The sequence below is a fragment of the Sphaerodactylus townsendi genome, linkage group LG16, assembly GCF_021028975.2.
Source record: "Sphaerodactylus townsendi isolate TG3544 linkage group LG16, MPM_Stown_v2.3, whole genome shotgun sequence".
Lineage (NCBI taxonomy): Eukaryota > Metazoa > Chordata > Lepidosauria > Squamata > Sphaerodactylidae > Sphaerodactylus > Sphaerodactylus townsendi.
In genome coordinates this window covers 30,557,142-30,699,198 of record NC_059440.1, presented here as the reverse complement: position 1 = coordinate 30,699,198, position 142,057 = coordinate 30,557,142, and the positions used below count along the sequence as shown (strand labels likewise).

The 142,057-nt window shown below is 50.4% G+C and overlaps 1 protein-coding gene across 1 annotated transcript; it reads right to left on the bottom strand.

The window, feature by feature from the left end:
• Nucleotides 1-36,477: 36,477 nt before the first annotated feature.
• PAX7 (paired box 7) lies at nucleotides 36,478-102,493 on the bottom strand. Its single transcript, XM_048519463.1, has 7 exons — nucleotides 101,949-102,493; nucleotides 98,949-99,184; nucleotides 98,386-98,515; nucleotides 94,582-94,716; nucleotides 46,120-46,319; nucleotides 37,772-37,937; nucleotides 36,478-36,677 (listed from the first exon to the last, which is right to left on the bottom strand). The coding sequence occupies exons 1-7, from the start codon at nucleotides 102,031-102,033 to the stop codon at nucleotides 36,667-36,669; spliced, it is 963 nt and encodes a 320-aa protein (XP_048375420.1). The 5' UTR covers nucleotides 102,034-102,493; the 3' UTR covers nucleotides 36,478-36,666.
• Between the last annotated feature and the right edge of the window lie 39,564 nt (nucleotides 102,494-142,057).

The following is a 142,057-nucleotide window of genomic DNA, read 5'->3' as shown; positions in this document are numbered from 1 at the left end:
CATTAGGATTCCTTTCACGCTTCTGCGTTCCATCTCCACCATCATTAGCATGGCCGCGGCCTCTGGGAACTGCCAGGCCTGCTCTGATCTGGCACCTCTCTGCTCCCCCCACCTCCCCGTAGCTGAGAGATGGAACAGGAGGGGTTTTGCCACCTCCTGACGCCACCACAGCTCCAGTTGGGCACCCACCCCGGAGGAGACGCAGATGGGCTCTGCAGAAACTGAAAGCCAGGAAGGCCGGTCTGATCCCGATCCTTTCTTGGGTCCGGGGTTGGTCTCGGGAGTCTGGCTGAGTTCCTTAGGCCTATCCTCAGCAACGCAGTCCTACACTGTGCCCAGAGATCCTGGGTTTTTTTTTAGTTCCATGGGGCTAATCTAGAATGATCTACATTCTGTCCAAATTTAGCCCTCCTTTCCGGAGTCAGAATCTAGAGAAAATGACATCCCAATAATGTTTCTGTGCATTTACCACAGAAGCCTACTACGGCTGCTCCTGATTGGCTAGCACCCGTGCCTTCACCTTGAAATATGCTCCCCACAATCTCCATAGTAGGTTTTAAACATTTCTTTTAGAAACTTGAATGTTGGCAAACGATAAGAGAAACACATATGTAGAGAGCCAGAAGTAGCATTTGATTCACTGGTCACAGGGGGTCACCCCGGTCAAACAAATTACAAACTCAGAAAGAACGTGAACTCAGTGCTGCAACGTTGCAAGGCTGCAAAATATTGGATCTCAGTTTCTTCTTTATAGCTGCAGCTAAGATTTTTATATGCATGCCTCAGCTAGTAAAAATGTAGGCTAGCTCAAAGTCATGAGCTAATGTGCCTGTGTTTTAGTATGTTTAATAAGAAAGTTAACACATGCTTAAAGCTTTCCCTATGCAACAAAGGGGCTTACTTTTGAGTAAATATGCTTAGGAAAATTTAAAATAGTTATTGGAACAAAACTGAACTTTGGTGACCATCTGCAGATAGATAGAGAACCCCAGTGGGGAGGGAGTCGTGTACCAATTGGACCACCCTAGAGAAGTCCCAACTGATGTGGACACACAAAATAGGCCAGGCACACGGAGGCCTGCTTTCAAATAACAGCCCTTAGACATCTTCCTGTCTAGTTGGAGATCTTGTAGCAGTAAGTGTGAACAAAATCCTGAGGTACAAGTGGACAGCAAGTAAAATCTGAGCAGCCAGTGTGCTGCAGCAACAAAAAAGGCTAATGTGATCCTGAGGTGTATCAACAGAAGCATAACATCCAAACTGCAAGAGTCATAGTCTTGCTGTACACTGCATGGGGATCAGGCAGCACCTGGCTTACTGTGTGCTGTTCTGGAGGCATCATTTCAAAAAGGATGGGGACAGAGTGGAGCCGGTGGAGAGGAAAGCAACCAGGAAGATTATGAGCCTGGTGACTAAGCCCTATGAGGAAAGGCTTGGGAAGGTTCAATCTGAAGAAGAGGAGATTGGAGGGCAAGGGGAATGAATGCCAGCCCAAAATTTGAAGGGCTGACACTTAGAGGAGGGCAGGATGCTGTTCCTATTGGCAGCAGAGGATAGGACTTGAAGTAATGGGTTTAAATTACGGGCGGAAAGGTACTGGCTGAACACCAGGAATTCCCTCCCTTAAGAGTAGTTCAGCCATAGAATCAGCTGCCTGGGGGGGGGGGGAGTTCTGAGCTCCCCCTCACTGGCAGTCATCAAGCAACAGGCTGAACCCAAACTTGTCTTGAATGCTCCAGGCTGATTCTGCGTTGAGCCAGGAGGGTTAAACTAGGTGGCCTGTATAGCCCCTTGCAACTCTATGGTTCTGCAATTCTCTGTGAATTGTGGCGGCTGCTGGTTATCAGCTAGCAGGATTCGGTGGTATGTCATTGCATATTTGGACTGAGAAGAGCTGAGTTCCAATTCCAGTCTTGCACATGAAACTAGTCCAAATTGCCTCACAGGTACAGGCAGTGGTGGGATTCAAACATTTTAACAACAGGTTCCGATGGTGGTGGGATTCAAATAATGACTGTTAAAAAGTATTAAAAATATATTTTAATATCACTTTTTTATTTTAAGTATTAAAAATATTAATACTTAATAAAATATTTTAAGTATTAAAAAAGTGATATTTTAAATTTTAACAACCGGTTCTACAGAACCTTCGGAACCCCCTGAATCCCACCTCTGGGTACAGGAGATAAAAGGAAGCTGAGAATGACCTGAGCTCTTTGGAAGCGAGGACAGGCTGAAAACATGGCAGAGATGTGGCCGCGTGGGAAGGGATGGTTCACCATAGTTATTCAGAGATGCAGAACACAGAAAATAAGGTTTGGGTCTCAGCCTTGACCCCCAATTAAGCCCTGTTTCACTTACATTCTTGGATATGAGGTACATTCAGGTGGGCCTCTGGGTATTTTTTTTTCTAAATTATATTTTGCCAAGCTTCGATTTTGGGGCACCAAAGAGGAAGGGGGCAGCACGAGATGAGCTGGAGAAATTAATTCTCCTTGGGAGTTAATAAATTCTGCCGCACGGTCAGGCGGCTCCTCCGTCTGCTCTAGGCGTCGCTGAGCAATTGGGATGGTGGGGGCTTCATTAACACACTGGATTTCCCCCTCCCAGCTTTCAGGAAACGCTCCCCTCTCTCCTTGTCTGCTCCAGATCCAAATCACAAGAGCCAAAGTCCAAGAGAGAACCCATCACCCTCCAGCCCAAAATGTGAGTGGGTGGGTGGGTGAGTGGGAGGGTGGGTGGAGGGGTCACGGTCGGAAATGAGTCATCCACTGACAGAAGCCGAAACTGCCCTTTGGTGAAGAGGAGGCCTGTTGTTTCTCTGTGTGCTGCATATAACTAGGTTGGCCACCATCTTCTACGCCTCCTGGGGGAAGGGAGGTAAGGCCAAACATGTCCCTCCCACTTAATTTTTTTTAAAAAAATTATTGGGGGGGGATTTAAAGGGTATAATAGCAAAAACTATCCTATGTCAGAGGGCATAAAGAACCAAGTAACACATAAGGTGAGAGTTCTTTATTATTAATTTCCTCATCCTGCTATTAAATAGAACATTGGCATTCCACAAATTTATCGTAAGTGCATGATAAGGACTCTCAGATGTTAATCCAGAAGGAAAAGTTATTGCAGGCCAAACATCATCCGCAGCAGAGGAAAAGGCGGTGTCTCTCCCCGCCCCCCGGGCAGTAGGATCTGTTTCTCCTGACCCTGTGCGCCTCCTCCCCCCATCTGCCCTTCTGTTTCCTTCTTTCTGTATTTCTTTCCCACCTACTGCTGCAACAAACACCCCTGATCAGCCCAAGGGGACCGCTATTGGAAATACATGGTATTGGAATTTGTTTAAGATTTTTATCAATCGCACGTGTGAGCGGCTTTCGCATCCAGAAGCGAGAGGAAGGTCAGGGGGTTGCAAATCAAGCTCCCTCTTTTTTTCCTCTGGGAGGGGGGTGCAGAAGGACGGGGGCTGAGGTTGCAGCCGGTTCTCATTTGCCCGGAGAAGCCAAGCACATTAGGGGCAGGGGATGGAAAGAGGTCATCTCGGGACAAGCCCCGGGCAAAAGGCGGTGGCGAGAGGGGGGGGGGCAGCGGTCCCTTCACAACCTCTGTGAGTCACACACTGAGTTCTGGGTTTGAAGGTGGCAAGTCAGCTTTCTGACTGAGAGTCTCTTGGGCTTTGGTGACCCCCAGGAGACCAGGAGGGGAACTCAGCTGCTCAAACCTGTGGCAATGAAGAAACGGCCACTGGAGCTGCTGGCCACTTGCTCTGAAAGCTCCCATTTCTGGCATAATTAAGATGCTGTTTTGAAATTTCTGGCATAATTAAAATGCTGCTTTGAAGGAATCACCCCTATCCCTAAATGAAGGGGGGAAAGTATCTTTGCCCAAGCTGTAAATCTACACCAGCTGTGCTGAACTCATTTGTTTGAAGGGCCAGATGCAGAGGTGGGATCCAGCAGGTTCTCACAGGTTCCCAAGAGTAGGTTACTAATTATTTGTGTGTGCCGAGAGGGGGTTACTAATGGGTGATTTTGCCACGTGATTTTTGTCTTAGTTACACCCCTCCTCCGCTCCTCAGCAGTAGCGCACAAAACTTGAAGCAGTCTAGCAGGAGGTGCCCCAGCATGCGTGGCAGCCTGCGCCTGCGTGCATTCGTTTCCCACTCAAGGACCGGCGCAGCGGCTGGGTCCTTGCCACAGCCCCGCCCAGCAAAGCCCCGCCCCCGGAATGCCCGCCCACGCCCCTGTCATGCCCCGCCCAGCCCCATTGGCGCTACGCCACAGTTTGAATCCCACCACCATGGGATTACTAAAATTACTAAAATTTTTGGATCCCACCACTGGCCAGATGTGACATAAATGTGATTTAATCAGGCTGGGCCCTGGGGGGTGGGGTGGGGGTGTGTGACTGCCTGGACGGGCAGGGCCGCATGTCTGGCAGTCACCCCCACCCCCACGCCCTGACCCATCCACCTTTATGTCATACTGGCTCTTGGTTTGTACCTGGCTCTTGGTTTGCCAGGCCAGCAAAACCTCACGGCACCGACCCCTCCATTCCAGTTTCCGGAAGTACTTACTTTGCCCATACTGCCCGTACTGGTAGCTTGCCACCGGGTCCACGCTGTAGCCAGTGGTGGTGTAGGTTGGGGGGCAGTAGGACTGCGAAGTGGGGAGGCTGTCGACGGACTTGATGGAGTCGCTCCTCTGGCTGCAGCTGGCCGAGATGGAATTGGCCGTGTCCAAGCTGCCATGGAGGGGGGAGATGGAGAAGTCGGCCTGGGGCTGCGGTGGGACCCCGCTGGGGTTGCTGAGGATGCTCATCACCTGCGGGATTGCAAAGGGAAACCCGTGGGTCAGTCGGGGGCGTGGTGAGAGCAGAAAGAGGCAGAAAAGGGAGGTCTTCAAAGGGGGACGCTATGTGGTGGCAGCGTTGCTCGGATGAACTGCGCTGCCACCACAGAAGGTGGCCAGAAGGTGGAATTGCAGCCACAACATTGGTCCACATGGCGGACGGGGCTCATAGGATTTGTCTGGCCCCCTCAGTTAGTGGCTTGGGCACAGCCAAAGAGGAGGAATATTTCTGACTATCAGGAGGTGCAGAACTTCCCAGGCCACCTGGCTGGCTTCTGTGGTAATCAGGGTGATGGACTAGATCAAGGGTCTGCAACCTGTGGCTCTCCAGATGTTAATGGACTACAGCATGGGGCTGATGGGAATTCCAGTCCATGAACATCTGGAGAGCCACAGGTTGCAGACCCCTGAACTAGATGGACCACCAATCTGATGCAGCAGGACTCTTCTGTTCTTAAGTTCACAGGAAAAAGCCTGAAAGCAGCCTCCTGGTTTATTCAGAGGTAGATTGCCTCTTGATATGGAGGCTCCATTTACAAAAATTCAAAAGAAGTGCATTAGTCAGTGGTAGCAAATGTCCTTCTAGTTCAGCTAGCTGAGTCCGAGAGCCCCCAACTGGGCACCTCGCAGATAAACAGGGCAGGATAACAACCACTCAGATTCTTCCTTGTCCCAGCAAAGGCAGGTCAGCCTCGGCAGCCTCCTCTTTTTGGCCTCCCTGGACAGACTGAGCCCTCGTCCGTCCGGCATCAGCTGCAGCCCTGGAGCTGGAAACGTGCCGAGGAGGCAGCGGTCACCTTGGGCAACCGGCGCTTGGCTCCAAAGGCTGCTCGTTTTGAAAAAAAAGTCTGAAAATGGAGCATAATCTCATTGACCTCAATTAATATGCCAAATTGAAAATATTTGGATCCCCGCAAGAGGTGGAAGAAAGCTTTTATTCCACGGTAACCTCCTCTGGGGAGGACTTATTCTTTAGAATGACAGATGGCAGAAATATTTCACCCCACACTAGCAAACGGAGAACCAGAACGGAAGCAACCAGCCAAGACTCCTTGGGAAGCAGATGCAAGGGCAGACGTATGTGGGAAGAGCGCAGCAAACGTTCATAGGATCTGGGCCCAGCCACAGCCTGGGCCTTACTGCTGGTGTAAAGATGGAGCTGCAGATGACAGAAGGAGTGGTCTCCCAAGACCCCGGAGCTCCCAGAAAAACAGCTCTTCAATGAGAAAAGGTTAAAAGATGCACTGTACCTCCCTGCAGGCTTGTTTATATCTGTGTACAGTCCATGAACTATTGAGTCATTCTGGGAGTTTCCATGGCTCACCCCCACTGACTGAAAACCAGACTATGACCCTGTCTTGGGGGCGTGACCAGAGTCTCTCCATCATAGTAGTAGTAGTAGTAGAAGAAGAAGAGGAGGAGGAGGAGGAAGAGGAGGAGGAGGATGGATTTATATCCCCCCTTCTCTCCTGTAAGGAGACTCAAAGGGGCTTACAATCTCCTTTCCCTTTCCCCTGACCAACAAACACCCTGTGAGGTGGGTGGGGCTGAGAGAGCTCCGAAGATCTGTGACTAACCCAAGGTCACCCAGCTGGCATGTGTTGGAATGCACAAGATAGTTTGGTTCCCCAGATAAACCTTCACAGCTCAAAAGGCAGAGCGGGGAATCAAACCTGGTTTCTCCAGATTAGAGTGCACCTGCTCTTAACCACTACACCACATTGGACATGCCTTCATGACTCTACTTCCAACCAAGTTAGAGCAACTTCCCTGCTTGCTTCTTAAACCAGGAACTCTTATAGGAAGGATTATTTTATTGTTCTCTCTCTCTGACCTTGCTTTCCCATAATTTATTACTTCTTGGAGCATTACCATCCCTAACAAAAAATCAATGGCCTCTCCCCTCTGAAAGGTTCTTATCTGGAAGGAAATCGGTCATCTTGTCAATCACAGTGATTGGCAACTTTCTCCCCCCTCCCCCACTTCTTATCAGTCCTTCATTCCAAAATCTCCCTTTAGGCTTCCAATAAGATGCTAAAAGAAAGTTGAGTCCGTAGTTCAGAGAACATTAGGACTTTACAGCCACTCTGCATGTGTACAGAAAGGGGCGGCAGCTCCTTCTGGGATTAGAAATAGCCCCCCCCTCCCAAATACAGCTTTGTCACACACACACACACCCCCCCCCGCAGTGGTGAGATCCAAAAATTTTAATAACAGGTTCCGATGGTGGTGGGATTCCAACAGTGGCGCCGCTGAACACATGCACCTCCAGTCCCAATTGGGCAGGGAGGTTGCTTTAGTAACCCCTTCTCGGCACTCAGAAAAAATTAGTAACCTAGAGAAGTGGTGAGAACTGGTTGGACCCCACCTCTGCCCCCCCCCCCCATCCCGGAGAACATACATCAGCCCTCATGTGTCCCAGTCCTGCTCCAGTCTTCAGCTGAGACAGAGAGCCTTTCTAAATAGGGCCTCAGCAAGTTGGGTTCTGAGGCCACAAAAATAGCGTCTGGCCTCCCGCTTTGTCCATTTTGAGGCATGATTTGAACTGGGGGCTTCTTGAGGCTGGCAGCCTGATCCCAGAATGCCAGTCACTCCCTTCAGTGGCAGAACTGGGTTTTGATGAGAAGCAGGAGCCAGGCACATTTTTCTATAGTCCTGACAGGATTGCCTTAAACGAAGGAAGAGTTCCCCCCCTCCCATCCTGGGTCCTCCCCCCAGACTTTTCTCTGTTTCTACAACTGTCCCCCCCACCCCCACCCCCACCCATGCCTCATTCCCCCCTCTGGGATTTCATCACTCTGTTCCATACTTTAAAAGAAGGGGAAGACTCCCCCCACCTTTAAAAATGTAATTAATTCTCTCCATTTCTGAGCTGGCCCTCAGGGCCTCTGGCCGTGGAAACTCAAGCCGGGAAATGTGTGCCCTTTACGATAAACGAAGGCGGCTTTGGAAAAGCGATGCACAATTAGGAGGTCCAATCTCTGCCATCAGCCGCTTTATTTTGGGTCGGGAGGTGGCACGCGTGGGGCAGTGTCAAGTGAGGGAAGCCTGCAAAGTCTGGGGGCAGGTGGGGGGGGGAGAGAAATAACAGGGCAGCCCAAAGTCCCAGGTTGGTTGCGGGCGGAAGGAACATTATCCCAAGGCAAGACTGGCCCCCACCAAGCAACAGCCAATTTTAAGTGATGTCTTGTACCTCCCACCCACCCCGGGCATCATCTCCACGATCAATCTTTTCTCAGTACAATCAAAACTACCATTCCAGCTTCCTACGGCAGCCCAAGACTATTCCTTCAGTCCGGCAGTGGCTCTCTAAGGGCCTGGGGTCCCATGGAGTTGCCAAGGACAAGGATGCCGAAGTTCTCAGAAGGCTCATGCCTGGCAAATTTAGTTCTTCTCAGTCAGCAGGAGAAAGACCTTTGACCCGGGACAGCCCCTGGGCCAGATGAACCAAAACGTCCCTCCTGATATACAGCATCAAACTCCTATAAATTGCTTTGCCTTGTAACCTGCGGCTCTCCAATTGGCCATGCTGGCAGGGGCTGATGGGATTCGTAGTCCATGAACATCTGGAGAGCCACAGGTTGCAGACCCCTGCTCTAGGCAAAAACCATTGGATCATCTTGGTCAGGGGTAGGGAACCTGCGGCTCTCCAGATGTTCAGGAACTACAATTCCCATCAGCCTCTGTCAGCATGGCCAATTGGCCATGCTGGTAGGGGCTGATGGGAATTGTAGTTCCTGAACATCTGGAGAGCCACAGGTTCCCTACCCCTGATCTTGGTCAATCCAGTCTCACTGGCCGGAGCTGTCCAGGGTTTTAGACTGAGGAAGGTCTCTCCCACATCCCCTGCTGCTGCCTGATCAACAGAGATGCCAGGAGGGAGCACCGTATGCATAGTAAATGGAACCTCCATGTTTAGAGGCAGTCTATGGCTAGGAAGATCAGATGCATGGGAAGTCCTTCCCTCTGAGCCCCATTCCTGGGTTTTCAGGATATCTGAAGGGTCAGCATGAGATGGCACGGACTAGGATGCAGCAGAGGAGTGTTCACATTCTGAAATGGTGCCGTCCATCACTAGCTCAGAGGCAGGATGTATATCTTGGAGAGACACTGGCTCTCATTCTGCCCCTGTCTGCTGGAGAAGGGGTGAGAGAGCTGGACCACAAGTGGGGAAAGGAAATCTGGCATCAGATGCCCCCTGGGCCAAGGAGGTCTCTTGGTCACCTTAGGTTCAGCACTCTGTCTTCACCTCACTGGACAAAAAGGGGAAGAAGAAGAAGAAGAAGAAGAAGAAGAAGAAGAAGAAGAAGAAGAAGAAGAAGAAGAAGAAGAAGAAGAAGAAGAAGAAGAAGAAGAAGAAGAAGAAGAAGAAGAAGAAGAAGAAGAGGAGGAGGAGTTAGAAGAGGAAGAGGAAGAAGAAGAAGAGGAAGAAGAGGAAGAAGAAGAAGAAGAAGAGGAAGAAGAGGAGGAAGAAGAAGAGTTGGATTTATATCCCCCCTTTCTCTCCAGTAAGGAGACTCAAAGGGACTTACAATCTCCCCCTTCCCCCCCCCCCCCACAAACACCCTGTCAGGTGGGTGGGGCTGAGAGAGCTCCGAAGAACTGTGACTAGCCCACGGTCACCCAGCTGGCGAGTGTTGGAGTGCACAAGCTAATCTCGTTCACCAGATAAGCCTCCACAGCTCAAGTGACAGAGCAGGGAATCCAACCCGGTTCTCCAGATTAGAGTGCACCTGCTCTTAACCACTACACCACGCTGGCTCTACACCATCCTAAGCTCCTCAGAGGAAGGATGGCATGAAAATGTCCAAGAGCAATGCCATGCTGGTAAACATCTTGAAAATCTGACTGGCCTCTGCTGGATGCTGGACTCAAGAAACCCCTCACTGGGATCCAAAAGTCAGCTCTTGGAACAGGATTTTCCTTGGGAGCCCCTTCACCGGCTCTCTCCCCTCCTGGCAGGACAAAGACACACTTCTGCACAGACCTCTGAGATCAGAAGGAAAAGCCTCTTCCTGATGCCACCACAACCCCCCCCCCCCCGGCTGCCCCGCCTTCATATCTGCAGTGCTGGTCTGGATTCCGATCAGAAACAAAGACGTGTGGGGTGGAGAGCAGGGTCATTTATTTCTGCCCCCCTGCTTCAGACTGCTGCAGCCCCCTCTCTCCCTAGAATCCCTTGATGCCTTGCGGATCTTACCATCATTAAAGAGGATTCGGCTCTTTCAGTAGCCGGTGAGTTTCCTAATCCCTGGAGACTATTCAGAGGACGCTTCCGTCGTTCCTTACTTAGTACTTCCCGCCTCTGCATTGAGATCCTTAAACCTCACTTTATCCCTCTCTCAGGTGCAAAGCAAACTCCTCGGCCGCCGCCTTCGCTCGAGTTAATACCTCTTCCATAATCATTGTGCAGTTTTTCTTATGGTGGGAATTGGAAGAAGCAGCTATTTTCAATGTACATTGAAGAGTCACTAAGAAAGAGGGAGGGAGGGAGGGAGGGAAGGGGGGCTTTTTGAAAAGTTGAGGATTGCAGAAAGTTGGCGCAGGAGAGGGAGACATGACAGTAATCCTTTTTATAAAAGTTATGTCCAGCGCAGAAAGAATGGGTCAAGGAAAAGCCCCCCCATCTCCCCCTCGCCATGATACTAGGAGTCACCTGAAGACCCAAGGCTCAAGGCTGACAGAACAGCATTCTTCTTTACAAGGTGCCTCATTAGCTTTCAGAACTCATGGCCACTTGGTGGCTCGTGGCTCCTTTGCTGGGAGGCTTTTAAGAAAAGCAATAGTCTGTTTTGAAACTGTGCTAGCCAATTGGAACTTCCATGTTCAGAGGAAGTGTACCTCTGTTTGCCAAGTGGTGAGGATGGGGGCGGTCGGGTAGTTTGCCACCTTCGTCCCCTGCCCACGGGGTTCTCGGGTTTATACAGCTGGAAGCAGAATGCTGAACTCGCTGTCTGAACGAGCGAGGCAATTCATACGCTCTTATGGAACGGCCATAGTCAGAGGCAGTCTACCACTGAAGACCAGCGTTTAGGGACAAACTAGCGCAGGGGGGCTGTGTCTTCATGCCATGTGCGAAAGAGCACGCGGGAGAGATCCACGAGGCGCTGTCAGAAATAGGAGGCTGCTCCAGGTGGAAATTTAGCCTGAGCTAGCAGGGTCAGCGGTCCCACTCCCTTGCTTTCTACACTCAGTCTCTTGTGGTCTGGGTGGGGTAGGCTGGATGCGGGAGACCGAGGAAAGACCCCGCCCCCCGCCCCCCGCCCCCACACACCCAGCCAGCCCCTTTTCGCAGGCGTGCGCGGTCTCCAAAGCTCGCCAGGACGCCCCATCCCGGCCGCTTTCGAACCGGCGCCGGGGCACTGTGGGCTCGCGGTTCTCCTCTTCCTTGTCCCGGCACCGATGCGACCCCCCCCCCCCCCACGCCTGCCTGGCCTTGGACTCTCCCCCCTTCCCCTATCCGCTTTCAGCCGCTGGGCCCGGCTCCCCCTCGCCACCCCCTGCGGCCACCAGGCGGAACGGAGCGCGGGCGCAGGTCCGGGGCTTCCAAACAGGATTTCGCGCGATCCTTTGAGCTGCTCCCTGCGCCACCTTCCCCCCGGACGGCCAAGGAGAGCCGGGCGGCCTCCAGAGAGACTGCCGAGCGCCTCAGCCCCGCCTGGGGCGAAGCTGCCTGCCGCACTGATAGTCTTGCCTATCGGACGCCGCGCCTCCGCCTGCCTAACTGCGCTGTAAGAGATACCCCTCTCAAGCCGCGCCAGCGCCTGCGGGCTCTTCCAGGGGGAGGCGGCAGCCCCGAGAAAGGTCTTCTTGGGAAGATGAAATGGCCCCGATAAAGACACGCCCCCCCCAACGCCGTGCCGGCCAGCCAGATGCCGAATCAGACATCTAAGGACTCGGGAGGGGGGGGGGGGGAGCGTCGTTTAGGAGGGGCTCTCGGCTGCTCGCCCGCCGTTTGCTTCCTTTGGAACCGGGTGCATTTTTGAAAAGCGGCTCGCCCGTTCCCTCTTCTTTCCTAGTCCGAACTGAGTTTATTGTGGTCCTTCCAGCGCTTTCCAGAGGGCACCCCGGAAACGACTTGTGGTCTCTTCCGCTTTAACGATGTGTCTACACAAGAAATGTAGGTTCAGTTTGAAACTAAAATGAAACATTTTAAAACAACATAAGTGGGTGGCTTTGCTTGAAGGGGTGCCGGAAGTCTCCTCTACAGTGGAAACATGTTTGCTCCCCAGCTCCAAAGCACCTGTCCATTTTTGCCCATTCTTTGTATTGGTGCTTTGCATATTTACATTTCACACAAACGTACACAGTTTCATTGAGACGCTGTTAGGTGGGCGGGCGAAGAGCCGTGCTGGTCTTGGCCCTGCCTGGCTTGCGATCAGCACCACGGAGAGCTCCGTTTACAGGCCAAGCAAGAAGGTGCTCCCCCAGGACCAGGGAAAGACTGGGGGTCTCATGGGAGGAGGGGGGATCTCCCAATCCATGTGGGGCCACAAACAGATTATTCTGTAGAGCTCACCACTATAAGAACCGCCCCCCCCCCCCAGGTGGCCTCCTTGTCACGGCTGATTCCTATTTACTGCTCCTGAGAGAGCGTAAAGTTCATTCACTCACTGATCCCTACACTGTATGCCATGAAAAATACATTAATTTAATAGTTTTTCTTACACCATTAGACTGAAAGTGAATAAAAAATATGCTGTACTGGAAGGAGAAATTACATGGTGGGAGGGGGGGACACAAACATTAATATAACATATTAATATAAGAAGATATCTGTCAGGTACTGACGATGTATAGTTATATTTACGTTTCTAATTTTAACTTTCTATGTACTGATTTTCCCTTGCATCATAATATCATTGTTGTAATTAAGTATTAAAGTCTTAAACAAAAGAAAAGAAAAATACATTAATTTCAACCATTGAAAGGCTCTTATGTCTTTGCCCTGCCTCCCTCCAGTCATTGCCTGCTAGGGAGGGAGGCAGATCACCTCTTGCATCAGGTATAACCAAGTTTATTCAATTGGCAGCAGAACGGCCGGCCGGCCCTTGGAGAACAGAGGGGGTGGGGTGGAGAGGTTCTTGAATGTGCCAGGAAGGTTTCTTGTGGGCTGCTGTACTGCAGGCCTGCTAATGGTCAAGGAATGGTCAACTGGCTGCCATGGCAACCAGCCATTCATGGTCACCACCACCTCGGCCTGGGACCAAGTCAAGGAAATCTAGTGGCTTGCTTGATAACTCTAGGGCTGTTTTAACCTTCTAGGACAGTGGTGGTGAACCTTTGGCACTCCAGATGTTATGGACTACAATTCCCACCAGCCCCTGCCAGCATGGCCAATTGGGAATTGTAGTCCATAACATCTGGAGTGCCAAAGGTTCGCCACCACGGTTCTAGGACCCAGGTGTCAAACTCGTGGCCCTCCAGATGTTATGGACTACAGTCCCCATCATCCCCTGCCAGCATGAGTTTGACACCTACGTTCTAGGAGAGGGGTGGGGCTCAATGGTCAAGCTCCCAAACTCAATCCCTCAGAGTCTCCAGCTGAAATTATCAGGAAGGAGGGGACGAGGAAGACTTCCACGAGAAACCCCAAAGAGCTGCTGCCTCTCTGGGGTCTCTTGTGAAAGTCTTCCTCGTCCCCTCCTTCCTGATGCTCAGTGGCAGAGCCGTTGCTCAGTGGCGGAGCGCATGATTTGCATGTAGAAGAGTTCAGCCGGCAAACCCTCGCACGAATACGTGGAAAGCGATTGCTTAGCAGAGTGGGCCCTCGGGAGGAGGAGGCTGGTGCCAGCCTGCATTTCCCCCCACTTCAATTCCAGCTTAATTTCAGAGAATTTCTAAAATTGCTTCTAAAAATTAATTCTGAAAAAAAAAATTCTAACATGAATAGCCGGGCAATCAGATCCTTTTCAATCGAGCCACCAGTCCAGAAGTGTCTATTGATGAAATTTTTACAAAATTACCAAGTTAGATGGACCAATGGGGTAATTAGGTAAATCACAACTTAAGATAAATGCTGAGAGCGCTCAAACCAACAACGACAGAGGAGGAAGGGCCACTTGGGATCCCAAGCTTCATGCTCAGGGAATTATTGGGAAAGGAACTGAAAATAAAACAGCTCAGGTTGCAGTGGCCTGGGTCCAGGCCTCCTTTGGAATACTGTGGTCAGTTCTGGTTGCTGGATCTCAAGAGGAATAGTGCATTGCTGGGAAAGGTACAGAAGAGGTCAACCAAGATGACTGTGGGGTGGGGTGGAACAGCTTTCCTCTGAGGAAGCATGAAGAAGAAGAAGAAGAAGAAGAAGAAGAAGAAGAAGAAGAAGAAGAAGAAGAAGAAGAAGAAGAAGAAGAAGAAGAAGAAGAAGAAGAAGAAGAAGAAGAAGAAGAGGAGGAGGAGGAGGAGGAGGAGGAGGAGGAGGAGGAGGAGTTTGGATTTATATCCCCCCTTTCTCTCCTGCAGGAGACTCAAAGGGGCTGACAATCTCCTTGCCCTTCCCCGCTCACAACAAACACCCTGTGAGGTAGGTGGGGCTGAGAGCTCTGAGAAGCTGTGACTAGCCCAAGGTCACCCAGCTGGCGTGTGTGGGAGTGTACAGGCTAATCTGAATTCCCCAGATAAGCCTCCACAGCTCAGGCGGCAGAGCTGGGAATCAAACCCGGTTCCTCCAGATTAGATACACAAGCTCTGAACCTCCTACGCCACTACTGCTCCTGGGACTTTTAGGCTAAGGCTAAGAGTCTGGGACTTTTAGGCTAAGGGGAGGAGGGACAGGATAGAGGTTAATAAAGTTATGAATTGGGTGAAATTGGACTGAGAGAGCTTTTTTCTCCCTCTTAGAATTTTGGGGCACCCAGTAAAGTTGTCGGGAAATAGGTTCAGGACAAAAAAAAAGCAGAAAACACCTCTTTCCCCCCCCCCCCAAAAGTCATTAAATCGTGGGATTAACTGCTAGTGGACGTAGTGATGGCCACAAGCTTAGTTGTGTTTAATAGGGAGTTGGATTCAGAGTGGAGAGGACCATCAGTGGCTACTAGTCATGGCGCATAAAGGGAACCTCCACGTTCATGGTGATGGCCACTAACCTGGATAGCTTTAAAAAGGGTTTGGACAGATTTATGGAGGAGAAGTCGATGTATGGCTACCAATCTTGATCCTCCTTGATCTCAGATTGCAAATGCCTTAGCAGACCAGGTGCTCGGGAGCAGCAGCAGCAGAAGGCCATTGCTTTCACATCCTGCAGGTGAGCTCCCAAAGGCACCTGGTGGGCCACTGCGAGTAGCAGAGTGCTGGAATAGATGGACTCTGGTCTGATCCAGCAGGCTAGTTCTTATGTTCTTATGTTCAGACACAGCAAATGTCTGAAACCCAGTGCAAGGGGGCAACATCAGGGGAAGGCCTCAGCCCTGTGCCTTGTTTGTTTGACTATCCAGGGCAACTGTGTGAAATAGGATGCTGGAGCAGATGGACCAGTAGCCAGATTTACCAGGGCAGGGGTTGTGTTTTTGGATATAAGGTCGTTTCAGCTGTTAGATAATGTTGAATCAAACAGAGTATTGTATTCTCAGCTAAACCGGTCTTTGAATCTTGGGTTCCCATATCCAAACCCTACAGCCTTGCACCTATACCTTGCTGAGAAGAGAAGTCAGTGACCGAAGAATCATTTCAACATCAGAATTTGCACTGATGGGCAATTTACAGAGTTCATGTTTGTATCCTTTCTATATCTCTCAGTATCAGGTGTGTTCCTGGCCCTCTATTTTACACACATCAGCCTGAAGCTGAGAGGGGGTTACGTGCCCAGAACCAAGTGAGGGCTGAGTGGGAATTATGGAACAAGTTTTAGGGTTTTGTCAGTGTTGAAAAAAATTCAGCCCCTTAGGGCAAAAAAAAAAGTTTCTTCCTTTAAATTCTTTTCCCTGTCAATTGTCCTCAGCATGCTGCCAAATCTGATTGGTGGGGCTGGGCCACATGATGATAGGGACCATACATTGAACTAATAGGCAACAAGAGTGCTTAGGCTGGGTTCACACATGTGGAAGAAGGAAGTACAAGAGTCCCCAAAGGACCAAAGCGCCTGCACCCTCCCAGACTGCTGGTGTGGGTGCATTAGAAAACTCAGCATATGTAAAAAATAAAATAAAAAGAGAACAGCAAGGAAACCAGCAGTATGGTTTCTTGGGGGGAGCATTCCCCACTCAGACCCTTTGTCTGCAGTCTGGTCTCCTTCTGTAGGGCTCTGGCAACTCCAGTAGATGCTTTGAGAACTGTCTGCTCTACCAGACTCATCCCCTTCCAGATGTGGGCGCTTCAGCCTCCTAAACACATCTGCATCGAGTTCTAAAAATGGTCTCCGTGTCCTCAGCACAAGAGGGAAGGGTGTCCCACCCCGCGTTTCCGAGTTGGAGGCTCCTCACTGGCAAGTTGGAACACAGAAGATTCTGCTGATCCCCAGATAAGTTGTGGAAAGGGGGATTAGAACTACTTAGCGGAGGAGAGAGAAGACGAGGGAAGGGCTGATCGTCCTGAAGATATGACTATTTAAAGATAATGATTGCATAAATTTAATTAATGCTTTTTCATGCTGCAAATGGCCGTTTTGTAATTAATGTATCTAGCCCTGCTAAGCATGGGAGATCACATCTCCTCCCCCCACATTCCCCCTCCCCCCAACCCCAATCCCTCCTTCTGTCTTTCCATTTAATGAAAGACAGAAAGCAGATGACAGAAACAATTTGTCAGCGGGTTCGGGTGTCAAACGCCTAATTGGGTGCACTGAGTTGGTGGAAAGGGAAGGGGGGGGCGGGCTCACTTCTCCTCCAGGACTATGGCTTCGGGGTGGGTGCGCCTGCCAGTGGGGGGGGGGAGAGGAGGGAGAAAGTGTTCCTCATTAATTGATGGAGATTAGGGATGTAGATTGGCTGTGGCAGCAACTGGGCAGTGACAAGGAGGGGACAGGAAAAGATGATTAAGCACAGCACAAGCAAGCTGCCAGATCTCACAACACGTTAAGTCCCGCTGACGATGATGACAACAACGGGGATGATTTTGTGGCGGGGAAAGTGCTGCAGCTCTCCTGGCCAGGACGAGGCTCTGCCCTCAACACAGGCAGGGTGAGGCAGTGGGAAGAACATCAGACTTGGAGGGGGGGGGGAAAGGCCTGGGTTCAAATCTCTACCCCAACATGAAGCTAGCTGGGTATCCATTTCTGTCTTGGCCCAGCCTCCCTCCAAGAGCTGTGGTGGAGTTCAAGGAATGGGTCAACCAGAAAGAGGGAATGAAAATGAAGAACACAATGAAGGCGGAGGAGAACTGTTTCTTGTCCTCATGCCAACTGTTTTGGCTCATACTTGACTGCATGGGTGGTCCCCACATGGGCATGTGTGCGTGCTCGCTGCCTCCCTAAATTTCTGTGTCTGCATCTGATCTCTTGTCAGCGTTATGCCCTGATGGGCCAGACTGTCTTCTAGAGGGCCGTCCAGAGCAGCATCCTTGTTTCCAGCAACTGCACGGCCCACCTTCTGCCAAAGTCTCCCCCAGGCTGGCACAGGAGTGGGAGGGCCGAACTCAACCCTTCCCCTCCCCACGGTTCCTCCCCTCAAAAGGACTTCTTCCCCCCATGGGGAGGCAGGGAGATTTCATTCATTCTTCAAAGCCAACAGAAATAAATACAACTGGAGATGAAGCAGTCTGGGGGTGGGGGCAGGACTCTTAAAGGTCTAGAAATGGGTCCGCTATCCATCCCCAAACTGCACTTTTGAAAAATAGGTCCATTTTTTAACAAATATATTGGGGGGGGGGGGCTAGACCTCAAACAAAAATCAACAGCAACAGAAAAGTTGACAGATGGGGGAAGGGGAAGATTCTGCCAAAGATGCCCCCCCCCCCCCCCGTTGAGCAGCCAGCCTGATAAGAGGCCATAAAATATTGCCATCTTAGGTTTTCCATCGGCTGTCCTTGTCCTGTACAGCACTTTACTGCACTAGGTAGCTGAGTGAACTTGGGAGCATTATTCTTCAACAGATGGACAGTTTCAGCCGGCCACCTGGTTCTGTCACAGCCAAAGGTGCTTCTGTCAATATAGAAGAAGAAGAGTCTGGATTTATATCCCCCCTTTCTCTCCTGCAGGAGACTCAAAGGGGCTTACAATCTCCTTGCCCTTCCCCCCCTCACAACAAACACCCTGTGAGGTAGGTGGGGCTGAGAGAGCTCCAAGAAGCTGTGACTAGCCCAAGGTCACCCAGCTGGCACGTGAGGGAATGCACAGGTTAATCTGAATTCCCCAGATAAGCCTCCACAGCTCAGGCGGCAGAGCTGGGAATCAAACCCGGTTCCTCCAGATTAGATACACGAACTCTTAACCTCCTACGCCACTGCTGTTCTCATGTCCACTCATGTGCAGAGCTTTTTATAATGTGCATCTCCTGTATCTTCAGGGGCAAGATCTTCCATTGCTGCAGCTGGCAGCAGAACATCTTGGGCATCCTATGAAAACATGTTGCATCTCCAGATGAGCTGATTAACGACTCTTCCCTTTGTCACCAAGATAAACAGGATCCCACTTGGCAGAATTGTAATGACTGTGCCAAGTATGGGATCATACGACTGGATGAGTCCCTCAGACTACCAAGTTGGGCAGGTGGAAATACGAAAAGCATGCCAATCACCTCACTGTATTGTCACAAATTCACATTTTCTTGTGATCTCTTCACCACACATTCGGACAACAGGCTTCTCAGGCCAACTCGGCTGGAATAATGATGCCACTTCTGCCTTCAGCTCAGGTTTGTCTCCGCAGCCACAGGTTCAGCCTCCCTGTGTTGCCGGGTGGGTGGATATGCCCTGCGCTTCATTGCATGCCTTCCCAGATGGAACAACCCAATTTCCACTCTGCCCTAATAAACCCACAGCACCGTTAAAGCAGGTCCACTCATGTGATCCCCAGTGGTTCCCCAAAAGGTAACTGAGATATGACATCCTCTCAGGTGAGGAATCAGTTTTTGCTGGTAATCTTGTGTAGCCCTTTTCAGCTCCATCGGTTTGGGAAATAGTGCCTGGGTCTGTTGCTATTACGGTGTCCCTCAGACCATAATCCTTGGAGACAGCCCTGCGTTGCTTCACCGTGGTGTTCAAGTGTGGCTGGCTCGTAGGCAAGTAGTCAATGAATGTGAGCTCATAGTCCTTGGATACAATAAGTCAACTGAATATTGTCCACCCAGGTGTCATGAGTGATTGCCGACGATGGACGATAAACGCTCAGTCGCACATGGGCGTGTGCGCGTGTGACATTCTCTCTCGGTGTCTGCCCTGAGCAGAGTTACACCTTTCAAAGTCTACTGAGGCCAAAGTGTGGAAAAGGAAGCACCTCCGCTTAAGATGGTCTTGTCAGGTCTCTGCTTGTAACTGGAGCCAAGGCTCATTCCGCACAGGCAGAATAATGCACTTTCAAACTGCTTTCAGTGCTCTTTGAAGCTGTGCGGAATGGCAAAATCCACTTGCAAACAGTTGTGAAAGTGGTTTGAAAACGCATTATTTTGCGTGTGCAGAAGGGGCCCAAGTCTCTTCAACTGGCACAGCAGATTCTGGGTTGGGTTTTCCAGGCCTGGGTATGGGCAGAACGTTACTGCAGGGATGTCCGGTGCTTTCCCAAACAAAGCCTGCAAAAAAGGATATCTAGAGCTTGTTTCCACGACCGTTTAGGGGTGAACATCTCTTTGAGAATATAAACGCTATTGGCTATGTGGTTTAGATACATTTATTGGCCACAGAGTTTAGTGGCAGGATGGAACTAGGCACTGTATCCATAACCCATAGGGCATTTCCTGCTAGTACTGGCCACTCGGGATGCCCAAACCCTCACTGGTTTGCTTCACGTCCTCTTTGTCAATCAACATTCGCTGGACCGACTGAGTCACTGGCTTACAGTAGATTCCGGCTGCTGCAGAATTACGACAGATTACAGGGAACATATTGGAGAGGGACGGGGAGGCTGTTCTGGTTTGTTCCTCTGTCATCTTGTTGCAAATGTGCCTCAAATGGGCAATTGATATTTATTAGGGAACATACAATAGCTGTCTCGTTAAATCAAGAGCCAAGCACAGGCCGAGGCGCCTTAATTTAAAGCGTCACTGGTTTGGGTGAATTATGGGAAACAGGCCAGCCAGGACTGGAGCAAAAGAGGCATAGGAGAGTACAGCTTAAACGCTGTCAGGATCGGTGCCCGAGGCTCGCCTCCTTCAATATTGAACTTGAAATCTTGCCTCGTAAATGGCAGGCCGTGTTTTAAAGGCCGCTTTGAAAGCAGAGGTTAATGCTTCAGATTGCATTCCAATTGAAAACGCACTAACCGGTAAATTCAGTTTGTGTTGAGTGGAAATGCTTGAGCTGCTATAGCATTGCGGGGAGGGGGGGTTGTAGTGGCGAGGAGCAGGGAGGAGGGAGGGGCTTGCGCTTCTCCCAGGCTCTCTCCGACAGAATTAAATTTCAAAGTTTAATGAGTTGCGAAAGAGCTGCCTGGATGAGAAAGAACGTTCTAGGCCTTGCCAAGAACCGTGAACCGTATTTAGCCGTGTGTGCGTGTGCGAGTGAGCGAGAATGTGAGGGAGGGGGAAGAAAAAACCCCATCAGGGTACAGAGCAAGTGAAAAATGTCAGGGTAAATTGCTCTTGACAGAGCTAATGTCTGCACCTCATAGCAATAATTATATGTAGATAAATAGCAAAATAGCTCTCAGCTGGAGCCTTCAGTCTGAGTGCAGATGCCTCTAACTGCCAGCTGGGGACTTTTAACATGTTTTTTTTCTAACCCCCTCCCTTTCTCTTTCTCCTTCCTGCTGAAGACCAAGGAACCACACTTCATTCGAAGCCCACGTAAAAGGTCTCACCTTCATACCTGACTGAGGCTGCCCCGGTTTTTAGTCAAGAGCCCCCTGCTGGTTCATAGCTGCCACTGTAGGGCAACCCAAACTAGTCTGGGGGAGTTGGCTCCTTCTGTGCCAGGGGTGTCCACCTCTGGTGCCCCAGATGTTCATGGACTATGATTCCCATCAGTCCCTGCCAGCATGGGAATTGTAGTCCATGAACATCTGGGGCACCAGAGGTGGACACCCCTGCTCTATGCTGTCTCTGATGCAGAAGGGTTACTTGATGGGGAAGGAAGAGTATAGTGCACCTCCTCTTCATACTTTGTTATGTTCTGAGGTTGAAACCACGCATAGAACAGGGTTGAGGGCAGTTGCAAAATCTGGAAGATTTTTATTTGCCCCCTTTCCCAAGAACTCAAGGCATCATAGGTGGATTTTTCCTCATTTGTTTATCCTAAAAAAACAACAACCTTGCAAGGTAGCTTAGGCAATTGGTTTAAGGTTCCTCAGACAGGAAGAGCATTCATTCTCTCTTAAGGCTAGAATCTGCATTCAAGGAAGGGTCTCAAAGAAGGGTCTCAAAGAAGCTTTTTACAACATGATGACATTGAACAACCATAAGGTATGGATTATTTGGGTTGCTTCAAAAAACATTTGGAATATTGTTTGGAGGTGCCTCTTTCAACAGCTATGAGCCACATTAGTTAAACAGAACCTCCACACTCACTAGATTTGAAAATCGACTGCTGGAGAAGGAAAATAGTGAAAGGCCCATAAATCCTGCTTGGAGGATTCTCAGTGGTGAATTCTTTTAGAAACAGAATGCTGGACCAGGGGGCCACCTGGCCTGGTCTTCCAGGGTTCTCATTGACCCCAATAGCAAGGAAAGGAGCCCAGAGGTTGGCTTTAAGCAACAAGGGGAAAAGAGTCATCACTTTCCTACCCTCCTTTGAGAGATTCGCAGCAGCACATACTTGGTCATTGTTAGGAAACTCTTGTTTGGTCTGCTCCACCAAAACTCTTAGGGGCTTAGAAAGGACCAAAAAAAAAATAGTGTGGGATGATGGGTGCAAGTAGTTGGGTGTTGAAGCACCTTCTTCTTCTAGCCAATCAGATCTGACAGAAAATCCCTTCCTAGCTGCAAATGTGATACAAGGCCCAGCAATTCCATTCTCGCCATTTAACAGGAAGACCATCAATGCCTCCCCTGAGAGGCAGAGAAGCTCTCTTTCCAACCCCTTTTTAAAGTGGAGATGACATCGGCCAAACCCAAAACCTGCTGCTTACAAGGCAGGTATTCTGCCACTGGGCCACATGGGCAACTACGCCACATCAGCCACTGGGCAATTGGCCCAAGAAGGTAGAGAGTTTTTTAAAACCGAACTGTAAGGAGTGGAGATGAGGGGTGAGCTGCAAGATTCTTCCCTCTCTCTTGCTCTCTTCCAGCTTACGGAATTTGCAAACTGCAATGCCGGGGAAAAAAAAAACACAAACAAGAAAACACAGCTCCATTCTTTGCAAAACAAAAATATGTTCTTTGGAACTTCCTAGTTGTCAAACACCTTTTTTGTTTAGCTCAACAACTAATCCACTTATCGGTGGATAAAGCTGCCGGCGCATCACCAGGACGATAAAAAGCATACACAAAAAATTAGCACAAATGCGCCCGTGGCGCTCTTACGTTTAAACAGGCACCAGTGGGGGCAGAGAGAGAGAGAGATAGAGAGGGAGAGGGAGAGAAAGGAAAACACAAACAAGGCTCTTTTTTTTAAAAAAAAACCCTACAAACTCAGTTTCCTCAGGAGAGATTCTGGTAGATAGGAGCTTTATACAATTTGCTCCCTTCCAGTCCCTCTTTTGCCGAATGCCGAAGCTGCAGAGCACCAAGAGATCCTATCAGCCAAGGAGGGACACGATTGGAATAGACAATGCTGCATTCGGCTGGGGTGAATTTTTAATACAGGCTCCTTGGTTTTTGTTCCCTTTTAAAACAGGATGCGCAAAGTTCCCCAGCAAGCCCAAGAACAGGAGGAGGAGGAACGCAGGTGCCCCTTTCTGATCCCGTTCCTTGCTTTTTCTTTCTACCATTTTTCGTTGCTTGTGTTCCAATTTGTTTGTTTTTTTCTTCATATCATTAGGACACTCGAGTCTGCATTATATGGCATTTGGGTGCAATTGCTGAAAAAGTTGGTTGAAAAATTGCACGCGTTTCATGGGAAGACATCAGCACCAGGGTATGGAAAGTGGTGTGAAAATGGAGTCACAGGTTCCATGTGCACCAGAGAAAAGGGATCTTTTTTTCAAGTTGAACTAACAGGAGGTGGAGTTTGAGGTCCTTCCTTGTCCAAAGTGCTCCTTCCTCTTGCCCTTTCTGCCACTGTCTGAAAGAAGAGGACGGTCTTCCAACCCTCAAGGCGAGTGAGATTTACACACTTGATCTTAGCCAAAAGGCCGAGAAGCGATTCGAGTGAGACTTAGCAGCTTTTTCAAGAAGAAAACGAAAGAAGCCAGGAAACACTCAAGATGGTAGAGTGCTGTGAATGAAGCCCCTTGGGAGGGGCTGTTCCACCCTTCCTCCCTTTCTGAAACAAGGTGAGCTGATGATGGAGTCAGGGCCTTCTTGGTGGTGGCATCTCAGCTCGGGAGTCTTCAGCTGCCTGCTTTGCACTGTGATGTTCAACATTTTTGTGCTGTTACAATGACTGGTGCATGTGCTGATCCCCCCCCCCCCCCCCCCACTTCTTCAAGGACCTTATGTAGCATGTGCAAGTTTCCTCCCGCTTTTATTTTGGAGCAACCCTGTAAGGTAGGCTAGGCTGTGAGAGCACTTTGATCAAGGCTTGTGCCTCTCAAGTTCATCCAACAATCTGGGCAGGTAAGGGCCTGCTGCACCAGCTCTCTCTGGCTGGATGGCTCCTGTAGCTCTGCTTTCCCGTTGTTGTGTCTGGCCAAAGCTGGAAGGGACATTTGAGGGAGCCAGGAATCAATCAAGAGGCACACACCTGTCAGGCTGGCATCTGGAACTAAACGGAAACACTTGCCAGCAGATGACCTTCCACCTTCAAGCCTCCCTGCCCCGCCTTCCGGACCAGAGCATGCATCTTGCCCGTGCTTAGCAGACCTGCCTTAGTGTGGCCAAACCTGGAATCCTGTGCAAAATACGTACAGAGCAAGGAGGAGACAGGAAAGTCGGGGGGGGGGGGCAGAGAGAGGGGAATGAACCCGAGTGGGCGGGGCCTGGATGGAGGGCTGGGCTGGAGTCTCACCTACTGGTGACAACACCCCGCATGGCAAATGCTGTGGACTGACAGAGGCAAAATACTGCAAACCTACAGCCATCCTTCTCTCCCATCATGGACACATGACATGCGGGGTGGTGGTGTATATTTGAATGGCTAGAGGCTTTTGAGGGGGCAGGGAGAGATTTGGGGTTTGCTTTTTATTTTTCGTTTTCAACGGGTAACGGTTTTTATCTATTACTATCAGAAGCTGCCTCGAACCACAAGGAAAGGTGGGATATAAGTGTTTTAACCAATAAGTATAAAATAAAATGTCACCCTAGGCCTTTTCATTCTGCCCCCTTTTAGTTTCAGCATTCCTGGTTCATTTTGTTCTTGTAAACCGTCTACATGCCATTGGCACAGTAAAACTTTAAAAACATTGTCTGTTTTAGTTGGGAAACCCTGGCACGAGGAGAGAAGGAAACGGCTTGAAAAGCAAGATTTGCCAGTTTGATTTGCACAAGGGAAAGAGCAACAGAAACAGAGAAATTTTTTTGAGTAAAAAGAACGAGGATGGAAAATTCAGCAGGTTCCATTTTATGACATCATCGCAAGACAAAAATGTTTAACTCACTGGTGGAAGGTGAGTGGAAGGCCTTTCTGTGTAGCCACCCTCATGGCCAAAGACCCGGGTGATCTCCAGGTACTCTCAACGGCACTCGGGATCTTTTGGGTTCTTTAAAAAAGGTAAGAAGATAAAGGTCTCTACCAAGCTCAGTGCCAAGTGGGGGGGTGGGGGATGGGGTGGGTGAAGGCCCCCAGTGGCAAAAAAGGCAGGGAGACGGATTCAAGGCTGTGCAACAGGGCTTTCTTTCTAAGCAGGCTGCGGAATGGCTTGCTGGCTTTTAGGGTGCGAAGGAGACCTCGTGCGGCTCTGAGCACTTGGCTGTGCATGCTAATCACTAATTCAAGGGTTGTCATTCTTCCAAAGCAGCCGTCCCCAATCCCTGCAGTGCAGGAAGCTCACGGCTGAGTGTGAGCAAGCGTGCGGCTGTGTGTGTATAAGTGAGCCTCAAACACCCCGTCCAAAACAGATCTCAGGAGTGAGTGGAGGGGCCACTCGGGGCGGCAGCCCTCAGCTCCCCCCTCCTGCCTTTGGCTTTCCCTCTCCTTCTCCCCTCTTTCCACCACACGGTATCATCTTTCTCTCCTCCCCCCACCCCCCCAGTGCAGAAATCTTCTGCCTGCCTCCTGAGCTTCCTTCTCTGGCTAGGGCTGGCCGTATCAGCTGGAGGAGGCTTAGAGACTCGTCTCTTTGGATTTAGACTGAAATTTTGATTTTCTGCCGCGCTCAGATAATGTGGAAATCCCGTTCCCCGATATTTCCTGTTTATCAGTGAAGTGCAGTATGGTTCTGGGAAGGGGGGGGCAGATCTCCTTCCCCCCTTTGCCACCGTAGCACCTCTGCAGTCCCTCACACCGCTCAGCCACCCTGCCCACGCGCTAATGGAATTCCACTCCGGAGCAGCTGATATAACAATAGTCTAATTATTTCAACCAGAGGTTTAAATATTTTTTAAAATAAGGGGGCTCCTATGGTGCCCCCAGGGACCCCTCCCCAAGGGGTTCTAATTTCCAATGCGAACAGAGCGGATTTAGACAAATGGTTCCCTTGGCGATATGCACGGACATTTGTGACCATCCCAAGACGAGGGACAAAGAGAACGTGTGCCCGTTCTATTTGGCTGGGATTTTATTTTGCTCTGCCGTTCTTCTTGACGGAACAGTGAGGAGGTCTACAACGGGTTTTGGAATTTGCTGGGGGGGGGGGGGATTTTCAACATTTTATTCTTACCCAAACGTAGCAACTGAGCATGGATTGAAACTGCAGCTGTGGTTTCACTCATTGCTTTTCGTGCTTCTATTTAATCAACAGAGGCATGCGCTAGTATGCTGTGCTAACTAATAAGGGGGGGGGGAGATGGAAGACAATGGGGTGTCAATGCTGCTGCTCAACAGTTGGGGAGGGGGTTGCCCACCTGGTTGCCCACCACCCCCTGCAACCCCCCCCCCATGGTCATTCCTACCCATTTCCTCCTCCAGGGGTATGGGAGGGGGTACATGCCCTACCCCTGTGGTGGCGAACCTTTGGCACTCCAGATGTTATGGACTACAATCCCCATCAGCCCCTGCCAGCATGGCCAATTGGCCATGCTGGCAGGGGCTGACGGGAATTGTAGTCCATAACATCTGGAGTGCCAAAGGTTCGCCACCACGGCCCTACCCCTTGAACTGCCCTGACAGTCACTGCTTGCACAAGCTGGGGAGCGTGAAGCACAGTGACTGAGTGGCTGCACAGGAGGCCCCAATTCTGGCCTGAAGAACGCGTGCAGCGGCCTGCTTACTCTCATTTGGGGCCTGGGAGAACCAGGAAGAAACAGAGCCTTTCACATTCTTTCTGCCTTCAGGGAATGTTTCCCTACTGAAGACCACCCACTTGTCTGATGTGGGGCCCCAACGTGGCGCAGAGGTTGTTGTGGGGCACCCACGGCTCAATCTTGGCCTCATCCTGCCCCCCTGAAACACGCGATACTCCTCACCTCACACCCAGACCTTTCCCAAGACGGAATGTTGCAAACCAGAGATGGCGGACAAGCTGTCTTTGAGGGGAATTCTACTGGGCAGAATGACAGGCAAGGATCTGGGAGGGCCAGGCATCAATCGCCACTCAGCCGTGGGAGCTGGCAGGGTGAGCGCAGGCCAGTCACACCTCACCTACCTCACAAGGTGGGGGTGAGGAGGAAAAGGAGGAAAGGATAAGTCTCTTTGTGCCCCTCTTGGGCAGGGGGGCTGAGTCCAAGCGAGGTAAACAAATGCATGAAGCACTGAGTGAATTTGGCACCTGAACTGGCTGCAGCCGGGAAGGCCAGCCAGGAAGTAGCCACGGGCAACAGAGCTTCTGGACCCCCAGGGCCTTGCCCGGGCTCCACCTTCTGGTTCACAGGAGGCCTGCCTGGACCTCCACTTTAACAAAACTCTTGCGCTCCTCCTGAGCAGCAGATCCGTGTCTCTGGGCCCTTTTCACTCCAACGAAAGACCAAATAGGGAAGCCTTGCTCATCCTAAGTCTGTGAGAAAGGGCAGGGGGTGTGAGTGCGTGCCACACTCCCCCTTGGAGCCTCCCTTGCAAACCTCCCATCCAGTGGCGGGTAGATTCTCACAGGCCTCCTGGTCCTTTGCCAGTGAGGAGGCAGAGTAGCTCTGGCCCCCTTTGGGTAAAAAAAAGCATGGATGGCACAAGGAAAACGCGGAGAGCTTGCCGGGATGCCTGCAGGGCTGCTAAGAACCAGCAGCCCCCCAGTCTCGTGCAGTTGTCAGAGGAACGGCCACTGCGAGATAACGCAGAGGGCTTTTTCCGGCGCCCCCCACCCTCGCCTTTGAATTGCAGGTGTTTCCCTGTGGATAGAGCGGAGGATAATAAGCTGGCGATGATCGGGGCCACCTGCAAATGTTCTGAGCCTTTTCTCTTCGGTACATAATTAAACTCGGCACCGGCAGCATCCGACACAGCGCATTAGGCAGCAGGAGAAAGGGGAGAGGAGAAGGGGGGGGGGGAGGAGGATTTTCGCAGGAGGAACCGGCGGACAGGTGGGGCCCCGCCCGGACTGCCTGGCTGTGGCGCTGCGCTCCGCCGAGGCTGCTTGCCTGCTTGCCTGCCTGGCCGGCGCTTCTGGCTTGAAAGGGACTCGGCGGCGCCTTCTGGAAACGGGGGGTGGGGGTGGGAGAGGTTGGGAAGAAAGGGAAGAAAGCGAGCAAGGGAAGGGGCGGCGGCGGCAGCGGCGCACGAAACACCCCGACGCGGCGCGCTGCCTTATCGCCCGGCGACAGTTGTCAGGCATCACTTTGACGGGCTCGTTTTGTCTGCCCGGTTTCGCCTGCGCCGCCGTCAAGCGGGCCTCGGGCCATGCATCAAAGGCGCTCCTCCGCGCAACGGCCCAGCCCGCCTCCGCCGCCGTGCAGGCGCGCCCCGGTGCCACGCAGCGCTCCCGGGGAGGAGGACGAGGGGGAGGAGGACGCGCCAGAGCCCGGAGAAGAGGCCGGGGCTGCCAACCAGCCGCCCCACCGCCACCCCCCAGCCCTTCCGCGCGCTCTGCGGCCCAAGGGGGAGCGGCGCTGCACATCCTCCCTCCGCAGCCCCCCAGCAGCCCCCGCTGGCTCCCTCTCTCCCTGCCCCGCCTTGGACGAAGCGCAGGCTGCCCTTGAGGGACCAGAAGAGGTCGCTGGGCAGTGGGCACCCCCGCCCGCCCCCCCAAGTTTGTCCAACTAAGCTCAGTGGGAGGAAGGCGAGGGGGCGTCGAGGATGCCCCCCCCCCCGGACAGCACCCCTGCCTGCCACGGCCTCGGGCTCCCAAGCAAAGGAGTGGGGGGGCGGTCCCCCTAAAGGATAACAGCTCGAAAATGATCAGCTCCAAAGAGAGTCACTTCCCACTCTGTGAAGACCAGGGGCATTGGGGCAAAAGGAAACACTGCCGAGTTCCTGTATGGCTTGCAGGGGGGCTGCTCTCATTGGCAGTGGTGCTGGAAAACTGTCATGGCGACCAGGCCCCGAGTGGCCCAGCCAGCCACGCCTGGCACTCCATTGGGACCACCACTGCAGATCCTGGCTGTAGCCACCACACTCCTGACACTGCCTGGCTGGAAAAGGTCCAGCTCCATCAAGCAGGACACTGAACTGCCCCTGAGAGCTCAAAACCCACCAGTCTTGATGTCCCCATCGTCCTGATAGACCCAGCCTGCCAACTGGCGACCAGGGCTAGCGCTGCACACACACAACTGGTCTGAGCCAGGGGCTTCCACCAAACTGCGGGCTGGATAGGCTGTTTTGCATGGATGGGAGGAAAAGTCACCCTGAGCCCTACTGGGGGGCACATCCATTGAGTATATAAATAAATAAAAAGTTGCACGGAGGCAGAAAAGGACCAATCTCCATGGAGGAATGGAGAAAACCAAAGCCCCTCTAGGACTCCAGTGCTTGGAACTCTATGGCTTTCTAGGGACTGGCTGGCCAGACCTCCACCTCTACACCTGGCTTTAATATTTCTTTTTCCCAGAGAACCCCGGGACTTGTAGTACTGCCAGGGTCCTCTAACAAAGAGCTCTCTGCACCCTTGCCAAGCTACAGTCCCTAGGATTGTTGGAGAATGAGGGAAGCCACGATAAGGACAATGGTGTAAATCCACCATATCTTTCCAGAGAAGTTCACCTCAGGCAAATGAAGGCAGAGTGATCACATATTCCATTACTATAAATGAGGGCGACTGAGAGCTCCCAAAATGCTTCATGGCTAAGACTGCTCAGGAGTAGGGGGAAAGATACCCTGCACATGCCTAAAGTGCGCTTTGTGCTTTCTGCTGATCTGGCTTCGGGTCCAAGCCGGCTCCTGAGTTAGGAGGTCTTCTTTCCGGGACAAACCCAGCCTTGGTCCTGGTCAACTGAAGGCCTCAAAGCCTGGACAACCTGCCTGGATGTCCTCAGCCGCAATTCCTTTGTCCGGCCAGGCTGGACTGTAGGACTTTCCCCAGCGGAACCAGCTGCTCAGCAGTCTCGGGCAAGTTCCCCTGAAATGGGGGGGGGGGGGAGAATCCCTGTTTTTTATCCCCTTTGTGCACATCCCAGGAGAGGAGCCGGGATTTGCTTTATGCCGCTTAGCTGAGATTAGATCAGAGCAGCCCCCCCCCCCCCCCGCAGGCACCTCCCTCCATCTCTCTGGCAGCTCCCAGAGTTGCTCATGATCTCTTTTCAGGGCCTTCTTGACTGAAATAAGATCCCCTCATTTCCCCGACCAGATAATCTTCAAGAGCCGGGCTTATCGGCAGAGCCCGGCCCGCCGCACCTTTGATCAATTTCCTCATTGCCTGACCGCAGACCTCGCCAGGAGAGCTGATCTTCTGCTGCCGCTGCCGGGGCCGAAACATCTCCCGGGAGTGGGAGGCGGGGTCGGTGGGGGTGCCAGAAAGCCCCCAGACTCTCCTGCCAGTTGCCAGCAAGACCCTTCACAGAGTCTTACTGGGGTCTTGCCAGGGGATGTTATCGGCCCTCCATGCAAGAAAAGTTTCGGCTCCCCGTCCCTATAACTGAGCCTCTATTAAAGGGATAGGATATTGTTCGCTGAATCCGTTGACAGCCCCGTGTCTTTGGCCTACATTCCTCTGCCTACAACTGCCTCTATCGAACTCCTGCCTCCCCCAGCCAGATGTCCCAAAAGACAAGCTGAGCATGAAGGCACACAGCCCCGAGATGTAGCACTCAGGGGCATGCTGCAGTTGCATATGGAGGTTCCATCTCTGCTATCATCCTAACTAGCAGCTGTGCAAGAGGTTCCCTCTAAGGGTCAGTTGAATCCCCCCCCCCCCCAAGGGCTTAGCTTTGGCCTAAACACTAATGGGGTTTTCCTAAACTGTCCTAGGAGCGGGGGCACCAGGGGAACTCAGAGCCACTGCTCGGTTGGAGCCGTCTGCGCGCGGGGTGGTGGTGGTGGTAAGGGCCACTGCAGAGTCTGCTGGGGCCCCAAATTCTGCTATTTAGCTGCAGCACGTCCAAGGAAGCTTGGAGTCATGGGAATTCCCTCTCTAGTACTGACCAGTTTATTCTGTGCTGGGCGTGGATCTCCATGGTTGGTACGGAGTCTAGGCCTAGGTGCAAATTACTCAGTTAGCAAAAAACAAAAGGATTGGCCAGAGATGGGCACACAGGAAGAACAGGTGCCCCCACCAATATTTCTACCTGATTCTGCACTCCAAGTGTTTCAGTGTCATTGTCTGTCCCCATCTGTGCCTCCTGCAGCCTCTGCCAGTTTCTCCCCACATCAGAGATGCCGCCGTCCCAGCCCCCTGAAAGTGCCACCCGCCCGGAACTCCAGAGCTTGCCCATCCTTGCCCGTCACTGTCCTCGCCTTGACATTAATTGCTAATCTCTCCCTTTCATTCCCTCTATCAGCCCCACTCACCGCCTCCTGGGTGCCCTTATTAATCATATAAAAGAGGACAAAAATTCTGCCTTTCAATTCTCCACAGTCCACGTCTCTGGGCCACGGCAGCATCTCGGTCATTCCGGCACAAAGACAGAGAGAGAGAGAAAGCCCTAGGAGGCAGTGCCTGGGCCGGCTACTTCTCCTTCCAGGACGGGGGGGGGGGGCCTTGGGAGGCTGACTTTTGGAATGGAGCCCCCACACAGCAGGGACTTCCTACCTTCATTCAGGGTTACACATCAAAAGGTGCCAAGATTTCCACTGAAACTGAAAGTTTTGGCATGATCATAAAGGAGGCATTTGTAGGGCAATTAATTGGGACCTGGAGAATTAATTTCTGCATCCAGCCTCGTGGAAGGGACAAATGACTCATGACATTGGGCTTGTGTCACTAAAACTTTGGATGTGGGGAGGGGATCGGATTGGGACTGCAGCAGTGGGCGAGGGACTCTGGTTTTTGAAACCCTCTTTCTGTGGCTTATAGGGACACTGGGAGGGCGTTTGGCAGGAACGGACCCAAAGGCACACCCAGTGCCCCCCCCCCCCCGGCTGGATACGCCTGTGGTGAGGAGACAGGGTTTTCAGGGATGCTTCTCTACAAAGGTTACCAACCTCCAGGTGGGGGCTGGAGCTCTCTGGAATTATAACTGAATTCTAGACCACAAGGACCCATTCCTCCAGGGAAATTGGCAGCTTCAGAGGTTAGACCACAGGTGTCAAATTCGCGGCCCTCCAGATGTTGTGGACTACAGTCCCCATCATCCCCTGCCAGCATGATGCTGGCAGGGGATGATGGGAACTGTAGTCCATAACATCTGGAGGGCCGCGAATTTGACACCTGTGGGTTAGACTGTACGCTGAGCTTGGTCCCTTCCCAAACTTCCTCCCCCTGAAGAAGACGCCTTCCTTGCTGCATCATACAAGGGGCCATCAGACAGTCAGCCCATGTTGTTCACCAGGCTTGGACAGGAAGCGAACGCCCCACCCCCCCAATAATAACATCAGAAGAGCCCCACTAGATTGGACCTGGTCGGGGTCATATAATCCAGCTTCCAGTTTCACATAGTGGCTAAGTAGGGCCTTTTCCAAAAGCCTAGGAAAAAAGACAAGAACTCACAATGAAGAGTTCACAAGAGTGATAGCTATTTCTGCCAATTCCCTCTTCTTTCTACTGCACCCCCGTTCTGTTTCTGAAGCACCCCAATTCTTCGGAGCTGCTTTTATTTGGGTGAGCGCAAGACTCTGTTCTACACACTCATTCCACGTACTCTTTGTTCAACGCAACCTCCTCCTCCTCCTCCTTACAAAACACCCTCCACGTGAAACACAAGTTTCAGAAACTGCCCAGGGAAATTTCCTACAAGATTCCCCTCCCCCCCAATATTTCAAAAGCCCAAACAAGGAAAATAAACATCTCCCTTTTCACATGAGAAAAAAAAATGTCATGTTTGATTCCTTTTTCCCACTGCTGTTGCTGAGGCGTCTAATTGACAAGAGCAGATGGTGAGGTTGTGGGCAGAGAAAGAAAGAAAGTTTTTTACGGGAAAGAAATACCAGCTTTGTGGGACAGTCTAGGTTAAAAGTTGACTGAGTGAGAGCAGTACTTGATACACTGGGGAAAAGAACCCTTCTCAGTTGTAAGGAGCAGGCCTGACAGTTTGCTCTGGGACAAAAGCGGGAAATCTTTTTTAAAATCTGAATTCATGCTCCACGAAAGACCAGGAGCCCTTGGTCCACAGGTAGCCTAGTAACTTTCCCTTACAGAAACAATCTTCTGTTGGCCACCCCAAAGAAATGTCATCTTTCCTGGCCCTACATCCCCGGGCCTCCTGTTAAATACATCTGGATGGGGATCTCCGCCGACCCTCCCTCTTGGGAGAGGATTTTTTTTTAAATGGGGCTGTCAGACGCCACTTATATTCATCCTACTTATTATATTTAGTCTTTCATTTTTTTCTATCGCTGCTTTTAAAGGTTTTAGCAATTTTATGATTGTATTGTGACTGTATGTTGTACACCGCCCGGAGCCCTCTGGGGATGGGGCGGTATAAAAGTCCAAAGAATAAATAAATAAATAAAATAAATCTCCAGCAGGATAGAAATGAGTCAGAGTGGACCCCGCTATTTAGAGGGGGACTCTGAAGCCACAAAGGGGGGGGGGGGTCATTTCAGGAATGGAGGGTAGTTCAGCTCTCCAACTGGGCCTATTAAACAAACTCAGGTTGCAGGTGCTGGGAATGGCTTACCTTGGACAGCAGCTGCCGGTAAGAGCAGGCAATTCTGGACTGAAGGACCTGTCCTGGTAGAAGGAGCTTTCAAATATGTGTGCCACATTGTTAAGATGAGACTGAAAAGTGAGCGTTATCGCTTTTTCTCCCTCTCCTTAAAAGTGAACCAGCATTCCTGCCCGATTGGTTATGAGAACCAAGATCGGTAGCCTTTGGCTACGACCGTTCACGTTTCCAAAAATTAAGTGCTGTAGCAAGGCAGGTCTGCCCCTCCACACACAAAAATGCTGACCCACAATCTTGCCTTACAAAAACGACCAAGAATTTGATCTTTGACAATGTCTCCCTGCCGCCAAGTGCGTCACGTCACTTAAGCGCAGCGCAACCGCACGGGCTCCGTTCTTGACGCAGACGGGCTCAGCCTAGCCTCTCTATTTCTCTCTCTTTTTGTCCAAGTGTCTCTGACTGTAATAAGCATTTAAAATGAGTCTTGCCAGACCAGGGGAAGGGAGGAGAGGGAAGGGGGGGGAGAGATTTGGGAGGAGAGAAGAGGGGGGGGGGGTTAAATAGCAAAGAATTAGGAAAAAAAGATCAGATGCAAATCACTAGTGGAAAGAAAATTACGTGCAATTACCCAGCAAAACTGGGCAGCTCTGCCCACCCCAACCAACAAGATCTCATTAACAAGCAGAAAATAAGATTGAAATGGTGAGTAAAGGAGCCGAAAAAATGAATTTGAATGCCACATTTGTCCACAATTACCCCCTCGTTCACACATATTTTATTGCAATTTTTTTATTATTCTTAATCTCTCCATCCCTCAAAGCAGATTGGGAACATCCTGGCATTACAGTTGCACAGGGGGAGGCATTACGGATTTCCCCCTGAAAGGGAGGCCGGCTCTGCCCGCTTGCACATTTGCCAGGGCCGGGTTGGTGAGGATAAGGATTCATTGCTGCAGCTTACCGCCATGTAGGGACAAGGCCTTTGGGGAAATCCCCGACCTTCGGATGCGTGGGAAGGCCAAGCGGGGCCTCCTCTCCTTTGTCTGTCTCCTGTTTCTCTCTCCCACCACTTCTTTGTACATGGTAGGAAGTGGGTGGAAAGGAAAGTAGGGTTGCCAACTCCAGGTTGAGAAATTCCTGGAGATTTGGGGGTGAAACCTGGGGAAGTTGGGAGGGATGACGGCAGGGCACAGGGCCATACAGAGGTCTCCCTCCAAGGCTGCCGTGGTCTCCGGGGGAAATTGATCTCTGTCACTTGGAGATCAGCTGTAATTTCAGGAGAGCTCCTGGAGGTTGGCATCCCAGACAGGAAGGTCTTTCTCACCTCCTGCTCTGGGGCAATTCACCCCCCCTCACCCCCCCAAAAAACACATCTTGGGCCTGAAAATGCAGCATGATGCTCATTTGAACTATGCTGCTGAAACAACTTTTCTCCAAAAATTGGAGGGGGGAGGCAGTTTGTACAGGTGTATGATTGACGCTGATCATTGATCTGAGGGGAGGGGCTGTGGCTCAGGGGCGAAGCCTCTGCTGGGCATGCAGGAGGCCCCAGGTTCAGCCCCGGCATCTCCAGTGAGAAGGACCAGCCAGCAAGTGTTGGGGGTGACTTCCTCTTGAGACCAGAAAGCAGCTGCCGATCTGAGCAGACAATACTGACCTTGCTGGACCAGCGTAAGGTAGCTTCATTTGTGCTCCCGTTTGTACTTGGAATTGATTTGCTCACTGAAAGGCTCTCTCTCTCTCTCTCCATGTACACATGCATCATGTATATATAGATATTATATACATGCATTTAATTAGTTAATACTAAGACAGGTAATCCTTTCCGTTGAAAACCTTAATCACTTGAGTACCATATCAACAGTAGACATAACATCAAACAACCTGTCCTCCGCCGCTGCTTCAGAGTTGCCAACCTGTTGGCAATTGATCTCATACTATCTCTCTGGTTCTGTTCCGCTCCAAACTACGATCTACCAGATGCTCTGCTTGCCTCAACATCCCCCCTTGTCCCGGTCCACAAGGCAAGAGTTTCAAAATCCAGAGCTGGCAACTCAAACCACAGCCGTCGTTCGCAGCTTCTGCAAACATCTCACCGTTCACACAACAGCTCAACCCGATTTAAGAGTTCCTGGCCAAATTTTCCTGCAGCAGCAACCAACCAATCACAAACCACCGCCTGCATTTGCAGAAGGATGATGTAATCTTGTCAAAATCAGACCTCCGTCCACCCAGGGAAACACAACCCTCACAGCTGCAGTCTGGAGGCCGAAGGCTTTGTCTGTTTGGAGTGCCATAGACAGGACTTGAAGGCCCTGTGTGAGAATTTCTTCATGCAAACTCCACATCTGAGAATCAGAGCAAGGTCCTCACTTTCCCCCATGAGAATGCATTTCTCTTCAGCAAGGCAGATGGAAACAAACAGACAGCTTGTACTGTCTACTGACGGTGGCCAAGCAGACTCCTGTTCAGGCTCTGTGCCTTTGTAGATTTGGAAACTCTCTGTATGACACCCCACTCCTCTGTCCTCCCCATTTAGCTAGGAGAATTTCTAAAATTAATTTGAGAAGTAGAACATATATGCTGTTTGCCAGGGCTGAACCTGTGTCTTCCCCCCATCTGCATTTTTGATGAACCCCCCAAAAAAACGCTGCATAAAAGCCCCCCACTTATTTTATAAATGTTTTGCTATATTAGGATTGCATGCGGTCTGCACTTTAATAATAGTGTATAACATGTGTGTTTGTATGTACAATTATATGATTAGTAATTTTAAATGCAGGAATACCAGCAGCATGGAATGGGGAAGAAGAGCAGAAAGGAAAGGCACCCCAGGTAGCAGAATCCAGAAGTGCACACACGTTGACACAGTGTTCCATCCAAAATTCAGAAATTAAAAGAAATTAAGCTATGGAGGATTCCCATCAGCTCCATTTTGGAAGCAAGAGCAAATTATTTGGAACTCCATCACCTGGGAAGAAATCTAGAGCAGGAGAATGCTGGGAAAGTGCCTACCACGATGGGAAGGGCGTGGCATGCTGATAGCTTCAAGTGGGCTGCTATTGGGAACAGCAGCAGCTGCATACATCTGGCAGGCTTTTGCACTTGAGCGGATTCCTGCAAGCACCATGGTTGTATGGGTAGGAGCTGTAACAGAAAGTCCCAGCCCCTTAGGAACAACCATAGAGAGTCTAATGAAGTTTGAGGCATGCGTGATGTGGATTTCCAAACTATGAGGAATGACCTGGCGTAAGGAGATGACAGAAATACTGCACACCCACTGGAGAGAGGGCCAGATTTACTTGACCAGTTCCTTGTGGTTTAGGAGCCCGTGACATTCAGCAAGAGCTTGTCCGAATAGCTTGGAAGAAACATGCAAGCCCCATAAGCTGAGCTGGAGTCTGCAGCAGCGGCTGCGAGACCCCCCTGGTGCATGGTGGATGGCGGGAGAGGCTGGGGTCTGTGCACAGTGCCTGTTCACCCCAAATCTACCAAGGAGAACAAAGGAGCCAAGTAAAAAAGAACAAGCAGTGCCTTCATCCCTAGATCAGTAGAGAGAAAAGATTTAGGGCTGGGGAGCCAACTGCTTTCCCAAGTTCCCTAGGCCACCTCCCTACTACTACTAATAGAAAGAGCACCTATGTATACTTTTGAAGGAGGATTGACACAAAAAGTGACTTCTATTTGTGAATATGAAGTCAGGGAAATCCTCACACAGAACCTTGGGAGATGCCATTGTGATTGTGTGTGTGTGTGTGTGTGTGTGGGGGGGGCTAATTGCACAATAACCCACCGAGCTTCCCACATCCCGCACAACAAAACTGTGCTGTCTTTGGCTACACTTTGTGGAGGGAAGTAGGAGGAATCCAGTGTCCAAAGGATTTAGCAAGGGAAGTCTAAAGGTGGGGCAGATAGGTGGGCAGGGGCGGTTCACTTAGGGTGGGAGAAAGAGGGGAAGGTAAAGCTAATGAAGGGGAAATGTTTGTCTTGTTGTCTTTTAAGGTGTGGCACATCATGTATCTGTCTGTGGGAGGTGAGGGACAGAAAGACCTACGGAGAGGCAGGGACGGCAGAACTTTTCACTCCCCTAAAATCTTGCTGCAAATTAATCTTGCACTCTTGGGACAAAGAGGCCTACCCAGCATTGCACTGGGGACATACAGAGTCGCTTGCAAAGAAGAAGAAGTAGAGTTTGGATTTATATCCCCCCTTTCTCTCCTGCAGGAGACTCAAAGGGGCTGACAGGCTCCGGCTCCACGCGCCCACTCACAGCAAGCCACCCTGAGAGGTAGGTGGGGCTGAGAGAGCTCCGAGAAGCTGTGACTAGCCCAAGGTCACCCAGCTGGCGTGTGTGGGAGTGCACAGGCCAATCTGAATTCCCCAGAGAAGCCTCCACAGCTCAGGCGGCAGAGCTGGGAATCAAACCTGGTTCCTCCATATTAGATACACGAGCTCTTAACCTCCTACGCCGCTAGGCAAATGGGAAAGGAAGGAGAATCAGACTGGATCAAGGAGGTGCAGCAGCAGCAGCAGCAGCAGCAGGTAGACAAGCCCTTCCCCTTCCCACACCCTCTGCAGTCACCTTGGGAAATTGCAGCTGTTGGATAGGTCGAGTCTGGCAGCTGGTAGGGTGGCAAGGCTGGCATCCCAGTGGGCGGGAATCCCCCTGGCAAGAGGTGGTTGAAAGCAGCCAGCTGGTTGGCCCCTGCTTGCTTGCGCCACCGGGCTCTTCGGTTGCTGAACCAGACCTGCGGGACAGAGAGGGCGACACGGGTGACTCAGGCAAAGGCGGGAAGATTCTAGAACCCCGGGGGCATCCCCAGTTCCAAGGAGGGCAGGATACTGTGCAAGGGGAGATCCAAAGCACTGCCTGCCTCGCCCAGCACGTTCTCCGGAAGAGGGGACAGGTAGCGCCAGGCCTGTCATTGGCCAGCCAGACTTTTATACATGACCACTATGGGCAGCCAAATTCTGATTCCCTAGTTGGGAGGAGAGTTTGGGGGCTGAGTCACTTAGAGATTGGCTTGAGGTAGAAAGACAGCAATGTCCAGTCGGGCTCCCCCAAAGTAACGCTGCTATCCACCTTCCAATGGTCCATCTAAAAAACATCTTCTGCCAACAGGCATTTCTTAAGGCCGGCTTCACGCCTCCCTCCCCCAGACTCCCCGGCCCACTTGCTTTGCCTTTCAGGCTCGAGTTTTTGTTCAATTTTCCCCCTCTGTTGCTGTGAAATTTAATCATGTTTCTTAGCCCTTTAGGCCCAGGAGAGGCCCCCAGATGAATTTCTCAAAACATCGCAAAAGCTGTAGCTTCGTCTTTCTCAGCAGCATACGCGCCCCCCAAACAGCCCCTTCGCCTTTTCTGCCTCCTGCAACACAGATCAGTCCTCAGCCGTCCAGACTAAATAAAAAAAGTCCTATCTTAGATCTCTGCTGGCATTAATTTTTTTTTTTAAAAAAAATATTTACTAGTAAATTTGCCATCTACTCAAAGGATGAGTCCCTGGCACCTCCATTTAGAAGAATCTCAGACAGCAGGATGGTAGAAAGACCTAAAGGCCTATGATCTTGGTGAGATACCAGCTGGAGGAGCAGAAAGCATTCAGCTAGCACAGGGATCTGCAACCTGTGGCTCTCCAGATGTTCATGGACTACAATTCCCAATTGGCCATGCTGGCAGGGGCTGATGGAAATTGTAGTCCATGAACATCTGGAGAGCCACATGTTGCAGACCCCTGACTAGCAGGACTGGCATCAGGGTCAGTATGAATGGACACCCCAAACACCCACAGCCTTGCACTGGGCCCAGCCCCAAGCAGAGCTGCTGGGGTTGACCTCTCATTTCTCAGCAGACAACGTGGTTGGCGGCATCTCGCTCTTGGAGAATCACACATCTCAGTGAATCGATTTCTCAGACTGGCAGTGAGGAACTCAAATGTGGGCATGGCTCCTCCATGTTCAAGTGAAGCATATCTTTGAACATCAGATGCCTGGAGAGATCAGCAGGGCAGAGAGCTTTGGGTTCCCTAGAAAGATCTGGGTGACCACAACTGGGAAAGGGTGTTAGTTTATGTGACCCTCTCTTGGCCTAGTCCAGGGGTAGGGAACCTGCGGCTCGAGAGCCGCATGCGGCTCTTCTGCCCTTGCACTGCGGCTCCATGAGCCAAAACGCTGGCCCCAACCTTGCCTACCCTGCAGGCAACAGAGCGGGCATACAACTACTCCATAGCCCGCAGCACAGGGCAGTACTAGGGCTTTCCCCTCTCACCAAAACTATTGGAGCAAACCAGGCGCTTTCCCGGTGGCCGGCGAGGCTGAAACCGCTGGCCCCATGCACTTGCCTTACCTGGTAACCAGGAGGGCGTTTAATCCATACCCTTAGAGAATGAGCGGATTAAAAGGGTAAAAAACTCAATACCATTCATTGTCTCTTTCTTTTCCATGTCCACCATTCCTTTAGAGCTCCAAGTGTTTTCTGTTAGGCAAACGGTTCCAAATCGTTTTGAGAATGACTAAGGTTTCCCTACATGGCTACAATTCCAACAAAGAGTGTTAAGCTTTAAAGGGGTTAAAGATAGTTCTTCGAACTTTGCGATCATAAAAACCCAGGTGTTTTTGTACGATTTAAGTTGGGGCATAATGCACAGGAATTTTGTCTTGCTGCATTAGGGGCCACTGTAGATCTAAAGCCCCTATTACCCAGAAGGACCAGAGTACCCAGAGTACCTCCTACTAGAAACCACAGGGAGTGTAAGCCTGCCAGCAATTGGGGATCTAGAAGCTGGTCTCCAACTGCTAAAAAGCTCAAGCAACCTCTAAGCATGGAAGATCCCAACATGTCACAGAGTTTCTATATACTATCTGTCATGGAGAATTAAAGAGAGAAGTGTCCTAGTGGGGGGGAGGGGGGCTTAAATTTACAATGAGAGTGGACTCCTCCCCTATGCCTACTATTTACCAATACTTCCTTGGTGACAGTGAGAAAAGGGTGAAGAGAAGCTAAGAGAGTGTCCTAAAATTATCCCCACCATCCTCCCTCTTGCCCAACCTTTGAAAGGTGGCCAAATACTTTTTTCTTTTGCACTCGTATATCATTTATTTGGTGGTTTAAATATATGGCATTGAGCACGGAAATGGTAACATGAGCCCCTCTTCAAAGAATACACTCATTTAACCACAATTTAAGGTTTTATAAATATTAAAAGATTCTCACCTGCCAGGGGGATGCTGTTACCCACTGAAAAAATTGTGACCCAGGTGTGTCCCAATACCAAATCTGCAGTTCAGAGACAGGAGAGGAAGGAGATACTGGGAGGAATTTTTATTTCTAATTTGTGATTCCAGCCCCTCCTCTAGGCCCCTCTAGGCCAACGGGGCTTGACATGGGACTAGGGTCTCTGCACCACTACCCTGCAAGAGCCAAGATGGCAGCCCAGGCATTTCGGCCACTGGAATTTCATCCAGTGGATTTGTGTTTGACCCTTGGCTACGGGATGAATATATTTCCCACAGAGATTGTGGTTTTGTATACAACAAGGAAGGAGAGCCAAGGAATATTCAGCCTGAAATTACAGTGCAGGGAAGACAGACTGACAAACAAAACAATTACGTAGCTTAAGCAACAAGGACACCAATGTGTAGGAGAAACCCCTAGGTTTTTTTTGTGTGTGGAGGGGATTCTATTCCTCCCTCCTTCCTTCCATTTTGTCCTTACTTCTGTTTCTGCCATCTGCCAGGGAAGAACAGATGGAAAAGTCCTTGGTTGAGAGGGCATAAATCATTAGAGAAGGAGGAGGAGGAGGAGGAGGAGGAGGAGGAGGAGGAGGAGGAGGAGGAGGAGGAGGAGGAGGAGGAGGAGGAGGAGGAGGAGGAGGAGGAGAAGGAGAAGGAGAAGGAGAAGGAGAAGGAGAAGGAGAAGGAGAAGGAGAAGGAGAAGGAGAAGGAGAAGGAGAAGGAGAAGAAGAAGAAGAAGAAGAAGAAGAAGAAGAAGAAGAAGAAGAAGAAGAAGAAGAAGCAGCAGCAGCAGCAGCACCAGCAGCAGCAGCAGCTTAACAGCAACAGCACCAACAACAACAACAGCAACAATATATATATATGTGTATGCAGCAGCTCTCCTGCACAAACACCTGCAATTACTTAGGACCAAAAACTCATCCTAGAAGTGTGAGTTTTAGAGATGCTAAAACAATTTTAGAAAGAATCCAAAATTTAATTTTTTTAAATATCCAGAGTGAAAAAAATGAGCTTTCTGGATCAGGCCAAAGTTAATCAAGGCTAGAGACGACCTCTCTATTTGTTAAAACATTTGTATCGGACCGTTTCTCCATGACTCAAATGCATGAGACTTAAAATACTTAAAAATCCATAACCTTGAATAACAATAAAGCAGTAAATGGGTCCGTGGACTCAGGTGCCTCAGATGACATGGGGGGGGGGGGGGCCTTTCCCCTTATGTAGCCCCCAGCCTACGATATTCAGAGATATGCTGTCCCTGAGTGTGGAGGTTCCAAGCAGATATCATATGCAGGGGTCTTCATTCATCCAGCCAAATATTATCTATCCAGTATGGTAGAGATTCTCCAGGGTTTCAGGCAGAAAAAGGCACTTCCCAGATCTGATACCTGATTTGTGATGGTGGTGGAAAATGCCATCAAGTCCCAACCAACTTATAGGGACCCTGTGGGTTTTTCAAGGTAGAGATAATCAGAGGGTGGGTGTGTGAGCATGGTGGCCAGGGATCACTCAATCAGGAAATCTCGTGGATGTACCTCTCTCTCTCTCTCTCTCTCTCTCTCTCTCTCACACACACACACACACACACACACGCACGCACGCACGCACACGGATTCCCACAGATTGAACTCTCAGCAAAGAAGCAAAACCCAGGATAAATTGTTGGGGTACTTGCACTAATGGCAAGCAACAGAGGTACACAATCCACACACTATCACAGGAGGTTATAAGTCTTTTCAATGTCTTGATCAATGATTTGAGAGGAAGGACAGGATTCATGCCTGAGATGCTGGAAAGGAGAAACAAATCCACAAGTCTTAATACTGGGAGACCAAAGAACACCAGCATGTGGGCATGCAGAATCAAGGTATATTGCTGAAAATGGTCTGCCATTTTTTATTTTCAGGACCAAAATGTGGGGTAGGCATTGAGGCCGAAATGTGTTCCAAAAAGCATGTAGCTAGTGAAAATACTTTTAGGATCCCAGTCAGAGTGGGTCGCTGTAATTGCTACTTCCGTCATCCATTTCCCTGTCCCATCTTCACAACTTCACTATAATTTTGCTTTCCTGAATTTGTTAGGTGGGGAGATCCCAATAGGAAAGGATCCCATGTCCCTCAGAGTTGGCTCGATACTTGGCTGACATCACGGAGGCTCAAGGAAGCCGGAGGCTAGACTTCCCTAGGTGAGGTCAGTACAGGAACAGCCAATTGCCTGGGATGGATGTGCATCATTAAGTATATGGCCAAAAAATAATTAAAAGCAGGGGGGCTTCCGGGGGCGTGGGTGTGTGGCCAGGGCATCATTTAATATCCACTCTGATGTACTATTTTTTCAGCATCACTTGGAGTCCATGTCTGGTAGCTTCCTTTCTTTTTCACAAAGCGCTTCAGCCCTCTGCATCCCCTCCCTGCCCCCAGGCAGAAAAAGGACCTGCTCCACACACCAGCGCAGAGAAGCAGGGCCTGTGGAAGGTAGCCGCATCACACCCCTTCTAGCACAACAGCTGCAGACGCTTCCCTGCCAGGGAGAAGCTGGAGTGAATTAGGGCGGCTCTGGGTCAGCTCCCACAATTTGTCAGTCAGAAGGGAGGTCAGGTGGGCGCCCTGTTTGTGGGAAAAGCCCAGGAGCTTCTGTGGTTTAATAAGGACTTGATGGTGGGGAAGATGGATGGGCGGGCGGGCAAGTGAGGGAGCCGTAATTCGGTCAAACAGTAGACCGTGCTGAGCCGAACCTTTTGAGCCTGCTTCCAGCAACAGCAACGCATGGGAGGTTGGGTTTCACTACCTCTGACTGCTCTCTTTACCTGCATGACTTCCCACGTGGGCTGGCACTGATTTCATGCCATCTCTGGGTGGCTGCCCATCTCCACACACAGACACACACAGACACAGACACACACACACGAAAGTTGGAACTTCTGGAAGCAACCGGCACCTCTTCTAAAGAGAGACAGGGACTGCATCAAAAACACTTTGGGACGACCCCAAACCCGACAGAACGGCAAAGACCAAGCAGTGCGCCAGTCATATCCCAAGGGGAGACCCTGCCTGTGACCCCCTCCACCTGGCTCACACTCCTCATGACCCACTGGGAGAAGCTCCCCTCCCCTCAGGGAGGACGCCAGGATCGTCCTTCAAATATCTCAACATGTTCACAGTCACCGCTGACCTCCAGGCAGCCTCAGATTGAGTGGCCGGAGGGGGGAGGGGGAAGTCCAGCAGTTTCCATCATGCTGCTGCTGCTTCATTCTCAAGTTGGGGCCCCGTCCAGCAACTCCAGCCCCTCCCTCCAAGGAACATATGAACACACTCAACCAAGCCCTGACCAGTATTATCTGTCTGACTGCAGCTCTCCAGGGTCTAAGGCACAGGTGTCAAACTTGCGGCCCACCAGATGTGATGGACTACAGTTCCCAGCATAATGCTGGCAGGGGATGATGAGAACTGTAGTCCATAACATCTGGAGGGCCGCAAGTTTGACACCTATGGTTGAAGGCAGAGATGGGTCCTTCCGCCTGGCCTTTTCAGGCGGGGATGCTGGGGGTTGAATCTGCGTGCCAACCAGAGGCTCTTCTGCTGAGCTACAACCCCTCCTGGTGACCACTATTGCTGAGGGTGGCTGGAGGAAGAAGAGCCGGGCATCCTTCAGTCAAACCTGGACACAGGTCCAGCCGAGCCCCTCTGACTTTTACCCAGCTGCAAGACAATTTGGGGGGCAATTTTGGGCCAGAGAGCAGCATTAAACAGACAACCCCCTTCCCAAAATGTTGAGCAAGAGAGGGAGGAAAGACTGGAAGCGGAAAAGGAAAGGCTACCTGCCTGGTGGCTGGATTTCAACCCCCAGGTGAGTTGGGGCTTTCTTTTCCCCTCCTGTTTCTTGCCAGAACGCCCCCTTGTAACTCTGGAGAGCCAGTAAACAGATCCTCTCTGATACCCAGAACATTTTACAAGGGGCAGCCGGCTTAGAAGCGGTGGGAAGAAACCGATCGTGCCAGCAGGCGGGAGTGAGAGAGCCCCCAGGAATGCAGCGAGGGAAACAGCTGTTGCTGGGACTCTGGCAAGGGCCAGCCGGGTGAAGGGCCTGGGAGGAGGATCATCGGCTAGGTGGTAGTGAGGGTGTGCGCGCAAATGTGGGGAGGGGTGGGGGAGGAGGAGGAGGAGGAGGAGTTCACAAACCACAACTTCCAAGAAAAGGCTTGTGCATTTTTTGGTCCATCTCTCACCAGCCGCCAAAACCCTTCAGACAGAACTGTAAGCGCCTCACAGGTCTGCCGATTGGAAGTTGTGCTTACTGAACATCACCAAAACGTCAGCCAGGGCATGTTAGCAAGGCTGAGAGGGACCTTTTCAGAGAGCTGGCCGGTTTGGTTTAAACTTGAGGCTGCCATTTCAACTCCATGACAAGATCTTTGACGCTCACAAGATCACAGTCAGAGAATCTTGTTGGTCTCTTCAGGTGCTGCTGGATGCAAACCCAGCTATTGCAGACCAATGCAGCCACCCTCTGAGTCTGTATATAGCCTCTGTGCATGGACAGTTTGCCACAAGACCTTCAAAGTACCAATACATCTCGCCTTCTGCTACATCACTAATGCACAGCTTTGCGTTAAGGAAGTAACCTGATGCACTTGTGATTACAGCTAACTCCAGGTTCTTTTGCTGTGATGTCTTCCTGGTGGACAGGAGTGAGCAATTGCAGCAATAAAAAGATATGGGGAAAACCTTTTGGAACAACAATTGCGCACCTGATTGGAACAAAACTGTCGCTTTTGCTGTGTTTGCTTTGCACAGTGTGCGAATGCAGAGGGGGAGGAGAAGATGCAAACAAAATGCAGGAACCGCCAAAAAAACCCCCGATCTGTTCACTTTAGGCATTTTTCCAGTTAAACTGGAATGAAGGGAGAATGGAACGCAGATATCGAATAACCTACAGAAAATATCTGCACGACGGAAGACAAACTTGGAAGATGTCCAATGAAACCTCAGAATGACTCTGGAGGCCAAGTGGGTCAGGAGACCCACCCAGCCTGTTTCTGAGGACTGCGGGAAAGCAGATCGGAACAGAAAGTGGTCTGCTCCTGGCACTGCTGCAAAGTGCTGTAAAAGGACTGTAAAGCATGAGCAACCACCCATTTTTTCTTCTTCTTCCCTTAAAGGCTCCCGACCATACCCCACACATATGCTAGTTTTTAAACTTGTTTTTCATCATATATTGCTGTATCTCCCTAAACTCAACATTTTCCCATTTTTAACCGCTGTTATTAAATGCAGAGCAACAAGGGCTGGGTGAACAATTGGCAACCCTCGCTTGTAGAGCTTCCCCAGCACTGTCATGTCCTGGCTCCCCTGTCCTGGCGAGGGCACCCGCTAACTGAATCCAAATGTTTACGTGTGCAGCTTCCTAACACAAAGGGGAATGAATGCACCTTCATAGCTTAAAAAAAAAAAACCCATTCCCACTAAGTAGGACTATCTTGAGGATAACCAACCATTCTCCTGAAGAAAAGAATTCCAGCACACGGGCAAGACAAGGGCTCAAGTAGACCGCCAATTCCCTGTTTTATTTGTTATTGAAGGGGTTTGCAAGTTGTCCCTCTGCCGTGATCCACCTCTGAAGACTGCAAACATCTGTGGGTCAGGTGTGGGGTTTCCTTCCCTCCCCTGCTAGGCCCCCCTGCCAGGCCCAACCCTCTCACCTGGACTCGGGCCTCGGTGAGTTTGGTCCTCTGGGCTAGTTCCTCTCGAGTGTAGATGTCCGGGTAATGAGTCCTCTCAAAGGCTTTCTCCAGCTCCTCCAGCTGCTCTGCGGTGAAGGTGGTCCGGCTGCGGCGCTGCTTACGCTTCAGCGGCAGGTCTGGCTCGGATTCCACGTCGGAGCCTTCGTCCAGCCGGTTACCTGTTGAGGACAAAGAGAGACAAATGTGGATGCTTGGGCATGGGGAACAGAGAAGAGCTGCCCCCTGAGTGTTTTTACAAGCAACTGGTAGACTGCATCTGAACATGAAGGTTCCCGCCCTACTGGAACCTTCCAAAGGGCTGTCCCTGCTTCTAACACATGGATTTGGGGGAGCAGGGGTTCCCAACAGGGCCTTCCTCTGTCTCCCCCCCCCCCCCCATGGCACACGGCCTCTGCCTGAAATGACATTTTGAATACAGATACTTAAAAGGTACCTCAGGACTAACCACTGCCACCACTAGAATTGCAACTGTTGGTGGCTAATTTCAGCCTACTTCTGACTTAGGCAGCAGTTCTCCAAGGCCTCTCTCAGGAACTGCTGCCTGTAATGGAAAATGCCAGGGGATCAAACCTGGGGCCGTGTGCTCTGCCACTGAGCCCTGCAGCCCCTCCCCCGGGGAGGTATGGCTCCTGGGCATAAAGAGCAATGCTGCTCTGCTCCTGTATCTCTGTGGCAGAAGCTCCAGCCCCTAAAGTCCAGCAACCTGTTCAATTTCATTCCAGGAACAGCAACAAAAACTGGACTGGGACCCCTCAGTGATGGCTGGAGGGGGCTCACCTGTCCTGTGCTTTGATGTGACCACAGAGGTGTGCACAGAGCGGAGATACCTCCAGGGGCAGGGAGAGGAAGGAGCAGCCCAGCGCGTGGAAGCGCATTAGCGGTGAGGCCCGTTGGCTGCATTCTTGTGCGGCGAAGGAGGAAGATGCCAGCCAAAGTGGGACGGGATGAGGGAGGGTGGAGGAGAATTTGAGGCAGAGAGAAGAGTCAACAGGAGCTCACAGCAGCCAGAGAACCTGAGCCCTGGGGGGGGGGGGACCAGGAACCCCCCCTTTCCTTTGCTGTCACACTTTCCTTCCCCCAGAGTCAGAGAACTGCCATCTTGGCTGCTGCAAGGACCTCATTCAGGGCAGCAAAGCCTTGTGCAAATGGTTGCAGATGTCAGAGGAGTATTTTTGGTACGGCAACAATTGCACAGTGTTTTCATTTTGCGGTTTTGTGGCAAGGGTGCCTGAAGGCATAACTAATCCCAGGTCTGCACTCTTGCTCCCAAACATAAGATGGCTCAAGCAGACCAAGGTCCACCTCCACAAAAGGACTCACAGCCAACAAGCATGAGGGGTCACAGCAGAAACTGGCCAGTAGTCCCCAAATATGTCTACCTTCAACCCAGTCTGCGAAGGAGTGCCATCATGCCTTGCTACCCAGCATCTATGCGAAGTTCCTCTGGTAAGGTTCCTTCCCTTCCTTCCTTCCTTCCTTCCTTCCTCCTTCCTTCCTTCCTTCCTTCCTTCCTTCCTTCCTTCCTTCCTTCCTTCCTTCCTTCCTCCTTCCTTCCTTCCTTCCTTCCTTCCTTCCTTCCTTCCTTCCTTCCTTCCTTCCTTCCTTCCTTCCTTCCTTCCTTCCTTCCTTCCTTCCTTCCTTCCTTCCTTCCTTCGCCTGGGCTGTGCTTCTATCCCTCCCTCTGATCACTTCAGGGAGCCTCTTGAGGCCTTAAACTTAAATTAATCAACAGGATTAGGTAGGAATTGGCCACAGCCAGACCCTCCAGCTCGGCTGGAACCCTTGAGGCGCACTGAGGGCCCCTTGCAATACTTCTCCCTCAAGCACACCTTGGCCATTGTCTGGAAGGATTTACTCCCACCAACAGGCATGGAGACGCATTCGGCTAAGAGGAGATTGCCAACATGTATGGCTTTTGTAAAATTTTGGAAGGGGGGGAGAGTGCTAAGCCCATCTTTAAGGTGGTTCTCTGCTTCTATGTACCAGCACCCCCCCCTCTAAGTTTCCCTAGGTTACCATCCCTGGACCATCATTAAAAAAACCCCAAGAGCCTGGTGAGAATCCCAGCGAAGCCTTTTTTGCAAAGCTCTTTGATGGGAGGCTGACAGAATCCGGAGGAATCGCTTGCCAACTTTGAAAACGCAGCCCTTGATTTCTTCTGCATTTTCCTCAAGCCTCGTAGATTCAGGACGGAGACAAAAAAAAATGCACGAGGTATAATCTAATTGTGGAAATCAGAGCTGCTGCTGCTGCTGCTGCTGCTCGCGGCAAGAGCTGTTCGTTTTGGTGGCTCTCGGAAAAGAGCTTGACAAACACACGGAGCAGGATCAGCTAATCGGTTTCGACAGCTGCTACCTTCTGACAACCCAAAGAGGGCTACCATGTTCGAAGACAATACCTCAAAGAGCAACTGGGGGGGGGGAGCTATACTACATGTCCCCTATCACAGGGAATAAAGGAGAGGCGCTCCTCGTTAGCTACTAGGGTTGCCAATATCCAGATTGGGGCCCTGGAAGGCTGTGGAGGCCACAGCGCTTCATCTGGCTACAGACGAGATGGTTTCAGAAAAAATAAGCTGCTGTAGAGGGAGGGGTCTATGGCATTATACCCTGCTGAGCACCTCCCCCTCCCCAAAACCCCCTCTCCTCAGGCTCAGCCCCCCAAACCCTCCAGGAATTTCCCAACCTCAGTTGGCAACTTTATTGGCTGCTGTTGGAATGCTGGTCTAATGGACCCTTGATCTCCTTGGACTCTTCTGACAATCTTAAGGCTGAAGTTTGGGTTGAGGTCATCTAGCTGTAAGCCTTGGACCATAGGTGTCAAACTCGCGGCCCTGGAAATAGCCTGAGGCGGTTTATCATCCCCTACCCAGCATCATGCTGGCAGGGGATGATGGGAACTGTAGTCCATGACATCTGGAGGGCCGCGAGTTTGACACCTGCGCCTTAGACTCTTAACGGCACAAGGCCCTGATGTACAGGACGACCCCTGTTTTAGACACTTCTGTGGGTTTAGGTGACCCACAGAAACTGCCAACCTGACTGTTTGGGGCAACCCGATGAAGAGCTCCACAGGGGCTCAACTCCCGCCCCCCCCCCAGCCACGTGTGGACAAACTTGACCTGAACAAGTGGTCATGCGGGCCCAGAAGAGTTGCCAACTCAGGACTGGGAGATTCCTGGAAACCGGAGAGCGTGGGGCTGTAGGGTTTGCAGAGGGCAGGGACCTCAGCCTCAGACAGTAGAGCCCCAGGGAGCCCGCCTTGCAAAGCAGCTGTTTTCCTGAGAGGAACTGACCTTCGTAGTCTTGAGTTATAATCGGTGGTCATTCCTGAAAGTCTGGCGTATGGTTGGGCTGGTGTCCCTTGCTTGGAGTTGCCAAACACCATAAACCAGCCGTGCCACACCACATCTGTAGGGCTTGGGTTGCAGGGCTTGAAGGCAACGGTGGGTGCCAAGACACACTTGCACGTGCAGAGTGTCAAAGTTGGACAATATCACTAGTCAAATGTCTTAGACTCTTTATGGGACCCTTCAGATCACAGTGGCCCATGGACAGCCCGATTCCATGAGCAGGGGGGTGGGGACCATTGGTCCCTGTCCACCTGCTTTCCTTTCCAATATCAGGTTTGGGTGTGGCTTCGAAATTCTATGCTTCTGCTTCCTTGCAGGATCAGAAAATTTCCCAGAAAGTCAACAATAACAATAACATTTGAGATATATATACACACATTTAAAAAGTGAGGGAACCCCCCCCCCCTCGACCCAAGCTCCTCCTCCACCCTTCTAGAGAAGCGCTTCTGACACCCCCTCCCCTTCTGACATTCTGTTTGGTGGAAAGCGTGGGACGGAGAGACTGTGAAATCCATCAAAATGCAAAGAAGTCTTCTTAAATCAGACGAAGAAGAAGGTGGCAGCAGCTACAGGAGCCAAAAGGATTACTTTAAAAAAAACAGCCCTCTATTCCCCCCCCCCCCCCCATGTCTCTCTCACACACACACACCATTTTCCTTTGAGACAGTCTGAAGGAGTGTTGGATCCTAAATGAGAAAGGCACCAGGGACAGGGGGATGAAATAAGATTGCTACAGAATAATGCGCCCCCCCCCCCCCCCCGCGCCAAAAAGCAGTTTGTTTAGCTGGCAAGCCCCCCCCCCCCCCCAATACTCCGAAGCAACGAACAAGACTCCTCTCCCCCCACTACTGAAAATCCAGCCCCAGAGAGCCTGCGATCCATTTCGGGGGCTCTTCTCTCAACCTGTCCATTCAACCTCCCCCCCCCAAAAAAAAGTCCCCCCCCCCCTCGCCCTTTAACATAGTTTCAGGTTCGGCGGCGCGGAGGCCGGAGCAGAACACAGGCTGGCGGGACCGCGGCTCGGCGTTTTAATCGAGTCCCTCGGCCGGAGCTGAATGAAAAGCGCGTCGGCCGCGGAGGGCAAAGAGGCAGCCGGGCTCGCCAAATGAAAAAGTCATTTTCAGCTCAGCTGGGGACCGGCCTCTTCAGCCGCGCACGGCCAGGGGAGGGGGGGGGTCGCCTTTTCTCTCCCCCCCCTCTCTTCCCCCCTCCCCGTTCTTGCTCGGCTCAGCACTGAACTGGTCAGCTGTAACCAAACCCATCTTTTCCAGGGTGGGTGCTACAGTTTGGAAATCTGGCTAGAAGCAGGGGCCACGATCCAAGCAAAGAACTGGTTGGGGGCTGGGCTGGGAGTGGGGGTGGGGTGGAGGAGAGGCCTCCCACCCCCACAGTCCCAGCTGATTTACAGTGACCCCAGCCAGCCAGTGGCTTTCAAGGTCAATCGTTAGGCAGAGGTGGTTTGCCATTGGAAAGAATGCCACAGAGCACAGAAAAGCATTTGGGGGGTTTCTTAAAACTACATTTATTTATTTCAGATGAATATTTCGTGTTGGCCTGCAGTAAAAAAGCCAGCTGTGAGTGCAGGAGCAAGATGGACAGAGACCCCCAAGATTTCCAGGGGGTAGCTGATAAAGGGGTCCTTAATGCTGGACAGCTTCTAACCCCCCAAATGTCGATTTGCAAGGAGCTGCCAGACTGGAATCTAGATCTCTATGACTGGTTCTGAGTATCGTGCTATCTTTGCAGCAGCCCCTGCCTACCTGGCCAACTGGGGGCATGAGTCTGCCCCGGCCTCGGTTCAGGGCTCTAAGCACTGCGTTGTCGCACTGACAGACCCACGTTGCAATAATAAAGGTGGAAAGAACTCCAGCACAGGAATGGGGCTAACAGTGGCCAGACCATCTTCCTGAGGTATAGGAACAGGAGGACCAGGGCAGGGCAGAGGCAGAGTGCTCAAGGGGACATATGCGGTCACATGTCCCTGGGCACATGCCAGCGGGTCACGTGGGGGGCAGAGAATCGCCCCCACACCCCTCCCCTCTGCCCTTCCTCCAAAGAAACTGGGGCGCTGCTACTCTTCCCCCTCTTCCGTTTCATCTTCACAAGAACGGCATAAAACAGCTGAAGCAGAGGCGAGGTGACTGGCCCAAAGGCACCCAGGAAACTTCATGGCCACGTGGGGGCTTGAACCCCCAACACACCCAGGCCTGGTACAACACTCCAAACACCACTACAACTACTAGGCTTGCCAACCTTCAGGCGGGACCTGGAGAGAGCAAAGGACGACAGCTTATCTCCAGACAACAGGGAACGCTTCCCCTGGAGGAGATGGCTGCTTTGGAGGGGGGGGGGGGCTCTATAGCGTTGTGCTCGGTGAGGCCTTTCCCCTCCCCAAACCCAGTCCTCCCCACGCTTCACCCCCAAATCTCCAGGGGTTTCCCAACATGGACCTTGCACCCTAACAATGACCCAGCTGGGTCCTCCTTTCTTCCCTTCTCTTTCTCTTGGAAGTACTGACCTCCCCCCCCCCCATCTTTGTGGTGGCGTGGCTCCATCCTTCCACCCCTCTGCACCTCATTTCCCCTCCCGCTCCCATCATGCCCCCCCACTGAAGAAGCACATGACCAAGAGAATGAAAGTAAGCCACTAGCAAAAGGGTGCCCTCCAATCACGCTCCGCGTTGGCCAACAGCAAGCCTGAGATGCCCTTGAAAAGGTCTTCAGAAACCGGCCTGGGGTTCCCTCCCCCCTCACCCCCCCCCCCAAGTAGTGTGACAGTCGCCTGAAATTGAACCCCCTGGCCCGACTTGGCCACCCTCTCCTCATCCCTGAAAAGAAAGCAAAAGAGAGGGAGAAGAGAATGGAAGTGACAGAAAGAAGAATTGGAGCCAGGAGTGAAAAGAACGATATCCCTGTGTCGTCGGGCCCTTTATCAATTCTGTCATCTGTTGCACCAGGACACATTGTCTCACCTTGGACAAAACGGGGAAAAGGGCATTTTTTTTTGGTGCCACTGTCTTTAGAACAGCCCGGACAGGCACCTTAGGGGGCCATTAAATAGCTGAATGTGCAGCTGACAGGCCAAAGCGATATCAATAAACTCCGGCACGTCAGCTCCTCGCCACAGCTCTTGCGGAAGGTGCGGCCTGAATATTAAAATCTCCTTCAACTGCCCAGAAAAGGCGCTCCACTTGAAAGTGGTGGTGTTTTGGGGGAGGAGGGGGAGAAGAAAAGGAAGAAGGAGGAAGGAGGAAAAGGAGGAGGAGGAGGAGGAGGCCTGAGCAGAAAAGTCAAGGAATGGGGGAAAGAAGGCAGCTAACTAGCTGAGAAATGAAGGCAAAAGGGAGATGCTGCCAGCCGCAGCAGAAGCCCAGCATGGTAAACAGCTGATGCCTTCACAAGGGTCTGCCTAGCTGGTCTTCTACTCCTCTCCAGGAGGTTTGCAAAACGTGGCTGAGCAGTAATTACGGTGCAGAGCTCTGGGGGTAGCAGTGCCACACTGAAAACTCTCCTGTCCAAAACCCCAGCTTCAATTCTGTCTCTCGCCCAAAAGAGGGGCTCTCACAGGCTGAGTAATGCCCTATCCAGCCACTTTCAGTGAAACAGTAAAATCTACTTGCAACCTGTGACACAACAGTACAAAAATAGCAGAAAACCAACAAACAAAATGGGGAAACTGGAGTGGGGTTTCTGGGCTGTCTGACCGTGTTCCAGTAGCATTTTTTCCTGATGTTTCGCCTGCATCTGTGGCTGGCATCTTAAGATCCTCTGGACCCCACAACATTCCAGTGATTCTGGCCGTGAAAGCTTTCGACAACAGATTTAATGTTGCAAAACCACTGAAGGGCATCATCCACCTGTGCGTGCTTTCCTATTTCCCTCCCATTGAAGGGATGGGAAAATTTAGATGGAATACATCTTCAAGGCAAAGACGCCTTACAGTTAAGGTGCAGTTTAAATAACTGTTTCCCTGAATATAAGACATCTCCTGAAAATAAGACGTAGTAGAGGTTTTGCTGAAGTGCGAAATATAAGGCATCCCCCGAAAGTAAGACGTGGCAAAGTTTTTGTTTGGAAGCATGCCCGACGAACAGAACACAGAAAAATAAGACATCCCCTGAAAACAAGACATAGCGTATCTTTGGGAGCAAACATTAATATAAGACACTGTCTTATTTTCGGGGAAACACGGTATGTTTATCCGTTGTAGCCTATATCACAAAAAATGTTAAGCCAAACTGATGTAAAAACAAAACATAAAAGCAACTGTCAAACATCGCCGATCCTACCAAAACCATTGTGTGCGTCTCAAGGTGAGAAACTCAGAGTCAATCCACAACTTCCATCCATGCACTAGGAAATTCCTTTGCCAACTGAGAGCATTTGCTAGCCATAATGTGACAATGAACAGATGAACTTTTCTGGGTTCTTTAGCACACATGCCCTGGCAAGCCCCAAGATGGATTTTCATTTCTGAACAAGCAAAGGGACCAGAGAGAAAGTTCCAGGTCTCAAAGAGATGTCTAAAGGACCCACAAGGTGAGGTCTGGGATGAAGGATGGGCATCAGTGTCATGGATCAATCAAGACCAAGACTGGAGACCTTGCCGTTGATGGGCTCAAGTGGGGATTCTGGAGGCAGAGTCAACAGAGGGGCAGTGTTCTGAAGAACCAGCTTTCCAAAGACTGCAAGAGCAGCCATAATAGGGTTGCCAGCCTCTGGGCTGGGAAAGACCTGAAGATTTGGGGGGGCGGAGCCTAAGGAGGGCAGAATTTGGGTAGGGGAGGGACATCAATGAAGTATAATGCCATAAACTCCACCTTCCAAAGCCATTATCTTCTCAGGGGGAATGGATCTCTGTCTCCTGGAGATCCAGGAGGTCTCCAACCACTTCCCGAAGGTTTGCAACCCTACGCCACACGCTGGCCACTTACTGCAGCCAAGATTGACAAACTTTTTCCTGACTGCCCAAATGGCAACTTTTAATGAAAAACAGAACCCTCCAAAACTCTGGGGCAAGACTAAACAGTGTGAGTCAATCAGCTGACGATCACCAGATCCTCAAACCCAGAAATGGGTCCAGGCTCTCTTGGTCATCAGAGACTCTTTTTCCGCCCTGTGGAAAATAACCCATTAAAAGGGCTAGGCAAAAGCAGGGGCTCGGGCTTGCCTTAGTGTTATGTTGAGTTCAAGGGCGCAGTCCGAGAATAGGGCTATGGTCAGTTTTAGGTTTCAGGTTTTTGTTACAATTTTGGGAACAATTTGTGACTGAAAAAATTAAATAAAAATAATAAATTAGGGTTAGGGTTAAGGCAACAGCAGGGGCTCGGGCTTGCCTTAGTGTTACGTTGAGTTCTAGGGCACAGTCTGAGGAAAGGGCTATGGCCAGTTTTAGGTTTTGGGTTTTTATAACAATTTTGGGAACAATTTATGACTGGAAAAAATTAAATAAAAATAATACGTTAGGGTTAGGGTTAAGGCAGGGGTCTGCAACCCGCGGCTCCAGAGCCAAATGTGGCTCTTTCAGCCTTATACTGCAGCTCCGCTTGGCCTGGAGGTCGGAGGGTAGCGTGGGCGTGTCCCTCCAGGAAAGGTGAGTGGAGGGGCCAAACTGGAGGCATGGCTCCATGGGGAGCCACCTCTCCAGCTCGGTAGATCTTCGGGGCCGTGGAAAACAGGTCCAAATGGCTCCTTGGGTGGTAAAGGTTGCTGGATCCCTGGCCTAGGACCTCAGGCAGGGTTAGATAAATTATCCACCTGTTGTCTCCTGCAATTGATAATGGCCCTCCAGGCAGAGAAAGGTCATGTCCATGGGGTTACCATTCTCCAAGAATTACAACTGCTCTCCAAACGAGATCACTGTTCCTCTGGAGCAATAGGCTCCACCTCCAAAGCTCCAGAATTTCCAAAGGTAGAGTTGGCCACCTTACATGCCCAGTATCTGTTGACTGAGCTCTTTTGACTGGAGAAGCCAAGGACCAGACCTGTAGCCGTTCACCACTAAGGTCTGCCCCCCCCCCCCGCCCACTAAGCACCACAGTCCGGTGCAAAGCAAATTCAAGCTGGAGTCCAGCGGCACTTTAAGGACTATCTCAATTTGTCCCTGCATGAGCTTTCATGAGTCAGAGCTCAGGTCTTCAGACTCAAAGAAGGTTCAAAGTGGCTGTAAATAATTAGAAGCAGCCCCTACCCTTATGGGAAGACCCTCCAAGAGGAGAGGCCAGGAATGCACAGGAAACTCCTTAGAAAAGATGGGCACTACCTAATGATGTAAAATACACACTTCTCCAGTTTTTTCTGTTTACAAAGATGAGCCATTTCATTTTGGAGATTTTCATTGCTGGTATTCCTGACTGGTTTAAGAATTTTACAACATTACTGTATGATTTTTACGTCATGTACATGTCAGATTCCACTTGCAATGCAAAAGAAAATAAAAAATAACCAATCTTTTTGATGTAAAGGGATACATTTGGCACATTTTGGAACAAAACATGGGGCAAAAATAAAGATTTGAACCTCTGCACACGGGAGAAATTTGCACAGGTAGTTTAAAACCGAGTCTGTAAAACAGAGCAGCAGACTTGCTTCTGGAGACCCTGGAGAAGAGGCCACCAGAATGGACGGGCAGACAGGAGCATTCCCCACCTCCCCAGAAGGCTAATTAGGAACTTTAATTTACCAGTAACAGGTACCAGACAGGAGATTTGGCCTTGATAAACTGGTACATCCCTGTGAAAACATCCCAGCTTTAAAACACTGAACTAATTCTGACAAATGCAAAAAAACAAATCTGGAAACATCCTTCCCCCGAACGGCTCCACGTGCGCTCCTGTGCCTGAAGTTGCCGAAAACCATTTGGTGCAAGTGTCTCCCCCCCCCCCCGCCGCACCCTCAGCCCCGCCCCCCAAGATCTGATTCAGTCGCTCCACACAATAGCAGCCACAAACCACCCTTTCATGCCAGAGCTTTCCATCTCCCCCCTCCCCCCCAGCCGCCTTCCAACAGCCCCCAATCAATCTCCAGCACAGCTAACCCCCCCCCCCGCACCCGCAGCCCCCTTTCCCAGCTGGCGATGGACCCCACCGTTCCCAAGCAGAAAAGCAGCCTCGCCCCTGGAAGGTGGCAGAAAGAAACGTCGACAAATTTCTGATTTGCAACACTCTAGGAATGGGTTTATGGCCATTGTTTGAGTGCAAATTTATAAATAAAGCAAAACCAAGAATCCAGGGTGAGGCCAATGAAAAGCAGAAAACAAGAAATTTTATGCCCGTAAGTAGCGTGGGCTAATGGCGATTTTTGAGGCAGCCGACCATGGTTGGTAAACTCCGCTAAATGATTGCCGTGGAACTGGCCAAGAGACTTATTTCTTAATTAGTGCTACATATTAAGTCCTGCTGACACTTCACGGCGAGCTTGCGCCACATTAAAAGTTTGCCAAGCGGAAGGGGAGGGGAGAGAAGGCGATGGCTCCGCGTCTGGATTAAGCGGAGGCAAGACCACAGGGGCAGGGAGAAGGCACCCCAGAAGCCTCCGTGGCTGGCACCCAGCACTCCTCCACTCCAGGGCACCGTTCCCGAAAGCTGGGTGCCACCAGGGCCCAAGCTGTGGCTCACTGGGAGCTCCCAACTCTGGGAAATTGTGAAAGTGGAGTCCAGGATTGGGGGTTGGAAGGGGCCTCCCCTGGGATAACGCCACAGTGTCCATCCAAAACAGCTATTTTGTAAAGGGAAATTTATTCTGGTCATCTGGGATCAGTTGTAATTCCTGGAGACTGCCCAGGCCCCACCTGTGGGCTGGCGAGGTTATCTTCATGGGCTCGTCCTAAAGGTTCCTTTCAGCCATTCTGATCAACAACAACCCCCCCCCCCCCCCCCCCCGCAGACACTCAGTGCCTCTTCTGCCCTCCCTGGAAAGCCAACAGGGGCCTGGTCCTCCCTGCATCTTTGGGGCAAGATGCTTAAATTGATTACCCACAATGGGAGGAATCCTGGAGAAAAGGCAGGGAGGCAGATCGTGGGCCTGTCTGTTTGCAAAGGAAAGGTTTTTGGGTTTGGCCATAAGATGTCTGAGACATCCCTCCAGGGCAGAAACCTGGTCCAGCCTCAAGGCAAAAGGGCCTTCTAGCTGCATGACTGGATAGTGCTAGTCCCCCATCCCCAAGCAGAGAAACCCAGTGGTCGTCTTGAGTTCAGATTCCCAGTCAGTTAACACACACAAAATAGTCACTGTTTAGCCACTCCGCTGAGAGGGGTGTCAGCAGTGGTGGGATCCAAACATTTTAATAACAGGTTCCGATGTTGGTGGGATTCAAACAGTGGCACCACCACACACACGCGCCTCCAGTCCCTATTGGGCAGGGAGGTGGCTTTAGTAACCCCTTCTCGGCACTCAGAAAAAATTAGTAACCACTTCTAGAGAAGTGGTGAGAGCTGGTTGGATCCCACCTCTGGGTGTGACCCACCTGGAATCATCTCCACCTCCCCCAGTTTGACCTTACCAAGAGAAGAGCAAAAGCTATTTGCAGGTAGTTTCTTGCAAGACCTTAGAACTGAGCCACCTGCCTGGACTCAACAGCATTTGGCCGCCAGTGTCCCAAACTGCACGTCCCAGGTGTCTGGACTGAACCAGCCCTGCTCAACTTTTGGGCAGCCAACTGACCTTTCTTAGAAATGCTCCCGTGTGATTGAAACAAAATTGCATAGGAGACAAATTAGGAAATTGACTTATTCTTTTTAAAAAAAAAAAATCTCTAGGCCTGTCTCCTGCAGCCATTCTCAAGCCGGCCTATTTCATTCTGCTAGAATCCAGTTTCTTTCCTTCCAGTTGATCCATGTGGAATATAATAATTTGTGTGTTTTTTAACAGGACTAGGCTGGAAAAAGCTTTCCCGCTGCCCAATGAAGACACAGCGTAAGCCAAAGGTTCTATCGCCAAACTGCCTCTTTTAGACCTTGCAGCTTTCAATTTTTAAAAAATCTTTAGCTAGCAAAGGCTCTGGATTCATTCCAATATTTTTGGAGGCAGAAAACATGCCGGGGCTTAGAACCTTTGCTGACTCCATCAGGTTCAGGTTACTGGCGGGGCAGAAAATTATAAACAACTGGCCAACATTTCCATTTCTAAAGGCTTTCCAGCAAACCCCCGCCCCACCTCACTTAAAGGTACATCAACTTAAGTGGAGCCTGATGGGAGAAAGAACCAGGTGGCTTCCGAGGTCCTTTTCTTCCAAAAATGTATCCTCCGCCCCCATTGTTTGGTCTCGGCAAAGCCCTCTGGGGAACCAGTAGGCACGGCCGGCCGGCCTGTCTGGAGGTTTTGATTCTGATTCACATGTCGCCTGGCTGTAATGGCTTCATGCGTGGCGTGTTTCAAAATAAGGACATGCAAAACATTTCTATGTGGACCCATAAAATGATATTATGGGGAAGGGCTGTGACCCAGCAACTGAGCATGTCCTTTGCCTAGGTCCAGTCCTGGCTGCATCTCCAGTTAAGGGATCTTTGGGGAAAACCTTTCTCTGCCTTACATCCCAAATAGTCACAGAAGGCATGGACAACTAACTCACTAGGAAACGGTGTTGGTTTCCAGCTGCTTTGAGCAGTGGTGGGATCCAAAAATTTTAATAACTGGTTCCGATGGTGGTGGGATTCAAACAGTGGCGGCGCCGCACACATGCACCTCCAGTCCCAATTGGGCAGGGAGGTTGCTTTAGTAACCCCTTCTCGGTGCTCAGAAAAATTAGCAACCACTTCTAGAGAAGTGGTGAGAACTGGTTGGATCCCACCTCTGGCTTTGAGTTTGGTTGATAAAATCAACACAAGATTAGGAAGAGCTGATACTTAAATTTACTTGGTGTAGTTCATGAAATAAGATTAAGATACTGTGGGAACACACAAAGGTTAAAACAGGGTGAAAAGACTTAAGAAGATCCATTGAGACATGTTGGTGGCATTGAGAGAGGCACATTTTGCTCCTATGCCATGATGCTAAGCGAAAAAGGAAGTACCAGTTTTCCCCCAAACACCAGAATTCAGGAAACTGTTCCACTCAAAAAGCTTCATGCCCACAAATACTTCAACTGCAAGTTTTTAAAACTTTTTGTTTTGTTGACTTTGATTTTTGCTTGTAGCTCTTCATGGCATTTTTTTTTAAATCATCAAAGCCAAGATTTGTTGTGTTTAACCTGAAAAGCTTAAACACACGCACACACACAACTGTGTTTATTTTTTTTAAAAAACACCAAAAGCTATGAAGTTGGGTGCACTCCCCCTTGAGACAGAAATTGCTTTGATTTCGGCAGCAAATGCAATGAGAGAATACCCCCCCCCCCTTAAATAACATCCCCAGCTGAGTTTTTAATGCTGGAGGAGTTTTTTTTTTAAAGAGAGAATATCCACACCAAGATACAAACAGCCTCAGAAAACAACTACATGATACTACTTCTTTCTGCTCTGGTCTCCTTGCTGCCTGCCTTTCAGTGTGTTCATTTGTGGGGAATTCAGCACAAGATCCCCTCCCTGGAAGTCAAGGTGGGATCCCCAAAGCCCTTTGTCTTTTGAGTTAATTAATTGAAGTAATATTGTGCTGATCTCCTCCTCGAAGTTTGAAGGACCCAGCTGGGGGTGTCGACCTCTTGTCTAACGCTTTGAAAAGGGGGGAAATGAATTCCAAGCTAGTATTAAAGGCCTGAAGCATTTAAAACATGCACAGAGCGGGGGGGGGGGGGGAATAGCACAGAGCCATCTTAGAGAAGAGGGAAATCCCTGTGCAACAGGAAAACCTCTCTAAAAACAACAGTCCTGTCATGCTCTCCGTTATGTTCTTGATGTACATGTGGCATTTACCACAAGTGCCTGCCCCAAGGAGCTAACACTCAGATTTCAGCAGGAGGGGAGTCTGTAGCCCAAAAGGTAGCAAGGGAATGTTTGGGTTTTGTCCTTCATTCAATACCATGCCTCTTTGACACAGGCCCACCTGAAAATATGTCCAAGAACGGTCATGAATAGAATAGAATAGAATAGAATAGAATAGAATAGAATAGAATAGAATATTTATTGGCCAAGTGTGATTGGACACACAAGGAATTTGTCTCTGGTGCATATGCTCTCAGTGTACATAAAAGAAAAATACATTTGTCAAGAATCATAAGGTACAGCACTTAATGATTGTCATATAGGTCTAGTAAGCAATCAGGAAACAATCAGTAGTAATGAAAACATAAAATGTAAAATCATAAAATAAAATAAAATAAAATAAAATGTCAGCACAGGCTATAGTCATACAGTCATAAGTGGGAGGAGATGGGTAATAGGAATGATGAAAAAAGTAGTGCAGTAATTATATAATAAGTATATAATAATTGGAGCACTTCCAAAATTCTCCTTCAGATTTCTACACTGATTTTCAAGGTCCGGTCTTTCCCTCAAAGTGGAACCCCTGAATTAGGACCATTCCACTATTCCATTTTAGCCCCCTCCCCCTCAAGTTTAGAGAATGAATGTTCCATGTGGCAGCTACTGCATCTTCCAGATAGTTTATCCACTTGCATTTTCGTATTACTGACATGCTTGTGTACTTGGATGATGGATCCAGCACCGCAAACAAGTGATCTTGTGTGGCTGTATCATGAATCTTTATGCGTGATCTATGAGTGCTCAGGAGCACATACATGCATCGGCACGCAGTGCACCAGACAGAACGACTCAATGTACTCATCCGTATGCTCGCATTCAAGCTGATTGACATGAGTCTGTGATGTGATGATACAGAAGGAAATAAAGAAACAAATTATCTGCAAGATTATTCAAACTGCACATGATCCAAATGCAGAAATAATTTTAGAAAATCCCCTTGTTCAACCAGAAAGGAGGAGGAGAGGAATGCAGAACAGAGAGAGAGAGTCTGGAAGGACACTGAAGCAGAAGAATGAAAACCTACTCATCCATAGCCCGGATTGCTTGCCTGTCTGTAAGCAGAACATCGCAAAAATGCATTCCCGTCCTACAAACATCACTCACTCCACCAGTACTTCAGCCAAGACTATCATCTGATGCAGCCAGCTACCAAACGCTAAGATCTAGCTTCAAAACCTGGAGAGTTCCGTAGGAAAGATTGGCTCTAACTTTCAAATGTTATGATGATGAAAACAACGGAAGCATGAATGACTGGAAGTGGCAAAAACCCCGTATGACTTTATGGCAGTGAAGTGGACTTGGATGTAGGAAACCGGTGACTGGGTTTCAGTCCTGCCATTGACTCATCCTGAAAGCCTTCTACAGTTTTCTGGCACAAGGGCCATAGCTGAACAGGTCCCAGCGACAAACTCCAGGGCAAGGATCCCTGCTTGCAAGGGCTGGCAAAGATTTTTCTGTGCTATGGGCCCTAGAGAGCTGCTGCCATTTGGGGTAGACAGGGGGGAGGGAAGATAGAGCAGCAGTTAGACTTGGGGCAAGGAAGGTTTCTAAGCTATTTCTCTGCATTTTTTCTGGGATCCTTTCCTTTTGCCTTTTCCCCAAAGCCCTCAGAGAGGCAGTGTGTTGTATCAATTAGAATGTGATAGATAGCAGATAGCAAGCCTTTATTGGCATAGACAACAGTGCAACAATAATAAAAGACGGATTAAAAAGGATATACAATACAGGAAATAAATGTTAGATCGAAGGAAATCTACTGTCGTTTAGTAATTTCCAGGAGAAAGTCTGCCACTATCATACAGAGAGAAGGATCAGGATTGTCCAACAAGTAGTGTAATCTAATTAAATCGGGGAGATGGGGTAAATGTAAAGGAGTAAGATTCACATACTTGGATCTGATTTCCTTGAATCTGAGACAGTGTAGTAATTGGTGGGCCAGAGATTCAACTGAGCCATCGTTACATGGGCACAATCTTTTAGCCTTTTCTTGCTTATTAAATCTGCCATGTAACAAGGCAGAAGGCATAACATTAAACCTGGCAAGCATTATGGCTCTCCTTTGAGCAGGGTTTATTAAGCAACACAGGTAGTGTGCCAAGTGGCCCCGTTCAAATGGGAGAGAAAAATACAGGGGGGAGCACGTTTTCTTGGCTGCGGTGATTAGAATAGAGAACTCTCTATCCAATAGTTGACCTTTTAATTTTCTACAATTAGAATGTGGATGGCAGAGGAGACCCAGGGCTGGCCCCTTCACTCAGCCATGTCACTCTCAGACTCGGGCCAATCGATTTATCTTAGACTCACCTGCCACACAGGTGCTGGGAAGAGATTTATGTGTGCCCGCCCCCCTCCCCCGCAAGCTGCAGACTAAAAAGGTGATGCAGACTGACTCCAAACACTGGTGTTCCACCACCTTTCCCAAGACTTATCCTCCCTTACTCAGCATAGTCTTTAAGTCATCAAAACATCAGCTAGGCGGACTCCTCAAAGTCCACAACTTCTTTGAAGAAGCATCACCGGCGTGAGTTGGTTACAAGCCATGCAAATAGGCCTGAGAGGAGGATGAAGACTATGACGGCCACACCAATGTACTCAAAGTCACAATGTAGCTGGTGTCCCTCGCGGTTCCTAGAAAGGAACAGAATTGAGGTCTCTTTAAGGCAAAAGGTTATGAGCCCCCTAGAGTCCCATTACTTTCCCCTTCCTTTCAGGTTTCCGATGGTCTGTCTCCTGCCTGCAAGATTATTCCTTGCATTATGTGGTTTGGCGCCATTATAAGCCTGTGTTCTCTTTGACCCTTCCGACGCACTCGGGAGGCGTGTTAAATGCTATTTTGGATACCACTGGGCAAGTTAATTTGAGCTGTTGTGCCCCTAGCTGGGAACTCTTCTGGTTTTACTTTCAATATCCTTCCTCCCCTCCTTTCCTCTTGATGCTGCTTTAAAATATATATAGCCCCGCTTGGCCCTGGCAATTTAGGCCTTGCTAAGGTCATCTCTGCAGGGGTACTTGTCCCTTTTGAAAGTGCTAAGTACAGGTTACCAGGGTCATATGTCAAAGATCTCCCTTGAGGAACGGCAGCCTTTAGTCAGCCATGAAATAGTCACTGTTCTAGGGAGAAGGAGGAAAGGGGGGGTGGGCTTCCTTTCCCTCCCCTCCTCTTTTATGGCTGTTGCCCGATTCTCCTGCCTAACTGTTGAAAGAGCCTCTTGCGGAGGTGCAGAAGAACAACACGGCCAGCTAATCATCAAGAAGAAACCACCCACCCCAGGAAGAACTCCGCAATCCTCTCCCATCCCTGGACCCTCAAGAAATTGTTTGAGTAAGATTTGTGTCCTGCCCTTCTTCCTCTAGAGCTCAGCCTGCATGAGGGACGTCCCATTTTCTTACACAACAACCCTGTAAGGTAGGTTAGGACCACAAGACTATGACTTGCCCTGAGCCGCTCAATTAAACTGAAGAGCAGACAGAAGCCCAGCCGTGCTGCGACAATTGGAGCACTGCCTGTTTCTTGCTCAAAAGATCTCCCTTTCCCCCCAAACACACACCAACATTTCCAGCAATTGTAATCCTCTCCCCGCCCCTTTTTGATGTAATCCTCTCCCCGCCCCTTAAGACTCAGAGGAAAGGGGGCTTGCCAGAGAGGTGGGATCCAAGCTCTCTTCTTCCTTGCTTTGGAGCTGATCTTTTGTTTGGCCCTCTCAGCTCCCCCCCCCCCTTTTGCAAAATGGAGATTTTAAAGGGAAGATTGGCCAAGGCAGAGCGGAGGCTGGAGAGTTTTTCAGGGAAACTGAGGCAGGAGTTTTTATGCTAGAGAGGGGTGAGCTGATAGGGTTAAGGCTGTTTCTTCTGATTCTGCATCTCTTGTCACCAGTTTTCCTTAATCTGATGACTTGCTGCTGTCATCGAAGATCCCTTTGTGCCCTTTATGTACAACTGATTCAAAAATAATGTTGAAAAATACGTTGGCCTTGATGAGGGGAGGCAAATTCAGCTGGGGGGAAAGAGGAATTGGTGTGAAAAGAACAACTCTCCAGTTTGTTTCTCACAAGGGTGAATCCAGATGGAAACAAGGATATATGGACAAAACTGGACAACCTTGGAGAGTCACTCATCCCTGATAAACAATTTGGCAGCAGGGGGAGGGGTGTTGAAAGAGAAATCCCTACATTCATCCCACACACTCCTCAGATCAAACAAAGGTTTGTGTCATTTCAAAAACTTGCCAACACAGATAGATGGTGGAAGGATAAGAGAGAGGTGTGTAAACCTCTTGGAAAGCAGAGCTGCTCTGAAAACTCCTTTCCACTCTGAAGAATGACTACTAACTCCACCTGTGCCCCGGGCACATGGATATAGGGGGGGAAGCTGAGCTTGTACAGACTGCCTTCTGCTCATAGCCATGGGGGATGAAGGTTTCCAGGGCAATACAGAGGTTTATAGGGATTCCAGCACCTCTCTTTGAAATTAAGCTCCGATTGAACTCCTGGTTCAATAACAGCATCATCCCACCCTCTTTGCAATCTCAGAGTTGCTCAAATTATCCAAGCTCAGTTACCCACAAGTTTCCAGAGTCTGTCTCTGAGGGGGGGGGGGCGCTTTTTGCAAATATCACGCCCCTTTAGCCGGATATGCTTTCTGTCCACTGACCATCTTCGTTAACCACACACCTGAGCATCTCCCACACTGGATGCAATTGTCTCAATACTGTATATCTAGCCTTGAACACCACCACCCCCGCACAGAATGACTTTTGAATTTAGAAGGGGCTGTCCCTGTTGGACGGTTAACATTCTTCTAAGTCTGGACTGGAGCAACACTTCTTTGGCCTTACTGAAATCAACAAGACTTCCCTCCAAGGAAACATGCAGAGGCCCCTGGTGCAAATGCGACTATTTGTGGCACCCACAGAAAACCAATGCTTTTGCTTCCTGCAATATATGTAAATCAACATCTGTGTGCTGGGGGGGGGGCACTGAAGATAAAACTAGCAATCCCCACCAGCCCCCTTCACTTGATGCTCAGTTTTTAAACAACCCCCACATACTTTTTCTTTCAGGAGTGGTCTTGCTGAAACCTATTCAGTTCCCCATTTTGATAGAAGTTTGGGGGTCTGATGGGCAACATATGGAGGAAGAAACTTTGCCTTGGGGGGCTGGGGAGGGTGGCGGTGGGGAGAAAATGGACTTTATTTCTCCCTTGCAGATGTACATTAATGCAAAAGAGAAGCAGGGAGAACAGATCTGGGAGCTGGAAAGGGGCGGGGGAGGCAAAGCGACCCTCCTCTCTTTTAACACCCTGGTGTCTGAGGCTGGCTGTTGTCAGTCCAAAGAAAACCCATTCAAAACTAGTCAGGCATCTGCCTTTAAAAGGGACAATGGAGCCCAGTCTATAACTGGCTGGCCCGTTGCAGGCATCCCTTTGCCGCCTTTGTTTTGCCTTCTCTTAATAAACTTTTTCGGAGAGTTAATCAATCCAGTTGAATAGCTGATGCTCTCATTGTCAGCAGAGGAACTAACAGAAGGGCTGGTTTAAAAAAAATAAAAGAGGAGGGGGGGTGAAGGATTTTCTTCAAAAAGAGTAGCAAGAGTTGAAAAGCATCAGAAAATTCCCTTTAAAAAAGGGGAGGGGGAGCCCATGTGCAACCACAACAAAAACTTCCATTCAAAGAGACATGCTGAAATATACAGCCGGTGAAATATGCTCTCTTTCTCCAATCCACGTCCCCCTAGGAAATTTTTTATTTGGCTGACAGAAGTGGGAGAAAAGACCCAAAATATAGGCAGTGTGTCGGGTTTGGACAAAAAGTTCAGAGAGCACATGGACGTTTAAAAAGTTAGCTTTCTCTTTCCTACCTTCTCCTGGTCCGCCCTTCCAGAATGATTTTTATTCAGTCCATTCAAGGGAGGGAAATTAATTTTGTTGTCTAAACATTTCAGATGAAAACATCAACTTCTTAAAAAGTTGGAATGATTTGGCCAGTGTTCTCTCGACCTCTCTCCAAGGACGGTTGGAAAACACTTTTGCAGACTTTGCCTTTGAGACAAAGTTCTCACATGTTTTTGATGCCTGGGCATCCATTCCCCCAGGAAAAGCATTGGCCCTTGGTTGGCTCCAGGTTTAGATACGAGAAATCGTGACTGGGAGAAAGCCCTATTAAATTCAGCTGTGCTTTCTTCTAAGAAAACGCGATTAGGATCAAGGCCTTAAAAGGTTTTCTCTTAGCATTGCTTGGGACAACATCAGAGTGTTTCCCAGAGCAAGTCACACTGAACTTCATTAAACCATCTATCTATACACAAAATTCAGCTCGAAATGCCAAAGCCAGATTCCTTGCACAGCTCCCATTCCTTGTCTGCAGGGGTGGGGTGGGGGAGTTTGCCTGGAATTTCGGGTGCAGTTTAAATGCTGGATGCATCATTTCACCTGGAAGGCACAGGTTGAAAAGCGCACAAAATGAACTAGACGGGAGAGGCGTGTGCCTTTTTACCAGTGAGGATTTTACATTGCCAATTCCGTAGGCATAAATGGGTTGAGTGGATTTAAACATTCACAACAATGACAAAAGATTTGATTGTAGTTTGGGAATTCTGAAACCCCTTTGTTATTTTGACAAATAAAGATAAAAATCTACCGCCCATCTGAGAAGCAAAGAATAATCAATAAGAGAGGCCTTTAAAAAATAAAGTCACCTGCATAAAACTGTTTTTTTTAAAATGGGGCCAGACTTCTACCCTCGGTTTAGAACACCCATGCCCAAGTTTGCTTTAACCTGTTTGAAAAATGTTGAAACTTCAGAACAATGAGGATTTTCTCACTTTGCCACAAATTTTGAAGAATATTAGCAACATCCCCTCCCACTGCTTATGTGTTTGTGTATCTTCCAATTTACTCCAGAACAATTCAGAGCAATGGGATTTTTCAAAGGTTCAAAGCTTTGAGGCTATTTACATAAGGGATAAACCCTTAAAATCTTCTATGCCATGTCTTTTCCGAATCAGCTCTTTAAAAACTCATCTAAAAATCCTTAATTTAAAAAAAAAAAATCTGATTTCAGCGCACACACTGGAAGTCATGCCATCTTCACATAACCGTCCTGTTTTTATTCTCCGCTCCTTCCTTCAAGGAATGCAAGGCAGGATCAACAAATTCTCCCCTTTTCCATTTATCATCACAACAACCTTGTTAGGCAGATATAGGCTGAGAAGCTGACAGGTCAAAGGTCACCCAACAGCAAGCAGACATTTGCCTCAACGGGTTCTAGTTTGATGGTCAGCCACTGCATCCCACTGGCTCTGCTCTGTGCATAAACACCAGTGTGACTCTTGTGGGGAGGATCTATGGCTGAGCCGACCCCACCCCCAATTGCTCCTGTTTGCATTTTATCTTTTTTTCTTTTAAGCATTTCTTACCCCACCCCTCCTTCCTAAAGGGTTAAAGGGAGCTAACAACATTGAAAAAACAAATCCCACAAGCTAAAAATTAAGAGGTTTAAGACACAACCTAGATTTAAGACACAAGCCAATTTAAATTCCCCATCAATAGTCAATACCAAGATTCAAATCAGAAGAACAGACTGATCCCTGCGCCATCATTTCCTACTCTTTTCATTGACAAAAAAGTCCAGAATGAAGATGGAAATCACTGCCCTCAGCCCCTTGCCTTCAGTTGTCATTACTGACCAAGTCACATTGACCGTACAATGTCACCAAGAGGCTAGAACAGAACCGGGGCAGGAGCTTTTAGCTCATAGAGGGCAAAGGTTTCCAAGTCAAATGAGCATTCTTTCACCCATCATTTTCTGTTATGAATTACAGACACAGGAAATACACCCCCCCCACACACACACACTTATATCAGAAGTTATTTTGGTACACTTGGGAAGAAAATTCAGGATGCTGCAAAAGCTGGGAGGAAATGTGAAAATTTTGCTCCATCTAGTTCTTCAGAATTATACGACAATCTTTGTAAAAGCAATTCTTCCAAATCCGCTCCTTTGCCTGGCAGAAACCAAGTCTTCAAACCATCTTGCTTTCTCCCCCCACAGCTCTTCAAATCCATGCAAAACTCCATTTTAAAAGCTGTGTTTCCTCCCACTCCCCTTATTACCGGTTTCCCCTCCCCAGCCAGACACCTCCCCCTGGTGACTTTGGTTCAGCCTTTAAAAGCCTTAATGAGTGTTGACAAGTTTAATGGGTTTGTTTTAAAGAGGGAAAACTGAGCGGGTCAAGATTTCCGAGTCAAATCCATTAGGGCATCCCATCCCAAACACACTGACAGCTTTGCCGAACATGGGCTTAATTGAGCGTCCAGATCCCAGCCGCTGCTTCGTTTCGGCTGCTTGCTTCCAGACAATCCCCTCGCAACACTAGCCTTGCTCCACGCCAGTCCCTGTGCCCTCTATCCCCAGCCAGCCACCTCTTCAAAATATTGTCTGTCCTTGTAGGAGACTCCACCACCACTGCCACCGCTGCCACCACTACCACCACTACTTCTTATTCTTAATTGAGGGCGTTATAAAAACAGCACTGGAGTCAGTTGGACCCAAGTTCGGATCCTGAATATTCAAGCTACCGGAGAGGGTCTGGATGACCCCACCAGCTTTTGAACGGATGGAGCAGTTAGGACAAGGAGATGTCCAGATTTTTTGTTTGAATGGATATCTTGCGACATCTTTGTCTTTATAGAGAAAGTACATGAGAAAAGCATCAGACCCCACAAGGGCCATTAGAGACCCGATCCTGCTTTTGTAAGCCTCAACTATAAACAATACTCAACAGAGTTCCATTTTTACATTACAGTTAAGTCCTTGTTAAATACATCCCCCTTTTTTTAGAACTATGGATAAACTGGGGTCTATTCGACCCCAGTACTGGATTAGTGTTTTTACGTTGGAGATTTAGAAGGACAAAATCCACCCCTTGGGCTGGCATTTTATGCCTAAATCCTTAACAGACTATCCAAGAATTCCCAGTACAGCTTTTGGTTGTTGGGATGTTTGTTAGGAATCATAATAAAAGTAGGATTCTGTAATACATAACAGAATACACACTGCAGAATCAAGTGAAAACTTGCATGTATGAATGACCTGGTGCACTAAAAAGTTGGGTACTTTTAGGGGGAAGGCAGGGCTGGCAGCCTCCTGGAATTGCAGCTTATCTTCAGATGATGGAGAAAATGGTTGCTTGGGGACTCCAGGCCTCATTCGTGCCTCCACCTGCAGTGTTTTCCAGGATATCTCACATGGACTACAATTCCCAATTGGCCATGCTGGCAGGGACTGATGGGAGTTGTAGTCCATGAACATCTGGAGAGCCGCAGGTTGCAGACCCCTGCCCCCTAACCCAGCCCTCCTCAAGCCCTAACATCTCCAGGAAGTACCAACTCAGAGCTGCAACCCTTCATTACACCTCCTAGGAACAAAGCAATGGCCTTTCTTTCCTCCGAAAGGATATATCCTGGACAGGATGGTTCACAGGAGAACTTGTGGTCTTCAGCTGTCCCCTATGCGAATTTTAAGCCAAGAGGGCTCTCCAAACCAAGGTATGAAGTCATTAAAAGTCCTGGGGGGGAGGGGGCCTGGTTCTCCAGTCACTGTTCCCCCACCCCACCCCCTCTCCTTAGCATACAAATGGGCAGAAATTACAGCAAGGTCCCTTGAAGTCCAACTTTATGAACTTTGAGGCTCCGCTGATTAGAAAGTGTGTTGTGGGGGGGGGGGGGGGGGGGGGCTTCTGCTTTTCCAGCCTCACGCCATGTCCTCAGAGCTCTCTATCGTCCCAGCAGCACACAGGTGGTTGAAGCAATTTCCACCCTAGCTGTGCTTCAATAATTTTTTTAAAGATGGAAACAAGACACACATATGAACCAGAATTAAGTTTGGTTTGATCCACACCTTGGCAAATAGAGCTCAGCCCGAACACTCCGAAGTGGGTGTGCAGACTCATAGGAAACCAACTTTTCAGGTATTTCACCCCCCACTTGGGCAACCCGACGCCCTTCCAGCGACGTGGACACAGGAGCACATTTTTTGAAAAGGTTAAACTCTCTGATCTTGTGGGATTAAGGCCAAAAGTAAGGAATGGAATGGGGGCAGAAGAAAAGGGCCTGTGAACTGTGTGAAAAGGGGAATTAAATACCTGAACAGAAAATTAAAACAAATCTGAAGAAGGGGAAAGAGGAGCCGGGTCTGAAGGCAGGGGGGCTTTTATATTGCCTTTGGGGAAGTCTTTTGGAAGGCGAGAAGGGATGCCAAAGTTATTCACCAGGCCAATGCAGAAGGGCCGGGTTTGCTTTTCATCTGGGTATGTCATGGAGAACCTCGATGCATGCATGAATCAAAACAAACAAACTGTCCCACAGGGGCCATGCCAGGCTTCAAACACACATGTGCACAACAACTGCACAGAGAACAGCCAGCCACCAAGTAGAGAGACATCATTTGGGCCACGCGGAGGTCTGCGTCAGCCGCAAGCAAGCCCAAATGCACTCACAGTGTGCCCAGATCATAGGAAGTGTCAACCCAAAGCCCAGCAATTCTGTAATTCTGCCCTACAGCAGTTGTGGAACAAGGAGGCTGAGAAGTCCTGACTGGCAGCAGCTGGGGGTGGGGGTGGGGGGTAGCGTTCCCCTGAAATTTCAGTTGATGTCCAGCCCACAGAGGTTCATTTCCCTGGAGAAAATTCCTGCTTCAGTGGGTGGGTACCGTGGCATACCACAGATACCAGGTGGAATCCCTCCCCAGATTCGCCTTCCGCAGGTACTGCCCCCAAATCTTCAACAATCCCCTAGGTTGGACCTGGCAACTGCAGCAGCAGCAACGTGGCCAATGGCCGCATTTCCTGTATCCTGGACATGAGCTGAGAAGACCCTGTGGCAGGGCCAGAGTGAGGAGGAACTGCGCCCCCGCCACGCCTACACCTGCCCCTGTCCCCTTGGTGCTACGCCACTGCCCTGTGGTGCTGGTCACTGGGCTCATCAGGAGCTGGCCAGTCCAAATGGCCAGCCAAAGCCCCAGTTAAATGGCCAATCCAAATCCCCCAGACAGTCCAAAGGCAGAACCCAGCACAAAACCTCTCTTAGGCTAAGGAACAAGATGACCATCACGGGCCTCGCCTCTTGGTTTTATGGCGTTACCCACTGCTTACAATGGCAATAGGGCTGATAACAAAAGCAGGATGTGTCTCTGGGAGCTCAGTCCCCAAACAAGGCCCTCTGCTTTTATTCCGAGTCCAGTGGCAAGAACGGGCTCCTTTTTCAGCTGGCCCTTGGCTTTTCCCATTTTTAAGTGGTTGCCATCTCACAAAGGACTGCGTGGAAATGGCCTCAACAGAGGGCTGTGCTAGAAACGCCACCGCCCCCCCCCTCCCCACTGCATGAATGGGAGTCAGAAGGGCCGGTCCTCCAGAGGCTTTGATATTCTTGCCTGCTTTGTATCTGGCCTGCAACACCAAGGCCCTTTATTAGTTTATTTAAAGAGTTAATCCCTTCACAATCGAGGGCTGGGACCACAGAGCTCCCCTCTCGCCTCTTGTTTACACCTAATTATGGCTCTGGAAAACCCCCACTTCCCTCTTCCCCTCCCTCCATTGAACAGGTAACATGGAGCCACCACCGCCCTCTCCCCCTCCGCCCACATTCCCTGGACCAAGCGCCTGGGAGCGCCTGTGGGTGATTAAAGCCGGGCTGCAGCTTCAGAGGTAATTGGGAATCATTTCAGCAGGCCCAGGTGGCTGGACAGGAAGACAGAGAGAAAGGTGAGACAGAGAGGAATGCACACCGACTTCCCCCCTTCCTGATCCTGAGAGGGGAGAGAGTTTTCCTCTCCCCCCACAACTGTGGTGCTTAGAAACCCCTTTCAGGTGGGATGGCCCTGAGAGGCCTTGGGCTAAATACCCGCTGATGAGCTGTGTTTGCATGTACCTGCCTCCTCCAGGTGGAAAGAGAGTGTCAGTGGAGATTCCTCCAGCAGGGTCTTTTGGGAAGGAAGAGGGTGAAAGAATAGCTTGAAAACTGCTTCCTTCCCTGTTAGAAAGGGGAGACAGATTGCTGCAGAGGTGTGGGGAGATCGTCTGTTGCCAATCAAAATGGAGACGCAGCTGGGGGACAGTCAGTGGGAAAGTCCATATACCTTCAACCCCCCCCCCCCTCCTTTGGTCCGTATCTCAGCAGTTGAGAACGGACAGGATGCTGGGTCAGGTGGAGCTGAGTTCTAAAAAAAGAATGGCAATTTTAACTGGTTTCACTGGCATATCCACAGACAGGTTATCTCTAAGTACCACCTGTCAGGGTCCATTGGACATAGTTAACCTGTTGTGTTCTTTTATAGTGTTTTACTCAATTGTAAGCCCCCTTGAGTTCCGCAAGGGACAAAGATGGTGAATTAATAAATAAATGAAATAAAGTTCCTTCCCCCTCCCCCCCCCAAACATCCCAAAGGCATTTGACCAGCTGCCAAATAGCTGGTATTGTGAATGTAAGGGTCAATCACGTACCCCTACCCGACACCATTGTCCTCAGAGTGGGGTTTTTGGCTCTCTCTCTCCTCTTCCTCATGTCAGCTTTTTGAGATAGGTTAGGCTGAAACAGGCCAGCCAGTCCAAACTCACCCAATCAGCTTGGTGGCGGTACAGAGATTTGAACCCAGCTCTCTTTCTCAAAGTGTAAATAAACTGTGGCATTCCCTGCACAAAATGTAGCCATGGTCACCAGAACTAGCCCCGATGATCAAGTGGAACCTCCCTGGCCAGAAGCGTTATCCCTTTGGATGTCAGGATGCTGGTGTGTGGGGGGGGGGAGGGGGGTGACCAGTAGTGGGATCCAAAAATTTTAGTAACAGGTTCCCATGGTGGTGGGATTCAAACTGTAGCATAGCGCCAATGGGGCTGGGCGGGGCATGACGGGGGCGTGGCTGGGCATTCCTGGGCGGGGCTGTGGCAAGGATGCAGCCGCTGGGCGGGAAGCGAATGCACGCAGGCGCAGGCTGCCACGCACGCCGGTGCACCTCCTGCTAGACTGCTTCAAGTTCTGCGCACTACTTCTGAGAGGAGGGGCATAACTAAGGCAAAAATCACGTGTCAAAATCACCAATTAGTAACCCCCTCTCGGCACACACAAAGAATTAGTAACCTACTCTTGGGAACCTGCGAGAACCTGCTGGATCCCACCTCTGGGGGTGACCAGAGAGGCAGCTTTGGCGTCTGTGCCTTGCCTGTAGGCCTTTGGGGAGGCTGCACAACTCTGGACTAGGTTTGAGCTAGCACAGGATGGTTGCTTTTCTTTGTGAGTGTTTGTGTTTATTAAAACACCACGGGAAGGCATGGGTGCACCAGTAGAGCATGACCCCTCCACAAGAATCTTCTTGCCAACAGACGTGCCATTAAGTTATGCAGATTAAAAAAAAATATCAGAGGCATCTGTGGTGTTCACAAAAAAAAAAGAGGAGGAACCGAAAGACACGCCAGGCTCCCATTTCTCAAATTAATTTTAGAAATCCTCCCTGCTAAACTGGAGTTAAAGGAGGAATGGACTGCAGTGCTGAACAAACTTTTGGAACAATAAAAGAATGGGACGGGGAAGGGGGAATCCATTCATCCTTCGGAACAGCAGTCTGCTGCCCTCCCCCCCCCCCAATATCCTCTCTTGATCTGCTTTTGAAAGCAGTTTCAGGAGAGCCAGGGAGGGGGATCAGACATTTGGTCGGAGAGGCCAGAAATTCAAAGCTTCCTTCTCAGCCACCGTTCCTTCTGCAGATCCCAACCCACACCTGCAAGGAACCCTCCTGCCAAGAAAAGCACAAAAAATATCCTCTCTTGAAAACCTGGGGATGTACAAAGGGCATTCTTGTACAGGAAACCAGAGCTTGCCTTTGACCTTTGACCTTGCTATTTCTGCACAGTTTCAGGTGCTTCATGGTTGCGATTGCAATTCACATGTGGTTCATACATGATACGATGACAAAACAGTCCTGGCCAATAGGGACCCCTCATTCAAGCAGTGAATAAAAAGCAAACGAAAGCACAGGTTCGACTGGAGGGAGACCTGCAGAGTCACAAGAATGCCCCCCCTTTTAGGGGAAGAGAGGAAACTGCTCTGTGCAAGGAAGGGCCAGACAGTTGATCCTCCTGCCTCAGTGCAGTCTACCGGGACTGGAAACGGTGCTCAGGCAGTCTTGGACTGAGGCATGTCTTGTCTATTTCCCATCATCTAGAGGTGGAACCAAAGACCTTCACCAAGCACAGTAGATGTTCTACTGATCTAGGGCCTCTTCCTGTAGGTATAAAGCTGCTCGTCTGGATGGCCTTGCTCAAATTCGTCTGCTCTGAAGAGCCCTTTCCTAGCCACATTACTCAAGGGCCTTTCCTCACTCCCATGCAGCCTGAACTCATGGAAGACCCAAGCGCCACGAGGAAACGGTGGTCCCTCCTAAAAAGGAACCAGTGCTGTGTATGCTGCTGAGCCAGGCTATGGGGACACAGAGCTCAGACCTGCTTCCTCTCCTCTCTGCCAGGCCTTTCCTCGGCCCCAGTCCCTAGCTGGAGGGGGTTGGTCCCGCTTCCAGTGTTCTGAAGAACCCATTAGGTTCTGGGGGTACTGTGCTGCTGCTACGTTGTCCTGTGGGAAGAGCAGGATCGCAGCCCTTAAGCCAAAAGTGATCAGGACCAAGAGAGATCAGGACCAGAGCCACTGCTGCTGACTCCTTCCTTCCTTCCCCACCAAGTCTGGTTTCCGCAGGGAGGTTCCCTCCCCCCCCTCATTCTTTGCCCAGCCCCCCCTTCTTTCCCCCCCTCTTTTAAGATCCCAGCGTGTTTGCTTTTGACTTCATCCACTAAGTCAATAGTTTAAAGATGCCCTCGCCCTGCGAGAGCGGAGCCCCCTCCCCGGCCCCCCTTCCCTGTTCTCTTGGCTGGATAATGGTGTCCTTTTGTCCACTAATCAGGGCTCCCAAGGGGTTGGAGACAGATACAGATTCTTGACATTTGTCGGTGGAAATGAAAGGTACATTAGGCAACGGCGGCTGCACACTCCATGGCGAAGTTCGACAACTATTCCCCCATTGAAAGTCCCATTCTGGTGTGGATACTTTGGTTTTTAAAGTTGTTTGTATATCTAAAGTGGGGGCTATTCAGGGCTGCTCAGAAAATGTAGCAATTGCGTCAAGACCGGCTTCAAACGATTGAAGGCCCAGGAAGGGGTGGGGGTGGGGGTGTGGGCAGAAAATGGGGAGAAAGGGGAAAACCCAGCAGTTAATAGGGAAGGGAAAATTCTTTCTAGAATGGGAGTTGACCTGAAGTTCAATTTTTTATCAAGAAATAAACACAAAACACACCAGAGAGGACTGAAGTATATTAAAAAGTTCTGCACTTTCTGCTCATTGAGTGAATGTTCTGAAATAGAACTGTCCCCAGATTTTCTTACTCTCCAGATCTGCTCATCATCTACTAAGGAAATTGGGAAACATTTTGCCCAAATATACTTTCTAAAGATTTGACTATAGATAGTTTCCAAAACGGCGGTTATGATTTTGGTTTCCTTTTCCAGATGCTTAAAAAATATATATATATGAGTAGCATAATGTTAGTCTGAGGGGCAGGAGTCCTCATTGCTGTTTGAGAGATTAAGAACAAAATGTCTCCCTCAACCTCTCCCCAGGCAAGATAGGCAGAGATAGCTGGGGTTTTAAAAAAAAAAAATTGAGAGAAATGCTTTAAAGAGAGAGGGGTTTTTCCCCCCTTCTTCCTGGCTCTGTCTGTGAAGCGTTTGAAAGATGGGTTGGAAATTGCAGCTTCCCCGCTGTGAACATATTCAGCTCCATGCAAAAGAGAGGCTGGGTGCTTGGAATGAGATTAAGGAGTGGGGGGGGGGGGGGCTCCTGTGAGGGGCCAGAACTTAAAAAATGGGGAGCGAGGAGGTGGCACAGTACAGTTCTCCAACTTTTTAAAAACCCACCAAGATGTTAGATGTTGCAGTTTGGCAATCTGTAGCTTCCAACAGAAATGTTTCTCAGCTAGGAAAACCGGCGGGTCCTCCACTGGGACTTGGTAAGAAATTGCAGACTTGATCAAAATCGTTGTCTTAAGACAACCCTGAAAGAGGCTTGGCAACTGGGAAGTAATGGGGGGGGGGGGTTGCCTCAGCTGGCTCATTGGCCTGATAAGCCCCCTCGAGGGGCTGAATCCAGCCCCCTGGCTTCATGTTTTGACACCCCTGATTTGCACCTTCCCGAATTGTTTTGAAAGGAGGGCAAGATAAGTAAGAGAAATGTTTGTGTATGTATGAAACAAGGAAACACTTCATGCACCACCCCTGCGTTCTCCTGACCCCTGACCCCTTTTGCCACCTCTGCCGTCTCCAGTGTGCCTGCGCGGGGCTCTACTCACAGCCCTCTGTTGCTGGTTTCTGTCCACAAGGAACTAACTGCTACTCGTACAAACATGCATCAGCCATTAGCATTTGCAGGAGGAGATACCAGGAGTGGAAAAGGATGTGGGGATTGATCCAGATTGGAAGTAGAAAGCGTTCAATTATTGTGGAATTTTCAACAGGCAGAGGCTCCTAAGGAGGAGGAGGAGGAGGAGGAGGCCCTTCAGGGAGAAGCGGTCATGTTCCTGAAGTCTTGAAACCAAGCCTTCTGCCAGTGCTAGAAAAACAGCCACAAAGGGTGCCTCTGGAGACCGGACCCTGCCCCCAAAGGCTCCCCTCTTTTCCTCTGTCCTGGATTCCTCAGGCCAAGCCTCAGAGGCTAGCAGCTGCAGGTGCAAACCAGGGCTACTACAAAGCACTGCTCGAGAGGCAAGTCGTGAGCCCAAGGAACACACACAGCCCACCATGACAGCCAGCAACTGAGGCAGCAAAACGGGCAACACCAGGCTGAACAACAAACCCCCTCCCCCATGCTTAAGGCAGCAGCACCTGCAAGTGCGGACAAAGGCTTGTTCCTGTGTCTTGCCAAAACAGATTTACGGATAATGTCTCCCTCGTGCCATTTTGGTCCCCAAAAGCTTGTTTCATGCCTGGTTCTTCCCTTGTGTGAGGTGAGGCCTCCAAATTTGCACCATTTTCCATTTCCTCCCAAACACCTCCATCGAATATATGCATTTCCCCACTTGGCTTGTACACGGAGAATTCAGTATTATACACTGTACGCAGAAAACAATAGACACTACGCATATGAAAACCATACAAGCAGGGCATAAAAAGGACCCTTTACCAGATTCACTTGTACTTATACCACAGCAACACCCGGGGGGGAGGGAGGGGGGGGCACAGAGAAGACAGAAAAAGGCTGACTCAAAACATAAACAATCGTAAAAAGGAGTAAAACAAAGAACTTTGGTTCCTCCTCAGCTTCTACCTGGGATCTTTCTTTCTTTGTTAAAGTTTTGCTTCCGTTACTTTGCAAAATCCTGTTCTTTGCAAAATCCTGTTCTGCCCCAAATGTACATCCGGTTGTTCAAAATACACTTCCTACCCCGATGCTGGCAGTGTTTGCACATGCAGCACCAGAAAAGCATTAGGAAAGCTGCAAAGGGCACTTTCGGATATCAGATTCTTGTGGAGCTCCATTCTTGGGAGAGCTCGGAAGAGAATTCATTAACTTTTGATAAGAGAGAAACTTCAAATAAGGCAGGATAAGTTTTAAAAAGAGAGACCAAACTTTCTTAAAAGATCTGTAGCCCCGTGCAGGATAATCTCTCTTCAAAGCAAACAGAATATCACGACTAAATCAGTCTGTCTTTTAAAACTCCTTCCCTGTACTAACCGGGATATTTTTTTAAAATAAAAAATGAGCAGTTTCCCTCCCTCCCTCTCACTCTGAATACCCTTCCAAGGCGACCCAGAAGATACAACCAAAGGCATTCACACCCCAGAGGTTCACAACTGCAGGTTCTTGCCTCCTCTTCCCTCTCTTCCTTTTTAAGAGGAGGGCACAGCAGGTCACTTTGATCTGCACACTTCAGGATCTTGGACAAAGGGAGCAGTGAAATCCAACAGGCTGACAAGCCACCAAAGGAAGCCCCTGAAACAGCCACCTCCTCTGTCCTCTTTTTAAAGGGTCAAGCAGAGTGCTTCTTTCCAATTTTAGAAACAGGAAAAAAAATAACAGGGTGGCAAAGGAAGAAGGGGATTCTCTCTTCTGTAGGATACCCCAAGGGCAGGAGACTGCAACTAAAAAGCAGCTGCTAAAAATAGGTCACTTTCTCCTTGTGATAACCTATTGATCTTCTGAAATCTAGTTGCAAGTGGATAGAAGAGACAGGAGCACTTGCATAGCTATACTCTCTCCAGCCTTTATCTTCTACAGACTGGGCCAGATCAAGAGTTCTGTTAGTCCAGCACCCTGCTCCTTTACCCTTAAGGAGCCTCATGCATGTTGACTCATAAATAAAATCTCACCAAGTTAAATGAGGCTTGTGCTTAAGTAAGCATGATTTGATGGACCCATCTGTGGCTGGGGGAAATTAACCTACTGGGAAAGTTCATGGTGTGGGCAGTGGCGTAGCTACCATGGGACAGGGGGGTGCGTGTCGTGTGGGCTACTGGCAGCCAGGAGCCAGCCGAGCCAAGCAGGCCCTGCGGTGTTTGGGTCCACTCAGCTCAGACTAGAACTACAGAAATGATGACAACAAGTTCTGCTTATGGCTGTCCCTGAATTTAGGAAGAGGCAAGAATGAGTGGGGGGCCCATGGCTCAATGGTAGGACACCTGCGTGGTGCAGAGAAGGCTCCAGGTTCAAGGCCCCTGGCATCTCCAGTTAAAAAGATCACATAACAGGTGATGTGAAAGACCCCAGCCTAGCCTGAGACCCTGGAGAGCCAGTGCCAGTCTGAATGGACAATGAATTGTGAAAAGAACATCACCTTGAGAACCCCCCCAAGTTTTAGGATGGGAAGAAAAAGTTTCTCAGGGAACATTATTTAACCGACAGGCCTTTGTCATTTCAGTGCTAAGCAGAAAATCCTCACTTGCTTCGTTTAATAAATAAATACCCTTTATTCACGTTTCTTCTTCCCCTTCTCCTAAATGCAACCAAGAAGAAGGACTCTGAGAACGGACCCAACCTGCGACTGCTTCCTCGCCCAGAGACCAGGCGCTGCTACTTCAGATCTGGCCGAGAGGTCCCACAAGACCTCCTGGCTGCTAATTAACCGCTGCTGATGCCGGCAAGCAGGCCTGGGCCGTCTGTAATGTGATGAACCTCCTTTGTAGCCATGTCACCACAAATGTTCCCGATAAGGGAAAGCACCCAAGGATCAAAGCGCACTAAGCGGCTCAATTTCCCCCACTTCTGCGCACCTTCTGCTTCCCCTCGCCTCCCCTCGCTCATGTTCTGCTCTGTCAAATTCACTACACACACACACACGCACACACATGCACACACACCCATAAAATAAAATAAAAAATTAAATGCAGGATCTCTTCTGATCTACTTGCATCTCTCTTTCAACTCTTTGCCCATTCCCTTGGGCTTCCTACACTTGAGGTGCATTTAAAGCTGGGCAGAAAACTATCAGCTATTTCATGACATGCGTTTCATCACACAGGAGGGGAATAAAGAAGAGGCATAGATGTTTGGCCTTGGGCAGAGGTTTTTCGTTTTAAATAAATAAAACGTTTATTAGCCACCTTTCTTCTTTCGTGGAGCTCTAGGCTGCTTATAAACATAGATAAAACATAGAATAAAATAAACCAGAGTGGTGTAGTGGTTAGGAGCAGTGAACAATAATCTGGAGAACCAGGTTTGATTCTCCACTCCTCCACATGAGTGGCGGAATCTAATCTGGTGAACTGGATTTGTTTCCCTGCTCCTCCACATGAAGTCTGCTGGGTGACCTTGGGTCAGTCACAGTCTCTCACGACTGACTCAGCCCCACCTACCTCACAAGGTGTCTGTTGTGGGGAGAGGAAGGGAAAGGAGTTTGTCAGCCACTTTGAGACTGCTTACATGAGAGAAAGGCAGGGTATAAATCTAAACTCCTCTTCTTCTAAACACCAAAAATAAAAGTCTGGTACTAAACTTAAACAATGCAGTCCTGAATAAAACAGTCTTCAGCTGCTAAGATGGAAAGGAAGGAGGCCAGACACAACTCCCTGGGGAGGTTGCTCCATAATTTTGCGCCTGCTTCAGAAAAGACTCTTAACTGGAGAAGGTAGGTATCGAACCGGGGACTTTCTGCATTCAAATCAGTGCCGTCCCTTCTAGTAAAAATATCGTGCAGATATTTGAAAATTCTACGAAAAAGAGTTTCTGGGATATAAACCCCATTAAATGGAAGCGAAGGACCCCGTTAATCGACATGCTGTACAAGAGACCTCTCTGAGCACACACAATACGTACATTTTCCTCTCTAGTGACTATGACACACCCCAACATTTTGCAAAGGTAAAAGAGGGGTAAAATATTTTACTAATAAACCCATTTCAGAAACTAAGCACTGATTCTGAAATTCCGTCTGGTTTTTATCCCTAATCTCTGACACACGGGGGTATGCTATGGGTCACTCAGTGATAAGGAAAAGGAACTCTGCATGTGCTCAGAAGCACTCTAACAGCAAGCCCTTGTACTGAATTGACAATCACGGGGGAAACTGTGGCTGAAATTAAGCCCAACCTTTTGTGTGTCTTACCCCGCTCCCCAGATCCAGCCCTGGTTAAAGGATACTGGGAGTTTCTCTACTGGAGACTGTGGACGCAGCAGACAAAGCAGAGCTCGGTGGGCCGATGGTCTTTCTCAGGAGGAGGCCTAAATACATTTGCTTATGTTCAATTCTTCCCACATGCAGCGGAGTCAGTCTTGCATTGACGTTCTGTCTTGTCTTCTCCAGTTGGCCAGAACAAATGTCCCAGCGAAGGTTGTTTCTAATGGATCAAGGTGGCTGATCTGGTTGGGATCCATTGCTTGTTACCCTCCTGCCACCAAGGACATCATGGGACATTACAGCATGCCTGGGGCAACCGCCCCTGACTGAATTGCAGCGGAGTCTTCTCAGCTTGAGCCTTGGTCCTGTGCCCACTGCCCAGTAACCTCTATGGAGACCACTTGTCTCAACTGGCCTCTGACTGCTAGCGACCCTCCAGCACAGGTGTCAAACTCGCGGCCCTCCAGATGTTATGGACTACAGTTCCCATCATCCCCTGCCACTGGCGTATTTGCCTAGGGACAAGGGGTAGCCCTTGTCCCCGGGCACATCCATTGTGGTCACGTGGGGGGCGCCAAAACGTCCCTGCACACAGGCTGATTCAGCAGCAGACTGTTGCCAGTGCCTGTTGTAGCCCCGCCCACTCTGTACGGTGGCCTGGAGTGTCCAGGGGGCGGGGGAGAAATCCCACTGTACTCCCAGGAGCAGGACTGGGAGCTCCGCCTCCCCTCCCTCTGTCCCAGTGTGCCTTATTCTCCCTTAAGGCACATGCCATTACTCACAAGCCTTCTCCAGGCACAGGAGAAGGGAAGCTGAGCTGGGAGCCCAGCAGCAGCAGAACTGATGATGATGCTGGCATTTGTTTGGTAAATCTTCTTATGGGGGTGATTTGTGAGAGATTTACATGCTTAAAAGTTAATTTCCCCTTGAACTGGCTTGGAGCTGTTTCTCAGGCCAGCCTACCTCACAGGGTTGGTGTAAGGACAAAATTAGGAGAGTTGGTGGGGAGAGAGCCATGTATGTTTTGCTGGGGGTGGGGGGTGTTTTGTGAGGTGGTGCAAAAAAACATTGTTTGGTCGTGGTGGGGAAGGGTGGCCGCCCATACCGGGGTGGGGGTGGGGATTCAGGTTTTGTCCCCGGGCTCCAGTTTGCATAGATGATGCTGGAAGGGGATGATGGGAACTGTACTCCATAACATCTGTAGGGCTGCGAGTTTGACACCTGTGCTCCAGGGCATCTGCTTGCCAGTCACCTCAAGGAAAGGTCAGTCTACCCCTCCCCCTCCCTATTGCCAGTCTGGGGTCCCCTTGTCCCAAGGAGGCTAAGGTGAGGAAGAGCCCTCTCTGCTTTCCCTGCTCACCCCAACCTTGCCTTGCACCCCATGATGGCATCAGGCTTCCACAGCAGAACTTCCTCACCTGAACAGATGGAGCTGCTTTCTGGCACAGACCATTATCATCCAAGGGTGCTACCTACCAATTCCTGTGAATCTCTAAGGTTTCAGGAAGAGAAATTTTACATCACCTGAACCTTTCTGGGTGGCAGAGACTGAACCTGCGGCCTTCCACTTGCAGAGTATGGGGGCGGGGTGGGGGTGGGGTTCTGCCCCATGAGCCATGGCCCAGCTCCTCAGGGTAGCCAGGAGAGTGTTGGGAAAGCTAGTAAGAGCTCACCAATTTCTGGGGCTGGCACTCCATAAAAGGCCACAGACATGGCTGAATTAGCAGGACTAGTAAGGTTGGATCCAAACCATGAGGCCCACTCCACCCATAAAAGGCCTCCTCTGTGGAGCAGAGCAGCCTTTTTTGGAAGTGACCTTCTGCTCTGGATCCAGCTCCTAAGAATTACAGTCAAGGAAGCGGATGCAGTGGGAGAATTTGCAACTCTGATCTGGCTTCTGACCTCACTGAGGGCAACAGGCCAGCCCCTCTGCCGTGCTCCCCTCCCAACACTGGCCTACCTTACAAGAGCATCCTAAGGAGAACCGGGCGCATGTACATGCAGTGCTTTTGAAAACTTAGATCCAAATGCTAAGTAATATGATTATTTCAGAATTATTAGCCTCCAAGAGGCTGCTGCTGATACGGATGATATTCATATTACATATTAAAGTTAGCTCTTCCACTTGGAGATTTTGTTCTTATGAAACAAAAGTCATTTCTGAAGAGACAATTTCTCCCCCTTCCTCCCCCCCAACCCCCACCCCGGTTTTATCCTAACACTCAAGTAAGTATCTTTAAGCTTAAAGGCTAACAATTGTACATGCTTTAAAATCCTTCCATGTAAATTCCACTGGAAAAAAAAATTTTTTTTTGGAAAAGCTTTTTTTTTCTTGCTGGGGGAGTGGGAGCCGGAGAAGAATGAGGAAGGAGGGGGAGAGAGAAAGGGGAGGTTAATCCGGGTTTAATGCTCTGATTCAGTAGCAAGACCACGGCCAGACTCGCCTGCGTTATCTCTCCTCAACATTTGGGTCTCCGATATTTCACCCAGCTAAATAGCTGCGAGAGAAAAGTGCGGATGGCGGCAACTCCTGGCGCCTGCAGGAAAATATGGTTTTTAATATCTAAATAACTACCCCCCTCCCCAACACTGTCTCTAAATCTCCCCTTCCTCCAACTCCAAAGATGATGGATTCGTTTGAAGTATTCCTGCCTCTCATCTTTTCCAACGTCTTTTTTTTATAACCAAGCTTATTGCAAAAAGAAAAAAAAAGTGTAAATATAATTCCTTTAACCACACCGGTGGGTGGGTGGTGGTGGGTGGGTGGTGGAATCACTGCATCTCTCCCTTTCTTCTCTGCCGTTTGTCACCCAAGATCCGGGGACACCCTCGCTTGTGCGCTCTTGCACAGAAAACACACAACTATTTCAGCATTTTGAATCCAGGTGGCACCACATCTCCTCGCAAGCTGAATATTTGACACAATGCGGGAGGGAATGTCTTTGGTGAATTAAAATCTTAATATGCGTGCCTCTTAAAGGATACAGCCATTTATTCAGGCCAAGGGATCTTGAATCTCGATGATGCCCCTGTGGGCTGCTTAGATTTCCAGCTGACAGCCACCCAGTCTACTTGCTTGGCTGGGCTCACCCAGGCCATGAAACAATAATGTATATGCTAGGAAGAGCATTTAGGTGGGACCCCTACTGTCAACCTGCCCTCCCCCGATAATGTGTCTTTCACCTACTATCACATAACTGTATTCTGTAGATCCTTCTCTGAGCCAGATTGCTTCTGCACCTCTAGAACTAGCACAGAACCCAGCCTGCCTTTCTAGATAAGGCACATGCAGAGCTGCCTTCCATCAAACCAGAGCCTTAATCCATCACAGACTGACAGCAGCTCTCAGGCAGAGTCTTTGACCTCCACCTGCCCAACCCTTTCAACCGGGGTTGAACTGGCAAATTCGCACGTTCTAGACAGCCAGTGCTAGAACTCTTGACTTAACAGTCACTTACACTCAAAAATCATTTTGGAAGCATTTCCCACAACAAAAAGAAGAACTTGGGTTTACACCCTGCTTTTCTCAACCACACAGAGTCCCAAGTGGCCTACGAACGGCTTCCCTTCCTCTCCCCATAACAGACACCTTTGAGGCAGGTGGGGCTGAGAGAGTTCAGAGAGAACTGGGATTGGCCTTCATGCGTAGGAATGGGGAAACAAATTCAGTTCGTCAGATAAGAGTCCGCTGCTCATGTGGAGGAGTGGGGAATCAAATCTGGTTCTCCAGGTTAAAGTCCACCACTCTTAACCACCATACCATGCTGCCTCCCTAGTTGTGAGGAAAGTTTGTTTTGAGTGGGAGTGTTATATTTCACAGCTTTTAAATTGCTGGACCATCCTTTGCTCCAGAATCATTAGTTCACTTTCTGGGCACTTCCTTGATTCCATCAGCCAAGTCTTTTTGGAAATCCAGATGCCTCCTCTGAATAAAGCCCTTCCCACAAAACTGTCCAGATCATGAAGGTGAAATACAGGTGTGCATCATTCCTTTGGTTCCAGGACACACCTCATTGCTACAGTCAAACCCCCCTTCCTAGCGCCACCATCTGGATACAAGGGAGTCTCCAAACTAGAACCTCTTCCTGGACACTCGTGATGAGGCATACAACAAACTGAAGCAAAACGAAGTTGCTTCCCCCAAAACAGAGGCCCTCAAAGCCCCCTCTGGAGCCCCCGGGGAAACAGAGCCATGGTCCAGAGAAACAGCTTTCTCAGAGAGCAGCTCTTTTGCTCTAGATTTCACTGGTCACTTCCTTTTTCCTTGTCTTTTCCAGAAACCCAAATTCTCTTCCAAGAAGACTGACCAGAGGCTTCAGACAAGCTCCGTTCACACATGCAGAGACACAGCTGCACTCCTCAACAGGTGAGGCCTTGCTGGATGGGTGATGATGCACAGCCTCCACTGCCAGGTGAAACAGGTGCTTCTAGTGAGAAGGGAGCGATCCGCTATGGTCCCCAGTGACACATGCAAAGCCCCCCCCCCCCCCCCCCCCCTCCTTGCAGCCCTAGGCCAGCTTCAGTTGTCAGTCTGATGCAAGAGAGTGGGCGGGTGGGCGGGTGTTTTGCCTTCTGATGCTGCTCTCATGGCTGTACTAACATCACAGCCCCCCCCCCCACACACCCCAGCAAATGAAGCAACACTTTGCAATTAGTGCTGAATGTGCAGGGTGCCAAGGTTCTTTGGGTGGGGGAGGTTACACAGAATCAGCACTTCCATGGAAAAAGATAATAGTGGGAATGCAGGGAGCCAGCTTGGGGGCTACACAGAATCCTTCTGCAGCTTTTCCTTGGAGTTCAAAGAGAGCAGTTTCCCCCACCCCGAGGAAACCCCCTCTTCCAAGGCTGCAGCCCTTTTTTTGCATAAGGGAAGCCTCCCCCCCCCACTAGACTGGACTAGGGACAGGTCTGTCTAGCCCACAAGCGCCATCCTCCACTGGGCCCGGAAACAGGGGAGAGAAACAGGGGAGAGTCGGGCCAGCCTCGGGAGAGCAGCCTGCCCCCCCCCCCCACGCGCGGTCCCCCCTCTCCTCTTTTTCGGCCACACCCTCCCTCTTCCCGCTGGATAACTGACAACCCACAACCCTGAGGTTGTCCAAGCTCTGCCCCTCGTTTGGGTAGGGGGGCGGGGGTGGTGGTGGGCTGCCTCAGACCGACAAGGATTTCCTCCCCTGCAATGGACAGGTGTGCCCACGTGGACTAATCACTCCAGGTGTGCAGCCCCCCCCCCCCCCATCGGGCAAAGGACTTCCGTGGCTTTTTCATTCAAGGGGAAAAGCAACTCTGTAATTTAAAGCCTGGAGCGCGGCCCCCTCCCCTTGCCTGGTTTCCCTCTCCCCCCCCCCCCCCGCGACCGTCCCCCCCTTCCTTTGGAACGGGCCAAGTCTACGCCCCCCCCCCCTTTGACTTCGCTCCTCTAATACAAAATTCGTGTCCAATTAAAAACAGCAGCAGCAAATTTAAAAACCGACCCGGGATTCAGCTGTCCCGTCTCTCAAATATGCTCTCCCAGAAAATCCACACAGGGGTTCCAAATATGCATTTTTTTTTCATTTTAATTTTAGAAGATGCGTTTTTAAAAAAGATGCGGAACTGCTGACCGCGCTCGCAACCGGCACCAACCGGGTCTCCGCTTTTTGATCAGCAGCCGAAGAAGCCGCGATCCCGGATACCTGAAGCCTAGAAGTGGAAGACTGGGCAGAGCTGGACGGCGAGGGGCTGGGCCGGGGTCCTGGGCGAAGCCCCAAGATGTGTCGAGGAGGGCGGAGGGGGGCTCTCCCGCACAGCCCCCCGCCCCCCAGGTTCCGGCTTGCAGCTCCCTCGCGCCCAGTTGTGCCACCCTTCTCGCCCGGGCAAACTGCTAGGAGGTGAAAGGGAGGGGAGTCAGGGTTTGATTCACGGGGTCCCCTTTGGGGAGAGACCGGCAGAGGCCGAGGGGGACCGCGGGGGAGCCTCTCGCAGACCCGGGGGATTCGGGGAACGGCCGGAGAAGGGAGTCTGGGGCGCAGATCCCTCGGCGTGGCAGGTGACGCCAGCTGAAGTTGCGTCTCTCCCTGTGCGTAAATCATAGGCGCCCAGAATGGATCGGTTTTCTTTTTCAAACCGGGATCATCCGCGGGGTCGCTGGAAGCCCCCCCCCCCCCCAATACTGCGCCGGTCCCATTCAGCTGCATGCAGAAAGGGCTGTCTAGGGTCGCTCCGCCAAAAACCTCCTGGGGGGGAGGCGTCCAGCCCCCGCGCCAAGAAAGGCTCCAAGGACCTCGGCAGAAGTTTTTGGAGACCCCCTCGCGCCCCGGCGGGAAGGGCGCCGCCTCAACCCAGCCGGCCGAAGCCGCAAAAGACGCTGGCCAAGGAGAGCTCCCGTGGCTGGATCGTGGCCCTGATAAGCAGCAGCGGGATGCAGGCCGGGAAGAGCCGCCGGGAGGCCAGGCCGAGCCTCTCGCAGTGCCCGCATTTGCAGTACTCTCCAAAGATACTCCGGAGGCACAGCCTGGGGGTCTGAAACACAGGCCGACACCGGTAGCCTCTGCTCACGAGTAAATGCTTTGACGGGAGCGCAAAGAGAAACTATAGCCATGCCTGTTGACGGGGAAGTGCTGCCAAAACCGGCGCAAGCCGGGCCGCGATCCTAAAAGCCTGCCCGATTCGGAAGCCAGGTCTCCACGTGCAAAGGGGTCGCTCACTTCCCCTTAATGGCGTTGACAGGGGAGGCCGCGCCTCACATCCCAAAGCGCGCTACCTTGGAAACACTGCACGGGCCCCGCGCCCGGGATTTCCTCCAGGGCCGCTTGTCTGACTTACTCACGAGTAACGGGCACACAGGTCAGGCACCTTCCCGGCTTCCTCCTACCCCTCCCCCCGCCTTGATTGGAAGTGCCAAATTAATTTCATTTGCTCCTTTAAAAGCCCCCAAGTCCCCGCCCCCCGATTCTTAGCAGGTCTGGTACGTGAAGGGGGGGATGGGGAAGAGAGAAATACGTCCTGGGTTATAACTAGACACAGAAATATATCCGTGTCTAAATAGGTATATACAAGCGCATCTGTCAATTTCTGTAATACCCGCACCTATTTTCTCGGAGATGCCCAGAAGCGCGGCAAAGACAAGGCAAGAGGCCGCCATTCCTTACGGAGCTTACGCGGGAGTAAGCGTGCCTGCTGCTGAAGGGGGGGGGGGGCGTGCAAGCTGCCCGGCTGTCCAAACCTTCCTCGCCCATTTGCTCTTCGTCCCCCCCTCGACCCTGCCCCGGCACTGGAGGGCAGCATTCTACCCAGTTGCCCCCCCCCAAATAGCCCCCACAAACAGACACCTTAACCCCCCCTCCGCTTGCTTTTCCACCTGCAGTCCTTCTCCTGCAGAAAGTACCATTTTGTTCCAAACTGCGCGCCCCTACCCCCCCCCCCCTTAATTTCTCACCACTGGCTGTATCTATATTGGTTGGGATAGGAGGAGGGGAAAGGCCCCAGACGCTACACACACACTCTTACACACACACACACCCTTTCAATTTCTCACAAATCCAATCCTAACCTTTTCTTTCTACATATTTCCATTTGCTGCGCTCCTGGGAGAAGATCCTGTCGCAAGATTACTCCCCCCCCCCCCCAGCCCCAATTGCTAAACAATGCAAAAACAGCAGCCAAACAGTCGAGTTTGAATAAGGGTTGGGGAATTGCGTTGGGGGGGGGGGGGAGGGAGAGAAAGATGAGCAAAAAAAGAGCGAGCGAGCGAGCGAGCGAGCGAGCGAGGGGGGGGGGGAGAGAGAGAGAGAGAAAACACGGCGCGAAACCTCATGAATATCCGCCGAGGGCGAAGCCGAGTGAGTCGTTTAAAGATGAAAGTGCGAAGCGAATAAAGACTCAATTTAATCTGTTTTAAACCCCTTCAACTTAACGTTTGTGCGGGGAACCCAAAGAGTGAGTCCTGATTGGGGATAAATACATTTCTTAACATGCCTCGGAGCCACGACGCCCCACTCCAACACCGCTCCCTATTCACGCGCCGCACTTTTCATTACCGCCGCTAATAAGTCTTAACGTTATTAAATGCCAAGCGGACGGCGGGCAGCTACCGCCGCCAACACCCCCCCCCCCCAGCTCCGTCGCCCCCTGCTCCTGCCCCGGACGCCGCGGCCAGGCAGGCGGGACTCCGCCGGGCAGCCTCCCTCGGGCCGCCAACCCGGCGGGGGCGGGGGGGGGGCGGCCGAAGGGGCGACCCTCCTTCCCTCCCCCGACCCCTGCTCCGGAAAAAGAGCCATGCCCAAACGCCAGGGCGCTAGCATGGGCAGCCAGGGCACATTGGGCCGGCAGGGTTACTTCAGAGTAAACACGCGCCGCCGGTGAATCACTGAGGCCGCGGTTCGGCAAACCCGGCTCAAGTGGGGCTGCGGTGGGGAATGGGAAGAGAATCCCCCCTCCCCAAAATGGCCTCTTCCCTTTTCCATGTCTCCACCCCACCCTCCCGCCCGGGCCAAACCAGCCATGGGTGCGACAGAGGGAGCGGGGCGCTCGGCAGCCGCCAGCCTCGAGGGTCACGCGGGATTCGAAGCGAAATAGAGATCCCCGCCTAAAGGGGATCTCCCCCTGCTGCGATCCAGTGCGTGTTCAGCCGACCCAACTCCCACGGAGCAGAGGCTGCAGGCAGGGGCTTCTAAACCAATGCGAGACATTCACTCCAGTGGGGGCGCAGCTTTACTTCTGAGTAAACTGGCTTGGGACGGTCTTGTTACTTAACAATAACGGGGCTGCATTCTCCGCCTTTCTGAGGCCTCCGGGTCTCCCCAGTACCCGGGGAATTTGTGCACTGGACAGTTGACCCCCGCCTTCGTTCAAGAGTCCGGTGTTGCCTGGAAGCTAACGAATTTGCCACTCGCTCCTCTCCTGCACGGGCCAACCTGGGAATAGCTCCAGCCCGCGGTTTTCCCTGCCGAGGAGGCGACCGTGGATCGGATTCACCGCTATCCTATACCCGTTGCACTCCGTGTAAATGCCGCCCTGCGCAGCCAGGCTCAGCTGCAGACCAATGCGGCCGATGGGCGTTACTCTCAAGTAAATGAGCCACCTTAAACATTAAAAAAAAAAGACCGAGCGGTTTTGGGTTTAAGATACCCGGGAATGTCCAACAAGTCGAGCCTTGAGAAACTTTCACAGGGGCGATTCAAACTTTGGCAGGTTTGACAGAAAGATTTGTGGGTTCGGGGAGAGGCGGAATTTTTGAAAACGAATCCGGACCACAATTTTTCCGGGGGGAGGGAAGAGAAAGAAAGAAAGAAAGAAAGAAAGAAAGAAAGAAAGAAAGAAAGAAAGAAAGAAAGAAAGAAAGAAAGAAAGAAAGAAAGAAAGAAAGAAAGAAAGAAAGAAAGAAAGAGCCAGAGAGGGTCTGGGCTACAACCGGGAGAAGAAACGCGCTCCCCCCCCCCCCCGAATCGAGCCTCCGCCTTCCCTACAAATTCTCCTTCTTGGAATTTGGCGGCGGAGGGGGGGGGGTCGTCGTTTGGGAGCTGCCCCAAAAAGCGGGGGCTCCGAAGCCGCGCAGCGAAAGGGCCCTTCCGCCGCAAAGACCGGGCGCGCTTACTCGCGAGTAACATCTAATGGAAAAAAGAGAGACGGGAACCTCGAAAAAATCCACTGCTCCGATTGCGTTTTTTTTCTGAGCGTGCAACAAAAAAATGACCAGGGCTACTTTCGAGTAAAGGAAGCCCCCCTCCCACTCGGGCCGCGGGTTTTTCTTGGTTTTTGGGGGTGCCACTTTGCCGCGCCGTCTGGTCCCCTGTCACCAATCTCACGAGCTGGATGCTGGTTTTGGGAAAGACCAAGCGCTGCGAGCCCCCCCCCCCCCCCTCAAACCAAACCCGCTCGGCAGAACCAGCCCATTCGCTGCGTCGGAGCAGAAACCAAAAACCGCCGGGGCTGCAAATTTCCCCCGAACGCTTTTTTTGTGGGGGGGGGGGTGCTGTCTTTTTAAAAGCACAACCTGGTTAAAACACGCCGGCCGACACACACGCCCGCTCCTTCGGGGAGACAAAAGAGTCCGTTTTCAACCGCGACTGAGCAATCCGAATCAGAAGTCCCCCCCCCCCTTTTGACCCCCTCCCGCCGCCCCCGGGCTGCCAGCAGACGGCCCGCCTAATATTACAAAACTATCTACCAGCGGGGCACGTTGAATTATTTATCTGGCATTCTTCCCCGGGCCCCTTTTTTGTCCCCGACCCGCTCCTCGCGCGAAAACGGTGAATGAGACGCGCCCCCCCTTCCCCCCCAGCCGCTCTTTGAGGGGGAAAAAAGAGGAGATTTTTTCCTAGGGGGAGGGAGAAAACACAGCTTGTCTCCCTTGAAAAAAAGTGTTTGCTTTTGTGGTCAAGCTTCGATAGGCTTGGGGGGGGGGGGGGAATCTTTGTAACCCGAAGTTCATCGTCAAGGTTAGCCGAAAGAGAGCGGAAAAGGGCGAAGCGGCCCCCGCGCCAAACTTTGCGAGAAGGTAACGTCGGAGCGCCCGCCTGGGGGCCACTTCGAGGCTGGGTTTCTTTCTCTCTCTTTTTTTTAAAAGGAGTGCAATCCCCCCCCCCCCCGCCGAGTTTAATTTTCAAGACACCCCAGATTCCGCACGCGCGCGCATTTCGGAAAACGGTTCGGATTTTATGAAACTTGGGCGCGTTGGTTCCCCCCAACAGTTCCTCTTTCCCCCACATCACCGCCAGCCGGCCTTCTGCTACATCGGAGGGGGTGGGCGCACTCTCGACCGGCCGCCCCCCACAAAACCGAAGAGAAGGAAGCTGATGTCGGCCTCAGAGGGCCTCCCCACGTGGAGTTTCTAACAAACGGAACACGCTGCAGTTACTCGGAAGTAGACCCGGCGTGACAAGAAGTACGGAGAAAATCCAGTGCGCCCTCCACTGCACATTTGGGGTTGGGGGGGGGAAAGGGGGTTAAAGCTTTTGGGAGGGAGGAAAAATTAAGCAAAGGCAGGGGCGACTTCTCCGCGACTTCTCCGCATCTGTATCCCCGGAACAACACAAGCTTTCCCTGCACAAAGGAGTCACGGTTAAGTGACACCCCCCCAAAAAAAGCCCCCCTCCCACCGTTGTCTCCCCACATCGGCTGAAATCGACCGGGACTCTTGTAATAGCCTTTTCTTCTTCGTCCGCTGAGATGCGCCCCCCTCCCGCCTCAATTCCCCCAGTCGCCTTTGGAACACAGACTCGTTCCCAGAGCAGCGGGCTCCCATTTCTGACACCCCCCCCCAAAAAAAACCCCATCGCTGTACTTTTCACTCTGGGCACTGGGACAGAGGACCTTTTCTGAGCAGCGTCAAAAATACAACATCATGAAGTTTTTTCGCCCTGGCGGGGCAGATTACCAAAATGTCACAGGCCCCCTCAACTGCAAAAAAGTTCAAAAATACGTTTCAAAGACAAAAATCGTTCTTAGCCCCCCCCCAAAAAAAGCGGGCGTGGGAATTTCTCCCAGTTTTCTTATCCCCCGTCCCGTTTCCCCCAAAATCCCAGAGCCCAAAAGATAATTGAAAACGTGCCCCCCCCCCACCAGTCGGCTGTCAAAGGAGGTTTCAGGGGACCCCTTAGAAAACACCAGCAGGCAGAGAGAAGGGGAGCTGTTTAACAAATTCATTGAGCCCCCCCCCCCCCCCCCCGCAGAAACGCCATCTAAATAACTGAACTGAGCCGGAGTGACTCCCGTTTCCCGTATTTGAGCCTTTCAAACGAAGTCCCCGGAGTCTCGCAGCTCCTCCTCACAAATCAAAGGCTTGGTGCTGTACAGGTAGCACATTAGCACTCCCCCCCAACCCCCACTCCCCTCCAACCAGTCGTCTAATTTTATTAACACCCCCCAACGCTCAAGATTTGTCTTCAAAGATCAATCAAGCTTTGAAAAGGGAAAGAGACACCCCTCTGGGGGACAATTTGTGTCTCCTGCAATTTTCTTTTTAATGGGGGGGGGGGTGAAAAATGAAAAGGGAGAGCCGCTGCTTGCTGCCCTCAGCCCCCCTGCTCGAATTTAAGGAGCATTTAAAAAGAGAGAGAGAGAGGAAGGAAGGATGGAATCCTTTAAATCACATTTCTTTAGATACTCAGAGATTTTGACGATATTATTACAGATAGCAAAACATAGGCCATTTGCATTGGCAGACGCCCTAGAAATATCTGAAAGAGCAGCAGCATATCATATCTGAATGGAAAACCTCATGCACACAATGTTATTTCAGACAGTGAAAAATTGACATCGCTCCTGGCTAAACAGGGTTACACTTGATTTAAAGAGCAGTTCTGTTTGATTCTCTATTCATTTTAAAATTTGCTCCAGAAAACCCAAAGGGGCTGACCAGATTAAAAATTACTACAATGACTTACAGCCAGGAAGGGAAAAGAGGCGTGTGTCTCTCCAGCCATCACACAGCACTGTGGCAGAGTTTATCCCACCCCCACCCCCCTCACTTTGATGACTGCCACAGAGTTCTGTGCAACTCCAAGACTGGTTTCATGCACATTTGTCCCAGTTTTGAACAAATGAACCAAGAAAGGTTCTGTATCTTTAATTTAAAATTCTTGTTCAAGATAAAGTATCCGGAAAAATGCAAAAACAGGAACCCAGCACACCATAAACCTTATAAACTTTTTGCTGAATTTCATTCATTTCTGCCTAGTCTTTACCGCACCACTGGACTCCTGTTCTACTGGTTACTGCAGGCTAACTTGGGCGCTCATGAGGAATTATTCAAAAAGCAGATATCAAAGATGTTGGATTTTTCGAAAACAGAAGAAAAGCACAAGATAAGAGCATGGAAGTTGGATGCCAGAGCACTTGACTTTTAAAGAAAAATCTGAACCCTTCTGACTGCCAAAATATACTAGGAAAAACAGTAATGTTTCCTTTTTAAAAAAACCCCCGCAGTAGAGGGTGACTGCGCAAAATAGCATCCTTCTTCATCACCCATAAGCAAAACCAGAATAAATTATGTAAAGCATGATGACACAAATGTTCTTCATTTATATGGACTGCAGAGTTTTTTTTTTAATTGCAGGATTTAAATAGGCACACATTTATTTATCCACACACAAGTGCACACAGACAGTACCGGCAAAGTGTGAAAAACCTACTCTGTAAAAACTCCAAAATAAGGATATTGTCTGATATCTCTCTGACCTCACATTCTTCCACAGCTACTTGGTAAGATTCTTTTTTTTTTTAAAGTCTGAACTATTCTGTGCTTTGGTTAAGATGTGGAATTATTTCCTTAAGGTCCAGTTTAGGCAACCATGGCCATCTTTGGCTGCAGCCCAGGCCCTGCTCTCCATTTGATTTCACCCATCTGAGAATTGCTTTGTGGATAAACAAAATTAAGTTGCCCACAGGCCACCAGAGGGAAAGCATCAGGGCCACTCCAAGCAGAATTATCCCACAGGCAGAGAAGGACCCAACCTGGGATGAGGCTCCTTGGGAGACAGGCCCTGGGGCACTGGGGCACTGGGGGGGGGGGGGAAGGAGGGCTGTTCTGCTTCTACCTTTGTCGCCCAGGATGCCGTCAATGCTGTGCTTGGCTTTCTTCTCGCTGTCCTCCTCTTTCTTGTCGCAGTCCTCCTCCTCCTCCTTCTTCCCGAACTTGATTCGGAGCACGCGGCTGATTGAACTCACTAAACCTCAGACAGTCAAAGACAGAAGAAGAGAATATAAGCCGGGAGGGAAGAGGAGAGCCCAGCAGCTCTTCCGGGTGAGGCACCCCTCAAGTTGGAGCCTCTTCTCCCTCTCCCCTGAAATCCATTCAAAGCCCCATGTCATTCATTCTCTGCTCCTCTGTTTTATCTTCACAACAGCCCAGCAGAGGAGGCTGGCGGAGAGTGTGAGATCGGCCCAAAGTTACTGTGCAACTTTCATGGCAGAGTGGGGATTCAAACTCCAGACTGCTAGGTCCCAGTCTGGCATCCTGACCTCTACACCTCACTGGGCTGCCCCCCCTTCCTTTGCTACAGGCACAAGCAAGAACCTTCCAAATATGCCTCAACTTGAGGTTTGCATAGTGGCCGTCTCTGTGGCCTTGTCCTGTGTGGAGAGGTCGCTCTGCAAGTTGATGAGGCAGATTCAAAAGGGGGAAATTTCTGGTTCAAATACTCAGCTACTTGGTCAGAGGGAGTTTCTTCAGAAACAAGAGGGCAGGCAAGATCTGTTTTCTGGGTCACACCCTATCACCATGTAAATTTAACAAGACGCCCTTTCACTTAGACACCATTATTCAGCTGCACCCTACAAAAGAGAACTTCACAACTCTATCACTACCCCAAACACTCTCTGCACTCTTGATCTTTATAGGTACAAATACAAGGTACATTACACTCTTCATCACATTTTGCCTGAAATAATGCAGTATCACCAGAAAATCCACATACTTATGCAGCATCCCATTGTCTGACCCCATTCAAGTCGTCTACAGAATCACAATAGAAAGATACCCTGGAGCTATTCTAAACACAAAGCTGGGTAGACCCTCTGGCTTCTCTGCCCAACTATACATTGAAAACCGCACTGTTTTCCGTCTTCTCCCAACTGTGCCCTTTGAGTGCTCAGAGTATTTTGCCAACCACCCGGTTAGCAAGCTTTTAGTGGCGGCTTCTTCCAAGCAGAGAGGCTCTGGCTAGCAGACGCTCTTAAAATGACAAGATGCAGCCAAGGGACTCAGGGTGCCACAAATGGAATGGTGTGCCTAACCCTTAAGTCATGCAACAGGCCAAGGGGCACAACTCTGGCCTTGTAGGTTGCATTCACCTGTGTGGCAGACTGACATGGGCTAGCACAGCAACTTAGGAGAACGGCTGACACTATCCTTCTGTTCCACTAACAAAGAGTACTTTTCTGGTGAACACACACACACACCACACACACACAAAACTACCTTGTGAGCCCCCACCTGGAGTATGATGTGACCCCATCCCTTTAACCCCCTGATTCTTCAGCTTTTCAACCAAGTCAAAATGGTGGAAACACTTAAAAAAAACCCCTTCCTCCCTGAACAAATAGCTCCCTGCAAGTAGAAGGCTTGAGCAACAGAGAACGATCTCGGATGGACTTTCCCCTGTTCTGCTAGTGCTTTGCTTGCATGACCTTCTTCCATCTGCAGTGGTACAGTCAATCCAGTTCACCACTTCAGGACTCTGCCACCTTACTGTGCTGAACCTGCAGCCTCAAGTGGTTCTGCCGTGGATTTCTCTACACAACAGACGCACCCCTTCTGCTCTGTAAGTGGTAGAGCTGAGGAAGGAGTCAGGTAAATACCACCCCTCCCTGCACATACACTTCAAGGATCCAGATCATATTCCTGAGCTTCCTGCCTGCCTGGCCTGTGCCCTCCCAACTCACAACAGGGGTCATAGGTCAGAATCCACCCTTAGGGCCCCCCAAACTCCTGAGGCCCCATTAATGCCTATACACAATTCCCAACAACACCAAACCTCAGGAACTTAACAGATGATCCAATCCTTCCTTGGCATACGGGTTTTTTTAATCTATTTAAAAGTCTTACTTCCAAGAGGATTTTGGGACTATCTTGAGCTGTACAGGAGAATTCCTACTGTATAAGTGTATAAAGAAATGGCACCCCTAAATAGGGCAGGCGCTTGCTGAAAGATGCCATCATCTTGTCCCTGTTTAAACCAAAAGCAGCCAGCTTCTCCATCCCTACAGCCCTAGTTGTTCAGAAACCAGGAGTATGGGGGAAGCAGCCCTTTCCCAGTTGGCTGCTTTTAGAGTAACCACTTTTAAAGGCTGCTGGATTTCAAATGATGCAGGAGGGCTCCACCAGCCAGATGCAGAGTGCTGAGTAACCAAGCAAGCTGGCATCCAACATGTTTGAAGGATCCCAAATGAAAGGGATGGGTGGACTTACTGTGCCTCCCCCCCACATCCTGAAAAGGTAACCCCCCTCTCATTTTGATTCTTTTGCCTTCCCCTCCCTAACCCAAATTACCAGTTTAGATTCTGGCTTCAATCCATTATTTTACCAAAGGAAAATCTTTTCATGTTTCCAAAAGTAGGCAACCCCATTCCCAAATACCAAGAGAACAACTCAGATGCACAGTTACCTGATCCCATGAGACTCTGCATTTTCCCCCCTCAGCTTCCAGAATGCAGAGATCCAGCAATGTCAGGTTTAGAAAGTCACAGGAGTCTCCTGCATTTCCCAGGACTGTACCCAGGACAGGGGGTTCAGGGAAACAAATAACCCCAAGAGCAAAATGGCTCATTCCTGGAATCAGCATTAAAAATGCTACCTGGGGAAGAAAACTGGAACCTAAAGCTGAGCAACTGTTGGGGTGAGGGAGACAGAATGCTGTGGAGTTTCTGCCTTTCTTCCAGGGTGAACTCAAAACAACATGGGTGTGTGTGTGTGTGAGGTGGTTTGTTTCCCAAGTGGTCTCTGATTCAGGGGCTCTGGGCTGCACTTTGTGGCTTCGGATTCAACATTTAACAGGTGCTCCCCTCCCTTTCCTTCAGCGCAGGACATGTTTTGGACCAATGTCTTCACATACGCATCATTGCTAAACAATTCCAGTTTGCCTTAGTTAACCTTCACTTCACCTTATTCTCTCTCCATGATTCAATTCCTGGTGTGCAGATTTTGAGACCAATCTTATGACTTCTCTGCCTTCATTAGAATTCCTGGGCTAAATTGTTGCAGGGCATAGAAGGGAGGGCTGGGAGCCCGTGGGTCAAACTTGAGTCACCTGCTTACAGAACCATCCTCCAGAAACTTCCTGCATGTATCCCTGCGTGTAAAATGCTAGCCTATCCAGGCACAGATCCACCAGCCAGCCCTTTCTCAGTCAGGCTAGATTTTTGCATCAGGAGGATTTGGCAAGGAAAGAACACCCAGATCTTCTGAGCACAGAAAGCTAGCATGTCAGGTAGAGGAGTCCTAGCCTTAGTTTCCTTGAACTTCCTACTTTTCTGCATGCAGAGGAATCCACTCCCCACACCCAAATGGAATTTATTTATTTATTTATTTATTTAATTTAATTTAATTAGGCTTTTATACCGCCCCATCCCCGAAGGGCTCTGGAGGAATTGGGGCAGCCTCCAAGCAGGCCTCACTTGTAGCTCTATGCAAGTTTTACAGTTTCATAGAATGAGGGAAGGGCAGGAGAATATGGAGAATTGGGAGGAGGGATTTTTGCAAGGAAAAAGACTCTCTGCTGACCAGAAGCCACTTTTCTGGAGTCTGGGGGCTGTTTGCAAATGAGCAACTTGCTTTTATGCCTTTGCATGATTTTGAGAGGTCCCCCCCCCCCCCACTCTGGCTGGCCAAGCTGGCTTCTCACCTGAGGGGACCGTGCTCCGGTCGCAGTGGCCGTCTTTGAGGAGCCGATCCCGGATCTCCCAGCTGAACATGCCCGGGTTCTCCCGCTTGTATTCTTCGATTTTCTTCTCCACATCGGGAGTTGCAACCTGCTTTTGTGACCAAGGTACGATTGAGGAGGAGACAGAGAGAGAGAAAGAGAGAGAGAGAGATCCGCTTTTAAATTTAGGCGTTTTTCAAGGCAGGGGTGGGGGGCCTTTGACTTCTCCCAGAACTTCTCCAAAATACACCCAGGGAGCAGCAGTGGCGGCGGCTGTCCTGGGGCGCAAACTCACGTGTCTGCGTAAAGTGGACAGGATTCGCTTGGGAGCAAACCTGCCCGGAGCGCCCCCCCCCCTTTGTTTCCCTTTCCCCAAAAGAGTCAGCGGCGGTCCGAGTTGGTGAATGCCGTCTAGCTGGGTGCCCGGGATCCTGCGCGCGCTTCCCACAGCGCGGCTGCGTTCGCGGGGGTTTGCTCGCAGGTCAGTGTGCCCTTGGGTGCCCTGGCTTGCTCCTTTCGGCCCCCTGCCCGCCTGCTGCACTCACCCTGGGCTTGCTGCCGCCGATGGCCCCGGGGCGGATGGAGCCGGTCTCCTGGTAGCGGCAGAGGATCTTGGAGACGCAGCCGTGGGAGACGCGCAGCTGCCGGGAGATGACGCAGGGCCGGATGCCGTGGTGGGCCATCTCCACGATCTTGTGGCGGATGTGGTTGGGCAGCGGCCGCCCGTTGATGAAGACTCCCCCGAGCTGGTTGACCCGGCCTTGGCCCAGCGGCGTCGAGACTGCAGGGCAGCGGGGACAGAAAGGGGGCACAGTCAGACAGCTCCCTCGGCCAGGAGAGGCACCCTCGCCCCCCCCCCCCAGTCCTTTATCTCTTCTTAGACCTTTGTAGCCCAGGAGGAGTTCTCTGCCCCGACCCCAATATATATTGTGTAAATGTTTCCCTCGGCGCCTCTCCAGCTGTGCCCAAACGCCACATCTGGGACGCTGGAGGCCTCCGAATAGCCACCCCGCTGTGGAGTGGGGCTCCCTTTCCGGAACGAGGCCGAGGACCGGTCCCCTTTAATTTGGGGGGGGGGGGAGGAAGGGAGCTCCTGGGTTCAGGGACGGGCCTGCTCTCGATTGTGCTTATATTTGCCCATCCTTTCCCCCACTGAAAAGATCGCCTGCCGCGGCCCGGCCCGAGGAAGCCTACAGGTGTGGGCCTCATCCGCGCTCCACTGAAACCGCCGGGGACAGAAGCGCCTTTCCTGGGGTTCGAGGCGGGGAATCCCGACTCACGGGATCTGCAGAGGAAGGGCTTCCCTGGGCCGCCGGGAGGCTGCGTTCAACGGGACCTCGATGCCAAAGGGCTGCTTCCAGGCAGGAGAGGGGCGCGCGTTGGCCTCGCGTAGGGCGGAGATCCTGAGGATGCTTGGGAGGAAAGAGTCTCCCCGGAAACCCGCGTTTGGGATGCCCCCCCCCCCCCGCTCGACCCCAAGCAGTAAACTCCCTTCGACCCTGCCGAAGTGGCCGGGAATCGGAGTTTTGCTCTACGGAGTCCGGCGGAACTCCCTCCCGAGTGAACGCGCCTGGGTTTGCGGTGGTTGGAATCGCGCCGCTTTCTGACACCCACCCCCCCCCCCACCCGGTCTGGCTCCATGTGCGCCTCCCCCAACGGTGGCCCTCTGCTGCCCCAGCCGTCTCCTCCTCCCCCTGACCCCAATATATATTTTGTAAATGTTTCCCTCGGCGCCTCTCCAGCTGTGCCCAAACGCCACATCTGGTTGCGTTTGCCCGGCAGCTGTCCCGATCTCGATTTCGGACAGTTTCTGGGGCCCCCACTTTGGGGAAAAAACAGAACAAAAAACCGCCCCCCCCCCCCCCGATTCCCGCTCCCGAGCAAGCCTTTGATAAACGACCCCCTTGGAGCCGGGGAAACCGCGCCAGGCCCGGAACGGGCACTCCCCGCCGCACGCAGCGCGGGAGGGGCCCAGAAACCCCTCTGGGGTCCCGTCCGTCGGGGAAGAAAAGTTCCCGGGAGGGGGCGAAGCCGCCGAGGCAAAGAAGCCCGACCGGCCGCCGAACTCGTTTTCATGCGGCCGCTTCGAAACCACACGTGGAAACTTCCGGGACTTTCGAACCAGACCCGGAGATGCCCGGAAAGCGGCGGAGGGCATCAGTCGCGCCTCCCCAGTTGTGGTCTTCCAAACTGAGCCGACGGGAGCCCCCCCCGCCCCCACCTCGGAGGCGTCCCATTTCCTATTTTTGGCCTGTCTTGCGGAAAGGGGGGGGGATTGGCTGGCTAATACGGGAAAGAAGCTCGAAGAAGACGGACGGACAGCGGGATGGTCCCCGCGCCCCCGCCGCCGTCCAAGGAGCCAGGAGATCGGGTCCCCCGTCACGCGCCGCTAATCGGCGCGTCTCGGCGGGCGCCCTCGGGAGCCGCGGCTCAGTCTGAAGTGGGCCGCGGTGGAGTGGCGAAGTGGGGGGGGGGGGGGCGCGTCGGCCGCGCGGCCTCCTCATTATTCCGAGTCATGTTGGACAAATATTTTGGTAAGCCGTTGATCCCTTTTCCCCCTCGCCGGCCGGGCGCCTGCATTGGCCACAGCCAGGAGCCTCTTCACGCAAATCCCCGCGGCGTGTGGGGTTTCGCCGCCTGCGTGGGCCTTTTCGCGCCCCCACCCGCGGCGCTCCTCGCGGCCGGCCACTTGAGCACGCCCGGCAGCCCAACGCGCGCCGGTAATAAATGCACACAGCCGAGCCCGGCTTGTTTAATCTGGCGTGGGCAGCAGCCAGGGGGCCGTGGCGCCCACAAACGGGGTGAGGGCTTTTTTTTTGGTTGGTTGTGGGGTGGGGGGAGGAGGAAAAGGGAAAGTTATCCTCCGAGTTTCTGCATTTATTTCTGGTGGGGCAGCTGGGGCCCCAGCAAAGGGAACGGGCCGGTCTTGGAAGGGCGCGAGGCCCCCAAGTGCCGCACAGGGGCGGTTCGTTTGGGTTCGTTTTAAAGGGCAGGATGCGGCGGGGAGAGCAGAAAACGGGTAGTTCCTCCTCCTCCCCCCACGGAGGAAAAAACCGCCCCCGAGGAGCTGAGAGGGCCTTTCCTTCCCCAAACGGGGTCGTCTAGGAGCGGAGGGACCGGGGGCCGTCAAGTTTCGGCAAGTGGCCTGTCGGGTGGGCGCGCCGGAGAGCTGCTGGCCCCCAGGCCCGGGCTCCGCGGAGGTGGCCCCTGGGCCAGTCATCCCCGGCCCCGTTGAGGAGCCAGAGCCACGTTGCGGGGGTCTCACCGCAGCCGCTGCCTGGTGCAGCCTCTCCCTTCCGAGGCCTTCCTCCCCTCCAAGCGTGCCAGGATCGCGGCCGCCAGCCGAGTTCACGCGTTACGCAGCAGCTCTGGGGAAGTGGGGCGGGGGAGCGAGATGCCCCCGGACTTCCCAGCCTCCACCTCCCCCCCCCCCGGAAGAGCAAAGCCCTCTGCGGGGAGGCAGAGTTGAAAGGGAAGCCGCATTCCAGCGGCAGACCCCTTCCTGCCCCCCGGCCGCCCTGGCATGTGAAGGCGGCCTGACTTACCTTCCAGAGGGAATCCGGTCCGGGGGTAATTCTGTCCGGGTGCTGGGCGCATCATCCTTGGCACGCTCCCGGGCAGCGCAGCCATGCTCCGGTCGAGGCTGCTGGGATGGACGGGGAGGGGGGTGGGGCGGCCGAGCGGGAGGGTTCGGGAAGCGCCGCCGAAGGAAACCGAGTCCAGAAATATCTCCCCCCCGCCGCCAAAAAAAGTCCGACTCTTCGCCCAAGGCAGGCGGGAGAAGCCCCAGGCAAGGCGCGGCCGCCCCTTCCCGGCCGCCCCCCTGAGCTACGGAAGCCCCCCGAAGCACCGGGACTTCTTCCCGGGGGGGGGGGGGGTGAGAATGACCAGCGGGACCGGAGCGTGCACCCTGCAGGAAGGCCGAGCGGAGACTGGCGCAGCGGAGCCGCTCTTTGGGCCGGGCTTCTTCTCAGGGCGGGGGGGTGGGTCCGTCCGTCCCCCCCTTTGATTTTGAGTGCGTGCGGAGCCGCTGCTGGGGGGGGGCGGGCGGGGGGCTGATGCGTGTGATGATAGGGAGGGTGGGAAGTTGCGAAAAGGCGGCGAACTTTGGCGCAGCGGGGAGCGCGGGAGGCCGCCCGCCCGCCCGGGCGCTGATAGGCTGCGCGCCGCCACTTCCCCCTCCCTTGCCCGGAGCCCGCGGGCCCGACAGCGCCCCCGTCCGGCCACGCCAACCAATGGCAGGAGGCTCGCGCGCGCCCCCGACGCCTCCCCGCGGCCGCGCACCGGCATTCGCGCAGGACTCGCAGCGGCTGGGCTGAGCGCGCAGGAGGGGAGCTTGAAGAGAGCAAACTTGGCCGCGACTTGGCCCGGCCGCTCTCACCTGCCGCCCCCGCCCCGGCTCTAACCCCTCTGCCCGCCCCCCCTGTCCACAGAGGTTCAATCCCCCCCACAACAAAGTTTTTAACCCAAAAAGGCAACCTGGTTTCCAGTCAGTGGGAACAGAGAAGAAGAGAAGGACTAGCAGCGTCAGCTGGGGGCCCCATACCTGAGCTCTAACATAAAGTCTTGGGGGAGACTATACCCCCCCCAAATCACACAGCCCCACTGGCGAGGAAAATCGTGCCCTTTCCGAAGGATGTCCTCCAGTCCGCCCCCTCTCCTTCGCCACGTTGACAGGTGTTTCAGGTCCCGACCGCCGCACACCTGGGGAAAACGCCCCCCCCCCCAGGAGGGATTGAAAGGCAGGGCCCTTCTCCTGAGCTCCGGGCTGGCAAGCCTCTGCACCATCCTGGAGACACACCCTAGGGCTTCCTCGCGAGTAAACATGCCCGAAGATGGGCCTTGACCTACTGGGAAGCACAGCTCGTTGGAATGACTCCCCATTAGAACAACACCTTCTGTGCAGGGACCAAAAGCCGCCCCCCTGGGCCCCGGAGATCGATCGATCGATCGATGGGTCTCCCCCTTTCTGGAACGAGTATTTTCTCAGGCAGCCGAACCGGATCGCAGTTCTAAGCGACACATACTCCTCGAGAGTAAACCCCCTCTTCCTAGTGAGCGCTCCGGGCGGCAGACGCCAAGGGCGCCTCTGCCTGTCCCGTCGTCGTGAAGGGCATGACCGCGGTCCGCTCCCCGACTCCCAAGTAGGCCCGCCCTGATGAAGGCCGTGGGGCTCGCAGGACCTCCCCTCCCAGCTGGCCACGCAGTCCCCCCCTTGTCACTTTGGAAGCAAGTCCCCTTGGGGGTCCACGGGCGTGACTCCCCACCGCCCACTCCGGACCCCCTGGCTCCAAATGCCTCTCCAGAGGCGAGGGTCTGTTTTAGGAATCGGAGTTTAACTCGCTGGTCACACGTTCTCTTCGGTCGGAACAAAACCGGTTTTGTCCATGTGGTCAACATAGGGTTTTTTTAAAACCATTTTCACCCAGGTGTTTTTCGGCCGCGCCCTGCATCTTCCCCGTTGCTGTCCCCCTCGAGCAATCGCCCCCTGCCCTGGCACCCCCCCCCCCACAGCAGCCCGCATCTCCTACCCCCTACCCACATACACCCACCGTTTAAGGGGTCTGTGCAGCCCGAGCCCCCTCGGAGACCCCCCCTGCAGCCTCGCTCTGGTTTTCCGAGGCTGAACCCGGGGCCCCCTCCCAGAGCCAGGACGCCCAACGACTTTCTTCCTCCTCTTCCCCAGGGGTCGCACTTTCAGGGGACAACTTAACCCCTCAGCCAGTGCTGGTTGGGGGGGCGGGGGAGAAAAGGAAGGGGTCCTTGGACTCTCTGCACCTCGGCCCACTTTTTTTTTTTGGGGGGGGGGCTCCAGCTTCTCTGTCTTTGCGCCTTTTCAACCTTCCCCTAGAGAGGAATAATTTGGGGGTGGGGGGGTGGGAGAAGGGGGAAGTCAGAAATATTCATTATGCTTGTGGGGAGGGTGCCGCCCTATTGATTTATTCATTTATGTATTTATTTATTGCTCACCCATCACCAAAGTCCCTGAATGGGGTTCCATCATAAAAACACCATGAAATCCAATCAACGACAACCATCAGAATCTCCATCAAAAGCTACCCCACCCTCCTAAAGATAAGTCATCACCCGGCCCCACACAGCCGCCCCCCTCAACACATTTCAGAGTTTGGCCTCGCTGGGAGAAGCTGGGAGAAGAGAAAGCAAATAAAAGGGAGTTTTTTTTGGGGGGGGGGGAATCAGGGAAATTGATCTGCGGGGAGAGAGACAATTTGGGCGAAGGGGAGATGCTAAATACCGAAGGTCCTTGGACTCTCTGCACCTCGGCCCACTTTTTTTTGGGGTGGGGGTGGGGGCTCCAGCTTCTCTGCCTTCTTTCTGCCTCCCGGGCGGCCCCAGTTAGGGGAGGCGGCGCCAACGGGGGTCTCGCCCGCTCTTGCTTTGCGATTCCTGGTCGCGGGTTTAATTATAACCTTTTTTCTTCGCATCCCCACAGTCCGAGGTCTTCCAGAAGGGAGATCCCCTCGCCCGCCGGGATGTTTCTCCCGAGGGGTGAATTTCCAGAATTGGGGCGCGGGGGGAACCGACGTGTTTATGGAGGGGATCTCTGTCAGTCCCGAGGGGGGCTTCAAGTTGCCGGGGGGGGGGGGCTTTTCCGTTCTTGCGAGAAAGGGGCGAGGGAACCTGGACGGTCTCGCTCCCCAGCAGGGCACCGACTCTGGGGGCAGCACGAGAATCAGCGAGACCGCCCGGAGGGAGCTCGCTCTTCCTTCGCCGCGGGAGACCTGCGGCCGGCTCCGGGGGGGGGGGGGCGAGGCAGAGCGGCCACCTCCGTCGAAGTCCCCGGGACTCGCTTCAGGGCCACGTTGTCCAAGCTCTCCTGCGCTTCGTCTCGGGGAGAGGAGAGCCCCCGCCGGGACGCAGGCGCCGCCGCCCCGAGAACTGGGCAGAAAAGAAAGGCCCCCGCCCCAGTCCATCACCCCGCGCAGCTGGGCTGGGGAGGGAACTTGGGGGAGGGGGGTCTGCCAGGCCCCTGTTGACCATCTCATGGGTGGCAGCAGCCAACAAGTGTCACAAAATACTTGCCCCACCCAAATAATTGTCCCTCATCAGTCGTGGTGGAAGGGAGGAAATAGCAGCGACTTCGCATCTAGGGATTCTTACAGAGCGCGGGGGGGGGGGGCACAGGCACAGAGTTGGGCGGGGCCCCGGCAATTTACCTTTTCTTTTCTATGCACGAACTTAGGTGGGGGGCACGAACTGGGCAGCCGTGATCGGCCTGGAGCCCCGGCGGGTGGGGGACGAAAGCAACGCGCCAGTCAAGAACTTCGATGCGGTGCTCGCTCGTGGGAACACCAATCAGCCCCCCCTCCTTCTTGCACTGATGAGGACTCCAAACCCCAGGGCCGGGCAGTACTGGGGAGGGGGTTCTGAGCAAACGTGGCTCGGATCCGGCTGCAACCAGGTGCGCCCCAATTCCTGCGCAAACACTGGGGGTTACCTTTGAGTAAATGAGGCTGAGTCTTCTTTCTTCGGAGAATTAAACGGGGATGGGGGGTGGGAAGCAGCTGGCCCGTTTTCTTAACCTTTTCTCCCTCCAGAGAAAACTCAAATTGTTATAATCAATGTTCATCTTTTTGTTGATGGAGACAATCTGGTGGTGGTGGTGGTGTGTGTGTTAAACTCCGGCACAGAAATAGTTCTAAAAACCTGAAATAGTTTCAGAAACCTGCAGTATCTAGTGGCGGTGAAGAGACCTCTGCTGGTGCAACTGGCATTCATATTATGGTACCGAGCACAGCTTCATATTTCTACTCCTGCCCGGGCTGCAGCGCCCGGACTTACCCCACTGAGTCCCGCACCAGCTGGCACTGCGGGAGATGGGAAGGCTGCAGAGGAGCCTCTTACAGGGAGGGTGAAGGCCTTAGAGGCCTCAGAAGCCTTGTTCAAAGGGGAAGGCAGGGAAGAGAGGAGGCTGAGGCCCAGCAAGCCCACAGCTGAGGCGGCTGGAGAAGATGGGCTGGAGAAGCAGCTGGGATGAGGAAGAGGAATGAGAGGGCAGAAGGTATATAAGGAAGTGGGAAAGGGCGAGTCTGGAGCTGCCGCAGCGGCAGAGAATGTGGGTGGTGGTGTGAAGAGACAAGGGAAAGGGACAGCTCCATGGTGGGAAGTGGGAAGGAGGGAAGAGGACCCTGGAACCCAGACCCGCTTTGAGAACCTAGACCCCTGTTCAAGCTGGTCCCCGCCCTGTGCAGTAACAGGGTGGGAGTCATTCATGCAAGCTGTAAACACCTCTCCCTGTGAGGCCACAGGGGAGAGACAAGGCCCTGGAAACTCCTCTCCCCGGGAAGCAACAAGGGAGAGAGAGAGGGAGGGTGTGAACCCTCAAGCCAGACAGGGGAAGGGAGGCAAGGAGGCCTGCTAGGAGGAGGGTGGCGTGCGCGAGTTGTGGGCCCCTGTGGTTTCTTGGCCCTTGGGCCAATTGGGAAGGTCATCATCTGGGGAGACCAACCCGCAGGTTAGGGAGGAGGGAAGGATACACCGCCCAAAGGGCCCAGGCGATGTGGGGGGGGGGGGGACGCCACAACTGCATTGTTTTAAATGGAAGGAAATCACATTGTTCCTACTAAACACCCTCTAAACACCTGTGCTGTTTAAGCCACCCGTGCACTCTGCTAACCATGAATAGGGATAATCTCCAACTACCAGGAGCACTTATCCCAACGAAGGGCACTTTTCTGGGAGCAACTTCAATTGAATAATATGAGCCTGACTTTTGAGTAGACTTGCTGAGAATTGTTCCCCACAGTTTGTTATTTACTGAATTTGCCCCAGATGAAGACCCAAAAATATGGTCCTCTTTTCCTCCCTGTGAGGTTGCTCTGAAAGTGCCCTGGCCCAGCCACAAAGCAATTCTCCTGCCCAAACCCCTCCTCCCCATTTGTTGTTGCTCTGCCCCCATTAATTTCGGGGGGGGGGGGGGGGCTTGCACAAGAGAACTGTCCCTGAGTCTGTTGTCTGAGAAGATTCTTCCAAGGAAATTTCTGTACTTTCTGACTCCAGAAGCACCAGCAGGGGCAGGGGAGACTGACTCCAGAAGCACCAGATTCCCCCCCCCCATTTCCTTTAAAAAATGCATTTGAGATACAAGAAAATAATTCTAGGTTGAAAAATATCAATCCAACCCCACAGAAAATTTATAAAATCTTTGACAATTCTGTTGTGGCTGGAAAGGTTCAACCTTGCCACACAATAGATGCAATTTGGCGGGGGAGGGGGGGGAGGTATGCTAGAAGCCTCATGATCTGGGCAACCATTTCAGAACCAGAGCACCAATTACAGTTGATCCAAAGGCTGTGGGGAACCGGGGACCTGGGTCTCTCATACAACCCTCTGTCTGCTGAACCATCTCTATAGGCAGATGCTAAACAACATCTCTCAACATTTCCCCACATTTAAGCAACAACCACATCTCCTTGAAAAACCAAAGTTAGCACAAGGAAAAGTGCTAGTTTTCTACACACAATGATTTTTTTAACACTAAGCTGGCAGGGGCTGATGGGAATTGTAGTCCATGAACATCTGGAGAGCCAAGAGGAACCATAAATTTTGCCAGCTTGGGACTTGATCAGCTCATTTGGTCACACAGATCCAGTCAGTGTGTAGCTGTGTAACAATCTGATCCAGTTGCCCAGACTGAGGAGTCTTGATGCCACACTCAGCGGCTTTGTAGGATACAATGGAACCCCATTGGCCCTTTGTGCCACCTGACACCTGCTGAGAGTTGCAGTACCACCTCCTGTCCAGGTATGGTGCTCAAGGGCACAGAGGGCAGTCTCACAAATTACCATGTTAGTGTGGAGAGTAAGATGCTGAAATCTCCTTCCCTGTCCATGGTTTGAGACTGAGATAACCTCCCGCTTACAGGCATCAATCTTTGCAATCTTTGCTTTTGTTCAAGCCTTTGGAGATTCACATCTGGAGGCAGGGGAAGAAAGAGAAAATAATTTAGGCAACCATTTCATTTGTTGCTTTACAGCAGAGGTGGGGAACCCAGACCAATATAAAAGGGCCCTCTGTATCCCAGGCCCAATATGGAAGGGCCCTCCATTGAGACAGCACAGGGTTGATGGCTGAGTCAGCTGCCTATTTGTCTAGGTGAATTAAAAACACAATTCAGCTCCCTGGAGGGATCTCGTGGTTGACATGTGTGCATTTCATAGTCTTAACACTTGTAAAATAGGCTTCCTTTATGGTTATATCATAATTTCCCCCCCACTGGAATATCAAGGCTTTATGCCCTTCTTTGGATTCTAGTCTCCTACCTGAACGCAATTCTCCATTTATTTTTTTGCCCATTAACTCCTTCATCATAGAGAATTAAATGAATTTCATTTCTGTCGGAGTGGTTCAGGGAGATCAAAAAAGGACATTTGCAAAGGGAATTTCCTCCTCTCCATCTCCTGGATGCCTCTTTCATTACAGCTCTTCATTCACCTGTGCTTGAAAAGTGCCCCCCCCCCCGCCACACACACACCTTGCCTTGATTCTTCAGCAAGAAGCAATAAAGGCGCTTTTGGCTGGGGGTGGGGGGAGAAGGCAGGTTATGCCAGAGCAGGGGTCTGCAACGCTCCGGAGCCTTATACTGCTGCTCTGTGTGGCCTAGTGGTCAGAGGGTAGCATGGGCGTTTCCCTCCAGGAAAGGTGTGTGGAGGGGCCAAACTGGAGGCGACTGGCTCGGAAGATCTTCGGGGCCATGGAAAATGGGTCCAAATGGCTCTTTGGGTGGTAAAGGTTGCTGACCCCTGTGCCAGAGCCTAGTCTTATTAGAAAAAAGCACCTCCAGGTCAGAGGGCGGGGCCTTTTCAATGCACATGGAGACAGAGAGCATTGCAGATGTTAAGGGGCCGAGAGGCCGTCTCTCTGTATGCCTGTAGAAAAGCACTTTGTTGTACTGAAAGGTAAGCCCCCAAACCTTGGTGAGGGTCATGGATCAGTGGAAGAGCATCTGCTTTGCCACAGAAGGACCTGGGTTCAGTCTCTGGGCTCAGCTGGCAGCCCTTGAGAAAGACCTGGGTGGGTAGCTGCCAGGCATAGCTGGCAATTCTGAGAGTGATGAAGAAGAAGAAGAGTTTGGATTTATACCCCACCTTTCTCTCCTGTAAGGAGACTTGAGGTGGCCTACAAGCTCCTTTCCCTCCCTCTCCCCACAACAGGTAGGTAGGTGAGGTAGGTGGGGCACAGAGAGTTCTGAGAGAACTGTGACTAGCCCAAGGTCACCCAGCAGGAATGTGGAAACACATCTGGTTCACCAGATAAGCCTCTGCCACTCAGGTGGAGGAGTAAGGAAAACCAGTTCTTCAAGTCAGAATCCACCTGCTCTTAACCAACATACCATGCTGGTTCCAGGATGGCTCAATACCTGAACTCTCTCAATCACCTTTTCCAGCATTTTATGGAGGGCCTGTCAATCAATCCTGACAGAACTGAAAAAGAGCATACTACTAGGACACTAGGACACAAGCGTAGCAGTCTGAAACAAAGACGATCCAGCATGTGGTGAATGAAGTTACCATTCTACTTAGTTCTTTTTGTTGAAAAAGGGTATACACAGGAACATGGATAAGGGCCAGGTGTTTGTAGGGGAAGAGAAATAAAGATCGTTCTAACATGATCACACACTCGAGGCAAACTAGCTTGGAAACAGATTTTTTAAAAACATCATGGTAAACGTGCTCGGGAAAACAGTGGAGGAAAAATGAAAGGAAAATGTTTCCAGAACCAAACAGGGAAAAATGTGCTGAATTAAAAGAAGAAAACATAACAACATTCTCAAAGTCACTGACAGATCCTGGAAGGAGGCCTTAACGTGGAGAGACAGCAGGCAGAGAAGCCTAACAGGTAGAGGCAGAAGGTGAGGGTAGTGACCCCAAAGATACATAATTTAATTTCTTTCCATATCTGTGCATGGTCCCATGCATGTTCCTTCCTGCCCATTTTGTTTGGCTGTTCCCATTTCCATTCATGCCTTTTTACCCCATTTATATGCAACTGACAACAGGCTTCAGTTTGAAGGACAACATATTTATCAATCCTTTTTGTGCCTGCAAATGGCCTTGAAGTCCAAGGTAGCTCCAAAGGACAGATAGGCTGTACATGCTGACCTTGCGATCCTGCCTTTCATTCTTTTGAGCAAAAGTGAGGACTTTCCCTGCTATCCTGCTACAAAGAGCCCACCCTGCAAGTCACCCTCAGTAAGACAAGCAATGCTAAAGAACATGCTCAGCATATCAAAATGGCCGCCTTGTTATCATAATCTCTGGGACAAGTTTTTCCCCCTGAAACGGCAGCTCTGCTATTCTCAGACAAGGTGCAGATATCTGCCAAGGCGGCTGGCAGGCGCTGAAGAACTAATGAACTCATCATGGAGTGCGGCAGGCAGAAACGAGGAACTGGAAATTGCTCTAAAATAAAGTTGGCAAAGGGATTAACTTCTGAAGGCTCAGCACCCTTGGAGGGGATGGGCGGGAAGTGAGCAGCAGGCGTGCTCCGCAGTCGGGTGCCGTGCCGGTGTGGAATCAAATGCAACCTTTGCCACACCCTCTTTCCATTTGAGTCTGCTCTGAAACCCTTCAAGACCAACCTGAAATGCACTGAACTTCCATGGGCGGCTCTTCAAGCCTGAGCTGGGAGGCTTTATTTAGAGGGTGATTTGGAAGGAACTTCCCCCATCAGCCCCCAGGCCTTTGGGCACACCAGCCTCCAGCCTCTAGTGAAGTGGTGGTTGTGGGTTTTTCAGGCTGTGTGGTAACAGACCCCAGAAACCTCACAACAGCCAGCTGGCACCAGCCATGAAAACCTTCGATGATACATCAAGTCTTCAATTGCTTCCAGTCAGAGCAAGAGATGTTAAACTGGACATACCCATAGTCTGAGCCCATACAAGATAATTTTATCTGGGATGACTCCCCCTGTAATTTAGAATGGGTTAATTTATAGAAGCTTCACAGAGACGACTCCCACTGGATACACAAAACGAATGCTTTTTTAACCAGCCCTATTCCAACATGGCAGCCAGCTGCCTCGCCCGTGCCCCTGGATTCTAGTTTCCAAGGCTCAGCCCCCCTGCTGGCAACCTCTGGGGATGGTACTAATTCTTTGGCCTTTGAAGGACGTCCTCTGGTTTTTGGGGTCCCAACTGAAAGGCATCTGGGAGGGAGGAATCCAGAAATCTGGTGTCTGCGCGCCCCCTTGTCAGTTCTGCTGGCTTCAAGCTCATCATCTCCAGCTATTGCTCTAGGGCAGGGGTCTGCAATCTGTGGCTCTTCAGATGTTCATGGACTACAAATCCCATCAGCCCCTGCCAGCATGCTGGCAGGGGCTGATGGGATTTGTAGTCCACGAACATCTGGAGAGCCACACATTGCAGACCCCAGCCCTAGGGGACAGAAGCATTGACAATCAAGTGTTGCCATTGATGGAAGACTGGAAACTTAAATGTCCCACTACTACGCGAACATGGACAGGTTATCGAACTGAAAGGACTTTCATCAGAAGACTATAAAGCAAAATGGCAACACTGGTTCCAGTACCTATCAAAAACTAATATGATCGATGTTAATCCAGTTGAATACTGATGTTATAACGATAAATGTTATTTGTAAAGAATCAGTAAGAAAAATATAAGTCTTCTTGGATCTGATGTTAACAAAAGTTATCAAATCCATTAGACAGTCTTTTTATTTGGTGTTGTAAACGGCTTAGCTAGTAACTTGTATGTATGATGGTGCAGGTGGATAGAATGTTTTGTAGGGGAAGTTGGGGAAAAGGGAAGGAGGGAGGGGGAGGGAGGTTTAAAAGGATGATAGGTTCATTTTTTAAAATCCTAAAGTGATCTCTTGACTCCCTTTTATTTTGGTTTGTGGGAACAGTTCAATTGGATGATGTAGTTAACTTAGAAAATGCATAACGTAAGTTTATATAAGTTCTATTGTATTTCTTTTTTTTCTTTCAGTCTTTTCTGTCTTGTTATTGCTTTTTTAAAAATTATTTATCTATTTATTTAATTACGTAATTAATTAATTGGACGATAGAACCACACTCAACCCGGCTGGCCGAATGCCTGGCGGAACAGGTCCGTTTTGCAGGCCCTGCAGAAACTTGACAAGTTTGCAGGGCCCTGGTCTCCTTAGGGAGCCTGTTCCACCAGAGAGGGGCCAGGACAGCAAAAGCCCTGGCTCCAGTTGAGGTCAGTCGTTTTCGGTCAGGGACCTCGAATAAGTACTCCTCCGAAGATTGGAGGGTCCTAGCAGGGCAATGTGGGGAGACCTTCAAGTATTTGAACTATTGTCACGAAGTATTGCTCTATGTTAGCAGAAAGGGTTTTTGTGGACATGTATGTTATTAAAATCAAATTAAAAAAGAAAATCAAGCGTTGCTTTGTTTGATTTGTTTGATTTGTTTGATTTGTTTGTTCATTTATTTGTCTGGGAACCAGAATGAATAGTCAGTACTTTCAGACTTGGCTAAGGCTTCTGCCCCACAGTGTGACAAGCTAGAACAACATCTCTTTTCTGTCTTGCCCCACTTCTTGTTGAATTATTGCATTTTTTGCCATTATGAAATGATGAATGTCCTTAAAAAAGTGTACTCATCAATCAATCCGTGAAATGTCAGATGTCTTCTGATCTGAAGTTACGTCAAAGGTCTATCACACCAGTGGTGCCTTTCCAAAGCCACAGTACAGGAGAGGAGTGGCGGAAGCATGCTAGTTCTGAAATCCGTCTGTCCTGCTCCGAATTTCCGTGTTTGGATTCTGCTGCTCCCTTGTGAGAAATGAACCTGGGTTTTTTTCATTTTTGCACCAGTTTCTCTTTCCTTGCATAACATTTCCCCAATGAAATGTAGCCTTTTTTGAACATTGCTTTTGCTTCAACTACACATAAATATCAGATGCCAAATGCATAGCCCCAGATGAATTGAAGAGGCATCAGTGATGGCAACACATAAGAACATAAGAACATAAGAAAGAGCCTGCTGGATCAGACCAGAGTCCATCTAGTCCAGCTCTCTGCTACTCGCAGTGGCCCACCAGGTGCCTTTGGGAGCTCACAGGCAGGAGGTGAAAGCAATGGCCTTCTGTGGCTGTTGCTCCCGAGCACCTGGTCTGCTAAGGCATTTGCAATCTCAGATCAAGGAGGATCAAGATTGGTAGCCATAAATCGACTTCTCCACCATAAATCTATCTAAGCCCCTTTTAAAGCTATCCAGGTTAGTGGCCATCACCACCTCCTGAGGCAGCATATTCCAAACACCATTCACACATTGCGTGAAGAAGTGTTTCCTTTTATTAGTCCTTATTCGTCCCCCCAGCATTTTCAATGAATGCCCCATGAACAATGAGGACCAACGTGATTGTTGATGACAACATCTGGCACCGAAAAGAAAAGGACCAGACTGAGCCATCCTTTAAACAAAATTAAGTGGGCATTTACAGGTAAGGATCCTTTCTAGGTGTCACATAAAAATGCAGTTTCTAACCTGATGAAGGGGCACTTCCTATATACGTGATATTTGAGGATCTGCTGTAGAAACCCTTTCCTCTAACTTTAGATGAAATTCCCTTCTAAGTCACTCGTTTAATACATCAAAGTGACTTTACCTGAGCCAGGAATTTACAAACGGTTGTGCAAGGAACCCATGAGTGTGCCAGAAGAAATCCATTATTCCAGTAGCAAAGAGCCCACAAAGGAGGCCTGTATCTCTGCAGGAATCACCGCTCCTTTCCATCAAGTCCCACTGGGGTGCCCCTCTGCTCTCTGTTTGCGTTGAGGGCAAACAATGTCCTTGCCCCATCCTCAGAGAAGGTTGCCTCTTGCATTTCTGAAGGACCCCCCATGTACCCATAACGAGCTTGCCTCTCTTTGTGAACTATAGCCACAGAACTGCCTGCTGTGAGTATCTTCTGGTACTGGTTGTTGTGGGTTTTCCAGGCTGTGTGGCCGTGGTCTGTTAGATCTTGTTCCTAACATTTCGCCTGCATCTGTGGCTGGCATCTTCAGAGGTGTTTCATAGAGAGAAGTGTGTTACGCACTATGTCCAGTGAGAAGGGAATGTTTAGTGGGGAATATATTGTCCATATCTCTTCTCACTGGACACAGTGTGCAACATGCTTCTCTCTGTGAAACATCTCTGAAGATGCCAGCCACAGATGTAGGCAAAACATTAGGAACCAGACCTACCAGACCATGGTGGCCACATGGTCCGGAAAGCCCACAACAACCAGTTGAATCCGGCAGTGAAAGCCTTCGACAACACATCTTCTGGTGCATTCAGAAATTAAGTAGGGGAGATGAGGCCAGCCTATCAAAGAGCACCGATTTTGTAGCCTTCTTTTTGGGATTTTTATCCAATCGAGGTGGTGGAACAGAGAGACTTCCACTGGGTGCTCTTGGGAGTTTCTTTTGGGGAACTTTATTAGTGAAACTGAGCCCCCCCCCTCTGCTTTAGAGTTCAGCTGACACTTTAAGAACATAAGAACTAGCCTGCTGGATCAGACCAGAGTCCATCTAGTCCAGCACTCTGTTACTCACAGTGGCCCACCAGGTGCCTTTGGGAGCTCACATGCAGGATGTGAAAGCAATGGCCTGCTGCTGCTGCTGCTCCTGAGCACCTGGTCTGCTAAGGCATTTGGAGGATCAAGATTGGTAGCCATAAATCGACTTCTCCTCCATAAATCTGTCCAAGCCCCTTCTAAAGCTATCCAGGTGAGTGGCCATCACCACCTCCTGTGGCAGCATATTCCAAACACCAATCACACGTTGCGTGAAGAAGTGTTTCCTTTTATGAGTCCTAATTCTTCCCCCCAGCATTTTCAATGGATGCCCCCTGGTTCTAGTATTGTGAGAAAGAGAGAAAAACTTCTTTGAAAACAGAGAAACGTACAGGAGGAAACAGAGTAGGAATCTTCAGTTGGCTTTCCTCAGCCCCCCAAATTGCTAACCCCTCCTGCTTACCGGAAGAAATGCAAGTTGGTAAGAAGACCCCCCGCCCCCCCCGCCTTTTCAGGCCAACTTGGCTTGTGTTGCAACCAACGAGAGCTGACACGAACCTACAGGCTGAATCAACACCAGATGACTTGGAAGGAAATCTGTCCAGTGGTGTCTTTTATCTGACTGTTTTTTGACAGACGTGTGTTTTGTAGCACACGTCCATCCCACATGGAACCACAGTTAAGGACAGTCCTTTGACAAGCATGCCTGTAGAGATGGGGGGAAAGCTAAATTTCTTACCCAAATTCAATCCCAAATTCCTGGTTTCACCTCTCCCTTGTGTGAATGCAGGCCAAGATTCTTTATTTTGGCAGCATTTTCTGCTTCCACATACCAAATCTTCCCTGTAAAATGTGCACATTTTCAACCCTATTTGCGCATTAGATATTATGTGTACAGTATACATATGATGTCCATTATACATATAACTACCATGAAAATGCATATAAAACCCAGCACACTCCAAACAAATCAACAAAACCAGCAGTGAAAAGTAGAGAAGGCCACTCAGTGGCAAAAACATAAAGGAATATCAAAATAAACAAAACGGGGAACATCTGCTCATGCCTATCTGTGTGATGTCTTGTTTTTAAAAAATGCATCTGCTGCATATTTAATGTACAGTTACAAGATATGAATTTAAAAAAAATATTACAGCATTCAGAGACCTGTAACTGATCAGTTCAGTCCTTTCAGGGAGAAACATTGGTACAAATACCTGACCAAACAAACCAGTAAAATAATTAGCTAGAGTTGACATACAAAGATGCTTTTATAGATGTGGACATCATTTATGTCCCTGGCCCTTAGCTGATGTATAATTATGTTGGTTGAATGTGTGCGTGTGTGTGTGCGTGCGTGTTTTCTTTGTTTTTGAGTCTGTTAATGAATGCTGCATTTACTGGTTTATATAATTCATTTGTATCTTGCCTTTCTCCGCAGTGGAGACACAAAACAGCTTGCAGTGTTCTCTTCTTCTCCCATTTTATCCTCTAAATTAAAAATCTATCCTTCAAATGACAGGTTTGACCTGTAACTGCTTTTTAAAAGTTCTGGTGGATTTGATTTTGCTATTGCCATAGTCAGGAATGTGGGGTTTATATTATATGTTATATATTTCTCTATGATTGTGCCTTTATGGGTTCTGCATTTACTGGATTTTCTATCAGTGGTTTTCACACTGGTTGTTTACCTACTTCAGTTAGAAACTGGGGCATAGATATTTTAAATAAATAAATAAACAGTAGGTCATTTACTTGATATTAGAAAAAGTTTTCTCTAATATACAAAAACGAGTAATACAGAAGGCAGGCAGGCAGGCAGGCAGGCAGGCTGCTCCTCCTTTGCCAATGTTTGGCTACAGCAAAGATAAACTTTACCAGAGCAGATACAATAATCTCTAAGGGCTATTGCATTGTTTCCCCATAAGCTTCTGCTTTCCCGTCTTTCCGTGGATGGTGAACTCCCCTTAATATTTTGTGTCTCCTAGGGAGCAAGGAACTTCTCAGTCCTTATCAGGGCCTTTGGGGTGGGGCAGGGAGAGAATGCATTTTAATTTATGAAGTCACATTTTTCTGAATACTTGGAGAGTCTCCCAAGCATGCGGAAACATCAGTCTTGTCTGTGGACTGGCCCCATTTTATTGCCCTCCTGGTAGTCATTCAGCCATCAACTCTGCTCTGAAAAAGTCCTCTGTATATATTTATTGATGACTCTCATGTGAGTGTCATCCCAACAGGGAACGAAGAAAACATGTAAAAAGCATTCCCCCCCATCCCAGAATAAGTAGTGGTGTGTTAATTACCGAACATTTTCAACAAACATACATCTATATTGAGACTGTGGAAATTTCCACAACGGCAGATTTTGGAAATCTGGTTTAGCCTGAGGACAAACCAAGGATTCCTCCAGGGCATTTGCCTCCTCTGATCCTGTACAGAGCCCCTTCCATACCAAATCTGTTCCTGTACACCTGGGATTAGTGAGGCAAGGCCTCTAAGATGAGAAGGCAGGGGTTTTGGCCTGCCTTGAACCCCAGCACTTATTGTTTGAGAGGTAAAGCTCAAATTGAGAAGGAGAGAAGAAGAATTTGGATCTATATCCCCGTTTCTTCCCTGTAAGGAGACCCAAAGGGGCTTACAAACTCTTTTCCCTTCCTCTCCCCAAAACAGACACCTTGCGAAGTAGGTGGGGCTGAGAGAGTTACTAAAAATTGTGACTAGCCCCAGGTCACCCAGCCAGAGTGTAGGAGTGGGAAAACAAATCTAGTGACCAGATAAGGGTCTGCTGCTCATGTGGAGGAGTGGGGAATCAAACCCAGTTCTCCAGATTAGAGTCCACCTGCTCTTAACCACTACACCAGGCTGGCTCAAAGGGAGAAGGTAATCAGGGTACAGATCCTCTGAATCCTTCCAAACCTGGTCCCAGATCCTGTTATTGCTTCAACACATGATCGGCTGACTATCACAGTTTCACCCCCCCTCCAGACTTGCATTAACTAGTAAATCAGGTTATGCAGCTAGTTTCATGTCATAGAGAGTTACTCACTTCCTGCTCTGGGCTCTTTGAGGACCACAGCTCCTCTTCAACAAGGCAGAAGGGTGGGCCTTTGCTGCCACCCGTCCTCCCCTTGTTCAAGAGGGACGCTCCAGGCTTGAGGAAAATCATCAGGCCCACCAGTCAGAGTCTAGAGCAGTGGTGGCGAACCTTTGGCACTCCAGATGTTATGGACCACAATTCCCATCAGCCCCTGCCAGCATGGCCAATTGGCCCGTGCTGATGGGAATTGTAGTCCATAACATCCATAACATAACATCCATAACAACCATAACATAACAGGGGCTGATGGGAATTGTAGTCCATAACATCTGGAGTGCCAAAGGTTCGCCACCACGGGTCTAGAGACAAATCCGTGTTAAATCTGGCAGAATGAAGGGATGAATTTCTGAGGTCACAAGGAGGGTGATTTACGTAGTTCCAAAGAGCTCCAGGAAAGGGAACAACCCAACTTTGTGAGCTCCCAAGGGCGCCTGGTGGGCCCCTGCGAGTAGCAGAGAGCTGGATTAGATGGACTCTGGTCTGATCCAGCTGGCTTGTTCTTATGTTCTTATGTTCTTAACCGTGAACCAGCCCAGCACCTGCAGCTGTCAAGGAGCCTCTTTCCACAGCTTAGTGCCACACGAAGGACCTTCTGGAACCAACCTCATCTGGTGGTCAGGATTGCTGTTAATGGCCACGTAGTGGCTGCAAGTGGAACATAACAAGCTGCCCTCCTCGGAGCCAAAACATCTCGTACTGTGTGGCCAGTTCCAGTGTGAAATAGCAGCGGATGTTCTTCCTGAACACCCTGCAGCTAAGGAAGCCAGGGGCTGAGCCAGCAAGAGAGGAGATGCTGCATGTTGTGCAGTACTAGCACACAATTAGTGCCCCCCCCCGATGATTCTTTGGCTGTGGCTGAGCGGTAGAGCATGTGTCTTGGATAGAGCACATCTCTGGCTCAAGCAGCACTGGTGTTCAAGGATCACTGGTTTTCAGGAAGACCCTCCTCTGCTCCAGACCTTGGAAAAGTAATGCCACACAGCTCAGAGGTCCAGGCTCTACCAGACGGCTTTTGCCAAGTTGGCCTTTCATCCCCCTGGCTTGTGATGGTCCGTACTGACTGCCAGCAGCTCCGGCAGTAGATCTCCTAAAACCACTGGAAGCTCTTTAGATGGAGACACTTGAACCAGGACCTTCTGCGTGCAAAGTGTGGCCCCTCCTCTGGTTCCCATGGTGGCCAGGAAGGGTTGTATCTCAAGACACCATCTTACTGTTAAGGGTTCAGGTAAAATAAACACATATGCAAACTGCATATTGCTCCAGATCTTTTCATAAACAGCGTCACTGCTTTGCCCAACAAGGCCAAAGGTCTCTCCCTTAGCAGAGCCATCCAAGTGACTCAGGCTTCTCATGTGACCTTGCAGCCAGTCTAAATTGGAGGAGCAGGTCAGTCTCTCTGAGTGGAGAGGCAGGAGGATTTGAGCAGGAGTGCTTCTGAGTTGGGGTGCATATTAGATTTGCTAAATTCAAGTCCACCTTACAGACCAACAAGATTTTGGGGGGCCTGTGCTTTCAAGAGTCAACGTTTCCTCTGACAGATGCAAAGCACTGACTGTCCAGAGCTCATACTCTAAGATGCTTCTAGGCTCCAACCAGTGGTGGGATCCAAAATTTTTAGTAACAGGTTCCCATGGTGGTGGGATTCAAACAGTGGCGTAGCACCAATGGGGCTGGGCAGGGCACCATGTGGGCGTGGCCTGGCATTCCAGGGGCGGGGCATTGCTGGGTGGGGCTGTGGCAAGAACGCAGCCACTGCGCCAGTCCTTGGGCGGGAAATGAATGCACGCAGGCGCAGGCTGCCATGCACGCCGGTGCATCTCCTGCTAGACTGCTTCAAGTTCTGCGCGCTACTGCTGAGGAGCGGAGGAGGGGCGTAACTAAGGCAAAAATCACGTGGCAAAATCACCAATTAGTAACCCCCTCTTGGCACACACAAATAATTAGTAACCTATTCTCGGGAACCTGTGAGAACCTGCTGGATCCCACCTCTGGCTCCAATCAAGCTGATCGACTGCAAGACAGCATGACGGTCCTCTGAAACCATCTTCATGGTATGCAGATTTGCCACTATCCAAAGAGACTGGAGCTGGTTAGCTCACTACAGAAGCAATTGTCCTTCTGCACATGTTCATGGTGACTGTTCCTCTTCTGCCTACTTTCATCTGCCTAATTCATCAGCCTAATTCTGCCTAATTCATCAGCCATTGGGAGAGTGGACCCTCTGAGTGGACCGTTCCCTTTTGGGGCAGGCTCTTGCGTTCACCTGAGCTCTGGGAAGGAATGCCCGGTGCTACAGGACTTCTGGTCTCTCTTTGTGATACCCCCCCCTTCTGCTGAGCATTGTGCATTCATAATTCTGCCAAGTCAATATTACCCTACATGCATCTGATGGTAGCCCCTGGGCCACAAAAACATCTGCCACAATCAACCCATTCATTTCCCAAATGCCACAAGATGCTTGGTTATTATAGAAATTTATGGCGAGGAAATCTTATTCAGCACTCACTTTGTTGAAATGGCAGGATTCCTACACAAAACTCTGAATTGTGCTCGAAGATCAGTTCAGCAATCTTTGCTTCTGAAGGCCCGGAGGAATGCATAACAATGATAGGACAGAACTTTCACAGTGTCCAGATAGAAGGTGTGTTTGTAATAACATCCTCTCTCGAAGGACTCGAGGAATGGGAGGGGCTGCTTTGGCTGGGTAACTTTTTATATACCACAGGAGTTTCTTGGTGGGAAAAGAGTTCCCTGGTCAGAAAGGAGGGGACCAGCTCCTCCGGCCCCTCTGGCTTTTTGAAACACTGCTCCCCAAGGCCCCAAAAGACTTCTGGGGCAAACGCTGGCTATGTGCCCAGCTCTGAGCTCTGGATCAGTTGTGGTCTATAATTCAGCCGGATCTGTACAAGTGACAGCAGCAGGTGGAGCCCGCTGGAAGGGCTACGTGGTGCTTCGTGGAGTGCCCCCTCCCCCACCAGGCCCTAGCTAGCCTTGGGGAGGCTGAAAGGGAGGAGATGCCCAATAGTCACTATTGTGATGGTCAGTGGAAAGGCAGGAAAGAGGAAAGCTAGACCCAGGAAGCAAGCCCAAGCGTCTATTTCTTGCAGCCCCAAATGGAAATCAGAGGCTATTTCTCAAGGAGCAGCAGTGGCGTAGGAGGTTAAGAGCTCGTGTATCTAATCTGGAGGAACCGGGTTTGATTCCCAGCTCTGCTGCCTGAGCTATGGAGGCTTATCTGGGGAATTCAGATTAGCCTGTGCACTCCCACACACGCCAGCTGGGTGACCTTGGGCTAGTCACAGCTTCTCGGAGCTCTCTCCGCCCCACCTACCTCACAGGGTGTTTGTTGTGAGGGGGGAATGGCAAGGAGATTGTAAGCCCCTTTGAGTTTCCTGCAGGAGAGAAAGGGGGGATATAAATCCAAACTCCTCCTCCTCCTCCTCCTCCTCCTCCTCCTCCTCCTTTTCTTCCTCCTCCTTTTCTTCCTCCTCCTCCTCCTCCTCCTCCTCCCTCCTCCCTTCTCCCTTCTTTCTTCTTTCTTCTTCCTCCTCCTTTTCTTCCTCCTCCTTTTCTTCCTCCTCCCCTTCTTCTTCTCCTTCTTCTTCCTCTTCTTCTTCTTCTTCTTCTTCTTCTTCTTCTTCTTCTTCTTCTTCTTCTTCTTCTTCTTCTTCTCCTTCTCCTTCTCCTCCTCCTCCTCCTCCTTCTCCTCCTCCTCCTCCTTCTCCTTCTCTGCCTATTGAGAAGGGCTCCAGGGGCTTCCAAAAATAGGGATCAACTCAAAGGTAGAAGCACATTCAACTCCACAAAGAAACAGCAACTTTCCAGTTTCTCTGCTCCAGGGCTTCCAGGTCTGTGATATTCTTGATGACAGATAGATCTCAGTGTGATCCTCAGCAACCCCATTCTCTGGACCTTGATCACCCGGTCTTTTGGATGCATGGCTCCTGATGGCATTTAGGAGTGGCAAGTCCAGGAACCAACTGCAAGGTCTTACCCTCTGTGGGATCAGCCTATGGACTCAGCCAGCCCAACCCCAACAGCAGGTGGTGACTATTGACACCTAGTGGTCTTTGGTAACTTTCATGACTTGTTTGCTAGTTGCCAGCCTGCCAGACTCCACAATGGCAAACACGCAAGGACTGCCAGCAAGATTCTCCCTCCCTCGGCATTACATTCCCAATGTAAATGTGGATTTTGATCTCAAATTTCCCTTTGGAAAGAATCACAAAGCTAGCCATTTTGGCAAATGTCAAATATTTGCAAAATGTTTAAGCTCTGAAAAATATTATTTCTGTCCTGCATATCTCCCTAGTCTTCCCAGACTTGCCAATTACCAGAAAATAACACCCTAGTCTGCTCTTGTGCCTGTTACAGCCAAGTGATCTGTAGGATTTTCCAAGTGAAGCTTTTCATGGCATGGAGTCAATCACTGCATGCTTGCAAAGGCATGGCTACAGTTGTCAATGGAGAAGAGGTCAACCTATTGCACACACGGGCAAAAAATCCAAACTTCACATACACGCTACAGGGGTCAGTGCTATCAGTCACAGACCAGGAAAGGGATTTGGGCGTCTTAGTTGATAGTTCCATGGGAATGTCCACTCAATGCATGGCAGCTGTGAAAAAGGCAAACTCTATGCTGGGGATAATTAGGAAAGGAATTGATAATAAAACTGCAAAGATTGTCATGCCCTTATATAAAGCAGTGGTGCGACTGCACTTGGAGTACTGTGTTCAGTTCTGGTCGCCACATCTCAAAAAGGATATCGAAGAGATAGAAAAAGTGCAGAGAAGGGCAACGAGGATGATTGAAGGATTGGAGCACCTTCCTTATGAGGAGAGGCTGCAGCGTTTGGGACTCTTTAGTTTGGAGAGGAGACGTCTGAGGGGGGATATGATTAAAGTCTATAAAATTATGCATGGTGTAGAAAATGTTGACAGAGAGAAGTTTTTCTCTCTTTCTCCCAATACTAGAACCAGGGGGCAGACATTGAAAATGCTGGGGGGACTAATAAAAGGAAACACTTCTTTACGCAACGTGTGATTGGTGTTTGGAATATGCTGCCACAGGAGGTGGTGATGGCCACTCACCTGGATAGCTTTAGAAGGGGCTTGGACAGATTTATGGAGAAGTCGATCTATGGCTGCCAAACTTGATGCTCTTTGATCTCAGATTGCAAATGCCTTAGCAGACCAGGTGCTCAGGAGCAGCAGCAGCAGCAGAAGGCCATTGCTTTCACCTCCTGCCTGTGAGCTCCCAAAGGCATCTGGTGGGCCACTGCCAGTAGCAGAGAGCTGGAATAGATGGACTCTGGTCTGATCCAGCAGGCTCTTTCTTACGTTCTTATGTCCTAACCCTTGTTTCATCCGCCCTGAGATACAAAGGGAAGAAAACTGCATTCCTCTATTATAGACATTCTCTTGTCCCTTCCAGTCACCCAAAGCAGTCCTTTATCACCCTCTTGCGGCTAGTGGATGCATTTCTCCTTTAAAGTGTAATTCCATTGCTATAGCAGCCCTGATCCAGGCTAGTCTGCTCTCATCAGATCTCAGAAGCTAAGCAGGGTCAGTCTGGTTAGTACTATTTGGATGGGAGACCCCACAGAATATCAGGGTCTCTGTGCGAAGACAGGCGCAAACCGCCTCTAAATGTCCCTCCCCTTAAAACCCCTGGAGGTTGCGCAGGTGGCACTTTTTGCACACATTTATAGTAACAGATCCTTCCATGTGGTTATTATATCTCCTGCTCAGTGTACCGGTATTTAATTCAAGGGGGAAATGGCAGCAACGTATAAGCTTGAGAGATTTTGCAAGAAAAGGGAGAATTCAAAGATGGCTTGGAAGAGGACTAAGAACCTCTGATGAGAAGACGAAGAAGAAGAGTTTGGATTTATACCTCACCTTTCTCTCCTGTAAGGAGACTCAAGGTGGCTTACAAACTCCTTTCCCTTCCTCTCCCCACAACAGACACCTGGTGAGGCAGGTGGGGGTGAGAGAGTCCTGAGAGAACTGTGACTAGCCCAAGGTCACCCAGCAGGAATGTAGGAGTGCAGAAACACATCTGGTTCACCAGATAAGCCTCCGCCACTCAGGTGGAGGAGTGGGGAATCAAACCCAGTTCTCCAGGTGAGAGCACTGCAGGATCAGACCATCCATCGGAGCATCCTGAATCCATCAGGGGCCTGTCTGATGCCTCCGGGCAGCCCATCAGCAGAGCACTGGTTTCAAATTGGTTTCAAATCCCCCCTTAGCCATGAAGTTTCCTGGGTGGCCTTCTGGCCCATGGCCAACCACTCTCCCAGCCTCACCACTTTCTCAGAGTTGGGAGACTAAACTGAGGGAGGAGGAGGAGGAGGAGGAGGAGTTTGGATTTATATCCCCCTTTCTCTCCTGTAGGAGACTCAAAGGGGCTTACAATCTCCTTGCCCTTCCCCCCTCACAACAAACACCCTAGAACAGGGGTAGGGAACCTGCGGCTCTCCAGATGTTCAGGAACTACAATTCCCATCAGCCCCTACCAGCATGGCCAATTGGCCATGCTGACAGAGGCTGATGGGATTGGTAGTCCATGAACATCTGGAGAGCCGCAGGTTGCAGACCCCTGCCCTAGAACAACTTACATGGCTTTGGGTTACTTGGGGGGAAAGGTAAGATTCAACTGTCATGCAGCATGAAGGCAACAGCCCTCCCCTGCTATTTGCTTCCATTTTCTGGCACTCACAGATACACTGCTTCTAAGCATGGAGGTTCCTTTTTGCCATCATGATTAACTACAGTTGACTAGTCCTTTTCTTCTGTAACATCTGCATGGGACCTTGAAATGAAACGGGCCAGAGCTTTGGTGCTGGAGCCTTCCAATTCCACGGTTGGGGCTGCTCAGGTTGGGGTTTGGCTCAAACGAGGTTAGTTTGCAAAGCTAGAAGCGGAAAGAGAGCATTTCCATCATAATATGACCAGCAGAAGTCAGACACGAGGGTGACTGACAACAGGTGAAGCCCCTTGGCGTAGGCCACACCATTAGCTTATGGAACTCATCACCACAAGATGTGGAGGTAGATGGCATCAAAAATAAGATGATTCGTTCATGCAGGATAGGTTTATCAACAGCAATGAGCAATAAGCGCAAAATCATTCCTCCATGTTACCTCCATGGACAGTTGCAGTATACCTCTAAATAATGGGTGCTAAAGACAGGCCCTCACCTTCATGACCTGCCTGGAAAGCAGAGACAGTTCTCACGAGCTGAAGCAAAGTCCAGTTTGGGCTAGGTTTGGGAGAGACAAAAGGGACCCAATGCTCACAGCTGGCGTGCTTGGCTCCCTTTGGAGACCACAAAGACTCTCAGTATCCCGAGCCACAGAGACCCAGTTTGCCCTCCAACACCCCTCCCCTCTCCAGGATGCCTCTTCAGGCAACAGGCACAAGACGATAATAAGATTATACCCCTGTTCTCACTTGACCTTTCATCAAAAGCTGAATCACGAAATCTGGCTTGTCACATGTACCTTCGCTTCTCCACAAATGCATCGAAGCCAGACACACAACTGAACATGTTGAGGGGGAGGAGGGGGCTGTCAGGTTCTGGTATCTGATTCCCCCACCCCTCCAATTTCACTCTCCAAAGGTCTGAATTCCAAGCTTTCTCTCACAGACCAGGAAAGGGATTTGGGCATCTTAGTTGATAGTTCCATGGGAAAGTCAACTCAATGCATGGCAGCTGTGAAAAAGGCAAACTCTATGCTGGGGATAATTAGGAAAGGAGTTGAGAATAAAACTGCAAGGATTGTCATGCCCTTATATAAAGCAGTGGTGCGACCGCACTTGGAGTACTGTGTTCAGTTCTGGTCGCCACATCTGTCAAAAAGGATATCGAAGAGATAGAAAAAGTGCAGAGAAGGGCAACAAGGATGATTGAGGGATTGGAGCACCTTCCTTATGAGGAGAGGCTGCAGCGTTTGGGACTCTTTAGTTTGGAGAGGAGACATCTGAGGGGGATACGATTGAAGTCTATAAAATTATGCATGGGGTAGAAAATGTTGACAGAGAGAATTTTTTTCTCTCTTTCTCCCAATACTAGAACCAGGGGGCATTCATTGAAAATGCTGGGGGGAAGAATTGGGACTAATAAAAGGAAACACTTCTTCATGCAACGTGTGATTGGTGTTTGGAATATGCTGCCATAGGAGGTGGTGATGGCCACTAACCTGGATAGCTTTAAAAAGGGCTTGGACAGATTTATGGAGGAGAAGTCGATCTATGGCTACCAATCTTGATCCTCCTTGATCTGAGGTTGCAAATGCCTTAGCAGACCAGGTGCTCAGGAGCAGCAGCAGGCCATTGCTTTCACCTCCTGCATGTGAGCTCCCAAAGGCACCTGGTGGGCCACTGTGAGTAGCAGAGTGCTGGACTAGATGGACTCTGGTCCGATCCAGCAGGCTAGTTCTTATGTTCTTATGTTCCTTCAGAACCAGAGGAAAAGAGGGGACCTTCCAGCTGCTCATTCTATCTAGCTTGGGGACCTCTTGGCCAGTCCTTCCAGAATCCCTGTCCACAGAGGAATGTCCTGGTATTTCACAGCCCTGCCATTTCAACTGGAGATCCTCATTCAGATTTTGCGTCCCCTTTCTTGCAAACTGAAGTCATGCATCTTCATTTTGGCTCCATTCTGTTTCCTCGTGCTGAATTACCCCTGCTCAATTTACAATTTTTGAAACCATATTTTTGACTCAAAGGGTGCTATAAATAGCACAAAACAAACAAATTAGGAGCACCAGCAGTGAAACTGGGCTCAACAAAAAACAAAAAGTTTAAGATGCCAAAATTGTGCCTTCATGTTCCCAAACTAAGCGTACTTGTGAGGATATTGTGACATGTCACCACAAAACAAACATACAATGAAACCTCTTGGTACCCAACAGGAGAAGCTTTCTGTTATGTCTCTGCCTGACTCACCATTCTGGGCAGATCTGCTTCCTCTGGTGTGTGTTTAATTATGCAGCATTTCTGATTCAGGTGTAGGCAACCCAATGCAGCGGTTCAACACAATCACCTGCCTTTAGAAGAGGCTGCCTGTTGCTTCTCTGGATGAACTGCTGGGTTAATCTTGCTTGCTTCCAATAAGGAGGCAAGTACTTTTCACACAAACACTGAATAGGGGCTCCTTTGGAGCAATGCTCCCAAGCACCCACGCCTTTGCTAACCACACACAGAACATGACCCAGATTCTACAGTTTCAACATCCCATTCAGATCTCCTTTTATGGAGGATTTCAAATGTTTCATCCCTTTTGTTTTGACCTGAAAACTATTGTTTCAATTTCTCACCCCCATGGGGTCAATTAAACCCAGCCCTTCGTTTTGCTACCTGTTTCCTTTCACCATGTTCTTCTTCCTTCAAGCCAGACTCTGGGATCACCTGTCCTCCAAGACACACTTTATTTTCTAACGAGTTATGCCTGCCACAAACAGACACTCTTAGGGGGCTCCTGAGAATCCCCCGGGCCAGGGTGCCCTGATTCTTTTCATTTTTGACACTGCAACACCTACCATCACCCTAAACGTAGTGGCCAGTTTTCAAATGCTAGCTTTATTTTCAGATAGGTTATGCCTACCAGAGACCAATGCAAAAAGTGTGATGGGAGGGGGATTTCAAGAGACCCTATGGGCCAGCTTGTCCTGATTCCTTTCATATTGAGCACTGCAACTCCCACCCAAATCCTGAGGCTGGGGGATAATTTTGAGGGCCCCTGCCTTAGGAGGCAGCATGCAGAGGTGAGCTGTCAATCTAGTGAGCAAAACACTAGTGTTGGTGGTTGAAGGCTCAGACTTCATGGAATGCCGGGGCTAGACTGGGAAGCTTGGAATGGGGCAGTGGGGGGCGGGGGGCAGGGGGCGGGGGGCGGGGGGGGGGTTAAATAAAAAACCTTCAAGTGTTTGAAAGGAAGCAGGAAGGCAGGAAAAACTGGAAGAGAGCAGGCTCAACTGGCTCAGACTGGACCAGATCACAAAGAGCACAAGCGCTGGTCGCCCGCCTGCCCACCCCCACCCCCCCGCTCTCTTCAAGGGTACCACAAGGCCTCTGGGAAGGCTTCTCGGCAAATTACCATGCTACCCGTTAAACAGACGGCCATTGTGAGCTGCTCAGTCCCAGCCACTTGAAGAGCAGAAGAACATGGAAAACCACACACACAACTCCCCCCCCCACACACACACCCCGACACCACCACTTGCTCCAAGAGGAAACCAGGAAGGCCCAGCCACAAGCATGCCGGCTGAGTAGACGGGCCCCCTCAGAAATCTCCCACTGCCCCAGTCCACAAAGACACAGGCCCAGGTTTGTTTCTGCTCTCCCTTCCTGTTCTAGCCGATGGGAAATATCCTGTGTGACCAAACACTCCTGCTGGCTGCTGTCCCTTTTCAAAAGAAGAAAGGTCATCTTTTGAGAAGGCAACCCTGGACTGAAGTGTATTTCTTTGGTGTCAGCTAAAGCCATGCCTTCCTTCTTCCCTCTTGGAAGTAGGGTCTCCTATCAGGAGACCCTACTTCCAAGAGGGAAGAAGGAAGGCACGGCTTTTTGGTGTGTGCCACAATCACAGCCACCTGCCTTCAGAGGGACAAATACCCGCTCTTTTTCTGTGTCAGTCACATCTCTGAGGGCATCTTCCTAACTGCAAGGCAGGGAATAGTGGCTCATTCCGAGGAGGGAAGTTGGTCTAGTGCAGGGGTAGGGAACCTGCGGCTCAAGAGCCGTATGCGGCTCTTCTGCCCTTGCATTGCGGCTCCACGAGCCGAGCCGCTGGCCCCATCCTTGCCCGCCCTGCAGGCAGCAGGGCAGACGCATCCATGCGCTTCTCAGAATGAGCGGAGTAAAAGGTAAAAAAAAACCACAATATATACAGTGTTATCTTTATTTTAAATGTCAAAAATTATTTGCGGCTCCAAGTGTTTTCTTTTCCCATGGAAAACGGGTCCAAATGGCTCTTTGAGAGTTAAAGGTTCCCTACCCCTGGTCTAGTGCATCCCCCCATGTGAAGAGATGTAGCAAGGATGGGGCAGAATTGCTGTCATCGCTAAAGGCCGATTAAAAGGTAATGCTGCGGAAGTCAACCATGCAGAGATGCAACAGGAAGCCTCATCCAATCACATCTAGGAACAACAGAGGAGTTTAGATTTGCATAGACCATACCCAAAAGGCAATTAAAATAGTTGATCCAGATCAAGAAGACAACAAACAAATGGACGTTGCGACATTCTCTTCCCTCTGATGTACCGAACAGTGCTGAACTGGGGCCTCCTCGTGGCTTCTTGCTTTGGCAAGTACAACTGACTGCCGTTAATGCCCAGTTCATGTCTTGGATCCTCCAATTCATGACATCTCCTGCTGGGACACAGGGACAAAGTCTATTGGGGTGCTGAACTCCTGTTTTTTTTTGGGGGGGGGAGGAAGGTTTCCTGCAGACTAACATGGCTCATTTCTTTGGGGGGGGGGGATGAGACTCCATCTCACTATGTTGTAGGCAAGGCCCTTCAACTCAAGGTGCCTGCCCCAAGCAGCAACTGGACAAACACCTATCAGGGATGCTTTAGGCTGGTCCTGCATTGAGCAGAGAATTGTACTAGATGGCCTCTATGGCCCTTTCCCACCCTGTGATTCTATTCTAGGAGTCTTGGGAAGAATTCAGTGTTCACTCCACCACCCTGTGCAAGTTGACTGGAAAGAGGCAAGTTCAGACTCATGCACAAATGTAGCACGCAACTTGCACTGGGCTAAATAATGCAAAAAAATAAATCACTCCAATGCAGCCTGCCATTTTTTGCAATTTGCAGGTGATGTCCTTTCTTGGTGGCCACCTCACAGGGTCACGATGGCACCCTCCCCATTTCCAGCAGCGTCCCGAGAGTGTCGTTTGTCCTGTGTTTCTCCTCTAGCATCCTAGTCTGGTTTAAACAGGCAAGGCAGAAGCCCCCATCAAAAGACGGGCAATAAAACAGAAACCGAGGGATGCCTCATAGGCGAATCCGGTTCCCTCCACTCTCCCTCATGGCTAAACATATGACAAGCCAGTTTGCAGAGGGAGAGAGAGAGACCCATTTATTGCTGGCTTTTAGTCACAGTCAAGTTTTCCCGACACTAATTGGACACATGATAGAAAGATGTTAAGGCAGGCCCATCAAAGCCGGCCGTGCAACAGGGGGCCCTTGTTCCCAGAGAGTGTCTTGTCAAGCCAAGAGGGGAAGTTGTGTGGTTATTTAAAAAATTATTGTCTCATAACTAGCAAGATCAATAGGATGAGACTTGCCAGGCCCTTGAGCTACTGGGTATTTGGGACAGAAGGGGAGGGGACTCCCGGGGTAGGGGGTTGGTGATTGACATGCTGGAGGTCAAACGCCCTGTCCTTATTCACGCAGCAAGAAGAGGCATTTCAAGGTGACTTTGGAGGTCTTTGGTAACACTTGGAGTCTCATGACAGCGAGCCCACAGAGCTACTTTCTTGTGGGTCAGAGGAGTCAGGTTTTGAGTAGGGCTGAGCCGTATCAAACGGGTCACATCCCACAAACATTTTCAGTAGTACCAAGAAACACGTTCAGTAGTACCAAGAAACATGCCCAGGTGCTCGGGAGCAACAGCCACAGAAGGCCATTGCTTTCACCTCCTGCATGGGAGCTCCCAAAGGCACCTGGTGGGCCACTGCGAGTAGCAGAGAGCTGGATTAGATGGACTCTAGTCTGATCCAGCAGGCTCCTTCTTATGTTCTTAAGGCCATTGCTTTCACCTCCTGCATGGGAGCTCCCAAAGGCACCTGGTGGGCCACTGCGAGTAGCAGAGAGCTGGACTAGATGGACTCTAGTCTGATCCAGCAGGCTCCTTCTTATGTTCTTAAGGCCATTGCTTTCACCTCCTGCATGGGAGCTCCCAAAGGCACCTGGTGGGCCACTGCGAGTAGCAGAGAGCTGGACTAGATGGACTCTAGTCTGATCCAGCAGGCTCCTTCTTATGTTCTTAAGGCCATTGCTTTCACCTCCTGCATGGGAGCTCCCAAAGGCACCTGGTGTGCCACTGCGAGTAGCAGAGAGCTGGACTAGATGGACTCTAGTCTGATCCAGCAGGCTCCTTCTTATGTTCTTAAGGCCATTGCTTTCACCTCCTGCATGGGAGCTCCCAAAGGCACCTGGTGGGCCACTGCGAGTAGCAGAGAGCTGGACTAGATGGACTCTAGTCTGATCCAGCAGGCTCCTTCTTATGTTCTTAAGGCCATTGCTTTCACCTCCTGCATGGGAGCTCCCAAAGGCACCTGGTGGGCCACTGCGAGTAGCAGAGAGCTGGACTAGATGGACCCTGGTCTGATCCAGCTGGCTTGTTCTTATGTTCTTATGTTCTTAACACTCGTCCTTCAGTGGTAAGGGGGAGCAGAGGCATTATTTTGCCTTGGAGGCTGAGAGAACAACCAGGGACTTGCTTGGGAAGGATCCTGTAGGAATTGCTTGCACGAACAGCATTCCCACAGTCTTGCAAATTTGGCTTCCTTCCAGCTTCTCCTCCAGACCCCCACAGTTTGTCTTGGGCTCATGGGCAGCATCAGGATCATCACAGTTGACCTTCCTGACTACCTATTTCAGTGCTACAGCAAGAAAAGAAGACACCGCACAATCTTTCCTGTGAGCCACACTTTGTGACTGCTCTCTTTCGATTCAAATGTTGGCCCTTCTCTTGTGGTTTTTTGGTGCTCCAGACGAAATTGTGATTATCTTCTTTTCTGACCCAAATAACACAATTAAAGAGAAAAAGGGACGTTAAAATTGATTTCTAATTTTGCATATTAACGGCACAAAAATAAACGAAAGGGAAAACTAGTGAAGAAAATGGATGAGGCCAAAATGCTCACACTGAAAACATACAAACAAAAACATCTTCACAGATTCTGATATCGAGCCAGTTGAAGTTTACATCTGTTAAGGCAGGCCCATTTTGCCCCTAAACGAGCATGAAATCTTGGATCATTGTGGCTATCCATGCATGTCAATGTGCTATCATCACAGGAGCATGGTAAAGGAACTGGCATATACCATGATAACTGCTTCCCCTACTTCACACCCCAGGGCGATGATGCAATGGCTTTAGGGCCTCCTGTTACTTTATAGAATATACCTGAACCTGCATACCAAACAGCAGCTCTCCAGAGAAGCAGGAACTTCTGATTTTACTTTTTATAATACTTAAAATAAGTGTTTTCTTTAAATTCAAGCTCAGATCTTCTATTTACACAGTAAAGTCTAGCCTGACTAAAACACTTTGTCATCTTATCTTCCCAGCTTTCTTGGATGGAATTTTTTTCCATTTTCCAGCAGGGTGTGATGGATACTCTTATGAACATAAGAAAGAGCCTGCTGGATCAGACCAGCGTCCATCTAGTCCGGCACTCTGCTACTCTCAGGGGCCCACCAGATGCCTTTGGGAGCTCACATGCAGGATGTTAAAGCAATGGCCTGCTGCTGCTGCTGCTGCTCCCGAACACCTGGTCTGCTAAGGCATTTGCAATCTGAGATCAAGGAGGATCAAGATGGGTAGCCATAGATCGACTTCTCCTCCATAAATCTGTCCAAGCCCCTTTTAAAGCTATCCAGGTGAGTGGCCATCACCACCTCCTGTGGCAGCATATTCCAAACACCAATCACACGTTGCGTGAAGAAGTGTTTCCTTTCATTAGTCCTAATTCTTCCCCCCAGCATTTTCAATGAATGCCCCCTGGTTCTTGTATTGTGAGAAAGAGAGAAAAATTTCTCTCTGTCAACATTTTCTACCCCATGCATAATTCTATAGACTTCAATCATATCCCCCCTCAGACGTCTCTTGCAGCAGTTAATAAGCATACAAATAGTTCTTGTTGCTTTTTTGGTACATCTTTTGGGAAAACGCCTAATAACGTGGGGTTTTGATCCATTTATGGTTTTTGGATCTGTCTCTAGTCACGTCCACTTGCTGGGGCCTCCTCAGACTGGTCACAGTGCGTTGCCCTCCTCTCTCATCCTTCTCTCCTTGCAATGAACAATGATTTATAAGCTGATTTTTGTGTCTGCTGAGTTTGATGCACGCATTGACAAGAACACAGGGGTACCTCGGTTCTCGTCGCCCTCGCTTTTAGTTCGTTTCAGTTTTCGTCGATCGCCTGGGCAAAAAAGTTGACTCGGATTTCGTTGACCGCCTCGGTTTTTGTTGATTTCCATCGCCTGTTGTCCGTCAAAACCGCGTCAATAGAGGGTGACCCAGGACTGCAAGATAGGTGGCCCTATGGTGCCTCGGTTGTCATCGGTTCCTGCCGAATGGATTACCAGTGAAAACCGAGGTCCCACTGTATAAGAAGAGCCCTGCTGGATTAGACCAGTGGTCCATCTAGTCCAGCATCCGGTTTCTCACAGGAACCAACAGCAGGCCATGGAGGGCGGTTGAGGACTTCCCCGATGCTGCTTCCTGGCAGTGGTCTCCAGAGGCCTCTGAATAACTGGTAGCACCTTAGAGGCCAACAATATTTCTGGAGCAGAAGCTTTTGAGAAGCAAAAGCTCCCTTCATAAGATGCCTCTGATTGTGGCAAATGTGGTCGCCACGGCTAGCAGCCATTGCTAGTCCTCTCCTCCCTGAATCTGACTAATGTCCTTTCATTTGTGCCTGTGGCCACCACTGCATCCACTGCCAGCAAATTCCGCATCTTAATAAGTCGGTGTGATGGACTTTATCAATCTCAATCACTGCCCCCGGAGCCCAAAGGCTCAGAGACGGCATCCACATCTGAGAACGAAAACACTTCAGCAGGGCTTTTTGATTCCAGGACGACAGGACCAGAGGTGGGATCCAGCAGGTTCTCACCAGTTCCCGAGAGTGGGTTACTAATTATTTGTGTGTGCCGAGAGGGGGTTACTAATTGGGTCTGCTTTTCCATTAGAAATTCCATTAGGTCCAAAAATCATAAAGTCCTGTTGTTTCCTACGTGGCTGCTTAGCAAAGGTAGAAAACAGGATAATTCTCCCTGTTGGGCTGTTTTAAAAACATGTTTTAGCAATATGGTAAAGTTCCTTGTTTAAGGAAAGTCTCCTTCTTTTGATTTCTAGAAACAAAATTAAGTATTTGAAAGTGTTAAGTATTTGACAGGCAGTCAATTAGAGGAGAAGTAGTTGTTTCTGTTGGCAGTAGATGATGGGACTTGCTATAATGAGTTTAAATTATGGACAGAAAGATACCAGCTGGAAATTGGGAACTTTTTTTTTACAGTAAGAGTTTTTTACAGTAACAGAGAAATTATTAATGCCCCGCCCCGGAATGCCTGGCCACGCCCCCGTCGTGCCCCGCCCGGCCCCATTGGCGCTACGCCACTGTTTGAATCCCACCACCATGGGAACCTGTTACTAAAATTTTTGGATCCCACCACTGGACAGGACTATGTGAGACCTTATGACAGAGCTCCCTCCTAGAAATGTAAAGAGTTCCCCCAGCTGCAGATCTGGGCCTCTTCTTCAGGACCATCAGTTTATCCACCATCTGCAGTGCAGATGGCCACTTTAGTCTCTGCAGCATCCTTTTGCTAGATCAGGGGTCTGCAACCTGTCTGCAAATGTTCATGGACTACAAATCCCATCAGCCCCTGCCAGCATGGCCAATTGGCCATGCTGGCAGGGGCTGATGGAAATTGTAGCCAATGAACATCTGGAGAGCCGCAGGTTGCAGACCCTTGTGCTAGATAGACACGAGTTGAAGCAGCAAATATTCTGGCTAAAGGCCTGGCTCTGGGCAGTTTGGGGTAGGAAGTCTATTGACGGCATCTGCCTTCCGCCTTCCTCAAAGCTGGTTCTGACTCACACTCAAACACAGCCATAAATGAACTCACTTGGGGCTCATCCCTGGAGCTCGAAGGATGCCCTTCAGGTTTCTGCTTTTGCTGTCTCCAAAGAGACCCAGCAGGGGTTCATTCCGGGGAGGATGTTTGACAAACTATCTGCCACACAGAGAGAGGAGTTTTTGGTTCTCCCCACCCAGATCACAGGGAGTCTTTCTTGTTCTGTTTGTGAATCGTTTTCTGTCAGTCAGAGCTTGTGTTGTTGATGCACAGCTCACCGGCAACTCTCTGGCTCTGCAGGGGAGGCATTGCAAGATAAAAGGAGCTATTTCTGGTTGTCGTGGATGAAAGGGACGGGTGGCTCTGGTAGAATCTTGTCTCTTTTGCAGACTCTGTTCCTTGATCTTGGCCCCACTGGAATCTTACCCCTTTGGGGGGAAGTTGGCAAAGCGATGATGCCAAGGCAGCGGGTTAAGGATTTACCTTTCTGACTGAGCTGTCCTGACAAGAACTTGCCCACAAATGCTGGCTTGGGCAGCCGGGGCCCTCCCCTCCGTTGGTGACACCAGCTTTGCTTCTCAGAGACACTTCAGGCTTCAGGACCCTGAATGAGACTCTCCTCCCTCATCAAGGACACGCCCCCGCCCAGCTGTGTCCTGGCAAGCCCCCTCATTTCTCCTGCAACCAAGAAGTTATCAGGGTATATAGAGATAAGTGACATACTGAGCAGTGGTGGGATCCAAAAATTTTAGTAACAGGTTCCCATGGTGGTGGGATTCAAACAGTGGCGTAGCGCCAATGGGGTTGGGTGGGGCATGATGGGGGCGTGGCTGGGCATTCCAGGGGCGGGACATTAACAATTTCTCTGTTACTGTAAAAAACTCTTACTGTAAAAAAAAAGTTCCTAATTTCCAGCTGGTATCTTTCTGTCCATAATTTAAACTCATTATAGCAAGTCCTATCGTCTACTGCCAACAGAAAAAACTACTCCTCCACTAATTGACTGCCTGTCAAATACTTAATACTTTCAAATACTTAATTTTGTTTCTAGAAATCAAAAGGAGACTTTCCTTAAACAAGGAACTTTACCATATTTCTAAAACATGTTTTTAAAACAGCCCAACAGGGAGAATTATCCTGCTTTCTACCTTTGCTAACCAGCCACATAGGAAACAACAGGACTTTATGATTTTTGGACCTAATGGAATTTCTAATGGAAAAGCAGACCCAATTAGTAACCCCCTCTCGGCACACACAAATAATTAGTAACCCACTCTCGGGAACTGGTGAGAACCTGCTGGATCCCACCTCTGATACTGAGCCATATATGGAGGCAAGGTGGCATTATGGTTAGAGTGTTGCACACGGACTGGAAGATGTTGGGTTCAATCACCACTCTGTTATGAATCAAACTGACCAGCGGCCAGTCACTATCTTTCAGCCTAATCCACCTCTAAGGCTGTTCTGAGGACAAATGGGGGTGGGGGAGATAATTAATTAATTAATTAATTAATTAATTAGATGTATAGGCCGTCTCACCCCCAAAGGGCTTACCATCCTGAGCTTGTTTGATGGACAGGATAAAATAATCAGAAATAATAATCTTTTTTCTGTGGCTTGTAGAAAACTCCTAAAGGCTTCACAATTCACAGTGGATTCTGAGCTCTCTTCTAGACGGGCGGTCTCTAATTTGAACAGGGAAAGCGACTTGGTCCCTTAGCTCCATCACAGGCAGGACAGTGTGCCCACTGGTTATAGCAGCAAGTGGTCCAAGTGGTTCACCCCCTCCCACTAGAGCTGCCCCCCCCCTCCATCTCTAGCTTTTCAACTGCTATTGCTTTGACTTCACTGTTGGGTAGGGGCAGGCTGTTGGAAATGAGGGGAACAACAGTAAGTAATTTTTGCCTTTGGAAATAGGACAAGGAGATTATTTAATATATTTGTTTATTTAAAAATGTTTCGATGCCACCTTCCCTTATACTTGACTGAGGCAGCTAACAACATAAGCTTTGAAAACCAAGAGTAATCAGGAGTAAACAGCCACCAAAGAACAAGAGAGGAATGAATTAAAATGACTTCAGGGCCTCAGTTACTACATGCTTAACGAGGGAATATGTGGTAGCTGGAGCAGAGCTTGCAGAGTAGATACTGAGAAATAGATTCTGGCAGGAGAAGAAATTACTTCAAAGACCCCCAACCCTGTGCCATTTAGAGCAGCATGGGCCAAACCCTGATCTTTGAATTGGACAGAAAAACAAAACAGAAGAATAGTTTTAAACTGCACAATCTTAGATTTAGGACAGATCCCAAATCAAACAGAGAGGCATCATGGCGTGTGCATTGATCAAGTGCTGGAGTTGGGATAGAGACTAAAATTCAGTCTTTGCTCAGACAATGTATTGTCAAAGGCTTTCATGGCCGGATTCAACTGGTTCTGGTGGGTTTTCCGGGCTGTGTGGCTGTGGTCTGGTGGAAAGTGTCTTTGCTCAGACACTTTCTCACAGCCTAGCCGACTTTGCAGGGTTATTGGGAAGACAAAATACAGAAGCCACACATGTATACCATGTGGCCGACTTAGAAGAAAGATCAGATACCAAGTGATGAATGCATTTCCTAGTTTTTCAGTTCAGTGAGCGGATATCAATATAACTCCTTTGAGGTTTACAAGAAAAGGTTAGGCATAGCTGATCCCCACCCCAGCCTCTTTTCTAGTGTCTGCAAAGCTCTCGTTTGGCAAGAGGTTGATGAAGCCACTGGGGTGAATTCAGGACATCGGTGCCTGGCTGCAATTATGGCAATGGGCATGTCCTAGACTTCGCCATGAAGAAGGCAAGACAAAGGGCCAGTGATCACAAAGCTGGAAGGGTGTGTGTGTGTGTGTGTGTGTGTGTGTGTGTGTGTGTGTGTGTGTGTGTGTGAATGCATACACGCAGGGGATGCTTTTAACCTCACCTCCTTCAGCATTGGCTGCCAAAGGCCAATGTGATCCCAGCACGCCCCTTTTTTGCGTTTGGCCTATCCGGCCTGTGCTGAATTCATTTGGCATGCTGCATTTCCTCTGCAAAGGCTTCTCATGCCTTTTATTTCTTTAAAAAAATAAATCTCCCCCCCCCCCATTATTGTAGCTTCCCTTTTTGAGTAGTTCGCCCCTCCCTTTACCTTCATGATGCAACTTGAGCCCAGAGATATCTCTTTCATTGACCTTTTGGAATGGGAGACTAAAGTTACTGAGGACTAGTGGCATTTTTAAAACTTCTTTTTATTTCTCTGTGGCTGGGTAAAGACAAACCTGAAATTCAGGGAGGGGGATGCTGTAAAAATAATTTTTTTAAAACTTGTTCTAGCATATTCTAGCAAGTTGTAATGATGAGTGAACAATCAGTAAGGTTAAGTTGTGATTCTAAGTTTCTAAGAGCCAGTGAGGCACAATGGTTAGAGTGTCAGTCTAGGACAGTGATGGCGAACCTTTTGGAGACCGAGTGCCCAAATTGCAACCCAAAACCCACTTACTTATCGCAAAGTGCCAACACGGCAATTTAACCTGAATACTGAGGTTTTAGTTTAGAAAAAAATGGTTGGCTCCAAGGCGCGCATTACTCGGGTGTAAGCTTGGTGGTAGTCAGTGGCTTTGCTTTGTAGCAACCGTGCAACTCTTCCAATGGATGAATAACGACCCTAGGAGGGTTTACTCAGAAGCAATCCCCCTTGCCAGCAACCGAGCTTACTCCCAAGTAAAGGATCGTAGTTCTTCACATGAAAATCAGTGGGGTTTAACAGAGCTTGACAGGGTTACCTATACTGCTTCCCCAAAACGAGGTCTTAGGTTTAATGCTAATAATCGAGCCCAGCGGAACAGGCCAGCCTAGATGGGGGGGGGGGCACTCTGTTTGCAAGTGCCCACAGAGAGGACTCTGAGTGCCACCTCTGGCACCCATGCCATAGGTTCGCCACCACTGGTCTAGGATCTGGGAGAACCAGGCAGAAATCCCCATTCTGCCGTCAAAAATTGCTGGATGACCTTGGGCCCGTCACACCATCTGAGCCAGATCTACCTCGCAGGGTTGTTGTGGGGATGTTGCGGGGATGAAATGGAGAAGGGGATAATATTGTAAGCCATTCTGGGTCCTAATTGTGGGTAAGAGTAGAGTATAAATGAAGTCAAGAAAAAAGTTCATTTCCTTGGGAGCAAGGGCTTGCTTCTGAGTAGTCGTGGACAGGATTCGGTTATAAAAGAATGAGTGGAGACAGAGGGGAAGTTGCTGGGTTTTGATTCTGGTTGGACCGCCTGGGATGACCCCTTGGGCTCACTGGGACTTCAGCCTCTGTGCTGTTAGCTTCTATGGTGCCGGAGAGCTATTTGATGAAGATAACATTGGCCTACCTCGCAGAGGTGTCAGATGAACGAATGCCTGTCATTTAAAAGCTTCTTAGCTGTCATAAGATCTAAATGCTTCTCTGAGGGCATTTAGGAGCAGACAGAGCAGGCGGCGGCATCCCTGAAGGACAAAGCACAAAAAGGAGGAAAATCAAGAAGAGGCCCACAGCTCCAGCCAAAGGCCCTGGAGACTTTTCAGAGGTCTACTTACAGAAGAAACATTTTCTTTTCTCTATACAGTGATGGTTTCATTTTTACAAAGACAGCATTCAAAAAAAGCTAGATTGAGACAATCAAAGAAAGGATCTCTTTCAAAAGTCAACACAGTTGCATGCGGCTGGCGGGGGGCGCACGCATGGGAACACTCTCACACTAAAACATTTGCACTAGAATCTAGAATAATGTCAAGCACCCAATTAAAAGGTAACCTTTTTGAGTGTTCAAGGATACTGCTCACAAGTTGTGATAAAATTTGCATTTGAGAGGAGAAATGCTTTCATGCCACTGACTTCTTTCTCTCTTTTTTGGTGAAAAAAGTAGGATAAAATGCTCAAAAGCAGGACAGAAATATCTTTTTGGCTAGTGCCCTGGAGCTTTGAAGATCTTGCATTCATCAAGGGAAGAGGGATCAACAGGCCAGAGAAGGTGGGAGTGGGCAGCTGCCACTTTTCATCAGAAAAATTAAATCCCGTCTTATTGCCGGCCAGTTTGCAGCTGGTGTATTCCTTACAGAGTAAATGTGAATCCCGCCCCACCCCCCCAGCCCCATCCTCTCACAGTAAGATGACAGTCACCCAGGAAGACAGCTAAACTGGGATGGGTTGAGCATGCAACATTAATTGTTGGGAATCGTATATTTAGGAAAAACCAACTGCAGTAAAGAAATCTGGCATTATAATGTATATGAGCACGAATGTGATATGTCTAAAAGACACAGTGCAGTTCAGCTGTTGGCCACAGGGTGCCAGCTGTGTACCACACAAAGACCTCCAAGGGCTTATCATTGGGAGTAAAGTAGTAGTCAAGGGCACAATTGCAAGGTGCCAGGTGGGAGAGTCGCCAAGTACCGCAAACCATATGAAAGCCAGTGGCGTAGGAGGTTAAGAGCTCGTGTACCTAATCTGGAGGAACAGGGTTTGATTCCCAGCTCTGCCGCCTGAGCTGTGGAGGCTTATCTTGGGAATTCAGATTAGCCTGTATACTCCCACACACGCCAGCTGGGTGACCTTGGGCTAGTCACAGCTCTTCTGAGCTCTCTCAGCCCCACCTACCTCACAGGGTGTTTGTTGTGAGGGCGGAAGGGCAAGGAGATTGTCAGCCCCTTTGAGTTTCCTGCAGGAGAGAAAGGGGGGATATAAATCCAAACTCTTCCTCCTCCTCTACTTCTTCCTCTTCTTCTTCCTCCTCTTCTTCCTCTTCTTCCTCTTCCTCTTCTTCCTCTTCCTCTTCTTCTTCTTCAGTGGTCTGAAGACATGGCATGGGGGCAGTGGAGGGGAGCTGTCAACTTCCATTCGTGACAAGGTATGCAAAGTGGAAGCCAGATCTGGTTACCAGCCTCCCCAAGGAAGGATGATTGCAGGTCTTGGGCAAATATCTGTTTATTTGCTTGCTTTCTATTCCTATCCCAGCCTTCCTGACCAAGCCAGGCTCAGTGCAGCTAACAGCAATTTCCAACAATAATAAAATCACACTACATGTCATCCTCCTCATCATGTTTCTATAAAAATACCAAAGGCTCCCTTAAAACCTTACGTCAGTAATGGGGAACTAGTCAGAGAGGAGGGAGCAACCAGCTATGCAGAAACCTCCTCCTGTATCTATAAATATCCATGTTAATTACATTTAATTTTCTTGAAGTGACTGGGTGGACGGCCAGGCTTCTGGAAAAACCGCTCCTCGTTTTGTCTCCTCAAGGAGGGAGGTGGCGGCACACTTGCAACACAGAATGGATTTTAAAGCCCCCCCCCCCACGGTACCACATTGGGCCACTGCCTCAGCCACGAGGGAAGCTGTATGAGTCTGGAGTCTGGACAGTAAAGCCAAGCAGGAGTCTAGGACCGTGATGGCAAACCTTTTCAAGACCAAGTGCCCAAACTGCAACCCCAAACCCACTTATTTATTGCAAAGTGCCAACACGGCAATTTAACCTGAATAACCCCCTCGAGCAGGGGCCAGCCTGCTGTAAGTCCCACATGCACCGCTCTGTGCCTCTCTAGCATCTCTACCCTCTCTGCCCTTCCCCCGGGCAGCAGTGACCTGGAGCACAGGTGCCAGACCCGCCAGCCAAGTCCTCCCTGCTTGCTGAGGTGCATGCACATCAAGCCCAGCAGCCCAGGCCAGCCTAGATGCATGGGGGGGGGGGGCAATTTCGCCCCACGATGAACTCAGTGTGCATGTGCCCACAGAGAGGGCTCTAAGTGCCACCTCTGGCACCCGTGCCATAGGTTCGCCACCACTGGTCTAGGATGAGTCGCCTTAAAGGCCAGCCATCTTGGACTCCCACCAGAGCACTCGTGTCCATCCTGATCGTGCTGCCTGAAGTGCCACGGGAGACCCAGCAGCGTCAGGGACAGGCCTTTTGTGGCGGGGTGGGGGTGGGGGTGGGGGTGGGGGGAAGGCACTTCCTCTTCATCTCCAGGGCTCGTGAGGGAGCTCTCTGTGGTCCTGAAGGCTGAGTCTCTGGCCCTGCTCTCTCCAGAAAGAGGCCACAGTTGTGGGGTTTGCCACAGGCCGGACGTCCCTGCCAGGAATCCCCCCTTCATACCCCTTCTTTTCCTCCTGCCCCACTGCTCTGGTTCTAGGGCTTTACTGGAGGGCCCCCGAGGACCCTCCCTGCCCCCTTTTCAGTC

Excerpts from the sequence above, each read along its gene's own strand:
- PAX7 (XM_048519463.1), bottom strand. The coding sequence starts at position 102,033 with ATGGCTGCGCTGCCCGGGAGCGTGCCAAGGATGATGCGCCCAGCACCC. Across the intron at positions 99,185-101,948 it reads GACCGGATTCCCTCTGGAAG|TCTCGACGCCGCTGGGCCAA; the intron begins GTAAGTCAGGCC and ends GCTGCCCTGCAG. Across the intron at positions 98,516-98,948 it reads TCGGCGGCAGCAAGCCCAGG|CAGGTTGCAACTCCCGATGT; the intron begins GTGAGTGCAGCA and ends TGGTCACAAAAG.